We start from the raw sequence: 144,179 nt of genomic DNA on the forward strand, positions 1-144,179 counted from the left end.
AGAGAAAGAGTTTAATGTGGAATACTGTGTGCTTTTAGTTAGCTTTATATGCAGTGTAGTTGGTGACCACTGTCGTTCTTTGGAGTCTGGTGTCTACTTTTCCTGGCACTGTTTGTTGATGGCTTTAGGTAGAATAAACATTTTTTTAACATCTTTATTGGAGTATAATTGCTTTACAATGGTGTGTTAGTTTCTGCTTTATAACAAAGTGAATCAGTTATACATATACATATGTTCCCATATCTCTTCCCTCCTGCATCTCCCTCCCTCCCACCCTCCCTATCCCACCCCTCCAGGCGGTCACAAAGCACCAAGCTGATCTCCCTGTGCTATGCGGCTGCTTCCAATTAGCTATCTATTTTACGTTTGGTAGTGTATATATGACCAAGCCACTCTCTCACTTTGTCACAGCCTACCCTTCAACTCCCCATATCCTCAAGTCCATTCTCTAGTAGGTCTGTGCCTTTATTCCTGTCTTACCCCTAGGTTCTTCATGACATTTTTTTCTTAAATTCCATACATATGTGTCAGCATACGGTATTTGTCTTTCGCTTTCGGACTTACTTCACTCTGTATGACAGACTCTAGCTCCATCCACCTCCTTACAAATAGCTCAATTTCGTTTCTTTTGGAGGCTGAGCAATATTCCATTGTATATATATGCCACATCTTCTGTATCCATTCATCTGATGATGGACACGTAAGTTGTTTCCATCTCCTGGCTATTGTAAATCGAACTGCAATGAACATTTTGGTACATGACTCTTTTTGAATTATGGTTTTCTCAGGGTATATGCCCAGTAGTTGGATTGCTGGGTCATATGGTAGTTCTATTTGTAGTTTTTTGACGAACCTCCATACTGGTCTCCATAGTGGCTGTACCAATTCACATTCCCACCAGCAGTGCAAGAGTGTTCCCTTTTCTCCACATCCTCTCCAGCATTTATTGTTTTTAGATTTGTTGATGATGGCCATTCTGACTGGTGTGAGATGATATCTCATTGTAGTTTTGATTTGCATTTCTCTAATGATTAATGATGTTGAGCATTCTTTCATGTGTTTGTTGGCAGTCTGTATATCTTTGGAGAAATGTCTATTTAGGTCTTTTGCCCATTTTTGGATTGGGTTGTTTTTTTTTTTTGTTATTGAGCTGCATGAGCTGCTTGTAAATTTTGGAGACTAATCCTTTGTCAGTTGCTTCATTTGCAAATATTTTCTCCCATTCTGAGGGTTGTCTTTTCATCTTGTTTATGGTTTCCTTTGCTGTGCAAAAGCTTTGAGGTTTCATTAGGTCCCATTTGTTTGTTTTTGTTTTTATTTCCATTTCTCTAGGCGGTGGGTCAGAAAGGATCTTGATGTGATTTATGTCACAGAGTGTTCTGCCTATGTTTTTCCCCTAAGAGTTTGATAGTTTCTGGCCTTACATTTAGGTCTTTAGTCCATTTTGAGGTTATTTTTGTGTATGGTGTTAGGGAGTGATCTAATCTCCTACTTTTACATGTACCTGTACAGTTTTCCCAGCACCACTTATTGAAGAGGCTGTCCTTTCTCCACTGTACATTCCTGCCACTTTATCAAAGATAAGGTGACCATATGTGCGTGGGTTTGTTATTATAGGTCTTTTCCTTCTCTTGTGTTTCTTGCCTAGAGGAGATCCTTTAGCATTTGTTGTAAAGCTGGTTTGGTGGTGCTGAACTCTCTCAGCTTTTGCTTGTCTGTGAAGGTTTTAATTTCTCCATCCAATCTGAATGAGATCCTTGCTGGGTAGAGTAATCTTGGTTGTAGTTAGTTCTCCTTCATCACTTTAAATATGTCCTGCCAGTCCCTTCTGGCTTGCAGAGTTTCTGCTGAAAGATCAGCTGTTAACCTTATGGGGATTCCCTTGTGTGTTATGTGTTGTTTTTCCCTTGCTGCTTTTAATATGTTTTCTTTGCATTTAATTTTTGACAGTTTGATTAATATGTGTCTTGGCATGTTTCTCCTTGGATTTATCCTGTATGGTACTCTCTGTGCTTCCTGGACTTGATTAACTATTTCCTTTCCCATATTAGGGAAGTTTTCAACTATAATCTCTTCAAATATTTTCTCAGTCCCTTTCTTTTTCTCCTCGTCTTCTGGAACCCCTGTAATTCGAATGTTGGTGTGTTTAATGTTGTCCCAGAGGTCTCTGAGACTGTCCTCAGTTCTTATCATTCTTTTTTCTTTATTCTGCTCTGCAGTAGTTATTTCCACTATTTTATCTTCCAGGTCACTTATCCGTTCTTCTGCCTCAGTTATTCTGCTATTGATCCCTTCTAGAGTATTTTTAATTTCATTTATTGTGTTGTTCATCGTTGCTTGTTTCATCTTTAGTTCTTCTAGGTCCTTGTTAAATGTTTCTTGCATTTTCTCTATTCTATTTCCAAGATTTTGGATCATCTTTACTATCATTATTCGGAATTATTTTTCAGGGAGACTGCCTATTTCCTCTTCATTTGTTAGGTCTGGTGGGTTTTCATCTTGCTCCTTCATCTGCTGTCTGTTTTTCTGTCTTCTCATTTTGCTTCTCTTACTGTGTTTGGGGGTCTCCTTTTTGCAGGCTGCAGGTTCGTAGTTCCCGTCGTTTTTGGTGTCTGTCCCCATTGGCTAAAGTTGGTTCAGTGGGTTGTGTAGGCTTCCTGGTGGAGGGTGCCTGTGTTCTGGTGGATGAGGCTGGATCTTGTCTTTCTGGTGGGCAGGTCCACGTCTGGTGGTGTGTTTTGGGGTGTCTGTGGACTTATTATTTTAGGCAGCCTCTCTGCTAATGGGTGGGGTTGTGTTCCTGTCTTGCTAGTTGTTTGGCATAGGGAGTCCAGCACTGCAGCTTGCTGGTCATTGAGATAAGCTGGGTGTTGGTGTTGAGATGGAGATCACTGGGAGATTTTCGCCGTTTGATATTACGTGGAGCTCGGGGTTCTCTTTTGGACCAGTGTCCTGAAGTTGGCTCTCCCACCTCAGAGGCACAGCACTGACTCCTGGCTGCAGCACCAAGAGCCTTTCATCCACACGGCTCAGAATAAAAGGGAGAAAAAGTAGAAAGAAAGAAAGAGGATAAAAGAAAATAAAGTAAGGTCAAATAAAATAAAGTTATTAAAATGAAGAATTATTAAGAAAAAAAATTTTTAAGTAAAAAAAACAAAAACAAAACAAAACAAAAAAAAACGGACGGATAGAACCCTAGGACAAATGGTGAAAGCAAAGGTATACAGACAAAATCTCACACAGAAGCATAAACGTACACACTGACAAAAAGAGGAAAAGGGGAAAAAAATCATAAATCTTGCTCTCAAAGTCCACCTCCTCAATTTGGGATGATTCGTTGTCTATTCAGGTATTCCACAGATGCAGGGTACATCAAGTTGATTGCGGAGCTTTAATCCGCTGCTTCTGAGGCTGCTGGGAGAGATTCCCCTTTCTCTTCTCTGTTCGCACTGCTCCCGGGGCTCAGCTTTGGATTCGGCCCCGCCTCTGCGTGTAGGTCGCCGGAGGACGTCTGTTGTTCGCTCAGACAGGACGGGGTTAAAGGAGCCGCTGATTCGGGGGCTCTGGCTCCCTCAGGCCGCGGGGGAGGGAGGGGCACGGAGGCGGGGCGAGCGTGCGTCGGCGGAGGCCGGCGTGACGTTGCGTCAGCACGAGGCGCGCCCGTGCGTTCTCCCGGGGATGTGGTCTGTGGAGCCCGGGACCGTGGCAGTGGCGGGCAGCACAGGCTCCCGGGAGGGGAGGTGTGGAGAGTGACCTGCGCTCGCACACAGGCTTCTTGGTGGCGGCAGCAGCAGTCCCAGCGTCCCACGCCCGTCTCTGGGGTCCGCGCTTTCAGCCGCGCCTCGCGCCCATCTCTGGAGCTCCTTTAAGCAGCGCTTTGAATCCCCTCTCCTTCACGCACCAGAAAACAAAGAGGGAAGAAAGAGTCTCTTGCCTCTTCGGCAGCTCCAGACTTTCCCCCGGACTCCCTCCCGGCCAGCCGTGGCGCACTAACCCACTTCAGGCTGTGTTCACGCCGCCAGTGCTCTGACTGAAGCCCGAGCCTCAGCTCCCAGCCCCGCCCGCCCCGGCGGGTGAGGAGACAAGCCTCTCGGGCTGGTGAGTGGCGGTCGGCAGCGGTCCTCTGTGCGGGAATCTCTCTGCTTTGCCCTCCGTACCCCTGTGGCTGCGGTCTCCTCCGCGGCTCCGAAGCTTTCCCCCTCCGCCACCCGCAGTCTCCGCCCGCGAAGGGGCTCCTAGTGTGTAGAAACCGTTTCTTCTTCACGGCTCCCTCCCACTGGTGCAGGTCCCGGCCCTATCCTTTTGTCTCTGTTTATTCTGTTTTCTTTTGCCCTACCCAGGTACGTGGGGAGTTTCTTTTCTTTTCTTTTCTTTTTTTCGGTACACGGGCCTCTCACTGTTGTGGCCTCTCCCGTTGCGGAGCACAGGCTCCGGACGCGCAGGCTCAGCGGCCATGGCTCACGGGCCTAGCCGCTCCGCGGCATGTGGGATCTTCCCGGACCGGGGCACGAACCCGTGTCCCCTGCATCGGCAGGCGGACGCTCCACCACTGCGCCACCAGGGAAGCCCCGTGGGGAGTTTCTTGCCTTTTGGGAGGTCTGAGGTCTTCTGCCAGCGTTCAGTAGGTGTTCTGTAGGGGTGGTTCCCTGTGTAGCTGTATTTCGGATGTATCTGTGGAGAGGAAGGTGATCTGCGTGTCTTACTCTTCCGCCATCTTCCCCCTCTCCCAAACATTTTAATAATAGTAATTTTTCTGACGCATGAGCGCGGAATATTGTTTTCTATTGTGTCTTTGGTTTCTTTACCAGTGCTTTATAGTTTTCTGAGTATAGGTCTTTCGTGTCCTTGGTTAAATTTATTGCTAAATAGTTCGTTCTTTTTGATGGAATTGTAAATGGGATTGTTTTCTTAATGTCTTGCTGGTGGTTCATTATTAGTGTATAGAAACGAAACTGATTTGTGTATATTGATTGCATATTTTGCAACTTTACTGCATTTATTTTTTAACATATTTTTTGAAGTAATGTGAACAATTGCAATACTAAAATCTCACCGTTTCTACTGCCCCGCAGGTGATCCACAGGACCCACGACATGGTAGCTACTAATCTGCTCTTCCCACGGTGCCTCTTAATCCCATGCGGACTCCTACAAGGGAAATAAGTATCACAACTTTGGTTGAACGTGGTCTGGGTAAGTCTTGGCCTCTATAAGAAAAATTTGATGTCTGTCTTATCTGATTTTCTGGCATGATACTGACATGGTTGTCTAGAAAAGTAATTTACTTTCCAGTAATTTAAAATGTACAGAAAAGTTGCAGTAATGGCAAAAAGTACTCACATTTGCCACTTGACACAAAATGCTCAGTGTGTTTTGCCCAAGGCACCAGCACATAACCCCTAACTGAAGAAATCCTGATGTCCACATTATAATTTAATACTCAGCCCCACTTCAACCTTCACCTACTGTCCGAACGGTATGAAAATGTCTTTTTCCATCCTGATCCAGTTTTCTTTTTCTGGAACCATGACTGAGTTTCTCCCTCATTTGGACAAGCTTGATGGATTTGAAGCAGACAAGATGAGTATGGGATCTAGGGGGCCTGTTCTGTGTGGCTTTTTTCACTAAGAATGTTTTTAACGTTCATTTTTGTAACAAATATCAGCGCTACACTTTTTTTTTATTGTCATTAAAAATACAAAACACGCCTTTAGCATTTAATTCACTTTATGTATCCAGTTTTGTGGTATTAACTACCTTCATTTAGTTGCACTAACAAGTTAACTAACATGTGTACCTCCTGTGTGCATGGCAGACACCCAGGAAATTGAGTAACACCCTGAAACGGCCCAAGACATCACCTTAAATACCGTCTTCATCTAAAAGGGAAAAAAAGGAAGGCTATAGTTGTTTCTGTCTACATTCATTTGATCGTATATGGTTTCCAATTGATGTTGTATAACTAGTTGTGGAGAAGTCATGGGATAGGTGGCTTCATTTCAGTTTGAATTTCCAAATTTAGTGGATTCTGCAGGCTTGTTACAAGGTTTACAAACTTCATATGGGATCAGGACATCCCATGGTGTAACTGGTATTCATGGTTTGTTCAACAGTTAAAGTTCTGTGTGATATGAGTTCATCCTGGAGTAATCCACGTTAGTTTCTGTTATACATTTGTCCCAGGATGAAAGGACAAGAGAACTAAGACCTAATTTATAAACGTGCCTTCAAACTAATTGATACTGAAGTATAGTTAACCTACAATGTTGTGTTAATTTCTGCTGCACAGCAAAGTGATTCATATATACGTACATACATATATACATATTTTTCATATTCTTTTCCATTATGGTTCATTACGGGGTATTGAATACAGTTCCCTGTGCTGTACAGGAAGACCTTATGTATCCATCCTATATATATAATAATTTGCATCTACTAATACCAAACTCCCAATCCATCCCTCTCCCCTGTCTTCCCCTTGACAACCACAAGTCTGTTTTCTATATTTGTGAGTCTTTGTTCTGTAGATAGGTTCATTTGGGTCTCATTTTATAATCCACATATAAGTGATATCATATGGTATTTGTTGTTCTCTGTCTGACTGACTTCACTTTGTATGATAATCTCTAGGTCCATCCATGTAGCTGCAAATGGCATTATTTCATTCTGTTTTATGGCTGAGTAATATTCCGTTGTATATATGTACCACATCTTCTATATCCATTCATCTGCTGTGGGGCATTCAGGTTGCTTCCATGTCTTGGCTATTGTGAATAGTGCTGCTGTGAATGCTGGGGTGCATGTATCTTTTTGAATTATAGTTCTGTCTGGATATGTGCCCACGAGTGGGATTGCTGGGTCATATGGTAATTCTAGTTTTAGTTTTTGAGGAACCTCCATACTGTTTTCCATAGTGGCTGCATCAATTTACATTCCCACCAGTAGTGTAGTAGGGTTCCCTTTTCTCCACTCCCCTTCCAGCATTTCTTTCTAGACATTTTAATGATGGCCATTCTGACCACTATGAGGTGATGACTCACTGTAGTTTTGATTTGCGTTCTCTAATAATTAGCGATGTGGAGCATCTTTTCATGTGCCTATTGGCTATCTGTATGTCTTTGGAGAAATGTCTGTTTAGACCTTCTGCTTATTTTTTGATTTTTTTTTCTTTTTTGAGCTGTATGAGCCGTTTGTATATTTTAGAATTAAGACCTTGTTGGTCGCATCATTTGCAGGTATTTTCTCCCAGACAGTTAGCACAGGTAGTGGAACAACTGGATACCCACATGCAGAAGAGTAAAGTTGGAGCCTTACCTCCCCCAACCCCACATACAAAATCAACACAGAATGGACCAAAGGCCTAGGGGCAAGAGCCAAAATTATAAAACTCGTAGAAGAAAACATGAGAGTAAATCTTCATGACCTTGGATTTGGTCATGATATCTTAGGTCTACCAAAAGCACAAGCAGCAAAAGACAAAATAGATGAATTAGACTTCCTCAAAATGAAAAAGAGTTGTGTCTAAAAGGAGCAAGGAATAAGATAATCCACCATCCAAAATGGCACAGGATGTTTGCAAACCATGTATCTGATAAAGGACTGTATGTAGCCCACCGGCCAAGCCCCCGGTGGTCCAGTGGAGTGTCTGTGCGGCCCCTCCCGTCCTCGGTGATCAGGGAATTTCAGGCCCCACGGCGCCCGAGGGGTGGTCACTGGTCATCCTCGGCACCCTCAAGGAGTGAGTGAGTGCTGGATGGTTTTGAGCCCCGATGCACTCCCATTACTGCCCTCAAAGGCTGAAGCCTTCAGCATGCCTCCAGAAGGACACAGAGTATTTGCAAGTCTTTGAGAGCCAAGAGAACAGTCTTCACTTTTCTGAAAAGGGCATCTTACTATCTCACAGCATGACCATTTTCAATCTGGCTCTCGGGGTGCCCTCCCACCTTCTTTATTTCTCTGAGAGTGGCCATGGTGGTTTGGCTGTCCCCAGTCCCCACACCAGGTGACAAGGCCAGTGGGGCCAGATCCTGGTGGTCCTTAGCTTTGTTGGAGATTAACCCAGACTCTCGGCCTGCGATTGAACGGGGATGCCCCTGCTTCTCCCCATCACCGATTCTCATCTCCTCCTCTATCTCTTTTCCTCTTGCTTTTCAGTCTCAGATTTACCTGATGGTCACCACTCACAGCTCCCGCAGAGCCCAGAGATTTCTCCTTGAAGGAAAGGTTCTGGAAGATCAGAGGGATAAATAAAGGATGCAGCTGATTCCCGCCTTGTGCTGACGCCCAAGAGGGTGAGGAGAGTGAGTGTTTTCTCATTAGAATTTTAAATCCTGCAAGTAATAGATCATTGGGGGTGGGGGGCATCCAGTGTTTTCCTGCTCATTCTAATAATGTCATTCCTGAGTTTTTATGTGGTAAATAATTTATATTATTTATCAGTAATTTGATTATTGATATAATCAAATTATTATCAAATTATCCTGAGGGGGATATCCATTTAAAAAATGTTAGAGGTAACTCCAAGGGATTTACAACAAACAAGGACACAGAACCCGTTCTCCAGACACTGGCTGAGAGATTCCTACCCTGAGCCGCAGTCCCCTGGAGGGCGGAGTGGCCATGACTCTCCTCCCACAGGTGAGCCTACACAGGCACATCCCACGTGGGACCACTGCATCGCAGAATCTTAGAGTGGCCAATGGCAGGCAGCTGGCCAGAGATGCAGACAAGAGAAAACTGCCCAGCAGCCTGGGACAACCCCGGGGTGAGGCCTTAGGAAGGGCCAGTGTCAGAGCCTCAGAGATAACTTGAAGAGAGTTCAGGCTGTTAAGGACATCGTCAGAGATGCACTGAGGGACATATTCAGGGCCTTAGTTATGGACAGGATCAGGGCATTATTTAATGACAGCTTAGACTATAGGGGACAGCATCAGGGCCTAAGTTAGGGACAGTGTCAGTGCTTCAGTTAGAGAGAACGTGAGAGCCTTAGCTAGACACAGTTTGGGCTGTTACTTAGGGATCTCTTCAGGGCCTTAGAGCCAGCATCGTGGCCATAATCAGAACCAGTGTGAGGGCGTTAGGTAGGGCCAAAACTGTGGTGTTAGTTAGGGAAAGAGGTCATTAGTTACAGACAGGGTTTTAGGTGGGGACGGCGGCAAGTCCTTAGTTAAGAAGAGTGTCAGGGCCTCACTTAGGGGCAGCGTCAGGATGTTAGGGAGAGTCGGGACATGAGAATTTCAGATTCTGAGGTAGAGACAGCATCCGGGCCTTAGTTAGGAAGAGGGTCAGGGCCTTGGTGAGGGACAGGGTCAGGACAACGGTGAGGGACATCTAAGACTATTAGGGACATCGTCAAGGCCTTAGATTGGGCCGGCGTCAGGGCTGTGGTGTCGACCAGTGTCAGGGCATTAATGAGGGACAAAATGAGGGTGTTAGTTAGGAAAAGAGTCAGGTCATTAGTTACAGACAGTTTTAGGGCCTCAGGTAGAATGGGCATCAAGGCCTCAGTTAGGAAGAGCATCAGGGCCTCCGTTAGGTTCAGCATCAGGACGTTCGTTAGGGCCAGCAACGGGGCCTTAGTTAGGGACAGTGTTGTCAGGCCCTCAGAGATCACTTGAGGGCCTTCGTAAGAGACAGTTCAGGCCGTTAGTTAGGGACACTTCAGAGACTTTCTTGGGGATATATTCAGGGCCTTAGTAATAGAATCAGGGTGTTATTTTGTCAGCGCTTAGGCACTAAGGGACAGCATCAAAGCCTCAGGGAGGGTGTCAGCGTCCTGGGGATAGTGTTAGGGACTTTGTAAGTTATAGCTTAGGCCATTAGCTAGGGACAGTGTCAGGGGCTTATTAAGGGCAGTGTCAAGAGACTTCATGAGGGACATCTTCAGGGCCTTAGTTATGGACAGGATCAGGGTGATACGCAGGAACACCTAAGGGTATTAGGGACATGTTCAGGGCCTCAATTCGGGGCAGCATCAGGAAAAGAGTCAGGCCATGATTATAGATAGTGTCAGTGCCTTAGGTAGAGCATCAGGGCCTTAGTTAAGGACAGCGTCAGAGACATACTTAGGGACATATTCAGGGGCTTAGTTATGGACAGGATCAGGCCCATACTTGGGACCAGTGTCAGGCCGTTATTTAGGGGCAGTGTCAGGGCCTTCTGCAGAAACAGCATCATACAGGTATGAATGTCCATGTTGCCTTGCAAAGATGCTTTCTAGGAATTGAAAGCAATGAGGAATGAACAAGTAGCAACAAGGTGCAGGATTTTGCCAAAGAATCATTTTTTTCAACATCTTTATTGGAGTCTAATTGCTTTACAATGGTGTGTTAGTTTCTACTTTATAACAAAGTGAATCAGTTATACATATACATATGTCCCCATATCTCTTCCCTCTTGCGTCTCCCTCCCTCCCACCCTCCCTATCCCACCCCTCTAGGTGGTCACAAAGCACCGAGCTGATCTTCCTGTGCTACGCGGCTGCTTCCCACTAGCTATCTATTTTACGTTTGGTAGTGTATATATGTCCAAGCCACTCTCTCACTTTGTCACAGCTTACCCTTCCCCCTCCCCATATCCTCAAGTCCATTCTCTAGTAGGTCTGTGTCTTTATTCCTGTCTTAACCCTAGGTTCTTCATGACATTTTTTTTTCTTAAATTCCATATATATGTGTCAGCATATGGTATTTGTCTTTCTCTTTCGGACGTACTTCACTCTGTATGACAGACTCTAGCTCCATCCACCTCCTTACAAATAGCTCAATTTCGTTTCTTTTTGTGGCTGAGCGATATTCCATTGTATATATGTGCCACGTCTTCTTTATCCATTCATCCAATGATGGACACTTAGGTTGTTTCCATCTCCTGGCTATTGTAAATAGAGCTGCAATGAACATTTTGGTACATGACTCTTTTTGAATTATGATTTTCTCAGGGTATATGCCCAGTAGTTGGATTGCTGGGTCATATGGTAGTTTTATTTGTAGTTTTTTAGGGAACTTCCATACTGTTCTCCATAGTGGCTGTACCAATTCACATTCCCACCAGCAGTGCAAGAGTGTTCCCTTTTCTCCACATCCTCTGCAGCATTTACTTTTTCTAGATTTTTTGATGATGGCCATTCTGACTGGTGTCAGATGATATCTCATTGTAGTTTTGATTTGCATTTCTCTAAAGATTAATGATGTTGAGCATAGTTTCATGTGTTTGTTGGCAATCCATATATCTTCTTTGAAGAAATGTCTCTTTTGGTCTTTAACTAAGACCGTAATGCTCATTCTACAGAGGCCCTGATGCTGCTCCTAAGTCATGCCCTGACAGTGTCCCCAGCTAAGGGCCTGATGCTAGGCCTCACTCAGGCCCTGTCGCTCTCCCTACGTCAGGCTCTGACGCTGTCCCTACCTGAAGCCGTGACACTTGTTCTAAACAAGGTCCCGATACTCTCAGTAACTAAGATGTTGACACTATACCTGGGTCACTTCCTGACAGTACACCTAGGTCATAGCTTATCCCTGTCTTTAGCTAAAGTCGAGCCTCTTATGTCAACTAAAGCCCTGATGCTGTGCTTTACTCAGGCCCTGAATTTAGCCCCAAGGCCATGACACTGTCCCTAACTAAGGCCTAGATGGTGGTCCAACGTCAGGGCCTGATACTGTCCGTAACAAAGTCTCTAACACTATGCCTGACTCAGGCCCTGACAGTGTACCTAACAGAAGGCCCTGACGCCAGTCCTAGCCAAGACTCTGACACTGTCCATAACAAAGGCTCTGATGGTAGTCCTAACCAAGGCCCTGACACTGTCCCTAAGTAGGGCCTGAGACTACGGCTAACTCAGTCCGTGATACGATACCAAACCAAGGCTCTGATGCTCGTCCTCAGTAAGGCCCTGACACTGTCCTAACTTACGCCCTGACACTGCACCTAACACAGACACTGACACTGTTCCTAAGAGACGCACTGATTCCACTCCTAACTCAGGCCCTGACGGTGTCCCTCACTAAGGCCCTGACACGACTTCTACCTCAGCCCCTGACTTTATACCTAACGAAGGCTCTGAGGCTAACCCTAACTAAGGCCCTGACAGTGACCCTAATTAAGGCCTTGACGCTATACCTAAGGCCCTAGCTGTAGCCCTAGCCCTAGCCCAAGCCCTATCCGTAGCTCTAGCCCTATCCCTTGTGCCAGCCCCAGCATCTGATCCTACAGAGGCCCTCATGATCCTCCTAGGCCTTGCCCCGACACTGTCCTTAACTAACGCCTTGACACTACTACTAACTCAGGCAGTGATACTATCCCTAACTAAGGCCCTGACAGTGTCCCTAACTAAGGGCCTGACTCTCCTCCTACCACTGGCCCTGCCTTTATACATAACAAAGGCTCTGTCACTTGTCCTAACTCAGGCCCTGACACTGTTCCTCACTAAGGCTTGACACTACTTCTAACTCAGGCCCTGACATTATACCTAACGAAGGCTCTGATGCTAACCGTAACTAACGCACTGCCTGTGACCCTAACTAAGGCTTTGACACTATTCCTAACTAAGGCCCTAGCCCTAATCCTAGCTCTAGCCCTGCCCTGGCCCTGGCCCTGGCCGTGGCCCTGGACCCGGCCCCGGGCCCGGCCACTGCCCCTGCCGCTGATGCTGATCCTACAGAGGCCCTTATGCTCCTCCTTGGCCTTGCACTGTCACTGTCCTTAGCTAAGACCTTGACACTACTGGTAAGTCGGTCCGTGATACTGTCCCTAACTAAGGCCCTGACAGTGTCCCTAACTAATGGCGTTACTCTCCTCCTAACTCTGCGCAGCAATTATATATAACAAACTCTCTGACACTCGTCCTAACCAAGGCCCTGACAGTGTCCTAACTTATGCCCTGACACTACACCTAACACAGCCTCTGACACTGTTCCTAAGAGAGGCACTGATTCCACTCCTAACTCAGGCCCTGACACTGTCCGTAAATAAGGCCCTGACACTACTTCTAACTCAGGCCCTGACACAATACCGAACAAAGGCTCTGATGCTATTGTAAGTAAGGCCCTGACACTGTCCTTAACTAAGGCCTTGACACTACTACTAACTCAGGCCGTGATACTGTCCCTAACTAAGTCCCTGACAGTGTCCCTGACTAATTGCCTGACAGTCCACCTAACTCAGGCCCTGATCATGTCTTTAACTAAGACCGTAATGCTGATCCTACAGAGGCCCTGATGCTGCTCCTGAGTCATGCCCTGACAGTGTCCCCAGCTTAGGGCCTGATGCTAGGTCTCACTCGGGCCCTGTCGCTCTCCCTACGTCAGGCTGTGACGCTGTCCCTACCTGAAGCCCTGATACTGGTTCTAAACAAGGCCCCGATATTCTCAGTAACTAAGGTGTTGACACTATACCTGGGTCATGTCCTGACAGTATACCTAGATCATAACTTATCCCTGTCTTTAGCTAAAGTCGAGCCTCTTATGGCAACTAAAGCCCTAATGCTGTTCTTAACTCAGGCCCTGAATTTAGCCCCAAGGCCGGTACACCATCCCTAACTAAGGTCCTGCCAGTGTCCCTAACTAAGGGCCTGACTCTCCTCCTAACTCTGGCCCTGCCATTATGCATAATAAAGTCTATGACGCTTGTCCTAACCAAGGCCCTGACACTGTCCTAACTTATGCCCTGACACTACACCTAACAGAGACTCTGACAGTGTTCCTAAGAGAGGCACTGATTCCACTCCTAATCAGGGCCCTGACACTGTCCCTAACTAAGGCCCTGACAGTACTCCTAAATCAGGCCCTGACATGATACCGAAAAACGGCTCTGATACTAGTTGTAAGTAAGGCCCTGACACTGTCGTTAACTAGGGCCTTGACACTACTACTAACTCAGGCCGTGATACTGTCCCTAACTAAGGCACTGAGATTGTCCCTAAGTAAGAGCGGTGCTCAATTCCTAACTCTGGCCCAGCAATTATATATAACAAAGGCTGTGACGCTCATCCTAACCAAAGCCCTGACACTGTCCCTCACTAAGGCCCTGACACTACTTCTAACTCAGGCCCTGACATTATACCTAACGAAGGCTCTGATGTTAACCCTAACTAAGGCCCTGACAGTGACCCTAACTAAGGCCTTGACACTATTCCTAAGTAAGACCCTAGCCCTATCCCCAGCCCCAGCGCCAGCCCCAGTCCCAGTCCCAGCTCCTGCCCCAGCTCCTACACAGGCCTTTATGCTCCTGCTAGGCCTTGCCCTGACAGTGTGCTTAACTAAGGCCTTGTGAGTACTACTAACTCAGGCCGTGATACTGTCCCTAACTAAGGCCCTGACTGTGTCCCCAGCTAAGGACCTGATGCTTGGCCTCACTCGGGCCCTGTCGCTCTCCCTACGTCAGGCTCTGACGCTGTCCCTACCTGAAGCCCTGACACTGGTTCTAAACAAGGCCGCGATATTCTCAGTAACTAAGGTGTTGACACTATACCTGGGTCATTTCCTGACAGTATACCTAGATCATAACTTATCCCTGTCTTTAGCTAAAGTCGAGCCTCTTATGGCAACAAAAGCCCTGATGCTGTGCATAACTCAGGCCCACAATTTAGCCCCAAGGCCGAGACACTGTCCCTAAGTAAGGCCTAGATGCTGGTCCAACGTCAGGGCCTGATACTGTCCCTATCAAAGTCCCTAACACTATGTGTGTCTCAAGCCCTGACAGTGTACCTAACAGAAGGCTCTGACGCCAGTCCTAACCAAGACCCTGACACGAGCCCTAACAAAGGTTCTGATGGTAGTCCTAACCAAGGCCCTGAAACTGTCCCTAAGTAGGGCCTGAGACTACAGCTAACTCAGGCCGTGACGCGATATGTAACCAAGGCTCTGATGCTAGTCCTAACTAAGGCCCTGACACTGTCCTAACTTATGCCCTGACACTACAGGTAACACATGCCGTGACACTACACCTAACACAGACCCTGACACTGTTCCTAAGAGAGGCACTAATTCCACTCCTTGCTCAGGCCCTGACGCTGTCCCTAACTAAGGCCCTGACACTATACCTAATGAGGGCTCTGATGCCAGTCCTAACTAAGTCTCTGACACTAATCCTAGGAAAGGCCTTAACAGTACTCGTAACTAAGTCCCTGACACTGACCCTAACTAAGGCCTTGACACTACTCCTAAATCAGGCCCTGACACGATACTGAAGAAAGGCTGTGATGCTAGTTGTAAGTAAGGCCCTGATACTGTTCTTAACTAAGGCCTTGACACTACTACTAACTCAGGCTGTGATACTGTCCCTAACTAAGGCCCTGACAGTGTCCCTAACTAAGGGCCTGACTGTCGTCCTCACTCTGGGCCTGCCATTATACAGAGCAAAGGCTGTGACGCTCGTCCTAACCAAGGCACTGGCACTGTCCATCACTAAGGCTTGACACTACTTCTAATTCAAGCCCTGACATTATACCTAACGAAGGCTCTGATGCTAACCCTAACTAAGGCCCTGTCAGTGACCATAAGTAAGGCCTTGACTCTATTCCTAACTAAGGCCTTAGCCCTAGCCGTAGCCCTAGCCCTAGCCCTTGCCTCAGCCCCAGACCCTGATGCTGATCCTACAGAGGCCCTTATGCTCCTCCTAGGCCTTGTCCTGTCACTGTCCCTACCGAAGGCCGTGATACTGGTCCTAAAGAAGGCCCAGGTGCTCTTGATAACTAATGCCTTCAAAGTGTCCCTCCCTAAATTCCTGACTTTATCCCTAGTCCGTAGTTAATGTCCTGCCTCGTACCCTGCCTGAAGCCCTAATGCTGTCCCTAACTAAGGCCCTGACTAGTCATGACTAAGGCCCTGACACTCTTCGTAAGTAAGGCCCGGAAGCTGTCCCTACTGCAGGCCCTGCTGCCGGCAATAACTAAAGGCCTAACACTATCCTGAGCTAATATACTGACCCATCTTGAACCAAGGTCCTGACACTATCCCTAAGTCAACCCTGATGCTGGCCCTAAAGAAAGCCCTGAGGCTGTCCCTAACACAGGCCCTGAAGCTATCCCTAAGTGAGGCCTTGACACTCCACCTAACTCAGGCCCTGATCATGTCTTTAACTAAGACCGTAATGCTGATCCTACAGAGGCTCTGATGCTCCTCCTGAGTCATGCCCTGACAGTGTCCCCAGCTAAGGGCCTGATACTATGCGTCACTCGGGCCCTGTCGCTCTCCCTACGTCAGGCTGTGACGCTGTCCCTACCTGAAGCCCTGACACTGGTTCTAAACAAGGCCCCGATATTCTCAGTAACTAAGGTGTTGACACTATACCTGGGTCATGTCCTGGCAGTATACCTAGATCATAACTTATCCCTGTCTTTAGCTAAAGTCGAGCCTCTTATGGCAACTCAAGCCCTGATGTTATGTTTACCTCAGGCCCTGAATTTAGCCCCAAGGTCGAGACACTGTCCCTAAGTAAGGCCTAGATGCTTGTCCAACGTCAGGGCCTGATACTGTCCCTAGCAAAGTCCCTAACACTGTGCCTGCCGCAGGCCCTGACGCCAGTCCTAACCAAGACCCTGACAGTGTCCCTAACAAAGGCTCTGATGGTAGTCCTCACCAAGGCCCTGACACTGTCCCTAAGTAAGGCCTGAGACTACGGCTAACTCAGACTGTGACACGATACCTAACCATGGCTCTGATGCTCATCCTAACTAAGTCGCTGACACTGTCGTAACTTATGCCCTGACACTACACCTAACACAGACCCTGATACTGTTCCTAACTAAGGCCTTGACACTACTCCTAGCTCAGGCCCTGACACGATACCTAAAGCAGGCTCTGATGCTAATCCTAACTAAGTCTCTGACAGTAATCCTAAGTAAGGCCTTGACAGTACTCCTAACTAAGCCCTGACACTGACCCTAACTAAGGCCTTGACACTACTCCTAAATCAGGCCCTGACACGATACCAAACAAAGGCTCTGATGCTAGTTGTAAGTAAGGCCCTGACACTGTCCTTAACTAAGGCCTTGACACTACTACTAACTCACGCGGTGATACTGTCCCTAACTAAGGCCCTGAGAGTGGCCCTAACGAAGGGCCTGACTCTTCTTCTAACTCTGGCCCTGCCTTTATATAGAACAAAGGCCGTGTAGCTCGTCCTAACCAAGGCCCTGACACTGTCCCTCACTAAGGCCCTGACACTACTTATAACTCAGGCCCTGACATTATACCTAACGAAGGCTCTGATGCTTACCCTAATTAAGGCCCTGACAGAGACCCTAACTAAGGCCTTGACACTATTCCTAACTAATGTCCTAGCCCTATCCCTAGCCTTAGCCCTGGCCCCAGCCCCAACACCAGCCCCAGCCCCTGATCCTATAAAGGCCCTTATGCTCCTCGTAGGCCTTGCCCTGACACTGTCCTTAACTAAGGCCTTGACGCTACTACTAACGCAGGCCGTGATACTGTCCCCAAGTAAGGCCCTGACAGTGTCCCTAATTAACGGCCTGACTCTCCTCATAACTCTGGCCCTGCCGTTATACATAACAAAGGCTTTGACACTCTTTCTAACCAAGGCCCTGACAATGTCCCTCACTAAGGCCCTGACACTACTTCTAACTCAGGCCCTGACTTTATACTTAATGAAGGCTCTGATGGTAATCCCTAACTAAGGCCCTGACAGTGACCCTAACTAAGGCCTTGACACTATTCCTAACTAAGGCCCTAGCGAGCCCGAGCCCCAGCGCCAGCCCCAGCCCCTGATCCTATAGAGGCCCTTATGCTCCGCTTAGGCCTTGCCTTGACACTGTCCTTAACTAAGGCCTTGACACTAATACTAACTCAGGCCATGATAGTGTCCCTAACTAAGGCCCTGACAGTGTCCCTAACTAACGGACTGACTCTCCTAGTTACTCTGGCTCTGCCGTTATACAGAACAAAGGCTGTGACGCTCGTCCTAACCAAGGCCCTGGCACTGTCCCTCACTAAAACCCTGACAGGACTTCTACCTCAGGCCCGGACATTATACCTAACAAAGGCTCGGATGCTAACCCTAACTAAGGCCCTGACAGTGACCCTAAATAAGGCGTTGACACTATTCCTAACTAAGTCCCTAGCCCTAGCCCTTTCCCCAGCCCTAGCCCCAGCCCCAGCTGCAGCCCCAGCCTCTGATCCTACAGAGGCCCTTATGGTCCTCCTAGGCCTTGCCCTGACACTGTCCTTAACTAAGACCTTGACACTACTACTATCTCAGGCTGTGATACTGTTCATAACTAAGGCCCTGACAGTGTCCCTAACTAACGGCCTGACTCTCCTCTTAACTCTCACCCTACCATTATACATAACAAAGGCTCTGTCACTTTTCCTAACCAAGCCCTGACACTGTCCCTCACTAAGGCCCTGACACTTCTTCTAACTCATGCCCTGACATTATAGCTAATGAAGGCTCTGATGCTAACCCTAACTAAGGCCCTGACAGTGACCCTAAGGCCTTGACACTATTCCTAACAAATGCCCTAGCCCTAGCCCCAGTCCTAGCCCCAGCCCCAGCCCCTGATGCTGATCCTACAGAGGCCCTTATGCTCCTCCTAGGCCTTGCTCTGCCACTGTCCCTACCAATGGCCGTGATACTGGTCCTAAAGAAGGCCCAGGTACTCTCGATAACTAAGACCTTCAAAGTGTCCTTCGTTCCATTCCTTACTTTATCCCTAGTCCGTAGTTAATGTCCTGCCTATTACCGTACCTGAAGCCCTAATGCTGTCCCTAACTAAGGCCCTGACTAGTCATCACTAAGACCCTGACACTGTTTGTACTTAAGGCCCGGAAGCTCTCCCTAATGCAGACCCTGTTGCTGGCAATAACTAAAGGCCTGACACTCTCCTGAGCTAATACACTGACCCATCTCGAACTAAGTTCCTGACACTATCCCTAAGTCAGCTCTTATCCGGGCCCTAAATAATGCTCTGATGCTGTCCCTAACACAGGTCCTGAAGCTATCCCTAAGTGAGGCCTTGACCCTCCGCCTAACTCAGGCTCTGAGATGTCTTAAGTAAGACCGTAATGCTGATCCTACAGAGGCCCTGATGCTGCTCCTGATACATGCCGTGACAGTGTCCCCAGCTAAGGGCCTGATGCTAGGGCTCACTTGGGCCTTGTCGCCCTTCCTACGTCAGGCTGTGACGCTGTCCCTACCTGAAGCCCTGACACTGGTTCTAAACAAGGCCCCGATACTCTGAGTAACTAAGGTGTTGACACTATACCTGGGTCATTTCCTGACAGTATACCTAGATCATAATTTAACCCTGTCTTTAGGTAAAATCAGGCCTCTTATGGCAAGTAAAGCACTGATGCTGTGCCTAACTCAGGCCCTGAATTTAGCCCCAAGGCTGTGACACTGTCCCTAACTAAGGCCTTGATGCTCTAACTAAGTCAGCTCCTGATACTGTCCTTAACTAAGGCCCTAATACTGTTCCTAACTCAAGTCCTGACAGTTTACCTAACAGAAGCCTCTGACACTAGTCCTAACCAAGGTCCTGACAGTGTGCGCAACAAAGGCTCTGTTGCTCGTAACCAATGCCCGGACACTGTCCTTAAGTAGAGCCTGAGACTACGGCTATCTCAGGCTGTGACACGATACCGAACAGAGGTTCTGATGCTGGTCCTAACTCAGGCCCTCACACTATTCCTAAGAAAGGCTCTGGTGCTACTCCAACTAAGGCCCTGAGACTACTCGTAACTCACGCCCTGATACTCTCCCTAAATAACGCCCTGACATTACTCCTAGCTCTACCCGTGAATGTGTCCCCAACTAAGGCCCTTGTTGTACTCCTAATGTAGGCCCTGCCACGATACCTAACAAAGGCTCTGATGCTAGTCCTAACTAAGGCCCTGACACTGACCCTAGCTCAGTCCCTGACACTGTCCCTAACTCAGGCCCTGATAGTGTCCATTGCCAAGGCCCTGCTGCCATCAATATCTAAAGTTTTGACACTATCCTGAGCATATATCCTGTCACATCTCTTACTAAGGTCGTGAAACTGTCCCTACGTGAACCTTGACGCTGTCCCTAAGTGAGGCCCTGAGCTTGTCCCTAAGTGAGGCCCTGAGAATGTCTTTAACCAAGACCCTGATGCTGATCCTACAGAGGCCCTTATGCTCCTCCTAGGCCTTGACCTGGCACTGTCCCTACCGAAGGCCGTGACGCTGGTTGTAAAGAAGGCCCAGGTTCTCTCAGTAACTAAGGCCTTCAAACTGTCCCTTCGTCCTTTCCTGACCTTATCCCTAGCCCGTAACCTGACTCAGTCCATAGTTAATATCCTGCCTCTCATCCTATGTAAAGCCCTAATGCTGTCCCTAACTAAGGCCCTGAATAGTCCTGTTAAGGCCCTGACACTGTAAGTAAGGCTCGGAAGCTGTCCCTAATGTAGGCCCTGCTGACAGTAATAACTAAAGGCCTGACACTATACTGAGCTAATATACTGACCCATGTCTAACCAAGGTCCTGACACTATTCCTAAGTCAGCCCTGACGCTGTCCCCAAATAAAGCCGTGAGGTTGTCGCTAACATAGGCTGTGAAGCTATCCATAACTGAGGCCCTGACGCTCTCCCTAACTCAGGCTCTGATCATGTCTTAAGATCGTAATGCTGATTCTACAGAGGCCCTGATGCTGCTCCTGAGTCATGCCCTGACAGTGTCCCTAGCTAAGGGCCTGACGCTATGCCTCAGTCATGCTCTGACCATCTCTCTGTCAGGCTCTGACGCTGTCCCTACCTGAAGCCCTGACACTCGTTCTGAACAAGGCCCTGATACTCTCAGTAACTAAAGTTTGACACTATCCCTAGGTTATTTCCTGATACTATACCTAGACCTTAACCTAACCATTTCTTTAGCTAAAGTTGAGCTTCTTATGCCAACTAAAGCCCTGATGCTGTGCCTAACTGAGGCCCTGACTTTAGTCCTAAGGCCATGACACTGTCCCTAACTAAGGCCTAGATGCTCATCCTAAGTCAGGGCCTCATACTGTCCCTACCTAGGGCCCTGACACTATTCCTAACTGAGGCCCTGACACAATCCGTAACAAAGTCCTTGACACTACTGCTAACTCAGGCCCTGACAGTGTCCCTAAATAACGCCCTGATACTACTCCTAACTCAGGCCATGACATTGTTCCTAACTAAGGCTCTGATACTACTCTTAACTCAGGCCCTGACATGATACCTAACAAAGACTCTGATGATAGTCCTAACCAAGGCCCTGACACACACTGTCCCTATCTAAGGCCTTGACATTGCTCCTAACTCAGGCCCTCACACGATTACTAACAAAGGCTCTGATGCTAGTCCTAACTAAGGACCTGACACTGTCCCCAACTAAGGCCCTGACACTACTCCTAACTCAGGCCTTGACATGATACCTAACAAAGGCTGTGATGCTAGTCCGAACTAAGGCCCAACACTGTCCCTAACTAAAGCCTTGACACTACTCCTAAGTCAAGGGCTTTAGTTAGGTCCTGTTTCAGCGCCTTAGTTAGGAATAGCATCAGAACCTTTGTTAGGTATCGTGTCAGGGCCTACGTTAGGAGTACTGTCAGGGCCTTAGTTAGGTACAGTGTCAGGGGCTGAGTTAGGAGTACGGTGAAGGCCTTGGTGAGGACAGTGTCAGGGCCTTAGTTAGGACTATTCAGGTCCTTAGTGAGGGACAGAGTTAGGGCTTCAGGTAGGCTAATTATTACTTACTTAATAAGTAAGCCTTGTTAGGTATCGGGTCAGGGCCTAAGTTAGGAGTACTGTCAGGGTCTTAGTTAGGGACAGTGTGAGGGCCTTGGTTAGGACTAGCATCTGAGCCTTTGTTAGGGACAGTGTCAGGGTCTTAGTTAGGACTAACGTCAGGACCTTCTGTTAGGTACACTGTCAGGGCCTGAGTTAGGATTAGTGTTAGGGCCTTTGTTAGGGACAGTATCAGGCCCTGACGTTGGACCAGCATCTAGGCCTTAGTTAGGGACAGTGTCAAGGCCTTGGGACTAAGTCAGGGCCTGAGTTATGCACAGCATCAGGCCTTTAGTTGGCATAAGAGGCTCGACTTTAGCTAAAGACAGGGTTACGTTAAGGTATAGGTATAGTGTCAGGAAGTGACCTGGGGATAGTGTGAATACCACAGTTACTGAGAGTATCAGGTCCTTGTTTAGAACCAGTGTCAGGGGTTCAGGTAGGGATCGCCTGGGAGCCTGTCTTAGGGAGAGTGACAGGGCCTGAGTGAGGCCTAGCATCAGGCCCTTAGCTAGGGACACTCTCAGGGCATGACTTAGGAGCAGCACTGGGGCCTTTGTAGGATGAGCTGTTGGGTCTTAGTTAAAGACACGATCAGGGCCTGAGTTAGGAGTACGTTCAGGGCCTTAGGTAGGGAGAGTGTCAGGGCCTTAGTTAAGACTAGCATCAGAGCCTTTGTTAGGTATCGTCTCAGGACCTGAGTTATGAGTAGTGTCAGGGCCTTAGTTAGGGCCAGTGTCAGGACCTGAGATAGGAGTAGTGTGAAGGCTTTAGTTAGGGCCAGTGTCAGGACCTGATTTAGCAGGAGTCAGGGCCTTAGTTAGGGACAGCATTAGGACTTCAGGTAGGATAAGAGGCAGGACATTAGCTATGGACTGAGTCAGGTTACAGGCTAGGCATAACGTCAGGAAATGAGCGAGGGATAGTTTGAAGGCCTTAGTTATTCAGATCATCAGGACCTTATTTAGGACCTGCGTCAGGGCCTTATCTAGGGACAGTGTCCACGCAAGGCTTAGGAGTAGCACCAGTACTTCTGTAAGATCAGCATCAGGGTCTTTGTTAAAGACATTATCAGGACCTCTGTTAGGGACAGCCTCAGGGCCTCTCTTAGGGACAGCATCAAGGCCTCACTTAGGGACAGTTTCAGGAACTTAGTAAGAGATTGGTCAGGATATAAGCTTAGGATAGTGTCAGGACTTTCGATATTGACAGCAGCAGGGCCTTTATTAGGGACAGTGTCAGGGCCTGATTTAGGACTAGCATCAGTGCCTCTGTTAGGAACAGTGTCAGGGCCTGTTTTAGGTATAGTATCAGGGCCTTATTTAGGGACAGTGTCAGGGCCTGAGTTAAGTGTAGCATCAGGGCCTTAGTTAGGAATAGTGTCAAGGCCTTAGTTAGGGTTACCATCAGGGCCTTCGTTAGGTATCATGTCAGGGCCTGAGTTAGTAGTAGTGTCAGGGCCTCAGTTAGGGACAGTGTCAGGGCCTGAGTCATTAGTAGTGTCAAGGCCTTCGTTAAGGACAGTGTCAGGGCCTGAGTTAGGTGTAGCACCAGGGCCTTAGTTAGGAGTAGTGTCAAGGGCTTAGTTAGGGTCAGTGTCAGGGCCTTAGTTAGGATTAGCATCAGAGCCTTCGTTAGGTACCGTGTCAGGGCCTGAGTTAGGAGCAGTGTCAGCGCCTTTGTTTCGGACAGTGTCAGGGCCTTGGTTAGAACTAGCGTCAGAGCCTCTGTTAGTTATAATGTCAGGGCAGAGTTAGGAGTAGTGTCAGGGCCTTAGTTAGGGACACTGTCATGGCCTGAGGTAGGTGTAGTGTCAGGGCCTTAGGTAGAGACAGTATCAGGGCCTGAGTTAGTGGTAGTGTCCAGGCCTTAGTTAAGGACAGTGTCAGAGCCTTAGGTACGATTAGCATCAGAGCCTTTGTTAGGTATCGTGTTAGGGCCTGAATTAGGAGTCGCACAAGGCCCTTCATTGGGGACTGTGTTAGGGCCTGAGTTAGGAGTGGCATCAGTGCCTTTGTTAGGAACAGTGTCAGGACCTTAGTTAGGACTAGCATCAGAGCCTTTGTTAGGAATCGTTTGAGGGCCTGAGTTAGGAGTAGTGTCAGGGCCTTAGTTAAGGACAGTGTCAGTGCCTTAGTTAGGAACAGCATCAGAGCCTTTTTTAGGTATCGTGTCATGGCCTGAGTTATTAGTAATCTCAGGCCTTACTAAGGGACAGTGTCATTGCCTTGGTTAGGACTAGCATCAGAGCCTTTTTTAGGGACAGTGTCAGGGTCTTAGTTAGGACTGGGGTCAGGGCCTTCTGTTAGGTAGTGTCAGGGACTGAGTTAGCCATAGTGCTAGGTCCTTAGATAGGGACAGTATCAGGTCCTGACGTTGGACCAGCATCTAGGCCTTAGTTAGGGACAGTGTCATGGCCTTGGGGCTAAATTCAAGGCCTGATTTAGGCACAGCATCAGGGCTTTAGTTGGCATAAGAGGCTCGACTTTAGCTAAAGATAGAGTTAGGTTAATATCTAGGTATAGTGTCAGGAAATGACCTGGGGATAGTGTCAATACCATAGTTACTGAGAGTACCAGGGGCCTTGTTTAGAACCAGTGTCAGGGCTTCAGGTAGGGACAGCGTCAGAGCCTGATGTAAGGAGAGTGACGGCCTGAGTGAGGCCTAGCATCAGGCCCTTAGCTAGGGACATTCTCAGGGCATGACTTAGGAGCAGCATTAGGGCCTTTGTAGGATGAACATTAGGGTCTTTGTTAAAGACATGATCAGGGCCTGAGTTAGTAGTAGGTTCAGGGCCTTAGGTAGGGAGAGTGTCAGGGCCTTAGTTAAGACTAGCATGAGAGCCTTTGTTAGGCATCATGTCAGGGCCTGTGTTATGTGTACTGTCAGGGTCTTTGTTAGGGACAATGTCTGACCTGAGTTAGGAGTAGTTTGAAGGCTTTAGTTAGGGCCAGTGTCAGGGCCTGAGTTAGGAGTAGTCAGTGACTTAGTTAGGGACAGCATTAGGGCTTCAGTTAGGATAAGAGGCAGGACATTATCTACAGATCGAGTCAGGTTATGGGCTATGGAAAATGTTAGGAAATGAGCGAGGGATAGTTTGAAGGCCTTAGTTATTCAGAGCATCAGGGCCTTATTTAGGACCAGCGTCAGGGCCTTATCTAGGGAAAGTGTCAGGCCAGGCTTAGGAGCAGCACAATTGCCTCTGTAGGATGAGCATCAGGGTCTTTGTTAAAGACATTCTCAGGGCCTATGTTAGGGACAGCCTCAGGGCCTCACTTAGGGACAGCGTCAAGGCTTACATCAGGAGAGTTCTAGGACGTTATTAAGACATTTGTTAGAATATATTCTCAGGATAGTGTCAAGACTTTAGATATTGACGGCAGCAGGGCCTTAGGGTCAGTGTCAGGGCCTTAGGACTAGCATCTGAGCCTTCAAAGGAATTGTGTGAGGGCCTGTGTTAGGAGTAGTGTCAGTGCTTTAGTTAGGGCCAGTGTCAGGGCCTGAGTTAGGTGTAGTGTCAGGGCCTTAGTTAGGGACAGTGTCAGGGCCTTAGTGCGGACTAGTGTCAGAGTCTGAGTTAGGAGTAGTGTCAGGGCCTTAGGACTAGCGTCAGGGCCTTCTGTTACGTACAGTGTCAGAACCTGAGTTAGGAATAGTGTTAGGGCCTTAGTTAGGAACAGTATCAAGCCCTGACCTAGGAGAAGCATCTAGGCCTTAATTAAGGACAGTGTCACGGACTTGGGACTAAATTCAGGGCCTGAGTTAGGTGCAGCATCAGGGCTTTAGTTATCATCAGAGGGAGGACATTAGCTAGTGACAGGGTCAGGTTAACATCTAGGGATCGTGTCACGACGTTAGTTACTGAGAGTACCAGGGCCATTTTTAGAACCAATGTCAGGGCTTCAGGTAGGGATAGCATGAGAGCCTGACTTAGGGAGAGTGACAGGGCCTGAGCGAGGCCTAGCATCAGGCCCTTAGCTGGGGACACTGTCAGGTCATGACTTCGGAGCAGCATCAGGGCCTTTGTAGGATCAGTATTAGGGTCTTAGTTAAAGACATGTTCAGGTCCTGAGTTAGGAGTAGGTTCAGGGCCTTAGTTAGGAGCAGCATCAGAGCCTTTGTTAGGTATCGTGTCAGGGCCTGAGTTAGGACTAGTCAGGGCCTTAGTTAGGGACAGCATTAGGGCTTCAGGTAAGATCAGAGGCAGGACATTAGCTATGGATTGAGTCAGGTTAAGGGCTAGGGATAATGTCAGTAAATGAGCAAGGGATAGTTTGAGGGCTTTAGTTATTCAGAGCATCAGGGCCTCATTTAGAAGCAGCGTCAGGGCCTTATCTAGGGACAGTGTCCGGGAAAGGCTTAGTAGCACCACAAGTGCCTCTGTAGGATCAGCATCAGGGTGTTGGTTAAAGATATTATCGGGGTGTCTGTTATGGACAGCCTCGGGGCCTCACTTAGGGACAGCGTCAAGGTTCACTTAGGGAGAGTTTCAGGACTTCAGTAAGAGATGGGTCAGGATATAAGCTCAGGATTGTGTCAGGATATAGATATTGACAGCAGCAAGTCTTTATGCAGGGACAGTGTCAGGGCGTGAGATAGGAGTAGCATTGGTGCTTTTGTTAGGTTAGGGTTAGGGTTAGGGTTAGGGTTATGGATAGAGGTTTTGGGTTAGAGGTTTAGGGTTAGGTGTTAGGGTTAGGGTTAGCGTCAGTGTTAGTCATGGGTAGGGTTAGTTAGGGTTAGGGTTGGGGTAGGGTTAGGTTTAGGGTTAGGGATTAAGGTTTAGGGTTTAGGGTTTTAGGGTTTTAAGCTTTCAGGGTTAGGGTTTAGGGTTAAGGTCAGGGTCAGGGTCAAGACTAGGGTTTTGGGGTTCGGGTTTAAGGGCTATGGTGAGGCTTAGGGTAAGAGTTAGGGTAGGCTTAGGGTTAGCTTACGGGTTATGGTACAGGTTAGAGTATGGCTATGGCTTAGGCTTAGGGTATGTGTTAGGGTGCAGGTTAGGGTTAGGGTATGGATTAGGGTTAGGGTACGGGTTAGGTTTAGGTTACGGGTTAGGGTACAGGTTGGTACAGTTTAAGGTTAGGGCATGGGTTAGGGTTGGGGTATGGGTTAGGGTCAGGGTCAGGGTCGGGTTAGAGTTAGGGTTTAGGGTTAGGGTTTAGGGTTAGTGTTTAGGTTTTAGGGTTAGGGTTAGGCTTAGTGTACTGGTAATGTTTATGGTAAAGGTGAGGGTCAGTGTTAGGGTTAGGGTAGTGTTAAGGTTAGGTTTAGTGTTAGGGTAAGGTTTAGGGTTAGGGTTATGGGTTAGGTTTAAGGTTAGGGTTAGGGTTAGTGTTAGTGTTGGGGTAGGGTTAGGTTTAGGGTTAGCGGTTAGGGTCAGGGTCAGGTTTAAGGTTAGGGTTAGGTTAGGGTTAGGGTATGGGTTAGGTTATGGTTTAGTGTTAGTGTACGGGTTATGGTTAGGTTATGGGTTAGGGTAATGTATGCCTTAGTTTTAGGATTTGGGTATGGGTTAGGGTATGGCTATGGGTTAGTGTTAGGGTATGGGTTAGGGTACAGGTTAGGGCATGGGTTAGGGTACGGGCTAGGGCTAGGGTACAGTTTAGGGTTTGGAGCATGGGTGTCCTGAAGGGAGTGGCTTGGGGTCAGGAGGCGGTGGAGACTGTGTTTCGTGGGAGAGTCTTGCACACCTGTGACATTTCGTTCTCGGGGTCAGCACGGCAGCGCGGATCCACCATCTGCCCATTTGTCTGTTCTTTCATCGCTCACTCATTCCCTTGCTCATTCATTCATTCACCCTCTCGATCTGTGACTTGAGCAGTTACTAAGGGTGTACCGTCTACAGCAAAACACAGGATGCAGAGGACCCGAGAGATAAGAATAAGGCCTGCTCAGCGTGTCACTCACGGTGAGCCCGGGAGTGAACTGTGCACCAGGGCAGGGGCTCCAGGGGGACGAGAAGACCATGGAACTGGGGTGCCGCAGCTTCCCGCCTCGTCTCCCTCAGGCTCCCTGGCCTGCCCGCGTCCCTGTGGCACAGCTCTGTGTTTGGTCACCCTTTGTGTGGTAGAGGCCTGGAGGAGATGGTCAGTGCCCTCATGGGAGGATCCTGCTGCCCACAGAGCACCTGGGACTCTGAATCCAAGTTCAGCAAGGGGAATACTCTGCAACTTTCTGACCCTCCAGGCCCCCAAAGCCTAGGAGCTTGGCTGGGCTCCCGTACCAACTTCTTATGCAGTCTCCCTGGATCCCCCATCCCACCACAGTGAGGATCCAGAAGGTGCTATGTGAGGCCCTTTCCAATCTGGGCAGCACCAGGGCCCTGGGGCTCTTCCAGGCCCAGAGCATTTCTGAGTGTGTTCCAGTGTAGTGAAAAATTGACAGTTTTCACACAGTGTAGAACAAGCCTGGCTGTTATTTATGCTTCGTGTTGTGTGTGATTTTTCATGGTCTTGGAGAGTCCTATCATTTTTTTATGCATCAGCACATTTTCCCACAGCATGTGCTTGAGTCCACAGGCTCAGGGGGTATTCCTGGGTTCTCTGGTGAGGAAGGCCCAGTCAGACTGGAGGGGAGACTGACCACACCCAAGGCCTGGTCCTTGTCAGGCAGAGGGCAGGAGATAGTCCAGTTGAGGTAGGATTGAGGCTCATTCCAGGAGGGTCATCCTGACTGTGGTCTAAACAGATGCCGCTGCTTCTGGGAATATTTTTTTCTAGAGGAGCAAAACAGAGATGTTGTATAGAGCATGACTTGGACTAACAGGCAAAGGCAAGTCCGTGCAGGCCTGCGAGAGGGGGATCATGTCTCCCAGATCTTCATGGACTGTAGACCCAGCACATCTGCAATCAGCCCCAGGTGGAGCAGCATTAAGACATAGAAGAAGTGGACTTGGGTCAGACTGCAGCTTTGTGATTGTGCACAGAGACGGCTGACTGTTTCCCAACTCCAGGGTTCTAGAACTGGGGCCTCTGGAGGACATAGGCATTCAGGAATACGGTGAAGTGCTTATGGAAGAGTAGTTAGCAAAATGTAAGCCTCAGCCCACAGCAAGATACCATGCAAGATACCACAAGACCCCCAGTCCGGAAGTAGCACAGACATGACCTGCAAGTGACACTCAGACTTGCTTCTCCCACGAGCGGCTGGGGCAGCTGACGGCTCGGCTGAGGCAGCTGAGCAGGCTGGGTCTGTACCCCACGACTGGGCAGGGCAGAGCGTGCTTGAGCCTTCAGCGAGCCTCAGTGACAGGTGCAGGGCTGTGACCATCTTTAGGTCCCAGGGGCCATCTGCTGTCTCCTCGTTCTTGGGGAGGGTGAAACACAAACAAACTTTGTGAAATTTCCTGAGCTTGTGTGTGTATGTGTGTATTACGTGAGTGTGCGCAAGCATGTGCATGTGTGTGCTGACTGTGCACAGGTCTGTGTACATCCGAGTGCATGTGAGTGTGTTTATGTGCAGGCAGGCACATGTGTGTATGCACGTGTTTTTGCATGCGCAGCACGTGTGATTGTGTGCCTGTGTGTGACTGCAGTCCATCTTTTCATGTGTGTGTGTACATGTGTGTGAATGCCGGTATGCTTGGGCATGTTCGTGCACATATGTGTGTACACATGCGTGCTGTGGGGGGATGAGGAAGGCACGGAGTTGTAGCTTTCTGGTGCCGCCTTCCCCCACCCTCCCTTTTGCTGTGGCCTCAGCACTTTGTGGTGAAGTGTAGAGACTCAAAAGGAGGACCACTACCTGCTACCGTGAGTGATCTGCCTGCTCATCCTCACGGTCATCCATCTGTCCAGTAAACATCCCTGAGCCTGTGCCATGTGCTGGGGCCTGGGGTCCACAGTGAAGCAGGCGCATGCTCTCAGCTGTGCTCAGCCCAGCCGGGCGCGGGACACAGAAGCTGCAGGCCAGGTGTGTCTGCGGAGGGAGAGGTTACCTCTGGCTGGTGGGTCAGCGGAGGTGGCAGCTGAGCTGAACTGAAGGAGCGGGGTGGACGGAGCTCACTCTAGAGGAGGGTGGGGGCAGGGGAAGGGGCTGGGTGCCTGGCTCGCGGGGAGGACGCATCGCAGAGGGGGTGCAAGGGTGGCCAGACAGCTAGCTTTGACTTCGTTTTATAGACAGAACAGTTTTGGAACCAGAGTGACAGGATCAGGCCCACATTTTTCCTCTGGTGGCGGCTGAGGGGTTTGATGGTAGAAGAGAGAAGCTGGGCCGAGTAACAGGGGTGACGGTAGGGGCTGTGCCTCTGCCAGGCTTCCAGCCTGTTTGTGGTGGTCCCTTGGGTCCACAAGGTTAGCACACACCTTGTGTGAGGCCGGAATTGGGCTTCCTCTTCACTCCCTCTTTCCCAGAAGTAAACGCAACACAGTTTGGAGTTGGTGAGACTGAGGGGGCCATCTTGCAGGAAAGGCAAGCGTCAGCGTTGGCTGGGGTGCCTACCCGGGGTCAAGGGGGAACCCTTAGCCAGACCCGCAGACCCCAGGGAAGGACACGGTGTGCTCAGAGAGGCAGGGATAGTCAGGAGAGCCAGGTGTGCAGAGAAGGCTCGGCCAAGGGGGCCCTGGGGGCTCAGGCACTCAGGGAGTGAGGGGAGGGGTGGCCAGACAGCCGTGAATGAGGCCCAGGGGTCGACGGGGTCGTGCTGTGTACAGGCTGGACACACAGGGCCCGAGGCTGTTCTGTAGGGAACGTCTCCCGGCTGCAGTGGGCTCTGGAAATTGTCTGCAGGTTGCCATGCCTCCTGGGGCTCTCCGGCCCAGGCCCTAGCCGGGAGCTGCCTGTCCAGCCTACCCCGGCTCCACCTCCAGACTGCGCAAGGCTGGGCGGGCGGGATGGGCTCCTCGTGTCTCAGTTGCCATGACCTGTGACGTTTCCTTTCCAGTTGCCAGTTTCATTATAAGGATATATGTACAGTTTGTTGCGTTGTTTTGCGCCACCTGTTGGCTTAGGGAAGAACTGCCCTAGTAGGTTGGCCTGCAAGGTGTGCTACTTCAGAGCCTCCATCTGACATACTCTTCCCTGTCCGAAATGCAAACACAGCACACACTCCCTGCCTGGTTTGGGAATGATGACACCTCACCTCTCGCTCCTCCTACCCTGTCCTGCCCACACTCCAACCTCAAGGACACTTCGGTTCCCCATCTGACTCCCGACCCCTCCAGCTGGCTGGGGACAGGCAGCCTCATGAGACAGTGTGCACAAAGCTTTCTGGCCGGGCTGTGAGGATGGGGACCAGGTCCCACCTGTGCCAATGAAGTAGGCGTCTCACCTGGATTTGTCTCCGGGCTCTTGAAGGTGGACTGAAGGTCAGACAGTCCAGAGGCCAAGGGCCCCAGAGGAGGGGGGTGTGGGCGCAGGTAGACCAGGAGCAGCTGCCCCTCTGGTCAGGAGAGTCCAACAACCCAGGGCTTTCTGGTTCCTGGGGGGAGGAGAGGGCAGAGGCAGTGGGGGCCCAAAGACAGGTCCTGATTCACCTCTGGATGGAGCCACTCAGCTGAGCCCAGGTTTTGAGGAATTAGAGTTAAAGGATGCAGGCTAGAGGGTCAGGGTTAGAGGGTCAGGTTAGATGCTCTGAGTCAGGGTCAGGGGAAGGGTTAGGAGTTTACAGGTCAAGGTCGAGTATCTAGGGGCTAGGGGTTAGGAGCATTAGGGTTTAGGATTAGAGATGAGGAGGTTAGGGTTAGGGAGTGAACAGTAGAGATTTGGGCGTTAGGGTTAGTGGGTTAGTGCTAAACACAACTGGCCCACGGCCCCCCTAACCCCACACCTCTGAGTCCTGTAGGATGGACAGGACTTGCCCGGGGTCACTCACGAGTGGGGGTTCACCTGGGCCTCTGGTTATCTTCCCCCGTCCTGGAACCTGAGAGCAGAAGAACGAAACGTCTGCTCGGGTCACTGTTTCAAATCCAACTCAACCTCAGTCAATGGCTGTTAGGACCTCAGAAGCCCACAGGGTTTCCTCCTACCATCTGAACTGGAGAGAGTAGTGCTGGCCCCACTTGGCCTGGGCAGCCCGGGTCCAGCAGAGGCCTGACTGAGCTCACTCCATGGTCGTGTTATGAATTTATACAGAACTTGGTGCAGCGACCTACCAGCCCCCAGGTGCTGCCTCCTGAGGGCTGCTGGGGCCCTCCTAGGACTGCAGGCATCCTTTGTTCCATCTGAGTGGGCATCAATAGACATCAAGTCTCAGGACAGCCCTTGACCTCTGACCATCCAGGCAGTCATCTGTGGTCCTCCAGCTCAGGCCAGTCCAGTCCCTGTCAAGTCTCTGTGGCCAATTACTGAGCTGACCTTGCCGCTGGGCAATTGAACAGCTACCTGGGCAGCACAGACAGCCCTTTGGGATGTTTCAGTTACTAACATCCTTGTGGTTGAGAAAAGGGCCTCCCCCTCACAGGCTCATAGCCTGCCAAGCGAGGTAATAACTGTCTAAACATTTGAGTGTGTTCCTGACACAACAACCATACAGCAGACCATGGCCTTGCAATCCTTTGTGCTTCCAGCTGTAACAAACTTTTGATATTCATACTCATTAAGAGTCAAAGATACGGGAGCAACTGGGCCACCCAGTGGACAGTTTCACACTGAGGCTGCATGGTCTTGGAGAGCCACGTGCACCCATGTGGTCTCTGAAAGCTGCCAATGATGGATTCCATGATACGGCATAATCCTTGAGCCTCCCACTGCTTCATTGAGCAAGAATTTCCTAACCACTATAGCATTTAGTCTCTGCTCTTTGTAAAGGAGGGAGGAGACTGGATAAATGAGCAGTATTGTTCTTGGGGGATGGGTGAGTCATGTGGCCAGGGGACAGGTGTGACTCCTGGGCTCCCGCCACCAGAGACATCAAGGAGGGCTGTGCCTTTTGCAAGAGGAAGAGGTTCTTGCTGTTGTGGACGGACAGCAAGAGCACTGGATGGGTGGCTGCAGCCCCTGACCCTAACTCAGCCCCTTCCTTCCTTGGCCTTCAGATCCCACAGCTGTGCAGTGGGCCGTCAGTGGTGTGGAATCTGCCGCTTTCCCCAATCCAGCATCTGTTCTCATGCCAAAGTCCAGAACCTCAGCTTTCCTTTGGGAACTTCTTACCTGTTTCCAGTCCAAACAGTTCCAGAGGGCTGATGCTACGTTCCACCCACCTTGAAGATGGGCATATGATCCACATTTAGCCAATCCCATGTTCCATCCTATGGGTGCTCTGATGGGTTCAAGGACGATGCTATGATCCAAACCAGGCCAATGACGTTTATTTTATTTTATTTTTTGGCCATACTGTGCACGCGGGATTTTAGTTCCCTGACCAAGGATCGAACCTGTGCCCCTTACATTGGGAGCTCAGAATCTTAACCACTGGACCACCAGGGAAGTCCCATCCCCTCATTTTCAAAACTGCTATGGATTTAAAGCACACAAGATGGTTGTGATATGAGTGGCCTTTTCAGTATGACTTCTTTGACTTAGAATGTTTTCAATGTTTATCCATGTTGTAACATGTATTATCAGTGTTTCATTCATTTTTTTTATTGTGGTTAAAAATACATAACATGGGAATGGGGGGCAAGTGGAGGGAACGGCCCAGATGCACACCATTCACGGACCCTCTGGACTGGAAGGACTCGTGAGAGCCGGAGCCCAGAAATCCGGGGATGGATAAGACGCAACATCCCTTCCAATTCCCGTGAGCGCCCCTTGCTCCATCCTGCGCCCAAATACCTCAGCTAGGCCGTCTCCCCACTCTTGACACTCGAGACTCAGCCGGGACAGACCTCCGCAGCCGCCGCTCCCCACCCTGCAGGAGAAGCTCAGAGGTCCTGTCCCCCTTTCCTCTGAGGGACTCTTTTTGGTGACCACAAAAGGATTTGGTCGCTCAGGACAAAGCTGGTAGAGGACAGCGGGATGGCTGCGCCTGGCGCACCACGCTTCCTCCTGACCTTCGACTTGGACGAGACTATCGTGGACGAAAACGGCGACGACTCCGTCATGCGCGTGCCGCGGCGGGCCAGGGGCTGCCTGAGAGCCTGCGTGCCACCTAGCGCGAGGGCTTCTACAACGAGTACATGTAGCACGTCTTCCAGTACCTGGGCGAGCAGGGCGTGCGGCCGCGGGACTTGCGTGCCATCTACGAGGCCATCCCCCTGTCGCCCGGCACGGGCGAGCTGCTGCAGTTTGTGGCCAAGCAGGGCGCCTGCTTTGAGGTTATTCTCATCTCAGACGCCAACACCTTTGGCGTGGAGAGTGCGCTGCGTGCCGCCGGCCACCACAGCCTGTTCTGCCGCATCTTCAGCAACCCGTCGGGCCCCGACCCTTGGGGGCTCCTGGCGCTGCGGCCCTTCCACGCACACAGCTGCGTTCGCTGCCCCGCCAACATGTGCCAGCACAAGGTGCTCAGCGACTTCCCGCGCGAGCGGGCCCACGACGGCGTGCCCTTCGAGCGCCTTTTCTACGTGAGCGACGGCGCCAACGACTTCTGCCCCATGGGGCTGCTGGCAGGCGGCGACGTGGCCTTCCCGCGCCGCCACTACCCCATGCACCGCCACTACCCCATGCACCGCCTTATGCAGGAGGCGCAGAAGGCCGAGCCCAGCTCCTTCCGCGCCTGGGTGGTGCCCTGGGAAACCTCCACCGAAGTGCGCCTACACCTGCATCAGGTGCTGAGGACGTGGCCTTCAGGGGCCACCCGGGCGGGGAGGGGGTGGGGCGGTGGGGGTCGGGAAAGAGAAAGCTAGTTTTATTACTCCCTTTCCCTTTCGTTTTGGCATATCCCTCTGGGATTTCCCGGAATCCGAGGTTGGTCCATTTGGGGACTGGAGGAGGGAGTTGGGAGCTGTCCCCATCTGTGCAGTTAACCCAGCTCGGCTGCCTCCCCCAGTTCCACTGCAAGCGAATTCTGGAGTCTGGCCGCAGCAGCGTGGCACGCATATCTGAGCAGGCAGCAGTGTTTCCACAAACTTGTCCTCTCAGTTGGGAGGACGCGGTTCCCTGTCAGGGTAGAGAAGGAACATGTCCCGCCACGTTGTGGTTAACTGTTGCCTTGGGCTGCGTGGCCTCCCTCCTCCAGTCTTCTGTCCAGAGGACCCAGGCCCCGAAATGTACCCCCCCCCGACCTCCCCCACACCACACTCCCCACGGAGAGAGGTGGCGCTCCTTGCTGACGGTCCCAGGCCTAGATCTTGCTTTACCTACTGTGACTCTACACTACACTCCTTGCCCCCCGCCCCCCCCACCCTGTTAGCATCCTCACAGGATAAAAAGCTAGAGGGAATGGTCACCTCCTGTTGGTGGAAAGAGGTAGCACACTGTTCCGGGGCTCGGGTCTGGCCAGCCAGGAACCTCACAGAGCCCGAAGATGTCTCCTTGCACCACAGCCTCGTCTATGCAGCAAGAAAGCAGGGACTTAACCAAAGTCGCCCCACTGACTGGGCCCTTTTGAGCCCCCCTCCTCCCGTATGGAAGAGAAAGCCATGATGCTTTAAAGCAGAGCCAGTGGAAACCCAAGGCCCACCTCCCTCTTCTGGGGTTTCAGAGCTGTGAAGGAGGTGAAGGGGCAGAGGTGAGCGAGGTGTCTCACGCTGCCGTCTGGGGGATGAGGGCGAGGTGAGCTCTGCTCTCAGAGAGCCCCACCTAAGTGAGGGAGCTGGTCCCCACTCTTGGAGGAGTGCCCAGCCTGGGGAACCAAGACTGAATACATAACAAAGCAGGCAACAGGCAAAAGAGCAGGGTGCGGCCCACCTTCGCAGAGGGGCACAGGGGTCTAGTGTGGAGGGCTCAGTGAGCACCGAGGAGATGGGAGATACTGCTGCTTAGGGCAGGCAGAGGAAGCTCAATGAGCGGGAGCCTTACAGGTGGGTTGCCTTTCAGTCCCTCGGCCCGCTAGCCCTGCAGGGCAATCATCAGGAGGTCATCAGAATTTTATTCAAAGTTGGCACTTGCAGCTGGAGACCCTGTCTTGCATGGCGTAAGGGTCCCCTGTAGGTAAGGTCACCAAACTCCTTGGCTTCCAGTTCTTTCCTGTCTCCAGCAGGCCTCTGGGTACCTCCTCTGTCTTTACCAGGACGCCTTCCCACTGCAATGGGGGGAAGGAACAGACACAGCTCACAGCCCAGGAGGCGTGCCGGGCTGGTCCAGTCTTGACTGGAGCAGGCTTTGGTGTGGGACTCAAGAGGCTCACTCAAGGCGGTGCTTGGGTCAGCATCTCAGAGATCCCAGGCTGTCAGCAGCTGGGCTGCACATAGTTCCCGGGGAAGAATCCAGACCCCTCTGAGCCGATGCCCTCACAGCAGCCATCGGAGTAGTGGCGGGTGATGCAGATAATGGTGCCCTCAGAGAAGGAGAGTTCATTGTCCTTCTGGCGGGTGTATGGGTACAGTGTCATTACTGCAGGGCGGGAGGAGAGGGGTGCCATAAGACGTGCCTCCTGCCCCACCACAGGGATGCTTGTGCCCACATACTGGACTCTAGGGGGCAATGTGGGGAGTGGGGCAGGAGATGCCTTTTTCAAAGCCCCAGGACTCCTCCCCAGCTGAGCTAATACTCAGTATCAGGCCAGCTGCTTCTCTCCTCTGTGGGGGTGCGGTGGGGTGGAATAAAAGGCTCCACAAGTGTGACACAGGCCATCCCCTCCACTCCAAGAAACTTCAGTGTTTGTGAGCAGGGCCCCAGGATCTACCCATGTTTTGTAATCTGCTTTCAGCCCCCGTTCATCCTGGTCTTCCCACAATGTCTCTGGCAGGTGCTGGAGGTATTGCTCAGTAGGTGCTCTAGTAGGTGCTCAGTAAATACAGCAACATTGAACAGTGTAGACTTGGCCGAGTGAGCCTTGGGCAAGTCACTTAGTTTAACCTCTCAGGCTCAGCTTCGTCTGTTAAATGGCAGTGTGAAGATCCTAGGAGGTTAAGTAAAAGTGAGAAAATGGATGAGAAGCTTCGACTCTGGGGTCTGGTATAAAGCAGGGGCTAAATTATGTTAAAACCCCCCACATAACATAACATTTACTATTTTATTTATTTATTTATTTAATTTTTAATAGAATTTATACCTCTTTTTTTTTTAAGAAGATGTTGGGGGTAGGAGTTTATTCATTAGTTTATTTATTTTTGCTGTGTTGGGTCTCCGTTTCTGTGCGAGGGCTTTCTCTAGTTGGGGCAAGCGGGGGCCACTCTTCATCGCGGTGCTCGGGCCTCTCACTATCGCGGCCTCTCCTATTGCGGAGCACAGGCTCCAGACGCGCAGGCTCAGTAGTTGTGGCTCACGGGCCTAGTCGCTCCGCGGCATTTGGGATCCTCCCAGAGCAGGGCTCGAACCTGTGTCCCCTGCATTAGCAGGCAGACTCTGAACCACTGCACCACCAGGGAAGCCCAACATTTACTATTTAAATCATTTTGAGCATACAGTTCTATGGCATAACTACATTCATGTTGTTGTACAAATATTCTCAGCATCCAACTCCGGAACTTACTCATTTTCCCTATGGGAAATTTTGTATCAGTTTCTCTAAATTTTTGCCAACATTTGTTATTTTTAGCTTTCTTGATTGTAGGCCTTCTAGTGTGTGGAGGGGTCGGCGTTGTGGTGTTAACTTGCATTTCATCACGACTAATGACGATTAACATCTCTTCATGTGCTTGCTGACCATTTGTATGTCTTATCTGGAGAAAGGTCTTTTGAAGTCCTTTTTCCATTTAAAACATTGGGTTGTTTGCCGAGTCCCGCCAAGTGCTCCTCCTGGCGACGTTGGTGGTGTCGGTGAGACCAGCCTGGAGCGGTCTCCGCGCCCCGGGGCATCGCTAGCTGCCTCTCGGGAGAGGAGAAACCCGCCCCCTGGCGCCCGTGCCTGGAGCGCCAAGATCGTGCTGCACCTAACGCGGCGGGTCTTGCTCGGCATTGCCTGCGGGTCACCTGAGCGCGGCGGCGTTCTGCGCGCTTCTCCCGGAGGAGCGTGTCCCGGAAGTGGGCGTTCCGGCGCCGCCGGGGCGGGTCTTGCTCGGCATTGGCTGCGGCTCACCTGAGCGCGGCGGCGGTCTGCGCGCCTCTCTCGGAAGAGAGTGTCCCAGAAGTGGGCGTCCCGGCCAGAGCGCACCCGGCGCGGGGCGTCCTTGGGGCTCCTCGCCGTCGGCGCCACGCCAGCGGGCGGGGGTCTAGAGAACCAGCGCCCGCCGGTTGGGAATGACCCGTCCTGTGGGTCCCAGGCACCCCAGCGGCATCCGAGCGCGGAGCGGAGGGAGTCTAGGGAGCCAGCGCCCGGCGGCTGGGAACGACCCGTCCCGTGGGTCCCTGGCACCCCAGCGGCATCCGAGCGCGGAGCGGAGGGCTGCGGACCGCAGGTAAGGGGACAGGGGTTGGTGGGGGTGGGTGGAGGAAGGAACGAGGAATTACACCAGAGCTGTTTGGTACAGGGGCAGAAACAGAAAACTCAGACGTACCACTGCAGAGGCCATGGGAGTTAAGTTGTAAATGCTGCTGGCTTTCAGTAGTCGGCAGCCGTTCTCTTCCTGTAGCTGATGGGATACAAAGCTCTACTGGGTTGTTCTTTGCACGGGATAGCCTTGTTTTGCAGAAATTCAGCTCATAGCCATCCTTGTTGATGTGTAAGTGTAAGGTCGGATCTTAACAAACGGCATCGCGGAACAGAGGAAAGCTTCAAGTGAGCTTTATTAGGGGGCGCTCCCGGGCGAGGTTCACTGGTCCGAGAGAAAGGGGCCAGAGAAGTCGCCCCCGGGCGAGGGCTGGGCAAGATTTTGTAGGGGAAGAAGGGAAAGGGGTGTGGTGAATCTGGGAGGGCGCAGGGAATTCCTTATCTGGTGGTCTCTTCGGGTGTCGTGGCACTATCTGGTGCCGGTTACATCAGTCTTGGGACCGCTAGTCCCGTCCCTCGAAAGGCGGGAAGGCTGGGCCGGGTGGAAAGCCCCCAGGTCAGTTCCTGGAACTGGGTGGTCCGGAATGTCTCCAGGTCAGTTTCTGGAACTGGGTGGTCCGGAGAGTTTCGGTCTGATGCAACCTGTGAATCTGATTGCGTTCCCCTGCCTCGGGCCAGTTGGCCTTACATCCCGACATCTTTGGTGTAATGGGGCGGCGTTCCGATCTCTGGCTACTTCATGCTGAATGGGGGCGTCGAAAGGGGAGTCGGGCGACCAGAGGTCCGAGGCTTAGGGGAGACCAGTGGGGGGTTCTGTAGGAAGCAAGGTGTAAGGACCGAGGAACATTTGGTTTGTGGCCACCCGAGAGACTTCCTCCATGCGCCGGCGAAGGAACCTAAGAAAACGGGGCAGACATGAGCAAGATACAGATGAGAATTAAGGGGCCTCAGATTGGTGTTAGCCAGGTATAGAGGGTGGATCGCCACCAATCGGGAGTTGGGGAGGCGGGCTGTTGGTGTTTGCGTTGGAGTTCTTCTCTTAAGCGATGGAGGGCGTTTACAGCAGCATTCCTCCTGTAGGAAGAGGCAGGTACCTCCTTTGTCGGCCGCCAGGAGATCCAGGGCTCGTCGATTCTGGAGAGCGACTCGGGCTATGGAGGTGATTTGGCACTGGAGAGAGGAGATGGAGGTGGCGGAGCCTTCAATGGCTAGCTGGAGTTTATGTTCTAAGTCGCGGGATGTTGAAACACTATGTGTTAGAGCTCCCCCCCGCCCCCCGAGGCCTGCAGCGACCAGGCAGGAGGCGAGAGAGATGCCTGCGACCAGAGGAAGAAAGATAGCTCTTTTCCGTCGGGTAAAGGGCGGCGTGATTAGCGAGGAAAATTCGTCTTGGCTATACAGTGTGAGTTGTGGGACGAGAGTAACGGGGATACATGGGAAGGGGGAGGAAGAATTGATCTCTTTTGTGAGGGAACCATTGCACCACAAAAATATGCCTGGTGGTGCTTCAATTGATGTGTTTACCATGAGGGATGTGTTGCAAAGAAACCCAGTATCAGCTAGATTTGGGCGGCTGCCGTAACAGATGGTCAGATTTTTTTGAATCAAGGAATATGGGGACTTTTAACGGGGAAAAAGGTGGGTTTTGGGATGTGTAGGCAGTAGAATTGAAGGGCTGGTCGAGTGGGACAGCAGCCAAGGGTGGCCGGCCAAGCGAGGCACATAGAAAGCAGTCGGAGATGTTACCTATTCCTGTGTGGTTGAGTATCTGTAGTGTTTGTTTGGTCAGTTCGGCTGCTGCTGCTAGGGCCCGAAGGCATGGTTGCCATCCCCGAATGGTTGGGTGTAGCTGTTTGGATAGGTAAGCCACGGGGCGGTAGGAAGGCCCTACAGGCTGGGCAAGGAGTCCAGTGGCTATTCCGGCCCGTTCATCCACAGAAAGGTGAAAAGGTCGGTTTGGGTTGGGCAGAGAAAGGGGAGGAGAAGATATCAGAGCGCTACGGAGGGTGAGAAAGGCCTGTTGAACGGCGGAAGGAGAGGTGAGGGGTCCTTGAAGGGTTTCCTTAGCGGCTAGATATAAGGGTTTAGCGAGGAGAGCAAAGTTAGGGATCCAGTGTCGGAAAAATCCTATAAGGCCCAAAAAGGAGAGAATTTGTTCCGCTGTTTCCGGAGGCTGGAGTTCACGGATAATCCGGGTGCGATCGGCTGTTAGATCTTTTGTGGTAGGGGTAAGATGGAGCCCCAGGTAGGTTACAGAAGATACAGATAACTGAGCCTTGGCTGGGGAGACCCGATAACCGCGAGAGCCAAGGTAATTGAGGAGATCTGCAGTATGTTGTCTTGAGAGGCTGAGAGATGGGCTACAAAGGAGGAGGTCATGTACATACTGAAGGAGATTGCTGGGGGTACCGGAGCAGGAAGTGAGATCCTGTGCCAGCGCCTGACCGAAGAGGTGAGGACTCTCGCGGAAGCCCTGGGGAAGAACTGTCCAGGTGAGCTGACTGGAAGTATAAGTATCCGGATCCGTCCAGGTAAAGGTGAAGAGGAAATAGGAGTCGGGATGTAGGGGGATAGTGAAAAAGGCATCTTTGAGATCCAGAACCGTAAAGTGGGTTGTGGATGGGGGGATATGGGAGAGCAAGGTGTATGGGTTTGGTACTACTGGGTGGAGAGGGATTATGGCTTCATTGATTAGTAGGAGGTCCTGGACTAGGCGATAATCCCCAGAGGCCTTGCGGACAGGCAGGATGGGGGTGTTTCAGGGAGAGTCAGTGGGGATAAGGAGTCCCTGGTTTAGGAGTCTGGTGATAATAGGTCGTAGGCCCCTAAGGTGAGTCTCAGAGATGGGAAATTGGGGCCTTGATGGAAATTTGGAGGGGTCCTTTAGGCGGATGAGGACGGGGGAATGGTGTGTTGCTATTATGGGCTTAGAAGCATCCCAGACATGGGGATTGATTGGGTTCCGTGTGATTGGAAGAGGGGGATAGGAGGGGGAGGGTTCTAGAGACAGGCCGAGAAGAGGAAGCAGGAGTTGGGAGGAGGGGACCTTAGGGTCAAGTCTATCCAGCTGGAGGGAGGCCCCTAAGTGGAAAAGGACATCTTGGCCTAGCAAGGGAACTGGGCAGGATGGTATGACTAAGAAGGAATGAGTAAAAGGGAGTCCTTCGATATGACATGGGAGTGGACCGGTCTGGAGTGGGAAGGATGGTTTGCCATTAGTACCCATGACCGAGATCTGGGAAGGAGTAACAGGCCCAGAATAAGTAGGCAGGACCGTATAGGTAGCCCCCGTGTCCACCAGAAATGAAATGGACTTATCCGCTACCTGTAGCGTTACCCTGGGCTCGGTGAGGGTGATGGGGGTCTTCGAGTCCGGGTGCCGTCAGTCGTCAGCCAATCCCAGCAGTTCGAGTGGTAATGCCATTGGGTCGGCCTGCCCCCCACGTGGAGACGCTGAGGGAGGGCCAGTCGTAGGGCAGTCACTCTTCCAGTGGCCTGTTAGCCCGCAGCTGGGACAGGGCTTAGAAGGAGGTCGGGGATTGGGACATTGGTGAGCCCAGTGGCCTTCTTTTCTGCATTTGAAGCAGGCCCCCGGCGGGGTTGCCTTTTGCGGACCCCATGAATGCTGTGATACATGGGAGATGGCCGGCCTTAGGGCGGCGACAAGAGGTTGGGTTTGGAGGGCCACCTTCTGGTGCATCCGAGCCTGTCAGCTGGATCCTGCCAAATCCTCACGGCCATTGTAGACTTTAAGGCCATCTTTACCAGATCTCGAATAGGGGTTTGAGGGCCATCTTCTGCCCGTTTTAATTTCTTTCGGATGTCCGGGACTGATTGGGTGATAAAATGGGTGGCTAGGACCGCTGCCCCTGCCGGGGTGTTGGGATCCAGCTGGGTGTAGAAAGTTAAGGCCGCTGTAAGGCGATTGAGAAAGATAGCTGGATTTTCGTTAGGTTCTTGGATTATCTCTTTAGTTTTTCAAAATTGACTACCTTATGAGCAGCAGCCTGCATGCCAGCCAGGAGGCACTGGATCATGAGGTCGTGTTTATGACGGCCATCTTGGCCATCCTGGTAAGTCCAGCCTGGATTGGTACCAGGTACAGCAGTCACTCCGACAGGCATGGAGTTGTCGGTAAGGTGAACCTGATCTGCATGGTTTCGGGCAGCAGTTTGAATTCTCTTTCCCTCTCATCAGGGGTCAGAGTAGAAGATAGGATCACAGAGATATCATACCAGGTTAGATCGTAAGCTTGAGAGAGGTAGCGAAATTATTTGATGTAGCGGGAAGAGTCGGCCGAAAAGGAGCCTAATCGCGTTTCTATTTGAGAGAGAACTTGGAGGGAAAAGGGAACATGAACTCTAACTAATCCTTCCGCTCCTTCTACCTCCCTCAGAGGGCAGAGGAGATTTGGATCTTGGGAGTCGTGAGAGCGTGTATGTGCACTAATTGGCAAAGCAAGGGGCGAGGGAGGAGAAACCGTTGAGGGAGGCGGGGGAGCTGTTGGATGGGCCGGAGCGGCTGCGGAATGAGGAGGGACCGCTTCAGGGTTGGGTGGAGGCTGGAGAGGAGCTCTGGAGGGGGGAGAGGCGAGAGATTCGGGTGGGTCGCCTAGTGGAGAGGAGTCACATCAAAGGAAATTAGGGGCTTGGATGTAGGAGATGTCTGTCTGGCAAGAAGGATCTGGGAAGTGGAACAATCGACGTAGAGGGAGGGGCGGGAGCGTAAATACCAGAAGGCCTGAACATAGGGGACCTCGGATCATTTGCCCATCCTGCGGCAGTAATTATCTAGATCACGGAGGATGTTAAAATTGAAAGTCCCTTCAGGAGGCCATTTGTATTGATTGTCTAGAGGATATTGTGGCCTGGCCACAGTGGAATAGAAAATAAGCCGTCGGCAACGGAGAACTTGGGAGAAACCGAGGGCTGTAAAATTGGCTAGGAGACACCCCAGGGGTGTCTTAGAATCTGGTTTCGATTCTGAGGTTCCCATGGCCCCCAGTCTGTCCCTGAGTGAATGGAGAAGGAGAGAGGCGTGCCTGGTCTCAGTCTCCAATTCACGGCAGGTCGGAGGGCAGTCAGGTGATTGGGACGTCTCCACAGTTCCATAGACCTCACTTGCTATATGGTCGGTCTTTTGATATATGTATTTAATAGGTATTTGTACACGTATGGTAACCCTAATCTTAATTTTTCCATTCACCCCACCTATCTTTTTAGATAAGCATACTTCTAAGTCTGTGAGTGTCTTTCTCTGTGGAAATATGTTCATTTGTGTTAGTTATTAGTTAACACCTATAAGTGATACCATAGGATATAGGTTTTTGCTTTCTGACTTGCCTCATGTTCTGTGATTATCTCCAAGCTCATCTATGGTGCCTCAAATAGCAGTGTTTCATTGTTTTCCATGGCTAATATTCTGTTGTATAAATAGACCACTTCTTCTTTATCTGTTCATCTGTTGATGGACATTTTGATTGCTTCACTGTCTTGGCTATTGTGAATAGCTATTGTGAATAAGGCTGCAGTGCAGATTTTGCAGCCCGGGTCTTCTCGATTCAGGTCTCAGGTGAGAGGCCCAGTGGTGTGACTGCTGGATTGAATGGTACCTCAATTTTTAATTGCAGCTCCCTTCTGTTCTCATTATTGGCTGTTACCACTTTACATCTCACCAGAAGCTAGAGGGTACAGTGTTGTCTAAAACCCCTTCAATATTTATTGTTTGTAGTCTTTTTGCTGATGGCCAGTTGACTAATGTGAGTTGAAACCTTTTTGTAGATTAGATTTGCATGAGTCTAATAATTACTGAGGTTGAGCTTTTATCCATTTTCCTTTTTTTAAAAGAGAGTGAGCCAAATTAACCTCTTCATATTATTTTCTTGAAAAATTTGCAGTTTTGAATTTTTTTGGCCATTCCCTACCTCCGCACAGTTGTTTAGGGCAGGTGTCCTTTACAGCCCTGAGTTCTTGGGAATGTTAAGTGACCATTAGCGGTGGGTTTAAAGCCGCTCTTGTGGGAAACAGCCACAAGGCGACAGCATTTCTACATTTCCAACTCTGGGTTTTTGGGCAACAGAGCTTTCCTGGAAATCGAGTTAGTAAGCTGCAAATTAGAGTGGAATGTGCCAGTGAAAAGCCCCAAGAGTTTATATCTCGTAAATTGTTGTTTGCTTTTTAAATTTATTAATTATCAGAGCAAATTTGATAAAAATGTAGATTCTCCTAGGTGTACAGTCTCTGGTTCATCCTATCAATGTATCTGTCTATTCCTCTTTGGATCCTTTCCCGTGTATGTTATTATAGAGTGTTGAGTAGACCTCTCTTCGTATTCCATAGGTATTGTGTGATTATATATTTCATGTGTATTAGTACATGTCTGTTAACCTCCATATCCTAATTCATACATTCCTTACACCTTTCCATTTGGTTAAACATAATTTGGTTTTCTGAATCTATGTGTGTCCTTCTCTTGGAAATTATTTCATGGGTATCAATTTTTAGGTAACACCTATAAGTGATGTCATAGGATGTCTGTCTTTCGGTTTCTTTCTTACTTCATGTTGGGTGATTATCTGTAGATCCTTCTATGGTGGTGCCAACGGCACTGTTCCATGCTTTTTCATGGCTAATATTCCATTGTGTACATGGACGACTTCTTCTTGGTGCATTTTTCTGTTGATGGACATTTTGGTTTCTTCCAGGTCTTGGGATGGTACATGTTGCTGCAGTGCAGGATTGCCAGCCTGTGTCTTTTTGATTCTGGTCTAATCAGGTGATAACCCCATGAGTGGGCCTACAAGATCACATGGTAGCTCCATTTTTACCCCTAAACGCACCTCCAATCTGGTCTCACAACTGGCTGTTACCAGGTTTCATCCCACCAGCAGCTAAAGGGTACACAGTTCTCTAAAACTCCTTCAGCATTTATTCTTTTAGACTTTTTTGGCTGATAATCATTCTGACGGCTGTGAGGTGAATGTTTTCGTACACTGGACTTGCATGGCTTTATTAATTCCTGATGTTCAGCCTTTTTCCGTTCCCGTTTTTTTAACAAAAAAAGAAAGGAAAAGAAACAGAAGCCAAATGTGCATAAATTATGCCTCTTGAAATTGTCGGTTTGAAATATGGACGTCCACTGTGTACATGGACCACTACTTCATTATCCATTCACCTGTTGATGGACATTTTGGTTGCTTCACCATCTTGGCTATTGTGAATAAGGCTGCAGTGCAGCTGTTGCAGCCTCTGTCTTCCCAATTCGGCACTTCTCAGGTGAGAGGCCTGCTTGTGGGTCTGCTGCATAGAATGGTAGTTCAATTTTTGTTTTTCTAACGCAGCTCCTTTCTGTTCTCATGATTCACTCTTACCACTTTACATCTCACCAGCAGCTAGAGGGTACACAGTCCTCTAAATATCCTTCAGTATTTATTGTTTGTAGAATTTTTGCTGATCGTCAGTTGACAGGTGTGAGTTGTAAACTTTCTGTAAATTAGAGTTGCATGAATCTAATAATTCCTAAGGTTAAGTTTTTATTCATTTTCCATTTTTTTAAAGAGAGTGAGTCAAACGTACCTCTTCATACTCTCTTCTTGAAACATTTGCCTGTTCTGAAATTTTTTGTCCATTCCCTTCCGCAGCACAGTTTTTTTAGGGCAGGTGTCCTTTACAGCGCTGAGTCCTTGTGAATGTTAAGTGACCACTAGCTGTGGGCTTAAAGCTGCACTTGTGGGAAACGTCCACAAGCCGGCAGCATTTGTACATTTCCCACTCCATTTTTGGGCAGTACAGCCTTCCAGGAAATCGTGTTAGTAGGCTGCAAATTAGAGTAGAATGTGCCAGGGAAAACCCCCAAGAGCTTATATCTTCTTTCTTCTTGATTGTTTTTAAATTTAGTTTTTATTAATTATCAGAGCAAATTCAATAAAAAAAATATTTTGTTTCTCCTAGGTTTACAGAATCTAGTTCATTATATCAATGTATCTGTCTACTCATCTTTGGAGCCCTTCCCGTGTAGGTTATTAGAGTGTCGAGTAGACCTTTCTTGGTATTCCATAGGTATTTTGTGATTAAATATTTCATATGTATTAGTACATGTCTCTTAACCCCCATATCCTAATTCATCCATCCCTTACAACTTTCCATCAGGTTAAACGTACTTTTATTTTCTTAATCCATGCTTTTCCTTCTCTTGGAAATAAGTTCGTGGGTATCAATTTTTAGCTAACACCTATAAGTGATGTCATAGGATGTCTGTCTTTCAATTTTTTTCATACTTCAAGTTGGGTGATGATCTTTAGGTCCTTCTATGGTGGTGCAAACGGCACACTTTTATTCTATTCCATGGCTAATATTCCATTGTGTACATGGACCACTTCTTCCTTGTACATTTTTCTGTTGATGGACCTTTTGGGTTCTTCCAAGTCTTGGCGATGGTAAACATTCCTGCAGTGCAGGATTGCCAGCCGGTATCATTTTCATTCTGGTCTGCTCAGGTGGTAGGCGCATGAAAGGACCTACCAGATCACAAGGCAGCTCAATTTTTACCTTTAAACGCACCGCCACTCTCTTCTCCCTACTGTCTCTTACCAGTTTATCTACCCGCAGCGGCTAGAGGGTACATAGTACTCTAAAACCTTTTCAGCATTTAAACCTTTGTACACTATTCTCCTGGTGATCATTCTGATGGCTGTGTGGTAAAGGTTTCTGTAGATTGGATTTGCAATCTTTATTAATTGCTGACGTTGAGCATTCCCATTCCCTTTTTCTTAAAGAAAAAAAAAGCAAGAAAAGACAAAATGTGCGTAAAATATGCCTCTTGACTGTGTTTTTGAAACGTTGACGTCTTTTGAATTTTCTGATTGATTTACGACCCCAGGATTTTTTTCTTTGATGGTAGGTGTCTATTACAGGCCTGCAATTATTTTGAATATTAAATGACCACTAGCGCTGGGTTCAAAGCTGCTGTTGTGTGAAACGGCCAGAAGACAGAAGCATTTCTCCTTTACCAAATCTGGTTACTAGGGCAAGACAGCCAAAATGGAAGTTGTGCTGTAGGTTGTAAATTGGAACGGAAAGTGCCAGGAAAATCCCCTTAAGATTATGTCTCATTCTGTCCTGTTCGTTTTTTAATTTAATTACTATTTTTGATCACAGCCAATTTGATTACAATGTTTTCTTTGTTCTAGGTGTGCAAGATGGGGATGTTTTACACATATACGTATATCTAGTCTTCTTCAGATCCTTTCCCATGTAGGTTATGACACAATGTTGAGTAGTCTTCTCTTGGTATGCCGTAGGTCTTTGGTGATTATATATTTCACATGCGTTTGTATATCTCTGTAAACCCCAATAATGTAATGTATCCAATCATCACACCTTTCCTTATGGTGGACCCTACGTTGGTTTAATGAATCTGTAATTGCCTTTCTCTGTGGAAATATCTTCATTGGTATCAACTTTTAGCTCACACCTATAAGTGATAGGATATGTGTCTTTCACTTTCTCACTTACAACAACTCGGGTGATTACTTCTAGACTCATCGATGGTGCTGCAAATGGCATTGTTTCATTTTTTCCCCAGCTAATATTCCATCTCTACGTGTAGCAGTTCTTCTTTGTCCACCCATCTGTTGCCGGACTTTTTGGTTACTTCCATATCTTGGCTATTGTAATATGTGCAGTGCACATTTGCCTTCCTGTGCCTTTCCAATTCTGTCTTCTTTGGTTATAGGTCCAGGAATGGGCCTGCTGGTTTATATTGTAGCTCAATGTTTACCTTTTAAAGGCACCTCCATTCTGTTCTCATTAGTGGCTCTTTCCAGCGTACATCCCACTGAAAGTTGAGGGTATGCATTTCTCCACAACACCTTCAGCATTTATTTATTTGTTTATTTATTTATTTTTGTTTGTTTGTTTTGCGGTACGCGGGCCTCTCACTGTTGTGGCCTCTCCCGTTGCGGAGCACAGACACCCGCGGCATGTGGGATCTTGCCAAAACGGAGTACGAACCCGCGTCCCCTGCATCGCAGGTGGACTCTCAACCACTGCGCCACCAGGGAAGCCCCAGCATTTATTGATTATGGGTTTCGTGCTGAAGGTTATTCTGAGGGGTGTGAACTGATACCTCTTTGTGGTTGAATTTCCGTGTGTCTCATAATCCCTTGACATTAAGCTTTAAGGCATGTCCTTCTTATTTTTCAAACTGTGATTACAGCTTAGCGCTTCAAAGTGTTTTCTCAAAGTATGAGTCACATTTTGAAATTTTTTGGCCATTACCTCCCTCAAGACATTTTGAGGGCAGGTTTCATTTACAGCCCTACAGTACTTGTTCACATGAAGTGACCATTACCACAGGCTTTAAAGCTGCTTTTGCAGGTAACGGCCAAAGGGTGGCAGCCTTTCTACGTTCCCCACGCTGGTACTAGGGAAACAGACCTTCCTGCCACTGGTGTTCCTCGGTTATAAATTAGAGAGGAATGTGCCCGGATAAACCCCCAAATGCTTACGTCTCCTTACTTATGTTTGTTTTTAAATTTAATTTATACTTTTTATTGGAGTAATATTCCATTGTGTACATGGACCACTGCTTCTTGGTGCACTCCTCTGTTGATGGACATTTTCGTTGCTTCCAAGTGTTGGCTATGGTAAGTATTGCTGGAGTGCTGTGAGGTTTTGATTCTCATTTTCTCAGGTGACAGGTCCAGCAGTGGGTATGACTGATTGCCTCATAGCGCAATGTTTCCCTTTTCAAAGCACCTCCATTGTGTTTTCATTAGTGGCTCTTACCACGTCCCCCTTAGAACGGAGGGTACGCACTTCTCCACAATCGCTTCAGCATTTATTGCTTGCAGCATTTTTGCTAATGGCCATTCTGACTGCTGTGAGCTGATAGGTTTTTGTAATTTGGGTTTGCGTGTCTTTACAAATACCTAAAATTCATCATTTTTCCAAGCCGTTTTTGTTTCTGTTTAAAAAAAGGAGAACAAAGTGTGCATACAATATACCTCTTGAAATTGTCTTCTTGGAAGGTTGCCCTCTTTTGAATTTCTTATTCGGTTTTCGACCCCAGGAATTTTTTGGTGGACAGGTGCCATTACAGAACTGCACGATTGGTGAATAGTTAGTGACCATTAGCAGTGGGTTTAAAGCTGCTGTTGTGTGAAACGGTCACAAGGAGGCAGCATTTCTCCATTCCCCAATCTGGGTAGTAGGGCAGGAGAGCCTTTCTGGAAGTCGTGTTCCTAAGTTGTAAATTAGAATGGAATGTGCCAGGAGAAACCCCCATACGTTTATGTCTCATTACTTCTTGTTGGTTGCCTTAATTTTTGTAATCGGGGTAATGATTAGAATATTGTTTGTCCTAGCTGTACACAATCTGGCTCATTTGTACATTATATATGTCTATTCATATACAGATCCTCTTCCCATGCAAAGTATTACACAGTGTTCCGTAGACCTCCCTTGCTATATGGTCGGTCTTTTTGACACATGTATATAATATGTATTGGTATATGTAACACTGATCTTAATTTATCCATTCCTACCACCTTTCCTTTTAGATAAGTATAGCTTTTTCCGACATCTGTGAGTGTCCTTCTCTGTGGAAATATTTTCCTGTGGGTCAGTTATTAGATAACGCCAATAAGTAATATCATAGGATATAGGTCTTTTGATTTCCAACTTACCTCATGTTCCAAGATTATCTCTAGGCTCATCTGTGGTGCCTCAAAGAGCAGTAATTCATTGTTCTCCATGGTGAATATTCCATTGTGTACATGGACCTCTTCTTCTTTATCCATTCACCTGTTGATGGACATGTTGGTTGCTTCACCATCTTGGCTATTGTGAATAAGGCCGCAGTGCAACTGACACAGCCTGTGTCTTCCCGATTCTGGACTTCTCAGGTGAGAGGCCTAGCGGTGGGCCTGCTGCGTCGAATGGAAAACGTAGGGAGTAACCAGGCAAAGTCAGTTACCATGGCAGCTCTGGGAAAAACATTACCCTGCGACACTAACATTCCCAGGAGCCTACATTTGTTTCCACAATAGGTAAACCTTTCTCATTTCAAAGTACTATAATGTGAAATATGCATCTCAGTCAAAACTAGAGGTTACTCAATGTCTGCTGTGATCGGAGGAAAAGAGAAGGGCCTTACGCAGTATCTAAAGCAATGACACGAAGAAACTAGGGGCCACGGGCAGAGACACACAGGCTCAGACAGGCTCCTATCCCTATGACATTCTGAGGAGATCACGTTGTAAGGGCTCGAGCACGAGAAAGCAGCCACTAACCAGCTACCCTGTCTCAAATATTTGGAGAAAGTCAATGCAAATACATACCTATGTATTATTCTTTTCTGATCATTCTTTCAGTGTAGCCCTTCTGGCTTTGTGCAGAGCGATTCTTTGTTTTGTACCTGAAAAATGAGTGGCACATGTAAATGGATGAAACACGTCAGAGCAGATATCCAACGGGCACTTCAGCTAACGAACAAGGAGCTCCGAGTTCTGGGAAAGAATCATAAAAGTAGTGTAGAATCACAGTATCTTAGAGCATCCTTTATATCAACTCCCCTCTATCATATCACCAATCAGTGGTCATCAGCCTATACATGAACTTTGCAGTGACAGAAAACCCAGCACTCTCTAGACAGGTCTAGGCACTTCTAGTTGCTACAGCAGTCTATATCAAATTCAGAATCTGATTCCCTGTCATGCATCAGTCCCAGTCTGCCTTCTGCAATGGTACACCCCATGGCACACCTCATCTCTTTTCCATCTGGCACATTTCCCAAACACATGAGGACAATTTTGTTCTTCCTAAAGCTCTCTTCTCCCACATCACCCTCCTAAATCACTCCTTCCTGTGTTTATGACTTTGAGGAGCCCCCAAGGTTTTCTCATCCCAAGGCCATGACAAGCAATGGCATCAGTGTGCCTGCTACAGATTCTGGGAAAGGGGCAGGGCCACACAAGGGTCTGGCAAATGTGACTGACTACCTGAGGTGAGAGTACATGTGCCAACCTCAGCCTCTCTTCAGTCCTCAGCCTCTATCCAAGGTTTCTCCATAGCACACTATTGACATTTTGGGCCAGATAATTCTTTTGGGGTGGTGGGGAGGGCTGTCCTATGCCTTGTACGATATGTAGTAGCATCCTGACCTCTACCCACTAGATGCCTGCAGCACCCCCACCCCCACACCCTGGATGTGACAAAGAAAATTGTCTCCAGCCATTGTCAGACGTCCTGGAGGAAGGGTGAGGACCAAATCACCCTCACTCAAGAGCCACTGCTCTATCCAATGACTCTGTTCACCCATGAGTACTCAAAACTCTCTCCTCCGCTGGCTTAACAGGTAACTCTCCAGAAAGTTTATCGGGTATCAAAATGCTATTTGAAATTTAATAGTATTTATCTCTATAACGGTATCTGATGAAAGTAAAACTCTTTCGCCAGATGTTAAGAACCTCCCAGGTGGTTAATCCACGTTTACCTTATCTCCTACCCCAGGCCCTGGAAATTACAGAAATGATCGGACACCCATTTTCGGGTTCCGTTCAATAAGTACCAGTAGCGTAAGGCTTTCTGGCAACCTGAACACTGAATTCAAGTAAACTATTCTGCCTGACCGTGGCTTTGTGGGACAGGCCACAAACCTGTAGCAGGACCCTCCTCGCTGCTATTTACGGAATTGAGGTATCTGACTGGAAAGCCGGTGGAGATGAACTACCCAAGAAAGCAGTGGGTTCAGGATTAGAAGATGTAAAGGGTGACAAGGGAGGGGAGAATGAACCTCAGCTGAAAAGAAAGGGGAAAAGTACCAAGAGATGAGTTCTCTTGACTTTAGAGAAGATACGCTGAAAGCCATCAGCTTGCCCTCGGGGCCCTCAGCTCTCTGGGGAGCTCTAAGGGAAGGGTGAGCCTGGACCTACGACTCCGGACTCCTGGTCTCGGCCCCCAGGCCTGACCGTTCACTCAGACTCTCAATAAATACTTGTATTCAAAGACCTTACACGGGGACCACATCTGGGAAAACATCGCCGCACCCTCATCGTAAGTCACAGGGGGAGACCCGAACTGGCCAAGCCATGACAGGAGCTGTGAGGGCGACAAAAGAGCACGGCAGGGATCGGACATCGGATCGCCAGAAGCCCTCCGCCCTCCTGGTTCGTAATGCCAGGGCCCCATCGCCGCGTATCGCCGGACCCCGGTCCTGCCTCCGTCGCGCACCCTTCCCCAAGGTTGGCGGGGGTCTGGAGTCACCATCCCCGGTTCGGACCTACAGAGCTCGCCGCTGCTGAGCTCTACAGATCCCGCTCCTTCCACACAGTTCGCCGATTCCACGGGCCTTACTGAGCCGCGCCGGCCACCGTCCGCGAGGCCTTGGCGCGCCTGTGACGTCACTGTCGTGCGCCTCTCCCGCAGCAAGCGGAGTATGGCTCTGGCAAGGCGGCTGCGGCTGTTGTCGCTCGCGGCTCGGTTGCTTCTGGCGCCTTCCTGGGACCTGACGGTCCGCGGTCCCAACGAGCCGCTGCCCGTGGTGCGCAGCCCGCGGGCTCTACAGTGGCAGCAGGAAGAGCGGCATAGCGGCCAGCGTAGCCCCCCCCGCGGCCGATGCTGGCGCGTCCTGGGCTGCCGCTGATGTCAGCGTGGCGACCCGAGTTGAACCAGCCGGCTCACCTCACGCTGGGCTCTTGGAACCCGCGCCACTCTCTTCGTTCGGCTGGAGGAATCGGTGCACCCACGCGGACCATTTCTCCATCGAGTGCGCGCAACATGAGGCTCCAGCGCTGCGGAACCTTTCGCCCAAGGGCAGCTGCACTGAAGTGTGTCTGGAGCTCCCCGTTCTGAGCGCACTACAAGAGGCTGCTCCCGAAGTTGTTCGGCCCACAAACGTGCAGTCGAGTACCATTCCCCCACTTCTTCGCGGCCGCCACATTCTCTGCGCCGCAGAAACCGGCAGTGGCAAAACTCTCAAGCTACATGCTACCTCTCCTTCAACGGCTGTTGGGCCAGCCAAGCCTGGACCCCTGTCGTATCCCTGCTCCTCGAGGCCTCGTTCTTGTGCCTTCTCGAGAATTAGCCGAACTGGTGCGTGCCGTGGCCCAGGCCTTGGGCAGCTCCTTGGACCTCCAGGTGCGGGAGTTAGGGGGAGGCCATGGCATGAGGAGAATCAGGCTGCAACTGTCCAAACAACCTCCAGCAGATATTCTGGTGGCCACTCCGGGGGCTCAGTGGAAGGCCCTGAAAACTCAACTGATCAGCCTGGAGCAGCTCTCCTTCTTGGTGTTGGATGATGCAGACACGCTGTTGGATGAAATCTTCCTGGAACTGGTGGATTACATCTTGGAGGGGAGCCATATAGCAGAAGGCCCAGCTGACTTAAAAGACCCCTTCAATCCCAAAGCTCAGTTAGTGCTGGTGGGTGCCACATTTCCCGAAGATGTAGGCCAGCTGCTGAGTAAAGTTGCCAGCTTAGACTCTCTAACCCCTGTTACCAGTGACAAGCTCCACTGCATCATGCCTCATGTCAGACAGACATTCATGAGGCTGAAGGGAACAGAGAAGGTGACTGGGTTGGTACAGATCCTTAGGCAGCATGACAGAGCATATAGGACTGGCGCCGCAGGAACTGTTCTGGTGTTCTGTAATTGCTACAGCACTGTGAACTGGCTGGGGTATATATTCTGGATGACCACAAAATCCAACACTTAAGACTGCAGGGACAAATGCCAGCCTCAATGAGGGCAGGCATCTTCCAGTCCTTCCAGAAGGGCTCCCGAGACATTCTTCTCTGCACAGACATCGCCTCTCAGGGCCTGGACAGCACCCAGGTGGAGCTAGTCATCAATTATGATTTCCCTCTCACCCTGCAAGACTACATCCACAGAGCAGGGAGGGTGGGCCGGGTGGGGATCGAGGTGCCAGTCACTGTCATCAGCTTTGTGACCCATCCCTGGGACGTGAGCCTGGCTCAGAAGATTGAACTGGCAGCTCGCCAGAGGAGAAGCCTTCCAGGACTGGGGTCCTCAGTGAGAGAGCCTTTGCACCAGCAAACCTTATTGCAGCAGGCTTATATATGATGCCATAACAGGGACCTTTCCCTCTGTGCTGGATGGGTGAGCACACTTGTCAGTAGGGTGCTCTGGGCTGCCTAGTCACCTGAAGACCCGGGCTGCTGTCTGGCTTCAAAAGGTAAGTTGCTGGCCAACACTTGAGGGTGAACTACTGAGCTTGGCTCTCTGTAGTCTTTCACGTGAAGAATAATGTCGATCTTGGCTCTGTATTATGTCATGGTTTCTAACAATAAGCGATGTTTCTATGGGTGCCCCTTAATAACAGTTTCCACTGGGGCAGAATTCAGTAGACCCTGAGAAGATTCACACTCCAAACTACCACACTTAGGACGAAGGCTCTTTCAATTGATGTTTTAGTTTAAATTTTGTTTCCTGCCCCCAAACATCCATTAAGCCTCCAGGAGAAGGAAAAGGGGATGTGACTAGCAATAAAGAGAAATTTTCTTCACAACACTGGCCAAGGCAAGCTTAGGCACTTCTGGTGAAATCTCTCTGGGAAGTACTGGCAGAGGAATAAAAGGCAAACTGACACAGAAATATTGCTTGGCGTGCATTTCCAGGCTCTGCCTTCTTTCTCATCTCTTGGTGGCAGGTGGAGGAAGAGAAGAAAAGGTTAAACTTTTTTATAAACCAGCAGAATAAGCTTATAACATCCTCTCACTATCTCTGCATAGGTTCTAGTCTCTGCAGCATTATATAAGCTTTGCCCAAAGTAATGAACTGTTGAAAGTCAAATGTAATACTTCACCAAACAACTTAAAAATGCTTGCGCACTGGAAAGGGTTAAGTTGCAGAGAACACAAATGGACCCAGAGCAACCTTTGCCGAAAGAGAATATTGTGCTAAATGTACAGTCATAGCTCTTTTCCATATGAAGAAACAGTCAGAAGGATAAAAGAACTTGGTCAAAATCACACAAGTCATTAGGAAAGAATCTGGTTTGTCTGTCCTCAGGGTTGTGTTCTTTAACCACCAGGCTAGCTTTTCTCAAATCTGATTCATGCATAGAATAACTATACACCTCTGCTTGCCTTGAATATTCCCTGTTTATACATATGCCTGCTGCAGTTTTTAATATTGCCCACTTTGACTCCCAAAAGCAACCGAGAATACACAATAATTTGGTCTCTCTATCCATGGACCACTGTGGTGGGACTGCCCAGGAAGCTTATTAAAAGTGCAGCTTCCTGAGCCCTACTCCAAATCTAGATAAGTTTTCTGAGGGTTGGCTCAAGAATCGAGGTACAAGGCCTTTTAGGTGGTTTGGTGGAACCCCCCAGGTGATTCTCTCGCTCTCTTAAGTTAATAAACCGTTTATTCAGCCTCCCCCAGATGCCCAGCCAGGTCCTGTTAAGGTAGGAGTCCCCACACCACATCAGAGGGATGCTCCCAGCCAAGTAATCTCTGGAGCCTTGGAGATTCTGAATGGTCTCATGCTGGCCCACCTGCCGTGACAAACCTCCGCCAGAGCAAGCATTCCCCTTCACATTTTACCTTCTACCACTCCAAAAGGCAGTCTGCTCCAATGAGGCCTGACTTCGTCTGTCCTAACGGGCACCCACTGATTCAAGCAGTTTAGGGATAGAAGGTGCTGTGGTTCTCAACCAGGGTGGCCCAACCTCTAAAAGGGTAGTCCAAGCAGTCTCTACCTCCTGGGCACATCCCCTCTGCAACAGCCCCAGTAAACGAAGGCCCCATCTTTGCTTTTTCAAGGTCGGCAACAGGGAGTCCCCTCCTAAAGAAGGTTCTCTCTCATTGCCACACTATCAAAAGCTGCCCCAAATGTGGTTCCTTCCTGTGGGCCTGATCAGGCTAAGGGCAGAGTTGTCTCTTTCCTTCTCTGAGTCGGACCAAGTTGTCTTACTAACCCCTCTTCAGTGTTGACCATGATTTTCACGGGGGCTGCTGCTGAGCCTTTATCTTATCCTTTCATGGTGGAGAGAAAGAGGATTATAATGATTTTTACTTCTAGGGGAGAGGGGAGTGTAATGATTATGTTGTCATTTTGTATTATGTCCTTTTGTCATGAATTTGTTTTGAATTTCATATTAAAATGGGCCCACCATTCCCACTTTGTGAGGTCATTCAGCACCCTCATTTTGCACCTTTAACATCTCTCTCAGTATCACTTGGAAATGTTTGAAACGGCATGAGCTTGTCCTCACATTCCTATCAGCTGTAAATCCGGAGCCCCGACATGAACGTAACCATTGAGCAGAACCCCTCTCCACTAGCTGTGTAACACTGGGTAGGCTCCTTAACATCTTGGTTTTTCTAAGCCCTCAGGTGTAAAAATGTGAGGGTTCTATGAATTTATATTTGGGGCAGGACAAGGTCGAGAAGAGTGTGTCTTTGCTTGTATTCTTCCAAACTGGAATGTCTTCCCTCTCTTCCCCATGGGTCCAAATCTCACTTGTCCTTCAGGCCCACTGCCAAGGAGCCTTCCCTGATTCCCCAGTCCACACAATTCTCTGCCTCTTAGGGTCAGTGCCATACAACCTAGCTGTCTCTTAACGTTAATCTTGCCTCTCAAGCCAATTTCAGAATGTGGGTCTCTCTTGCCCTCCTGGGGCCCCTGGGGCTGTACCAGCCCACCTGCACGCCCCACGTGGGGTGTCTACTAGACTAGGGCATGGGCGGGGAGGCCCAGGTGTGAGGGGCCAGGCAGAGTACCTCTGCCTCCACCCTGCTCTCCTCCACAAAACTGCCCCTCCTCCTGAAGCCTGACCCGCAAGTCACAGGTTCCTTCTTATGACCTCACTGGGTAGTGATGACCTCACAGGCCTTCTCACAGTTTCCATGGCAGCGTAACTATGGAAATGTGCTGCCCTCAGAGAAACTTCCCTACCAGTTCTCCACCAGATACCAATCTCTTTGGTTGTCTGAGAGAGAGTGTCTGACCGGATCGTCTATATTTACTCAAACCTGTGCTCTGTTCCCTGGCTGGGCAGTGCAGCAGGTACACCGAGACCGGGCATCTGTAGAAGAGGCATGGTGTACACACAACCTCACCTGGCTGCCACATGTTCCTGTGGGGTTTGCCCACTACGTAAACCTCAGCACTTTCCCAGCTGTAAGTAATACCAGTGACCTGGGACACCTTCAGGGTCCCACAGTGCTCACTGCTGAGGACAAGTGAAAGGTTATCCCTGAACTAGTGTTCAGGAAGCTTCTGATCTTTATAAATGTTGCCTTCCGCTTTGGGCTACAGGATGCTTCCATTCAGACCCTTTCCTGATTGGCCTCTTAGCAAAAGGCAAGTGCGTTTTTGTTGGCAGATGGTAAACGGAGCAGTTTGAGGAAGAGGGCCACTCTTGAACCGCACCTTCAAACCCAGGCGCCTCTGTGTTGTCATGTACACATCTATATCGGTCCCCTCAGACACATCCCATACTGAGCTGCTGAGTACTAGGGGAGAGGGTGGTGCCCTATTCATGGGAAGACCGGAAGGACCAAGGGGGGTGATGAAGCGCTAGTGAGACGGGAGGGCTGAGCAGATGGTGTCCCAGGAGGCTGGGTGGATGTGAGCCTACACTTGGTACCCAGACCCCGGTTCTGAGTCTCCTGATCACTGTGCCTCAGTATTTGGCCTTGATCTAATCTAGATAAAAGTATCAGAGAGCTAGAGTTCAGTGTGGTTGTAACAGGCAGTATAAGTGGGGCCCAAGAGGGGTTGCCAAGGTGGGAGGGGCCCTTAACCAATTTATATTAGATTATCTTTTTCCAAAACTTGAAAGACGTTTCCATTAAAGCCTCAGAAGTGACACACTGCAAGAAATGTTTTCTCTGTTTTGGAAAAGAGAGATGGAGAGGATCATGATTGCAATTTCTTTCGGGTTCTACTGTTTTCCCTGGCAATGGTGAAGAGACTACCTCACCTGATGCAGCTGTAGGCTCTAGGAATTGCTTTTGCAGCCAGTGTCCCTTCTCTAGGGACTCATAGAGGTGATGGGCCAAGTCTGTGTTTTGGATATCAAGTAGATTAAAGGTCTTCAGCCAGAAACTGGGAGAGACATGAGAGAGGGAAATTCTGGCAGGAGACTGTGTACAGCAGAAGTGACTGATCAGTTCTGATTTTCTTTGCAGCAGCTGTGGCTCCCATTTCTCCTCCTAAACCTGGTCACTACCATGTCCTCAACCGAGGGTGTGGAGAAACGCAGTTGGGCCGGCATGGGGAGACATACTGCCTGGTTGGTGGCTACCGGGCCTACGGGGATGCTCCTTTGGCCATGCCAGCAAAGGCGGAAGCCGAGAAGCCAGTCCCCAGATGTGCTCCCGAGAGAAAGCACGCTCCGGAAGAGTCGGACGAAGATCTCGGTTGCTCCAGACCCAAAATCCGGCGATTGTAGCATGGTGCCAGGAGGCGGACTCCACAGAATCTTGCTGGCTGAACCATTCTGAAGACAGGGCAATGGTTTAACTGCCTAAGACAGCGAATGCCTCTTCCTGCAGTGACCCCTCCCCCCCCCACTGCCCACTACCACAGATTAGAACCTGCGTCGTTCTGTCTGAGCCTTCCTCAGCCAGGAGCCTCCCTGCACACTAAATGGCCATAAGCCAGGAGCCTCAGAAAGTGGGGTTTGAAATGAGAGTCTGCCCTGAACATCCCAGGGCGGAAGCTGGCCTGGAAGAAAACCTGGCATTCCTCTGCTCAATCCTCACGGGCCCCTTTGTGAGCTGGAGAAAGTGAAGTATGCACTCTGCGAGCCGAGGAGGATGCAGGAGTAGATACAGGGTGCAGAGAAGCCTTAGCAGTCTACCACATGGGCTCCTGCCCTGAGCCATCGTCAGCGGCCACCACCACAAACCAGTGGGGAGCTGGGCTTTTTGAAACTGAAAGCAGCAATCTGTGGCTTCCCAAAGAGCCTCCTGCCTGGGGTCTCAGGAGGCAGGATAGAGAGGCCCAGGAAGCCCTGCTCCCTGAAGCAAGAACAGGATGGAGAGTCAGGCAGCACGCACCCTGTCCCGAGGTTCACATGCTCCTTTATTGCCAGGCCTTTCCGTCCCCAGTGGCGTCCCTTACTGCTCAATAAGATGCTTTTCTGTAACAGATTTCTAGGGTTGCCAGTGCTCAGATTTAGGTCACTACCCCTGTGCTAGGCACTCCTGCCACCTGGGAAAGATTCCAAAGGTGGAACAGCTCCAGGGGGTGCCAGGGATCAGAGCAAAAACTTGAGAGGCTGGGGATGCAGGAGTTTGGGCACAGTCCCTAAATCATCTCAGTGGTTGAGCTGCTGTGAGAAGGCACATCCCCAGTGTGCCTGTGTGTGTGTGTGTGTGTGTGTGTTGGGGGGAGGGGGTCCCTAGAGGAGGCAGCTAGCGGGAGGGCCTGAGGCTGGAAATGGGGAATGGCGTGCGGTCTCTGAGCAAGCACAGGCACTTAGCCCTTGAAGTTTCTGGGAAAGCTAGAGCCACAAGGGCCACGAGATAAGGCAAGTGTAGCAGCAGAGCCCAGGTGCCAGGTCTTTCTTCAGAACCTACACTTCTCCACGAGGCCGGGCCTTCCACGCTGAGGTAGGAGGGATCCTGGCCAGAAGGTCAGCCAGCAGCTCTGGGACGAAGGTTGCTGCGGCGGGGGCTCTTCTGCCATGGAAGCGACTTCATTTCCTTCCACACAAATAGCCTACTGACTGAGTTCCTGCTCTGTTGAGTAAAAGGGTCGTTGACTCTCCCCAGAAGGTTGTTCACTTCACATCCCAAAAGTCCCTCTATTCAGGCCCTGGGGAGGTGTAGCAGCTCCTGAGGGCGCTCTCCTGAGGCTGGCTGACAGAAGTGGGGGAGGTTCCTGATAGTTCCCAGGTGCTGGTTCAAGTCCCCAGAGAATGGTCATGCAGGTTGAGGAGTCAAGTAGGAGGAGAGAGAAGGTTGGGGGCAGAGGGCCCCTTCCTGAATCCAGAGCTCACATGGTTACCCACCCCCCATTTCCAGAAACTATCTCTTCCCCCACACCAGCCCCCATGGCCCAGTACCGGGAAGCCGGGAGCCCAGAGCACTTGTGGCCACAGAGACCCTCGCACGCAGCCCTCGGGGTGGGCGGGGCCGGCTGCAGGCAGATGGGGACGAGGTGTGCTCCCGGGAGGCCACGGGCTGCAGGTGGCCCTCTGAGAGAAGCACCCCAGCTTGGACAGGAAGGTTAGAGGCGGGGGAGAGCAACCTAGGGCGCCCCCTCGGAGCAGTGGGTGTGGGAAGAGGGGCGGGGGCGGAGGGAACCCGCGATGGGAGGCGAGTGGGCTCTCAGCAGAGTCCAGCTTAGCCCACGGGAGCTGCCTCTGAGCAGGGGGCGGGAGGGCAGTGCCGTCCTGTGGCTGCCGGGCTTCCCGGATCGCGGCTCTCCGCACACGGGTCGCAGGGTCCTGTGACTCTGTATCCCCTCCCTCACCCCGCCCCCCTCGCGAGGCCGCACCGCTGGGTGGCCTGTGTCGACGGGCAGAACCCCATCGCCCGCCCCTCTCAGACCCGCCTCTGCCCGCCTGCCTTGCCCTGCGCAGCTTGCGGCCCGGGGGCCTCAAAGGTCCCCGTGCACGCAGCCAGCGGCCTCTGCTGTGCCTGCTGCTCCTGCTGGGTCTGCTGCTGTGATCGGTAACCCTCGTGCAGACCACGCTGGGCACCTCCAGCACCCCAAGTCCGCGGGAGCGCACGCGGGCCCTGATGCGGGACTTCCCGCTTGTGGAAGGGTGGCTGCAGTGTGTGCGGGCTGCTGGGGGCCGGTGGGGGCCTAGCCTGGCCCTGGGCAGGGCAGGAGGTCCGGAGCATGTAGCGCTAGTGGGGAGGCTCCCTCACACCACCCCTGGATGTCCTCTCCATCATCTATGGATGCCCTTCCCCTTCTCTGTCATCCCCTCCCTGGTGGGAAACCCTCAGCCCAGGCCTCAGCTGCTCCTAGTATAGTCTGTGTGACAGTGTGAGGTGGGGGACCTCCAGGCTGGCCCAGGCCAGGCAATGTGTCCTGCCCGATCCCAAGACCTAAGGAGCCCACCCATTTGCCTTGACCTCCCTCCAGCCACAACAACATGCCCCTGGTCCTGAGGCAGTTTTACCACAATGGGCTATAGCATGTTAATCTGCGCAATTTCAGCCATGGCTAGACCAGCTTGGACAGGCTGAAAGATGGTCTCGTGGGTGGCCAGGTACCAAAGGGACACACAAGGTGCCACCATGGCTGCTGGGGAATGTGGGGCAGTTTGGGGGCCACAGAGACCACAGGTTAGTCACACTGGAACGAAGTTACCACAGTGACCTAGAATGTGCCATGCCATGGATGCTGGGGGCTACAGGGGTCACAGTGAGCCCACCTGACGGGCTTCCAAGTACCACAGAAAAAGCAACGCATTACATGTGACTTCTGGGCACAGTAAGTGCTGTGCCAGCTGAGGAGGCTATGAGAAGCCCAAGGAGTTCTAAAGCCCAAACTAAGCCCTGGCCTTCCCTCAGTTCTGGTCAGCCTACGTCCCATGCCAGACCCACGAACGGGATGCTGTGCGCCTCACCCTGGAACAAATTGACCTCATCCGCCTCATGTGTGCCTCCTATTCTGAGCTGGAGCTTGTGACCTCAGTTAAAGGTAGACGGGGGACTTCCCTGGTAGTCTAGAGGTTAAGACTCCACGCTTCCACTGCAGGGGGGTCGGGTTTGATCCCCGGTGGGGGAACTAAGAGCCCTCATGCTGCGTGGCACGGCCAAAAAAGAAGGTAAACAGACTGGTGGTAGTGGGTGTTAGGAACTTCAGTAAGCTACCCCTGCCTCTGAAAATGATCATCTGACCTACGTGCCCCCAGCTCTCAACAATACCCGGAAGTTGGCTTGCCTTACTGGTGTGGAGGGCGGCCACTCACTGGACAGTAGCCTCTCCATCTTGTGTACCTTCTATGCGCTGGGTGTGCGCTATGTGACACTCACCCACACCTGCTACATGCCCTGGTGAGCACCTGAATATATTCAGGAAAAAACGCATTCGCCCTTTTTGGCCAACCAAACAAGCGGGCAATGCAAATCAACACTGCAAAGAAGTCTCACTAGGCACTGGTCAAAAGGGCCATGCTGAAAAAGTGTAAAAACCAGAAATGCAGGGCAAGTCAAGGAGAAAAGGGAGCTTTTTTACGCTGATGGGCGTGATATAAATTGCCAACGGCCACTCTTGAAAATTGTATGGTGTTCCTAAAACATCTAAAAAACAGAGCTACAGAGCACAGGGCACTTCCACTCATGGGCTTATATCTTGAGAAAACCAAAAATCGACAGGACACAGGCACCCCAAATTTTAGGGCTGCTGTGTTCACAAAATCCTCGACTCGGGTACACCTTAAGTATCTCATGAAAGAGAAAAATGGATAAACAAGTTGTAGTACTTATGTACAATGGAATATCACTCAGCCATGAAATCATAATGAGTGGATTTAGGTACGATGATTCTAAGAGAAATACGTCACACAGATAAAGAAACTTATCATAGATATCAGTTATAGACGGAATGTAAAAATTGCTACATGAACTATATTACAAAACAGAACAGAGACACATTTAGAAAACACACTTATGGCTGCTTAAGGGGAAAGGTGAGGTGGGGTGATGCATAAAACAATAGTTTGAAATTAGCACAGATACCGTTCCATCAACCAAATATGTAATAGAGAAGACCTACTCATTGCTCAGTAAACTGGACTCAACACACCTTATTCACCACAGAAGAATATATCCGTATAGTAAGAATCTTAAAAAGTATTTATTGATATTTCTCGGTAAGTGAATATAGTGGGTGTAAAGGGGCACAAACACAGCACTGAAAATCAGCTAAATCCCATTATAAATACAAATTACAAAAAAAAAGCAAAGATAGTGAAAGAGAAATTCTTACAAAATTCGTTCAGTGGCTGTGATGCAACCTGGATTGACCACATCTAGACCCACAGCTGGAAGAGACATAAGGCTGGACACTCTTGGGGGCGACCGGATTGGTGAGGTTGTGTGAGCAAATGCAGACCCTTTAAAGTAATACTGCGTGCTACCCATTCCATGGGTCAGAAATCTCCAGGTTCAAGGGAATCTTCCTACAGCTAAAACATGCATGGGAAACCCAGAGGATGGTACACCATATGATCAGGAAACGTTTCTAAAACGCACCTCATTTTTCATCTCGTGGTGCTCGGGTTCGCCATTCCAGCTGCTTTACCAACAATCTCCCCACTTGGAGAATCAGCACCTTTAACCTCCAGTTTTGTACAGTTTGCAATTTGTCCAGAGGTTGAACGGGTAGAGGGGGAACCAATGAGAGATCAGCTCTAGGTGTTTGGACAGACACATGTCACTCTAATTTCCAATCAGGAAGAAGAATTAACCAAAGGCTCTGCCTGCCCCCCGGAACCAGAATAGGGCCTGAAGCAATCCTGCGGTTTGGAGGCCAGCTCCCAAAAAGGCGAGTTGAAAAATGGATCTCAGAGGCACTAAAATTCACAAACCTGCAGGATAATAAATGATAACTTTCGTACCTTATTGAGGTAAGGCAACGAAGAGGATTTGAAAACAAGGCAGAATTGCAGGAAACCGTTTTCAAGAGGTAGATCGGAGTCGCCTTTAAAGCACATGAAAAGCGGCAGAACTTCGACAATGATGCAGTTGGCCAAAAAGGGCGTACGTTTTTTTTTCCTGAATATATTCAGGAAAAAACGCGTAGGCCCTTTTTGGCCAACCAAGCAAGTGGGCAATGCAAATCAGCACTACAAAGAAGTCTCACTTCGCATCGTTCAAAAGGGGTTTTACCATGTTTGAAATTCCAATATTTTAGCCTGACACGTTTTTGGATTTTAGAAAAAAAAAATTTTTTTAAATGAGACAAAAAATCTTTTTTATGACCCAAAAAGACAGCAATAGTTTTATATTTTTATCTATTTCACTTGCACACAAAAGTCTCATGGGGTTATGTAAAGCAGTCCTGTTGGATGCTGTGCATGGTGCAAATATGGATTAAAGCTTTGGAATCTTAAGCTTCACTCACCTGAAACTTTTAAATTAGGATGCAAGCAATCCTTTCCAACATTTCAACAGAGAAAGACACTGTCTTTATTTTATTTGTCAGGTAATTAATCTGTCTTTTGCCCCAAGGAGAGAAACACCTGGCACTTCTATCAATGTGTTGTACAAAAATCTTTGAACACAGAGTGCAAGCAGAGGCTGATACAAGATGTGAAAGAAAAAAAAAAGAGAGAGACCCCTGTGGCATTTTCTCCTAACTTATTGCAATCTCTCATTTAAAATGTGGGAATAATCAACCTTCTGAGGAAAAAGGCCCAAGGAAGCTTTTTGCTTTTGTGGAATAATGCAATGCCTAAAGATTTCATGAGGCAAGAAGAATTAATGAGAATGACCATGAGAAATCAAGAAAAGTCAGATCCATGGATGAAGTGATGTTTACCTCTGTGAATCAATGAGAAGTAGGAGCAAATGAAAAGAAAGCTGAATACAACATTTTCTGAATAAATGTAACCTTTCAGCTGTCATAGACAAATTAATGCTCACTATGATACAACATATTTAGTTCAGAAAGTTAACTTAAATTTAAAGCTTAACAATTAGATTTATTGAAGAAACGAAAACATATTTGTGGTTTAGAATATATAATGTGTTCTGCAACAGATAAGAAGATTACATAAATAAATAGAAATAAGACTAAATAGAGGAAAATAACAAATTAGATGTTATTAACATTAAAAACTGACACTCATCTAAAGAAACAGGAGAGACAGAAAGAGAGAAGAACTTATATCAAGTATATATTTAAAACTCCTAAATAAGAAGTCTTCAGATGTTAAAAAAAAAAAAAAGTCTTCAATAAGAAGATAATGTAATAGCAAAGATGGGAAAAATATACCAAAAGGTATTTCAAGAAAGAGAGTACAGAACATTAAGTAAACATATCAAAAGATGCTTGGCTTCTTAGTAGTCAATTAAATGCAAAAAAGTCATACCTGGAATTATCACTCACCAACCAGAAAGTTCAAATGAAAATGACAGGTATTATCAAGTTTGACAAGAATGTGTGTAATCCTTGAATCTCATTCACTGCTGCTGAGGATGAAAAATCATACAAATGTTTTGAAAATATTTAGAAATATCTAAAAAGATAAACAGATGAAAGCTATGAGTCAAAATTTTTACTACTACATGTATATTGAACAATAATTTATACACATACCACCAAAGCTCAAGTTCTAGTATGTATATACCAGTGCAATTCTCAATAGACCCAAACTGAAAATCACTCATATTGTAATACATTTTGGAAAAAATTAATTAATAGTTAAATATTTACACTATGGAATCCTATGCAACAGTGTCAGTGCATGACAACAACAACAGGCAACCATATAGGCGTATTCATAAACAACATAAAATAAAAAAGCCCAATCCAAAAGTGATCTTACTGTGCCATTACATTTATATAAAATACAAAATACAGGTAAAGTGATCTTTTTGATAGATACCAGAACAATATTAAACCTTAAGGGGAGTCACTAGAATTGGACAAGGGGGGCTCTGAGTATCTGGCAATTTTCTGTGTCTGTATCTAGAAGCTATGTATAGAGTGTATGCAGATTCTGAATTTTCTGAAATTTGTCATTTTCTTACAAACCATGCATATTTTTAGTTGTTTTTTATACATAACAAAAAGTAAAAATGATAGACTAGGGAAGGTAATTATATGAGCATTTTAATATCCATGCTTTTCAAGGTGGAAGTGAAAGGTATTAAATACTTGACATTGTGATTACTTCTTAAAAGTAAGGTGAAAATTTCAGATTAATAAATAAGACATACTTCTTCATATATCATCCTCAAAGAGGAGGGGTAGAAAGGAGTATTATTTTTTTTTATTTAATATAGAACAGTTAAGATAGAAAATAATGAAAACAGACTAGGTTTAAAAAAAAGCACACTGGACTTCCCTGGTAGCTTAGTGGGTAAGAATTTGCATGCCAATGCAGGGGACAGGGGTTCAATCCCTGGTCTGGGAAGATCCCACAGGCTGTAGAGCAACTAAGCCCGTGTGCCACGACTACTTGGCCTGCGTTCTAGAGCCTGCAAGCAACAACTACTGAGCCTGCATGACACAACTACTGAAGTCCATGCACCTAGAGCCCATACTCCACAAGAAGAGAAACCACAGCAAGGAGAAACCCATGCACCACAATGATGAGTAGCCCCTGCTCGACACAACTAGAGAAACCCTGTGCAGCATCGAAGACCCAACCCAACCATAAATAAATAAAATTAAGTATTGTGACTTGTGAGATGACTCACTCATGTGGCTGTAAGTAAGAGGCCTCAGCTCCTTGCCACATGAATCTCTCCTTAGGGCTGCTTGAGTGTCCTCATGACATGGCAGCTGGCTTACCCCAGGATGAGTGATCCAGCAGAAACCAAAGCAGAAGCTCCAATATCTTTTATACCTTTGGAAGCTGCACTTTGTCATTTCTGCAATGTCTTATTAGTTAAAACATCAGCCCTTTTCAACTGTGAGGAGGCACACAGGTGCATGATGACTGGGAGATAATTAGGGTATGATTAGGGCCTTCTTGGAGGCTGGCTACCAAGGTGGCTGACTCACCGAACACTGAATTTTGTTTGCTTCACTGATGGAGAGAAAATGGTGAGTGAATCTCATTGGTGTTCTTTGAAATGTACCAAAGCTAGCTCTTGCTCTCACCCCCAGCTGTGTGGCTGAGAGGGTCTTGGTGCTCCAGCCGGGTGTCAGGCCTGTGCCTCTGAGTTCGGAGAGCAGAGTTCAGAATATTGGTCTACCAGAGACCTTGGGCACCTTGTAATATCAAAACGGCGAAAGCCTCCCAGAGATATCCGTCTCAATGCTAAGACCCAGCTCCACTCGAAGACCAGTAAGATCCCGTGGTGGACATCCAATGCCAAACAACTAGCAAGACAGGAATGCAGGCCCACCAATTATCAGAGAGGCTGCCTAACATCATAATAGGTCACAGACACCCCAAAACACAACACCAGATGCGGACCTGCCCAACAGAAAGACAAGATCCAGACAAACCCACCAGAACACAGGCACCAGTCCTCTCCACCAGAAAGCATACACAACCCACTGAACCAACCTTAGCCACTGGGGGCAGACACCAAAAACAACGAGAACTACGAATCTTCAGCCTGCGTAAAGGAGACCCCAAACACCGTCCACAAAGCCAAATGAGAAGACAGAGAAACACAGAGCAGATGAAGGAACAAGGTAAAACCCACCAGACCAAACCAATGTAGAGGAAATAGGCAGTCTACCTGAAAAAGAATTCAGAGTAATGATACTAAATATGATCCCAAATCTTGGAACTGGAATGGAGAATATACAAGACATGTTTAACAAGGACCTAGAAGAACTAAAGAGCAAACAAACAATGATGAACAACACAGTAAATGGAATTAAAAATTTTCTAGAAGGAAACAATAGCAGAATAACTGAGGCAGAAGAATGGATAAAGGACCTGGAAGATAAAATAGTGGAAATAACTACCACAGAGCAGAATAAAGAAAAAAGAATGAAAAGAATTGAAGACAATCTGAGACACTTCTGGGACAATGTTAAACACACCAACATTCGAATATAGGGGTCACAGAAGTAGAAGAGAAAAAGAAAGAGACAGAGAAAATATTTGAAGAGATTATAGTTGAAAACTTCGCTAATATGTGAAAGGAAATCGTTAATCAAGACCAGGAAGTGCAGAGAGTCCCATACAAGATACACCCAAGGAGAAACATGCCAAAACATATATTAATCAAACTATCAAAAATTAAATGCAAAGAAATAATATTAAAAGCAGCAAGGGAAAAACAACAAATAACATACAAGGGAATCCCCATAAGGTTAACAGCTGATCTTTCAGCAGAAACTTTGCAAGCCAGAAGGGACAGGCAGGACATATTTAAAGTGAAGAAAGGGGAGAAGCTACAACCAAGATTACTCTACCCAGCAAGGATCTCATTCAGATTCGACAGAGAAATTAAAACCTTTACAGACAAGCAAAATCTAAGAGAATGCAGCACCACCAAACCAGCTTTACAACAAATGCTAAAGGAACTTCTCTAGGCAGGAAACACAAGAGAAGGAAAAGACGTACAATAACAAACCCAAAACAATTAAGAAAATGGTAATAAGAACATACATATCAATAATTACCTTAAATGTAAATGGATTAAATGCTCCAACCAAAAGACATAGACTGGCTGAATGGATCTGAAAACAGGACCGGTATATATGCAGTCTACAAGAGACCCACTTCAGACCTAGGGACACATACAGACTGAAAGTGAGGGGATGGAATAAAATATTCCATGCAAATGGAAATCAGAAGAAAGCTAGAGTAGCAATTTTCATATCAGAAAAAAGAGACTTTAAAATAAAGACTATTACAGGAGACAAAGAAGGACACTACATAATCATCAATGGATCAACCTAAGAAGAAGACATAACAATTGTACATATTTATGCACCCAATATAGGAGCACCTCCATACATAAGGAAAAGGCTAACAGCCATAAAAGGGGAAATCGAAGGTAACACAATCGTAGTAGGGGACTTTAACTCCCCTCTTTCACCAATGAACAGATCATCCAAAATGAAAATAAATAAGGAAACACAAGCTTTAAATGATACATTAAACAAGATGGACTTAATTGATATTTATAGGACATTCCATCCAAACACAACAGAATACACTCTTTCTCAAGTGTTTGAGGAACATTCTTCAGGATAGATCATATCTTGGGTCACAAATCAAGCATTGGTAAATTTAAGAAAATTGAAATTGTATCATGTATCTTTTCCAACAACGCTATCAGAATAGATATCAATTACAGGAAAAAATCTGTAAAAGAATACAACCACAAGGATGCTAAACAATACACTACTTTATAACCAAGAGATCACTGAAGAAATCAAAGAGGAAATTTAAAAATACCTAGAAACAAATGGCAATGAAAACATGATGACCCCAAACCTATGGGATGCAGCAAAAGCAGTTCTAAGAGGGAAGTTTATAGCAATACAATCCTGCCTCAAGAAACAAGAAACATCTCAAATAAACAAGCTAAACTTACACCTAAAGCAATTAGAGAAAGAAAGAAAAAAAAAAACCCAAAGTCAGCAGAGGAAAGAAATCATAACGGTCAGATCAGAAATAAATGAAAAAGAAATGAAGGAACCAACAGCAAAGATTAAAAAAACTAAAAGCTGATTCTTTGAGAAGATAAACAAAAGTGATAAAACCATTAGCCAGAGTCATCAAGAAAAAAAGGGAGAAGACTCAAATCAATAAAATTACAAGTGAAAAAGGAGAAGTAAAAACTGACACTGCAGAAATACAAAGGACTATGAGAGGTTACTGCAAGCAACTATATGCCAGTAAAATGGACAACCTGGAAGAAATGGACAAATTCTTTGAAAAGCACAAACTTCCAAGACTGAACCAGGAAGAAATAGAAACTATAAACAAACCAATCCGAAGCACTGAAATTGAGACTGTCATTAAAATCTTCCAACAAACAAAAGCCCAGGACCAGATGGCTTCAAAGGCAAATTCTATCAAATATTTAGAGAAGAGTTAACACCTAACCTTCTCAAACTCTTCCAAAATATAGCAGAGGGAGGAACACTCCCAAACTTATTCTATGAGACCACCATCTCTCTGATACCAAAACCAGACAAAGATGTCACAAATAATGAAAACTACAGGCCAATATTACTGATGAACATACATGCAAAAATTCTCAGCAAAATACTAGCAAAAAGAATCCAACAGCACATTAAAAGGATCATACACCATAATCAAGCTGGGTTTATCCCAGTGATGCAAGGATTCTTCAATACATGGAAATCAACGTGATACACCATATTAAAAAACCTGAAGGATAAAAACCATACGATCATCTCAATACATGCAGAAAATGCTTTCGACAATATTAAACAGCCATTTATGATAAACCTCTAGAAAGTAGGCATAGAGGGAACTTTCCTCAACATAGTAAAGGCCATATATGACAAACCCACAGTCATCATTGTTCTCAATGGTGAAAAAGTGAAACCATTTCCACTAAGATCAGGAACAAGACAACGTTGCCCACTCTCACCACTATTATTCAACACACTTTTGGAATTTTTACCTACAACAATCAGATAAGAAAAAGAAATAAAAGGAATCCAACTCGGAAAAGAAGAAGTTAAGCTGTCACTGTTTGCCACTAGAATACATGATACTATATATAGAGAATCCTAAAGGTGCTACCAGAAACCTACTAGAGTTAATCAATGAAGTTTGTAAGGCTGCAGGATACAAAATTAATGTACAGATATCCCTTTCATTCCCATACACTAAAGATGAAAAGTCTGAAAGAGAAATTAAGGAAACACTCCCATTTACCCATGCAACAAAAGGAATAAAATACCTAGGAATAAACCTACCTAAGGAGACAAAAGACTTTTACTCAGAAAACTATAAGACACTGATGAAATAAATCAAAGATGACACAAACAGGTGGAGAGATATACCATGTTCTTGGATTGGAAGAATCAACACTGTGAAATGACTATACTACACAAAGCAATCTACAGATTCAATGCAATCCCTATCAAAATACCAATGGCATTTTTCAGAAAACTACAACAAAATATTTCCCAATTTCTATGGAAACACAAAAGACCCCGAACAGCCAAAGCAATCTTGAGAAGAAAAACAGAGCTGGAGTAATCAGAATCCCTGACTTCAGACTATACTACAAAGCTACAGTAATCAACACAGTATACTACTGGCACAAAAACAGAAATATATATCAATGGAACAGGAGAGAAAGCCCAGAGATAAACCCACATATGCTCACCTTATTTTTGATAAAGGAGGCAAGAATATAGAATGGAGAAATCACGGCCTCTTCAATAAGTGGTGCTGGGAAAACTGGACAGCTACAGGTAAAAGAATTAAATTAAAAGACTCCCTAACACCATACACAAAAATAAACTCAAAATGGATAAAAGACTTAATGTAAAGCCAGACACTATAAAATTCTTAGAGGAAAACATAGGCAGAACACTCTATGACATCAATCACAGCAAGATCCTTTTTGACCCACCTCCTAGAGAAATGGAAATAAAAATAAAAATAAAAACATGGGACCTAATGAGACTTAAAAGCTTTTGCACAGCAAAGGAAAACGTAAACAAGATGAAAAGACAACCCCCAGGATGGGAGAAAATCTTTGCCAATGAAGCAACTGACAAAGGATTAATCTCCAAACTTTACAAGCACCCCCTGCAGCTCAATATCAAAGAAACAAACAAGCCAATCCATAAATGGGCAGAAGACCTATTAGACATTTCTCCAAAGAAGATATACAGATTGCCAGGAAACACATGAAAGAATGCTCAACATCACTGATCATTAGAGAATTGCAAATCAAAATTACAATGAGGTATCATCCCACACAGGTAAGAATGGCCATCATTCAAAAAATCTACAAACAATAAATGCTGCAGAGGTGTGGAGAAAAGGGAACCCTCTTGCACCGTTGGTGGGAATGTAAATTGATACACAGACACTATGGAGAACAGTGTGGAGGTTCCTTAAAAAACTAAAAATAGAGCTACCATATGACACAGCAATCCCACTACTGGGCATATACCTGGAGAAAACCATAATTCAAAAAGAATCATGTTCCACAATATTCATTGCAACTCTATTTGCAATAGCCAAGACATGGAAGCAACCTAAGTGTCCATCAACTGATGAATGGAAAAAATAGATTTTGCACATCTTCAATATAAAATGGAATATTATCAGCCATAAAAATAAATGAAATTGAGTTATTTATAGTGAGGCGGATGGACCTAGAGTCTGTCATACAGAGTGAAGTCAGAAAGACAAAAACAAATACTGTATGCTAACACATATATATGGAATCTAAAAAAAGAAAAAAAATGGTTGGGAAGAAACTACGGGCAGGACAGGAATGCAGACGTAGAGAATGGACTTGAGGACATGGGGAGGGGGAAGGGTAAGCCGGGACGAAGTGAGAGAGTGGCATTAACATATATACTACCAAATGTAAAATAGATAGCTAGTAGGAAACAGCGGCATAGCATGGGGAGATCAGCTCAGTGCTTTGTGACCACTTAGAGGGGTGGGAAACGGAGGGTGGGAGGGAGATGCAAGAGGGAGGAGAAATCGGGATATATTTATATGTATAGCTGATTCACTTTGTTATACAGCAGAAACTAACACACCATTGTAAAGCAATTATAGTCCAATAAAGATGCTAAAAATAAATAAATAAATAATTTATACCTCCCTCAAATTAAGTCTTTTTAAAAATAAATAAATAGGGCTTCCCTGGTGGCGCAGTGGTTGAGAGCCCACCTGCCGATGCAGGGGACGCGGGTTTGTGCCCCGGCCTGGGAAGATCCCACATGCCGCGGAGCAGCTAGGCCCGTGAGCCATGGCTGCTGAGCCTGCACGTCTGGAGCCTGTGCTCCGCAACGGGAGAGGCCACAACAGTGAGAAGCCCGCGTACCGCAAAAAATAAATAAATAAATAAATAAATAAATAAATAAATAAAAAGGGTACTCAATAACATGGTAACTCTAAACCTAAGTATTTTCAATACTACAGCAAAGGTAAATGGATTAATGTCTCCTATTAAAGTGTAATTTTTTATATTATGTGCAACTAAAATTTTTTCCCAATATACAGGTAAAATAAAATAATTACTTTAGAAAGGTGAAAACATTCCATGTATTTAAAAACAGTAAAACGATAAGCATATGATATGCATCTTAGATAAAGTAGTGTTTAATTTCAGAACAATTTGTCATTATTGTAACTAGTACTATTATCCCAATTTCTTAAAAATATTTCAATACTTTTTCTATTTGAAATAATACTTTAATATTTTTTTTTGCTCTTTTGTGGTCTAATACATGGTAAGTATTTAGCTGCTAACATAACTTAAAAATATATGTTGTTTTTTACAGCCAAACAAAACTGAATCAAGAAGAAATAGATAACTTGAACAGATTGATCACTACAAGCAAAATAGAAACTGTAATTTACAAAAACTCCCTACCAACAAAAATCCAGGATCAGATGGTTTCACAGGCAAATTCTACCAAATATACAAAGCAAAACTTACACTGATTCGTCTCAAACTCTTCGAAAAGATTGAAGATTAAGGAATACATCCAATGACATTCTATGAAGCCACCATCACCCTGATATCAAAACCAGATGGGGGGGGGGTTCCCTGGTGGCACAGTGGTTAAGAATCCATCTGCCAATGCAGGGGACATAGTTTCCAGCCCTGGTCCGGGAAGATCTCACATGCCGTGGAGCAACTAAGCCTGTGTGCCACAACTACTGAGCCTGTGCTCTACAGCCCACGAGCCACAACTACTGAGCCTGATAGCCACAACTACTGAAGCCCACGCACCTAGAGCCCATGCTCTGCAAAAAAGAAGCCAGTGCAGTGAACAGCCCGCACACCACAACGAAGAGTAACCCATACTCGCCACAACTAGAGAGAGCCCGTTCACAGCAACAAACACCCAATGCATCCAAAAATAAATAAAGAAAGAAATTTACTGAAAAATAAAAAAACACAGATGGGGACTTTTCTGGTGGTCCTGCAGTTAAGATTTTGCCTTCCAGTGCAGGGGGTGTGGGTTCAATGCCTAGTGGTGGAGCTAAGATCCCACATGCCTCACAAATAAGAAACCAAAACATAAAACAGAAGCAATACTGTAACAAATTCAATAAAGACTTTAAAAAAAACAACACAGAGAAAGACACTAGCAAAAAAGAAAATTGCAGGCCAATATCTCTGATAAATATGGATGCAAAAATTCTCAACTGAATATTAGAAAACCGAATCTGACAGCACATAAGGATCATACACCATGATCGAATTTGATTCACCCCCGTGTCACAAAGTTGTTTCAACATATGCCAATCAATCAACACGATACACTCCATCAACAAAGGAAAAACACAAAACAAATGATCATCTCAATAGATGCCAAAAAAGCATTTGAGAAACTTCAACATCCATTCATGATAAAAACGCTTACCAAAATGGGTATAAAGGAAACATATCTCAACATAATAAAAGCTATTTATGACAAACCCACAGCCAATATAATATTCAATGCTCATGACAAAATATCAAAGAAGCACGGAAAAGTGATGGAGGAGATGGAGAAACTTCTCAGTGTGCAGGTGCAGGATCAACATCAGTGCTAAATCCTGCTCAGCTTATGGTGATTCAAGAGAACGCTAAAAGCCTTTATGAAGACTTGAAGAAGAAACACGGGAAAGAATCAGAGGGCATATTTTTTAATGCCAGCCATGGCTGTTTTCATCGGTTCAAGAGTAGAGCCAACCTCAACAAGGTAAAAGTAAGTGGAGAGGCAGCAGGTGCAGATAGGGTAGCTGTCCAGGAACTTCCTGAAACACTTTGAGAAATTATTGATAATGGTGTGCATTTACCCAACCAGGTGTTTAATGTGGATGAGACACAACTGTACTGGAAGAGGATGCCAGACCGAAGTTACATCAGTAAGAAGGAAAAGGTGATGCCGGGCTGTAAAGCAGCAACAGATAGGCTAACTGTTGTTTGGTGGCAATTCTTCCAGTGATATGAAGCTGAAGCCTCTCTTAGTTCATCATTCAGAGAACCCAAGAACCCTTAAAAACATAGCCAATGACTCTCTTCCTATTGTGTGGAAGTGTAACCCCAAATCCTGGATTACACAGGCCACGTTCCAGGACTGGTTTTGCCAACACTTTATCCCAGATGTAGAGAAATATTGCTCGGAGAAGGACGTCCCAGAAAAACATTCTTTTGCTGCTTGACAATGCTCTGGGCCACGCCCCTTTCATGGATGACTTTTCACAACGTCAAAGTAGTGCATCTGTCACCGAATACTGCATTGCTCATCCATCCTATGGACCAGGAAGTTATAGCGACTTTCAAGAAATATTATTTATGTCACACTTTTTGTCAGGCAGTAAAGGTAAGTGAGAAATCAGGAAGAACCTAGGGACAATTTTGGAAGGACTATAACATCTACAAGGCCATAAAAAACATTGACTTTGCATGGTGTGAGCGTATGTTGGTCACCATGAATGGGGATTGGAAGAACCTTTGCCCACAGTTTGTTCATGATGTTTGTGGATTTGAGAAGGCAGATCAGAAGTCTGAAGAGGTCTTCAGCAACGTAGTGACCCTCAGCGAGAAGCTGGAGCTAGATCTGCAAGAGGACGATTTCATTGAACTCCTTGCTGTGCAACATGAGGAGCTTACTGATGGAATTGGAGGCGCAGAGAAAGGATGAAGAGGGACAGGAGGAAGAAGAAGTAACTGAAGAACTGAAGAGATTCACGACACAGAAAATGCCAAGGGCATCTTCTAAATTTGAGGAGGCACTGTTAGTTTCTGAGGCACAGGGCTCGAACCTACAATGGTACCCAAAGGTGGCAGCAGCCATTCAGAAGGCAAACCAGTGCTACCGTGTCATCATCTATGATGAGAAGAAACGAGCTACAACCCAGACATCAATGGATCAGTTTTTCAAGAGGGTAGATAGAATTAAATCCAGCAAGGAACCAGAACCTGTGTCATCAATGTCAGGTATGAGTGAAATTGGAGCTTGCCCCCTGTCTCCCACTGCTGATAATCCTTCACCTCTACCATCTCCCACCTCCTCTCCCTCCTCCAATCAGTAACTCTTCTCGCCTGTTCCCTCGATGCCAGCCCCAGTATCCCAGCTGTTGTACTGTATTACTGTACTTTTCAAGTTACTGTACTGTAAGACTAAAAATGTCTTCTTTGTTTTTGTGTTTGTTTCTTATACACTGTTTGTGTGAAAAGTATTATAAACCTATTATGGTACAATACCATATAGCCGACTGTGTAACCTGGGTACCTCGGCTAACTTTGTTGGACTTACAAACAAATTGGACTTACAAACGCACTCCTGGAACAGAACTTGTTCATACGTAGCGGACTTACAGTAAAAGCAAAAAAGAAACAGGAACTAATCAAACTTATAAGCTTTTGCACAGCAAAGGAAACCATAATCAAAATGAAAATACAACCTATGGGCTGGGAGAAAATATTAGCAAATGATGAGACTGACAACGGCTTAATTTACAAACTATACAAACAGCTCCTACAACTCAATAACAATATAACAAATAACTCAATGGAAAAATGGGTAGAAGACCTAAATAAACATTTCTCTAAAGAAGACATACAGATAGCCAATAGGCACATGAAAAGATGCTAATCATCACTAATTATTAGATAAATGCAAATCCAAATTACAATGAGGTATCACTTCACACTGATCAGAATGGCCAACATTAAAAAAAATCTACAATTAACAAATGCTGGATGGGGTATGGAGAAAAGGGAACCCTTCAGCACTGTTGGTGGCCATGTAAGTTGGTGCAGCCACTATGGAAAACAGTATGGAGGTTCTGCAAAAAAACTATAAAGAGAGTTGCCATATGATCTAGCAATCCCACTTCTGGACATATATCTAGACAAAATTATAATTCAAAAAAATATATAAAACCCTATGTTCATAGAAGCACTATTTATAATAGCCAAGACATGGAAACAACTTAAATGTTCATTAAAAAATGAATGTATAAAGAAAGTGTGGTATACGTATACAATAGATATTACTCAGACATAAAAAAGAATGAAATAATGCCATTTGCAGCAACATGGATGGACATAGAGATAATGATACTAACTGAGGTAAGTCATAAAGAGAAAGACAAATACCATATAATATCACTTACATGTGGAATCGAAAACAGGACACAAATGAACATGTCAGCAAGACAGAAACAAACACACAGATATAGAAAACAGAGTTGTGGTTGCCAAGGAGAGAGTGATGGAAAGATTGGGAATTTTGGAATAGCAGAAGCAAACTATTCTACATAGGATGGACAAGCCACAAAGACCTACTGTACAGCAGAGGAAACTATATTTAGTATCCTGTGATAAACCATAATGGAAAAGAATATATATATATATATATATATATATATATATGACTGAATCACTTTGCTGCACAGCAGAAATTAATACAATAATGTATAAAGGCTGCAGAGGGTGTGGAGAAAAGGGAACCCTCCTGCACTGTTGGTGGGAATGCAAACTGATACAGCCACTATGGAGAACAATATGGAGGTTCCTTAAAAGCTAAAAATAGAACTACCATATGACCCAGCAATCCCACTACTGAGCATATACCCGGAGAAAACCATAATTCAAAAAGATACATGTATCACAATATTCACTGTAGCACTATTTACAATAGCCAGGACATAGAACCAACCTAAATGTCCATCGACAGATAAATATAGAAAGAAGATATGGCCTATATATATAATGGAGTATTACTCAGCCATAAAAAGGAATAAAATTGAGTTATTTGTAGTGAGGTGGTTGGACCTAGAGTCTGTCATACAGAGTGAAGTATGTCAGAAAGAGAAAAACAAATACTGTATGTGAACACATATATATGGAATTCAGAAAAATGGTACTGACGAACCTAGTGACAGGGCAGGAATAAAGACACAGATGTAGAGAACGGACTTCAGGACACAGGGCTGAAGGGGAGACAGGGACGTAGTGAGAGAGTAGCACTGACATATATACACTACCGAATGTAAAAGAGCTAGTGGTAAGCTGCCGCATAGCACAGGGAGATCAGCTCGGTGCTTTATGTCCCCCACAGGGGTGGGATAGGGAGTCTGGGAGGGAGCCTCAAGACGGGGGGATATGGGGATATATGTATACATATAGGTGATTCACTTTGTTGTAAAGCAGAAACTAATACAGTGTTATAAAGCAATTATACTCTAATAAACATGTATTTTAAAATACCACAACGTTGTAAATCAACTACACTAGAAAATATTTCTTAAGTGAAAAAGATTTTTTGAATGTATGTTTTATTGTGTGTGTGTATCACAGGTTCAATATATATGAATTATGTCAAATTGATTACATTGTTTTTCAAAATAAAGAATTTTTGATATTCTACATCAGCTGCATAATATAAATGCAGAAAAACTATATTATTTTTTTCTAAAGTTCAGAAATACCCATTTTGCTCATTCGGTATACTATAAACCACTAACTGTTAAAAAGGGATTCATGACCTCTTTCTTCCAAAGAAATATTTCTGCACTCACACAAGTTTAGTAGAATGTTCCACCATGAACTGGCTTCCCACCTTAGAGACACGAGATTTTCATCCTGAAATCTCTTTCTTGCAAAAATGTCCAATTAGCATCCTAGCATTACAGAAAAGAAATGCTTTTTGCCAGATCTCAAATTACATACAACTTTATCACGACATCATGTATGCTTTTCTTCCACACAAACAGACTGCATTTTATTTTTACAAGAGAAAAATCAACTGACACCAAACATTGTAAATGGATGACCACAGCAAAAGCAACAATGATTGTAATTACCAAACATGAAACACACTCATACTATTGTCATAATATTGACATTCATTCCAGGAATCCTCCACAGCTCCTTTATTTTGCAGTGAAAGACACCATGTTTTTTTTTTTTTTTTTTGCAGTACGCGGGCCTATCAGTGTTGTGGGCTCTCCCATTGTGGAGCATAGGCTCCGGACGTGCAGGCTCAGCGGCCATGGCTCACGGGCCTAGCCGCTTCGTGGCATGTGGGATCTTCCCGGACCGGGGCACGAACCCGTGTCCCCTGCATCGGCAGGCGGACTCTCAACCACTGCACCACCAGGGAAGCCTGACATCATATATATTTAAATTATCAGCACTCACCTGAGATCTTCGAAAATCAACAAAAACATAATTTTGTGCTCTCTTTCATTTATTCTGGTTCTAAGTGGTCATTTCTAAACGAAAGTATTTAAGTATGTTAACGTCATCTTATAACATCATATTTCAAATGACTACCGTCTCTCCAAAGATGCAATATGAGGAACTCATAATTAGGCTCTCCAAAGTTTTACTCTGTATTACACTTCTGTATTACACTTCTGCTGAACTTCACACAGTTCATTAACTTCACACTGTTCATTATTTTCTGAGAATATTCTTTTTCTTGTATGCCCATCTCACATGCTCTTTCATTTCATGAAGTTTTTTCCTACAAGTTTATGCCTAGTTTATTTCTGAGAAAATGCATTATTCCAGATTGATAATTATAGACACAAAAACTTCTATATAATTCCCTGAGAGTTTCAAAAACTCCTTCTTCTTTTTTTTTTAAATACCTAGATTCTGAAGCTCTCCACAAAGCATTACTAAAATTGCATTTACATAGTATCTACATATTAATCACACATTAATGCATTTACAATTGTATTATGCTTTATTGCTAATTTTGGAGCATAAACGTAGCTGTCTTATTTACCACCCTCTTGGAAATCACTTTAATATTTGCACTTAGGACTTGAAAGAGAATGGATAAATAAAAACCTGAAGAATATGCAAATATAATTTATATATTTCTCATAAAATTAGGTGATTATCTAACCTTTATCCAGAAAAAAGAAGAGCCCACATACTCTGCAGTCATGATACTCGAGAATGTGTGGTCTTCCAGCAGGAAAACATGCAGTAGTCCACGTGGCAGAGTTTACCTGTGACCAGCTGGGGTTAGTGTCCTATGCATTCCTTACATGCAACATATCAGGAGTGGCCAAACTGAATTTGTCAGTTGTGGCAATAAGTATAATGAAGATTTGTAGCAGGTCATGCTCATATATGCAGCACAGGTACAATCAACATTTTGCTCAATTCTGGTAGATCTAAATCTGTTATCTGTTACCTTGTCTTTAACGAGGAAATGTCAGAACTGACTTACCAAAAAAAAGTGTTTTGTTTGTTTGTTTCTTTTAATTACAGTCATGGTGAGTAAGACATAGCTCAGAACAACTAATGTGACTTAGTGATTCTCTCATCAGGAAATGCAGTTTCTACTTCCCTGTTTATTCTCCACATCTTGTAGTAAATTAAGTTTCAGTGAAAGATAAATCTACAGGGTGAAAAGAAAAGAAAACTTACATGTGTTGATAAGATCATTCTGACAGGTTTTACCACGTATGTCAGTGTTTCTGGTGATGGACACAAGCTAGAGCTCCCTACTCTGACATTTTCACTGATGTCATTCCCCTTGACCCTCAATTTGAAAGTGGATAAAAATGTTTTCTATGTTTTCTTCTTTAAGAAATTAAATAAAGAATGCTGTCTAGACATGATCCTCTAATGACTTTCAGTCAGTGGTCATCAAGAGAAGAAAAGCACAGAATCTCATCCCCACAGAAGGGTGACATTCGGTCAGGTAAGAAAATTCTCCCCCAAATCAGAGCTTCATCTTTAACATTCAATCAAAGGCTTTCACAGGTTCTTCATACTCTGCACTCAGCCTTACCATATGGGATTGGCTCTGAGAATCTCACACCAGATGACTGACAAACATGTCATAGTACAGTGATCTGGGACCAGATCCTGCCTCTCTTAATAATCTCCGGCAGGGACACTGCAATATTCTAGGATATTTCCTGGAGCCCTCTACTCTATATAGGTACACTTCCAAGTAGAAACAGAAACTTTGATTCTCACTGGGACCCCTGCTCTGTCCCACCAACCTCTCTAGAAATATGATGTTCTAATCTCTCCTGATTAGAACATTGCACGGTCTCTCACTGTGCTAATTTAGTAAAGGTAAAAGAGAAACAAGAAAGAGCAAACTATGCAAGGAGCAATATATAAGATTCCTTTACTTAATGTATTTATCTGATATACACAAATATTGAGAAATATAGATTCATTTCATAATGGTCAAGAAAAGAGGAGGAGGAACCTCCATGCCAACAGTATATATAAATTGGAATCAATCCTGCATAAGCTCCAGCTAAAGCTTAGCTACGAGGTACTAACTCTTCTCATAAAGAAGCAATAGTTCTCCATCATTTGAAGCACACTGAGGACTCAGACAGCTGGACGCTGAGGGTGTAGTCTCCTCACTCGAATTCTGTACCTGCATCACAGAGCAATGAAATATTCCCAAAGAATTATTAAGGATGAGGTGGGGAGCCGAAATAAAAAAGATGAATCCACAGTCTGCCCTACCATCCGTTCTGCTGGATATTACCACCATCTTGACCCAGTATGACCTTCCCACTTTTCTCTGGGCCTCCCTACTTCCCACCTCCATCCTCTCATTATATCTTACCTACACTTGGAAACGACTCTAGTTTTTCCACTGATCTTCATCAACAAGCAATCCAAATAGCAACTGTGTATATAACTCCTTAGAAACCTCAGGTATGACTCAGTAATACATGACCTTTGAAGTCAAAAGTTTTCCTAATTCCCTTTATTATTATTTTTTCCAATTTCCATGTACTTACACTCTCAGGACCTCCACTGTTCTCAGGTTCGTCTTCCCTGCAAAATCTGTCAACTTAGACATAGACTTAAGTACCACCCTCTAATTATCTCCTAGGGAATCCAGTTTTTAAAAAAGCCTCAGCAAGCCTTATGGACTTTATTAAAGACTCTTAAAGATAACCCATGGGAGATAGCAGTACACCCACAGATATCTATTTAATACACCCTCAGAGTAATTTTTTTTCTTTTTTATAAAGTCTCTTCTGTCCAATGAAGACTCTCAGCTCTTCTTCTTCAACATATGCAGTGTCTCACCCTTCTGATTACTCTCTGCTGTATCCCAGGGCCACTCCCTTTCCTGATATTACATTCTTTCCCAATTTTGTATGTTAGTAACATCAAATAACATAAAGTATAACATGTTAATTATTATAAAGTGCACCATTCAGTGATATTAAATACATTCATATTATTGGGCGATCAACATCGCCATTTATCTTTCTAATTCTTTTCTACGTTTTAAAACTGTAACTCTATATCCTTTAAACATAACTTTCCTTTTTGTTCCATAACCACCTGAAAAGCATCACTACCCTCCCAATTTCTATGGTTTTCACTACACTAAGTACCCCATATAATTGAAATAAGTAGTTGCATTGTTATGACTCACTAAAAGTCACAAAAATGGCATATTTGGTAGCTAAATTTCCTCAGGATTCATCCATGTTGCAGCATATTCCTAGATCTTTTTCTTCTTAACACTGAATAACATTGTATTATATGGGTATACCACACTTTGCTTATCCAGGAACTAGTGGATGAACATTTAGGTTGCTTTCATATTTTAGCTACTGTGATTATTACTGCTGTATACACTGGAGTACAAATATTACTTTAAGACCCTGATTTCAATTCCTTTGGGTATACCTCATAGTAAAAATTTCCTGGATCATGTAGTAATTCTATTTTTCAATATCTGAAAAATTGCCATACTCTTTTACAAAGCAGCTGTATCATTCTACATTCCCACTGACAGAGCACAATGCTTCCAACTCCCTCACATCCTCACCAATACTTGTTTTCTGCTTGTGTATGTGTGTGTGTGCTTGTGTGTGTATGCATGCACACAAATATATAAACATGCATTTAATGATATGGAGCATCTATTCAAGTGCTTAGTCATTTGAACATCTGTTTGAAGAACCATCTCTTCAAGTCTTTTATCCATTTTTGAATCAGGGTGTTTGCTTCTTGTTGAGTTGTAGGAGTTCTCTGTATATTCTGAATAGAAATCTCTTGTCAGATAGATGGCTTTCAAATATTTTCTCCCATCTTGTGGGTTGCCATTTTATTCTGTTTACATTCCTTTGATACACATTTTTTTAAATATGTACTGCAAATTGTTTATTTTTTTGTTAGCTGTACCTTTGTTGTTCCTTCGTTTCATATTGAGGAAATCACTGCCAAATACAATGTCATGAAGCTCTTCTCCTGTGTCTTCTTCTAAGACTTTTTATTTTATTAGGTCTTATATTTAGCTTTTTGATATGTTTTCATTAATTTTTGCATATGATGTTAGGTAAGGGTCCATCTTCCTTCTTTTGCATGTTGACAACAAGACTTCTCAGCATCATTTGTTGAAAATACTATCTTTCTACTTTGAAAAGACTTGGCAACTTGTCAAAACCCATTTAGCCATATATCAGGGTTTATTTCTGGGTGTTCTATTCTATTCTATTTGTCTTGAATAAGGGAAAAAAAATAGTATAACCTATCCAGGTTGATGAAGAACATAAAGAAAGACCAGGACTGAGAATTAGGAGGGCAATATAAAAAAGCAGGGAGTAAAAGACAGTGTGAGAGAAGATCTTGTACTTTCAAGTTCATGGAAATATGATCACGTTAAATCACTAAACACCTGACTTTGAACAATACCGTAAATGTGCTAGCAAGAAACGTAATACTTACCCATCTCTGGGAAATACAGTATGGGCAAAAAGATAAACTACACACAAATATATTAAAAAGGGAAGGGTTTTCATGGTGTGAGAATATTGTGGGATTTGAAATACAATTTACTTCTGTTCTACCATTGTCTCTAAAATTTATCAAAGTGTATATACAAGCAATTCCAATTCTGGTAATGTGCTTGACAGGTTTAATATGAACTTCAGCAGACCAGTAAATGTACATTCATAGTAGGACTGTTCCCTAATCCAAAAAACAAAACACAAAAACTGGAAAGACTAGAGTTCACTTTGTCAACACACATACAGATGCAGTGATGGTTAACGGTCCAAAAAAAGAAGATGAGCATGGGTGCAAGAGGTTAATCCCCAGTCTGGTGTGGGGTGCAGAGTTTGAGGGTAAAACCGGTAGAAAATGCTTTTGTTCTATCCTTGATTTTTGAGGTATGGAAATTCACAGGTCACTACCTTCATTTCAAAATGAATGAATGCACTATTCAATTTTTTTTAAAACAGGAGAAGTAAACATGAGTGATAATAAATTTTAAACTGTCGCTAGTCAAATAAGATACTAAGAAAAATTAAATCATATGATTTAAGAATGAAGTGGAGAGATTGTCTAAGATGGTAGCATTCAAAGACCCAGAGCTTGATGCCTCTCATGGGCACACCAAAGCCACAACTGTTTACAGAACAGCAATTGATGAAAAAGGCCGGGACCTACCATAAAAGATGTTTTAGAGCTAAAGATATAAGGAAGGCACCTCGGCAAGACAGGAAGGAAGGGCAAAATCTCAACAGAGTCAAGACCCATCCCCCCAGGTGGGTGGCCCACAGATGGGAGAATAATTACAATTTCTGAGGTGCACCCAGGTGGCAAGGGGTATGAACCCAACATCAGGCTCCCAAGCCCAGGGACCCTGTGCTGGAAAGAAGGGTTCCTAGAAAGTTGGGCTTTGAAGATCAGTGGTGCTTGTTTTCCAGAGAGCCAGAGGGTTGTGGGAAATAGAGATTCCACACTTAAAAGATGCTCACAGGGCTTCCCTGGTGGTTCAGTGGTTGAGAGTCCACCTGCTGATGCAGGGGACACGGGTTCGTGCCCCGTTCCGGGAGGATCCCACATGCCGCGGGGCGGCTGGGCCTGTGAGCCATGGCCGCTGAGCCTGCACGACCGGAGCCTGTGCTCCGCAACGGGAGAGGCCACAGCAGTGAGAGGCCCGCGTACTGCAAAAAAAAAAAAAAAAAAAAAAAAAAAAAATGCTCACAAAATCCCACATGACCCGAGAATCAGAACGGAAGCAGTCATTTGAACGGATCCTGGGTCACACCTACCTCCTGATCTTGGAGAGTCTCCCAGAGAGTCCAGAGGCAACTACAGCACAGCTTCAGGGACACAGACACTGGCAGCAGCCACTTGGGGGAGCTCCTTCTACCTCGTGGCCACTGGTACCAGCAAGCATAATTTCAGAGTCCTCCCTCTATCTTTTTAGCCTCAGGGTCTAGCCCTACCCATTTCCACCAGACTATAGACACAAGTACTAGGATGCTGCAGGCCAAGCAACTAACTGAGCAGGGGCATAGCCCCATCCACCAGCAAACAGGCTGCTTTCAGACACTCTCAATGCACAGCTGCCGCTGGACATGGGCCCAGCAACCAAAAGCCCCAGGACCAGCCTCCACACCTAAGTGGAGAGGCACCAGCCCCAGAGTCCTTGGCCCCTCTGACAAGTGAGCCTGCTCTGGCCTTGGAATCAGTCTCACCGTCGGCAGGTGATTACTGCACAGGGACTGGATGGAGCTTGGACCTACCCAACAGCAAATCTGCTCTAGCAGTGGGATCAGCCTCATACACCAACAGGCACACACCAGCTCCAGGAATACCACAGCCCAGCAGCCTGCGTGACCAGAACACTCACTTGCAGGCCACAAGCAGCCATGCACTCACTTGGGTCTTGACCCTGCCCATCAGAATGACAGCACAAGATTAGGGATACACCAGACCCTGCAGATAGCTGTGTCAGGAACAGTGATCCAACACCAACTCTGAGACTCCTGGGCCCTGCAGCCAGAACTCAGGACCTGTGTCTTCCTCCCAGTAGCCAGCATCACCCCAGTGACTGGGCACTAGCCCTGATATCACCTGGACTGCAATTCTACCCATAAGTGAACCAGCACTAGATTTGGCGTCCCACAGAGTCGTGCAGCCAACTGCCTTATGATTTAGCCTCACCAAGCAGCACAGACAGCCTCCATAGAAGGCAGAGTCTGTCAAACAAGCAGTCTGGGGGCAGCCAAGCCTACCAGACCACCCACAGTAGTCAGCCCACCACAATAGAAGAGCCCAAGTAGCCAACATAGGGGGTACACCTAGAACATATAGTTCTAGTGACCAGGGGACAGTGGGCTTCTGGGACACATAGGACCTCTCCTATAAAAGGCCACTACTAGAAGGTCAGGAAATGTAACGAACCTACTACATACATAGCAATAAAAACAGCAAGTTAAGAAAAATGAGGTGACACTGAAACACGATCCAAATGAAGGAACAAGATAAGAACTCAGAAGAAGATCTAAGTGAAGTGGAGGTAGCCAATCTCCTCAAAAAATACTTCAAGGTAATGACTATAAAGATGATCAAAGAACTCAGGAGAAGAATGGACGACCAGAGCAAGAAGGTAGAATTTTTTTAAAAAGAGTTAGAGCACTAAAGAACAACAAAACAGAGATGAGGAATACAATAACTGAAATGAAAAATACACTAAAAGGAAACTACTGTAGACTAAATGACACAGAGGAATGAATCAGAAAACTGAAGGACAGAGTACTGGCAATCACTGAAGATGAACTGTAAAACAATAGATTAAAATGAAATGAAGAAAGTTGAACAAACATGTGAAACATTAAGTGTACTAATATTTGCATTATACTGGTCCCAGAAGCAAAAAGGAAAGAGAAAGCAGTGTAGAGCATACCTGAAGACATAAGAGCTGAAAACTTCCATAACCTGGGAAAGAAAACAGACATCCAAGTCCAGTAAACACAGTAAGGCCAAAACAGGATCAACCCAAAGAGGACCACACCAAGACTCACTGTAATTAAAATGGCAAAAAAATAAAGATAAAAAGACATTATTAAAAGGAGCAAAGGAAAAGCAACAAGTTACAAACATGCGAACTTGCATTAAGTTATCAGCTGACTTTTCAGGATAACCTCTGCATGCCAGAAGGGAGTGGCATGGTATATTTAAAGTCATGAAAGGGAAAAGCCTATAACCAAAAATACTCTACTCAGCAAGGCTCTCCTTCAGATTTGATGGTGAGATCTAAAGTTTTACAGAGAAGCAAAACTAAAAGAGCACAGCATCGCCAAACCAGCTTTATGAGAAATCTTAAAGGGGCTTTTCTCAGTGAAAAAGAAAAGGCCATGACTGAAACATAAAAATTAGAAAAGGAAACTTACTAATGGAAAAACCTCATTGGATAAGGCAAATATTCAACAAAGGCAGTAAATCAACCACGTACACAGCTAATAGGAAGGATGAAAGAAAACAGTAATAAAATCATCTGTATTCACAATAAGAAGTTAAGGGACACACAGAACAAGCAGATGTAAAATATAAGGTCAAATTCAGTAACTGTGGGGGAGCAGAGTAACAATGCAGGGTTGTTAGTGTCCATGTGAAACTAAGAGCTCAGCAACTGAAATAATCACACACACACACACACACAACTGAAAGAAATCCAAACATCATATTAAAGATAGTCCTCACATCACAGATGAATAAAAGGGGAAGAAAGGAACAGTGAAGAAATTAAAGAGGGATTCTAAAAATACCCAAGAGAAATGAAAATGAACACACAGTGATCCAAAATCTATGGGACACAGCCAACGCAGTTCACAGGGGGAAGTTATAGTGATACAAGCTTATTCTTAGGAAACAAGAAAAATATCAAATAAACAACCTAACATTACACCTGAAGGAATTAGAAAAAGAAGAAAAAAACAAAACTCAAAGCTGTCAGAAAGAAAAAAATTAAGAAAACAATACCATAGGCAATCACACTAAAAATAATAAGATACCTAAGAACAAACACACTTAAGCAGGTAAAAGACATGTACTCAGAAATGTATCAGCCATTGGTGAAAGAAGTTGAAGGCAACAGAAAAAGATGAGAAAATATAGCAGATGCATGGACTGGAAGAATTAATACTGTTAAAATAACCATACTGCCAAAGACAATCTACAGATTTAATGCAATCCCTATCAGAATACCAAAGCATTTTCATAGAACTTGAAAAAGTAATTTTAAAATTTGTATAGAAACACAAAGACCCCAAATAGCCAAACAATCTTGAGAAAGAACAGAGCTGGAGGCATCAGGCACCTTTACTTCAGATTATACTGCAAAGCGACAGTAATCAAAGAGCATCGGACTGGAGCAAAAACAGACACAAAGATCACTGGAATAGAATAGAGATCCCAGAAATAAGCCCACACACGTATATTTAATTGATTTGTGACAAAGCAGGCAATATGGAGAAAGAACTGTCTCTTCAATAAGTGGTACTAGGAAAACTGGTCAGCTACATGGAAAAGAATAAAATTAGAGTATTTTAGCACACCGTATATAAAATTAATGCAAAACTGAATAAAGACCTAAATGTAGGACCATAAAACCCCGAGAGGAAAATACAGAACATTCTTCAACATAAATGATAGCAACAGTTTTGCGTTCAGTCTACTAAGGCAAATGAAACAAAAGCAAAAATAAACAAATGGGACTTCACTAAACTTAAAAGATTTTGCACAGCAAAGGAAACCAAAGACAAAATGAAAAGACAACCTGCTGAAGGAGAGACAATATTTGCACATGATAAGAGGTTAACACCAAAAAGATGACCAAGCAAGGGTTCATATCTAAACTACAGAAACAGCACATACAACTCAATATCAGAACTGCACCCAAAATATTTTTTTTAAAAATGAGAAGACCTAAATAGACATTTTTCCAAGGAAAACATACAGATAGACAGCCAGAATGCACAAAGATGCTAAACATAGCTAATCAGCAATAAAATGCAAATCAAAACTATGAGATATATCACCTCAGTCTTGTCAGAATGGCTGTCATCAAAAAGGTCACAAATAACAAACGTTAGTGAGGATGTGGAGAAAGGGAAACTCTTGTAAACTCTTGATGTGAATGTGAAGTAGTGCAGCTACTGTGGAAAGAAGAATGGAGGTTCCACAAAAAACTAAAAATAGAACTACCATAATATCCAGCAATTTCCCTCTTGGGTATATCAGAAGAAAACAAAAACACTATTTAAAAAAAAATAACTGCACACCAATGTTCATAACAGTGTTATTTGCCATAGCCAAGATATAGAGTCAAACTAAGTGTTCATCAATAGGTTAGGGGATAAAAAATGATATTTATGATGACTTCAGCAAAAAATGAAATGTTGCTATTTGCAAGAACATGGATGGACTTGGAGGGTATTATGCTTAGTAAAATAAGCCGCAGAGAAAACAAGCCTGGTAGGTTATCACTTACACGTGGCATCTAAAACATTGAATACAACAACAACAACAATGAAACAGACTCACAGATTAAAGAACAGACTAGTAGTTACCAGCAGGGAGAGACAGGGTGGAGGAGCAAAATAGTGGTAGGAGATTCTGAGAAAGAATCCACTATGTATAAAATCAATAATCTACAGTGACGTTCTGTATAGCATGGGGAATAGAGCCACTCTTTTATAATAAGTATAAATGGAGAAGAACCTAAACATTTATGAATCACTATGTTGTACCTCTGAAACTAATATAATAATGTAAATTAACTATAGAGCAATAAAATATAAAGTAAGAAATAAAGGAGAGACAGATTATTAGATAGAAATCAATTAAATAAACACAAGTTTTAGAAATCAAGGAATTAAAAAACAACATGTAAGACAACATTGGCCTTTAAAGTGTACGATCTATTCATTTAAAAGAAATCATTTAAGTGGCGAAAAATGGTACCATTCTCACAATTTTGTATATCTAGGATCAATTATTATTATTATTTTTTTTTCTTTTTGCGGTACGCGGGCCTCTCACTGTTGTGGCCTCTCCCGTTGCGGAGCACAGGCTCCGGATGCGCAGGCCCAGCGGCCATGGCTCACGGGCCCAGCCGCTCCGCGGCATATGGGATCCTCCCAGACCAGGGCACGAACCCGTGTCCCCTGCATCGGCAGGAGGACTCTCAACCACTGCGCCACCAGGGAGGCCCTAGGATCAATTATTATCTACAAAAATATGTTACAAATATTCACTCAAAAAGAAAGAGAGGGCTTCCCTGGTGGCGCAGTGGTTGAGAGTCCGCCTGCCGATGCAGGGGACACAGGTTCGTGCCCCGGTCTGGGAAGATCCCACATACCGCGGAGCGGTTGGGCCCGTGAGCCATGGCTGTCGAGCCTGTGCGTCCGGAGCCTGTGCTCCGCAACGGGAGAGGCCACAACAGTGAGAGGCCCACATACCGCAAAAAAAAAAAAAAAAAAAAAAAAAAAAAAGAAAGAGAAAATTTGGATTAACCCATTTTAGTATACAAATTTAATATCAAAGTCTCTATGTAACATTGATGTGAATAAGTTCTGTTAGCCACTTCTAGTTTCTTTGTGATGTAAAATCTTTTAAAGCATAAAAATCAGCCTTTCTACATCATTCCATTAGACATACATAGAAGTTAAAAGAAATGAGAAGACAGAAAAATCAACCAGGAAGGTGAATTTACTGAGAAACAGCCATTCGTTCTCCCTCCTCCTTTGCTTTTCCTCCTTTTCCAGGTCTCTTTCGGTTCCAATCAAGAGAAGTCTTGAGAATTCTGAGGATATTTCTTTGAGGGCTTCAAACCACCATACCTACGTCCTCTGCCACAACTACACACACGGGAACAAAAATAAACCTCTGCTATCTACTCGTGTAGGAGAGATTCATGCAAAGTAAACTCCTACATGGAGACCAACAGGTGGGTTTTCTACCTGTTCTTTATAATGTCCTTCCATTATAGTAAATCCCACACATTATGAGGCAGAAGGGGTTATGTGAGCTCTTCCTTGAAGTCAAAAACCTTGCATTCATCTCAAGTACCTGGTGATCATAGGGTACAGCCAGGGAAGGTGCCATCACCCTCGGGAGGGGGGGCAGTGAATGGGCTTCTGCAACCATGCACCTCCTGATGAACAGATTCTGAAGAAACAAAGGGCGGTCACACCGCAGCCAGCCTGTCAGACTGTCGGGCCACTGGGCAACCCCACCAGTCTGGAAGTGCCCCATAAGTTGCTCAAAGCAAAACTCTGACCCCCCGTGAAGCCAGGCAATTTGGGCCAGAGAGTCAGAGGAGACCGGTAATCAACTCCTCCGCTCTGCTCAACTCCTTGGGGTTACAGCAACCCCATCTCCAAACCCAACTCTGATCCTGGAGTGCCAAGGTGGGAGCGCAGGTGGGTTCTGCCGGTGCTTCAGCACCTTCTGGGAAGCCCCCTAGTTTGAATATGATTTGAGTTTGATCCTGAGAAACCATCAGAACTTCCCACCAGAGATAAATGAGGAGATTCTGGCCTTTAATAATGCGCACGGTGAACCCGGTCGTCCTGGCTGTACTTGCCAACCCTCCTATTTTACGCACCTATGTTTATCCACCTTCCTCCCTGTGAGTACCTTTGACTAACCCTGAGCTCAGACTCCTGACCTATTACAGTGACTTTTTCAGTCTTTCTTTAAAAATGGACAGGTAGGGTTTCTCTGGTGGCGCAGTGGTTGAGAGTCCGCCTGCAATGCGGGGGACACAGGTTCATGCCCCAGTACGGGAGGATCCCACATGCCGCGGAGCGGCTAGGCCCATGAGCCATGGCCGCTGAGCCTGTGCGTCCAGAGCCTGTGCTCCACGACGGGAGAAATCACAACAGTGAGCGGCCCAGGTACCGCAAAAAAAAAAAAAAAAAAAAAAAGGACAGGTAATAAAATGAATTTAACCTAGAAGCAGCAGCTCAGTAAGGGAAATAAAATCATCAGAAGTTATCTAATCACAGCCACAGCCATCCAGGGCCCTGTCTTATCTGCTGGGGCATAAGAATGGGACCTTCCTAAACTTGAAGGGCATCCAATCAGATAAGTTGATTACGCTCACCTCTGGCTCTTGGAGGGACTGCTAGGAAGTCTACCCAGTGTACACTGACTGCAAAACACAGTCATGGTTTTGAAACACCTATGCTCCAGGAAAGATTTTTGCGGTGCATGGGGAAGGTTTCTTTTTGACATCAAGCAAAAAATAAGTCACCAAGCCCTTTGAGCACAGGGATTCTTAAGAGGGAAGTAGAAGGAAGGAATGGGCAGAAAACATGATCTCCTCGGAAGTGCAGGGCGTTTTTCCAAAAGAGTAGGATTTAGTCTCAGTTTAAGGAGAACACCTTTAAATAGCTGGGACAGCTCCAAACTGCAGTTTAGGGAACGAGTGCTCCAAAAGAACAGTGCTTTACAAGTCCTGGCCAGGCAGCAGGAGGATGAAGAGTTGGTTTTGCATAGTTTTGAACGCAGGAGTAAAGAAACCGAGGCATCTCTGACTAAAAGGGCCTGAGATCCTGTGGCATCAGTGGGTCAGTCAGTTGCAGGGTACAGGGGGTGTGGGGGGCGATATTTCTCTCTCAACGTCTCCCAGGGCAGCCACCCCTCCCAACCCCACCCCCCTACTCCCTTCACCCTTCCTCCCTCCACTGTTGGGTCCCCAGGGACAGCACTTCTTAAGCTGGAGCTCTCAAGCACCATCTCTTCAGTCTGGATTCTTCCTGGAGCCTGGCAAGTTCTGGGACAGGAAGCCAGGTCTGCAAGACCGCTGGGGTGCAGTCAGCCCTGGAGGTCTGGAGGGGAAATGGAGCCCTGAAGCCCACCCACGTCCTTGAAGCCGAGGGAGGAACACATCCTTCTAACAGTACTTCTCAGGGGTCAGCATGCTCCCCACCCGACGGTGATCCATACTCACTTGAGGCAACAAGGACTGCCTCTAACTGGCCCCCTCGATTGCGCCTTAAGGGTCCTCGCACATGTGTGAGAGCGCAGGCCCTGGATCTCTTTAGTCAGCCTAGGCCAGTGCTGCCGGGGTCCCTCCAGTCCCATCCCCCAGCCCCTCCCTCTGGGACTGTATCTAATAGAAGAAAGAGCACAGAGGAATTGGCTAAATCAAGGGACCTGGGAGCCTGGGTATGAGTTTGAGGACCGAGAACCTAAGGCACAGTTACATATCATTGGAGACTCTTATGGGGTGTGTGGGGTGAGGTTAGGAGGCTGAGAGGCTGAGTCGACCTGGTGAGTCCAGCCCCAGGACACCACACAGCCCCGTCCCCCCTTCCCTGCCATCAGACAAGGGGTGCCGCAACTCCAGCCGGGACTCTGCACTTCCCCCTCCCTGATTCTCCTCCAGAAGAGCAGGTGGTCCCGCTCTGAGGGCAGCGGCAAGACAACGGACCAAGTCCCCCCGCACTAAGGCACTACTGGAAGCTCTTCCTGCACAGCAGTGCTGGCTTGGAGCAAACCCGAGCAGCGCCAAAGTTGGTCTCGTCCTGCAGCGGAGGGATGCAGGGTTTAAGCCAGCTGCCCTGGCTTTAAAGCAATCAGCCCCCCCTTTAAGTCAGGTGACCCGACTTTAAATCACTGTGTGCCCCTCAAGCCTGCAACTTCAAAAGTTGGGAACTTCACTTTGATCCCAGCACCTCACATAGCTGAATGCACACTAGTCACCCCCAAGCCTGGCTTAGAGGCAGGATATAAGGTAAGGGGATGGGCGTGCACTCATGGTGATGAGGGTGTACTTCATGTACCAGAAAGGTCTAGGCACCCTGGGGTACAGCTAGCAGTGCACGATACAGCAGCTCCCTGGCAAAGCTGGTGAGGCCCAGGGAGAGCAGACACACCCATGCGTGCAGAGGTTCCAGGACGGGAGCTGGGGCACAGCCAGCCAGGAGGGTGTGAAAGTGGAGGATCTGAGCCTTTTGTGAAAGGCAGACACAGAGGATGGATGAGAAACAAAGACCAGATGAAATATGGATTTGAAAAACACACCCTGCTCTTGAAATTGGGGTGGGGGGCACCCCAGACTTGAGACTTCTTGCTCCCCAGTACCTAGTGCTTTGGCCTTTGCCCAATTACTTATAAAATTTACTGATAATATCTAACCCATAGAATACTGCATTTGTAGTGGTGTTGCATGTTAATGTTTCTGTAGTGGAAAAATCTTTTCTACAAGAAACATGTACACTATCTGAAATCAATTAAAACCCCTCTTTATAAAATATTATATTGGACTTCCCTGGTGGCGCAGTGGTTAAGAATATGCCTGCCAACGCAGGGGACGTGGGTTCGAGCCCTGGTCAGGGAAGATCTCACATGCTGCGGAGCAGCTATGCCCATGCGCCACAACTAGTGAACCTGCAGGCCACAACTACTGAAGCCCGTGTGCCTAGAGCCGGTGTTCCACAACAAGTGCAGCAAGAGAAGCCACTGCAATGAGAAGCCCGCACACCACAACAAAGAGTAGCCCCCGCTCGCCGCAACTGGAGAAAGCCCGTGCACAGCAACGAAGACCCAACACAGCCAAAAATTAATTAATTAATTGATTAATTTTAAAAAGTACTATATCCTTCTATACAACTTCTCTGGGAAGAACAGAGATGGCGTGGGAGAGTGAGAAAGACCAATATTTAGTGCACATCTCTCATGCAGGTGCTCTGCTGGCTCAGATACATTTATCCCCACTTTACAAAGGAGGAAATAAGCTCAGAGAGGTTTAGTAATGTTCCCAAAGCCAAACAGCTATTGAGTGGCAGAACCAAGATCTGAACCAAGTCTGTTACCTCCAAAGCCTAAGTCCTCATCACAACAAAACTCAATTAATATTTACATTTATCGAATTACATTGCAGCCTGGGGAGTTCTTGGCACAATCCTGAATAAGAGTGAGAAAGAAAGAAATAGCATTGTTCCTACAGTCAACCAAAATTTTTGGAGCAGCGGCTAGATGCTTGGTCCTTTTTGGGGTTCAGCAGTGATCACGACAGGAAAAGTCGTGCTTTCATGAACCATGTAGTGGGGAGGAGAGACGGGTGCAACTTGGGTGAGGGATTTCACCTTGCTGGGCCTCTGTTTTCTCATCTGGAAAATGGGATGGGTGTTCCTCATTTCTGGGATTGTCCGGCTGGACATTCTCTGATTCCATAAGAAGCATTTGTTTTCCTGTTTCTTTAAAATTCATTCAAGCCATGAGCCGTGATGCATGTTGTTAGCTGCTCCCCAAATCACTCTTCCCCACCCTTTTCCTGTGATCAGGTCTTTCCCGAAACATGACTCACAATCAGTCAAGTCACAGAACCTAAGGGGCACCCAGCAGAAAAATTCCAACCCTTGCTTCTCAGGAGCTCTGTGGTCTACCTGCCAGGTAAACTTAACTCACCTGGGACAAGGTGGCCATCCCTGGTTTCACATCAACATGATCTCAGGCACAAACCTCCTTTTTTTCCATTTGGTCTTTAAGTTAATTGTTGAAACAACTGTACAAATATGACAAAGGTATAAAATCAGGCATCTTCTGCCCCCAGCGCCTACTAATACATGATGTTCTGCCACTTTAATGATAAAGATAGAACATTTCAACATTCTGCTGCCCTCATTATTTGTCATTTTTGTTGATATTTCTATTGAATACATCTTTCAATATTTTAACAATGGAACATTTATTTAGGTTGCTCCAGACCCAGCCTTTAGTGGTAAGGGGTTTGTTGTTATATTTCTATTATGTTTCCTTTAAAAACCATTATCCTATTTAAATGGATTAAGTCAATTCTATAGGCATGTATCTTATGATATTCATGAAGTTAATACATAGAGGGCAGTGGTACAAGTTGATCGCACTTGAGAACCTCTAGTAGCACAGTTAAGTGTAAATAATATCTACATGTAAACCAAAGTACATGCCGAGTGAGATTCTCCTACCCTCTTCACTCTGTGCCCCTCAAGCCTGTGAGAAATGGAATATTTCTTGCCATCTCAGTAAACAAAGGATATCACAGTCATCAGCCTTTGCAGCCCTCCAGTGTGAGCCGCGAGCCCTGAGGATCTCAGGATATGCAAATACAGAATGCAGGCCCCAGAGCGCTGAGGTGCATATGAAAGGAAGGAATTCAGGGAGCCCAGACTCTGGCACCTTCGCATAGAAAGAAAAGCGCTGCATTCCTCACGTGGGGAGAGCCGGTTTTCCTTAGTTAACAATCACCTGCTGATGGTCCCCATTACCTGCGCCAGTGCCCTGCCCTATCCCCTCCCCCGGTACTTTAGCTCAGGGAGGAAGGAGGGCAGAGGGACTCCGCTGAATAAGGGGCCTGCGAGCCTCGGGAGGAGTTTTTAGCCGCTTTCCCCGCAGTCGGGGGGAGGCGCGCTGACGCTGCAGCCGGGCCCTGCGCCTCCCTTGCCCCGTTTCCCCTCAGGACACTCAGGCCGACCCCCTCCCCACGCCCCGCAGGCCCCGCGAGCCAGGCCGAGGGCAGGGGCGAGAGGAGGGACCGAAGTTCCCGGGACCAGACGCTGGGGGCCGCCCTTTCTGCACAGCAGCGGCGGGTGGCAGCGAACCCCTGCCCCTCAGAAGCTGGTCTTGCCCTGCCGCCAGGGCACCGTACCAGGCGGAGGGTCGGCGCCCACTTACCCGGCCCGCCGTCCGCACGACTGTCGCGGCTTCGGCCGCCGGGGCCCCTCCAGAGCCGGCAGCGTCAGTGAGGCCGCCCTCGCCGCGGGCTCCGGGGCAGTTCCGTGAAGGCGGAGGGAAGAGACCCCGAGCCGGGAGCTCCAGCTCTGCGGAAACGCGGGCTCCGTTCTGGGCGCAGCGGGTGGGACCGCTCTGCCCCGAGGCCTTCTGGGAGGGACGGAGTCGCCGGGGGAGGGAGCCGCCAGAAGCGCAGGGCCCCGTCGGGGGTCCTGGAGGGGCGGCCCGGCCTGAGGGCCCCGCCCACTGTGACCGCAGCCCAGGCATTTTTCCTGGAGTCCTACACTACAAAGTTAGAAAGATACACCGTCTATAGTAAATATTCACAAATGATTGTTGCTGCTGTGCTTACTATCCTATTAAAGGTGTAAAATCCATAAAACACTTTAAGTTCAAAATTAAATATGAATTTTTACCTTTCTAATTATGTCTCTGCTATTCACAATTGTCGTTAATGAATCAGAGACTGTGGCATCACTAGTTAAAAGTGAGCTTGTTAAAAAAATAGAACTCAGGCCCACCGGACCTACTGAATCACAATCTGAACTTTTACAATCTCCCCAGTGTACTTGTGTACCCATGAATAATTGAAAGGTACATTTCTACCTCGACACGTCTTTTCTGTCTGAGAAATACACACATTTTATCCAATTTGATATAAATAAAACACTCAAAAATGCATATGCCTGTGTTGAAACCATCATTTTATCATTTCTTTTCCAGATAAGTATAGTCTCTATACTGGTTTTGTGGATCACATGCCACACTCTTTTCTTGTAGTTAGAAATAAGATAGAGAAACTTACTTTGTAAAAAAAAAATATGTATATATATATATATATATATATATATATATATATAGTGGGTAATTGAAGACACTCTTCTAAATTAAAACCAGTTCTCTTAACTTGCTCTTTTCTTCTTGGCTCACATTATGAACTCTTCCCGTGGCCACACGGTATGTGTACTTTTAATTTCAGGGACTGCTGACATTCCAGGATATGGCCATAGTTTTCTCTCAAGAGGACAGGCAATGCCTGGACCAAGATCAGTGGCAACTGTCCAGGTATGTGATGTTAGACAAGTATAGGAACCTGCTCTCCTCGGGTGAGGATACCTTCCTTCCAGAATTCCTTATCCAACCACCGGGTTTAGAGTCCTTCATTTGTAGAATGTCTCCTGGAATCTTCTGCTTCCTACAGTAGGGTTCCAGATTGCAACGTTTCAGGAAAGATTGGGAGTTTGTGGGTATAATTTATCTTATTCTTTTAACATTGCAGCCTCCCTCAGCCGCATAGCACAGGGAGACCAGCTCGGTGCTTTGTGACCACCTAGAGGGGTGGGATAGGGAGGGTGGGAGGCAGGGAGATGCAAGAGGGAAGAAATATGGGAACATATGCTTATGTATAACTTATGTATAACTTTGTTATAAAGCAGAAAATAACACATCATTGTAAAGGAATTATACTCCAATAAAGATGTTAAAAAATAATAAAAATAATAAAATAAAATTGCAGCCTCCCTTTTAATATACTTTGTAACTGCTTGAGCTGTGTCTATATGAACTGTGTACTATATGCTTCTGTTACAGTCCTTACAATATTTTATTGTCTTATTTTCTGTAACAATTCTCCATGGATTCTTTGGGCTTAAGGTATACTAAAAGGGAGACTGCGATTCTGGGACTTCCCTGGTGATGAAGTGGTTAAGAATTCGCCTGCCAATGCAGGGGACACGGGTTCGATCCCTGGTCTGGGAAGATCCCACTTGCCACAGAGCAACTAAGCCAGTGGGCTACAACTACTGAGCCTGTGTGCCACAACTACTGAAGCTGGTGCGCCTTGGGCCCGTGTGCCATTTATTTTTTGGAGAAGCAACCACCTCTGAGTGATCAAAATTTAGACCAACTAGTCAAAATGCTTTATCACCTGTTCTAAAACACTGATCAACAGAACAAGTTTTACTAGGGATAACAGTGTAATTGTATTCTGGAGTTCATAGCGGCAATATGGTTTATGACCTTGATGCTGGATCACGACATTTCAATGGTATAACTGCTTTTAATTGTTCAACGATTAAAGTCTCACGTGATCTGAGTTCAGACTGGAGTCATCCTGGTTGCTTTCTGTCTATTGCAGATTTCTGCCAGTAGGAAAGGACAAGGGCATTACGGCTTACTTTACAAAATGTCTGGAAACTAAATGATGATATAATCTACATTCAATTAATTTATACATACCCTACTGTAGAACCATGTTTGTTAAGGTGGCAGAGCCCGGTAATTATGTAAAACTGAAACCTTTATCTGCACTGGTTCAAGTCCTCTTCCTAAGAATATGTTTATAATCAACATTCTTTCACAAATGACCCAATTTAATTCACCATAGCATTCCTCATATTAATTAAATGGAAAATCCTAGGCTATATAAAAATCCAGAAAGGGCCAACAATCCTCAGCCCCCATGGATGATTACAAACCATTGCTGAGGCATACAAATTACTTATTAAAGAACCACTATGTCCATCAACATCATCAATTTATATATTATTGCCCCAATGCTAACCTTAACCCTGGCTCTCAAAACATGAATTCCTCTTCCCATATCTTACCCACTAATTAATATAAATGTTGGCATATTATTTATATTAGCCATATAACACCTAGCCATTTATTCCATTCTCAGATCTGGATGAGCTTCACATTCAAAATACTCACTCACTGGAGCCCTAGGGACAGTAGCACACACAATCTCATATGAAGTAATGTAGCAGTTATTCTATTCTCAGTCTTACTGATAAATGGATCATTTACACTTTCAACAGTAATTATTACACGAGAACGCCTATGACTAGTTTTCTCCTGACCCCTACCCAGAATTTGATTATCTCCGCGGTAGCAGAAATCCAATGAAGCCCCACTTGAGTTAACAGAAGTAGAATCAAAACCTGTATATGTCTTCAATGTAGAAAATGTAGCAGGCCCATTCACCCCGTCCTTCCTAGAGAATATGTTAATTTCCTTATAATAAACGTTTCCACAACAATCTATTTTTAGGAGCATTCGACAATCCTTAGGTGCCAGAATTATAGATTCTTTCATCTTGTGAATATAGTTTTTTTAAAAAAATAATTTTTTATAGTTTTACTGCCTTTAAACAAAATGTACTCCATTGCTGTGGAATATTCCTTCATAGGAGCGTGCATGGTTCATTTCTGCATCTGCTTGTGATGGTCTTCAGGTTCTTTCAGGTTTGGCTCCTGTGGCTGCAGAGTCCATGTCCGTTTGTCCTGGTGCAGGGCTGGGGGGGTTGTGTTCAGCTGGGAGGAACACTGTGGGTCTGTGTGCACGGACTTCGCTCTCTGAGGCCCGATTGTTTCAGAAGTGGTTGCACCCCCCGCTGCGCACCAGGCTTTCCATTGCTCCACATCCTGCTGATATTTGATACTGTGTCTTCATGTCTGCCATTCTGGTAGGTGTGTGCACAGTAGTTTTCTTACGGTTTTAATCCCTCGGTTGTTAGTGAAGTTGTGCATCTTGTGTTATTCACGGACTACTTCCTGTTGTTTTTTTTTCAAAGTTTTAAAAATTGTGGTCCAATACACAAAACATAAACTTTACTATCTTAACCGTTTTTAAGTGCACATTTCAGGGTCCAGAAGTAATTCGCACTGTTGTGCAAACCTGACCGCCATCGTCCTCCAGAATTTTTTCATCCTGCAAAATTGAAACAGTCCCCATTAAACACTCAGTCGCCATTGTCCCTCCCTCAGCCCCTGGCACTCACCATCCTACTTTCTGTCTCTATGTTTCCGACTGCTCTAGGGGCCTTGTATGAATGGATCAAGCACTGTTTGTTTGTTTGTGTCTAGCTTACATCACTGAGCATTAATGCCCTCAAGGTTCATCCCTGCTGCAGCCTGTGTCAGAATTGCCTTCCCTTTTAGGCTGAATAACATTCTCTTGTATTGATGGACCATGTTTTTCTTCTCCATTCATCCATTAGTGGACACATGTACTATCTACATTCATTTCTCCTGTCATAATATTTGTGGAATAACGTCAGAAAGTCCTATGAATCAAAAGTCATTTGCCATTAACTTTTTCCTTAAACTTTTTATTGTGAAAAACATCAAAGATAAGAAAAGGGAAAAATACATGTCAGCTTCACTTGTGTTCAGGACTTAATGCTTTACGGACTCACTTTATGGATTCACTTTATTCCCTGTGTGTGTGCTATGTACATGTGTGTGCATGTGCCTGTTTGCATACCTATGCTGTGCATGTGCATAGGTATGTGCACTTGCACAGGTTACTTAGTGTGCACTTGCTCACGTTAGTGTGTGCATGGGCATATGCGTGCATGTATGTTCATATGCTAATGTGTGAATATATTTGTGCTGTGCACGTGCATATGTTTGTGTGTGTGCTGTGCCCGCCTGTGTGCACAACTGTGTGTTTGCTGGAACCACTTGCAGATATATCCACACGCAGCTGCTCTAACAGTCCTGCGTAGCCACGTAAAGGTCACAGATCTCAGGGATTTAAATGGATGGAGCAGGATGTCCTGACACAGAGCCTGTCTTCCAATGACTGTCACAGTCTCAGTAACATCCTTCACACCTTCTTTAAGCCCCATTCAGGGTCCAGTTTAGACCCCCATTACATTCAGTCACCTGCCCCAGGTCCCCTAAAGCTACAATGTCACAGTTGGAGAGCCCGGCCAAGGCTGGGGATGCCCCTCCTGTTGGCCTGGCCTCCAGGCCCTGCACTTGGCTCCTGTGTTCCCATCTCTCAGCCAGGCCCCGACTTGGATGGGGCCGCCACCTCTTTCCTCACAGTGTCCCATCGCCCAGTCAAGGGGGTTCATTCTCCCAAAGTCAGCATCAGGAGTGGGGGCGTGACAGTCCCCACTGGGTCTCCTTCATGTGAGACCTTGTCCTTTTGAAAGAGCAGGCGCCCTGCCCTTGGGGGTGGGGGCTGGGGGGTGACATGCGGCCCACGATGGGCAGGCGGGTCACCAGGTGGGGCGAGCCAGTGTGCAAGGAGCTCCGCGGTGGGTTCTCCTCTCCAACAGCTTCTGTGCCCCTACCTCTCCCCGTGACTCCCCTCGAAGACAGCGCGGTGCCCGGGACGGGAGCCATGGGAGCCGTCAGCCACCGTCCCCTCTACACACACCCACACGCACACGCACACACACACGCACATGCACATGCACACGCTGCAGGGAAGCAGGACCTGAGTGCAGGGCTCTCAGCAGCCCTGAGCGCCCCTCCCGGAATCGGCCAGTGGAATGGACAGACCGGATCTCCCGGCCCGGACCATGCAGGACTGTCCTGCCTGGGCTTCCAGTGAGGCCGCCTCCTTCTGGAAGCCTGGGAGGCTGGAATCAGGCCACTTCTTGTCTGTCCTGGCAGCAGACGGGGCTGCACTCTCAGAAGTTCGTGGCTCACCCATGGATCCTGACCATCAGGTGGCCAGAGATATTGGTAACATTTTGGTTTTGCCTGTTGAAATGTTTAATGACAAAGATTTTGTTCAGTTTCCTGATGTGGGTGTCCAAAGATGAGAGACCCATGTGTGTGATCTGTACCTACTATGAGATCAGCCCTAAGCTAGTTTAAACATGGTCAAGTTCTGTCTACACGGTAGATTTAGGCCTCTGCATGTCCTTTCTACTGATTATGTTCAGAGCTGACCATGTGTTGTCTATAAGAAGAAGATTTAGGCCTGACCATGTTCTGTGTACGCTAGGACTATGGGAACCTGGGTAGAAACCCGGCCTGGCCTCAGGACTGGGAAGCTCCGTGCCTGCATCTGAAGGTGAGTGCTTAAATGTCTGGGGTCTGGAACTGAGGTGGGCTTCTCTAAGTAACAGCCTCTCTTCTGAGTGTGGTTACTTGGTCCTCCCAAGGGTCAGTGCTGTGGTCGGGGCCTTAGTCTTAATCCCTGTAAGGTTCACCTTCCCTGGGGCTCATGGAGAATCCACAGGAGGGCTACCTGGCAATAATTCCAATTCACCAGCACGTGCATGGTGCGTAGGGAGGCAGGTTTAGCTGGTGAATTGATTGCAGGGCACGCAGATCGGGCAAAAGCCCGATGGGTAACAGCTGAGGCTGCTGCTGAGCTCTCCTTCCAGTCTACCGTCCCTACTCAGAAGCGTCCAGAGCTGCCCCCCTGCTTTCAGCCCTGCTGTCCTGTGAGTTATCTCAACAAGCATGTGAGACAAGAAAGGACTGAGCCTGCCAGAACCAAGAAGTGTGTTCAACTTCAGCATGAAAGCTTTAAAAACAAGTAAAATCAACAGAATCAAACTGAAAAGAGGAGGACTTCTCTGGTACAAGTGTGGGGAGAGGAGACCCACCTGCCACATTTTCCCATCCCAGGAGGCCCCAGGAACACAGCTTGTTTCCACATGAGGGGATCCACCAGCAGAGCCATGGTGTCCTGACCAAGGGGACATGTCACCCCAGGTGCAGGGTCTGGGGAGGTGAGGTCACCCTGGAGACTGTGCACGTATGACCCCAGTTGGGGGAGTCTGGGGAGGGCGGTTCACCCTGGGACTGTGGACATGTGACTCAGGTGGAGAGGTCTGGGTAGGAGGGGTCACCTGTTGAGAGAGCACGTGTGACTTTAGGTGCAGGGTCTAGGGAGGTGGGGTCACCGTGGTGAGTGTGGACGTGCGACCCCAGGTAAAGGGTGTGGGGACTGTGTGGCTCTCACCACATCTGCATGGGTCAGGATCACTAGTACGGGGAGAGCCCATATGTGCTCTTTGCCTGCAGTGTGTCTTTTCCCCTTTGAGATATCCAACCTCTGCATTAAGGGTGTTGACCTGATTAACCTGTGGTACCTTTTCTTCTCTTAGTCTTCTCACATTCATGTGAGGCCAGGCATGTTTGAGTGGGTTGCTGCTCTGTGTTCTGGTGAGTGACAATGCTTGGTGGTATCATATTAATAACATATCATATCATATGTCTAATCTATGGGGGTCACCACTGCCTGGGTCCCCCTGGACAGAGGTCAGGTGAGCACAGACTAGCCCCCCCTAAGAATGGTCTCCCATGTGCCATGTGAGGGTACCGTGATGGCCCCTAAGGTAGGGGACTGTGTCTGGGCCTCCGACATCTGTGATGAAGGGGAGTCGAAATGGAATCACAGTGAACAAGACATTATTTTAAGAATTTATTTTAAGTGAAATAAAACACACGTCACATACCCTTTACCATCTTCACCATTTTAAGTGCACGTTTCTGAGGCATCAGATCTATTCACTTTCTCGTGGAGCCATCACCACCATTCCTAGAACTTTTCATCTTGCAAAACCAAAATTCCACAACCACGAACGTCTCACTCCCCATTCTCTCCCACTGCCCCTGGCACCGATATCCACTTCAGTCCCTGAGTTGTGGACTCCAGGGCACCCACTGGAGTGGAATCCTGCAGTGTTTGCTGAGGGGTCACTTTGGAAGAGCTGACTTTCAGTCTGAAGCTCTGCCTGTTTGCATCTGAAGAATCTGCATTTAAGGAGAGGGTGTATGAGGAAGGGGCTGTATGAGGGACAAAGGTGTCTGGGGTACAGATGAGCCAGGACCTGACCAGCTGCCTTTTGGGTCCTCTGGATCCATCTCTTGGTCTGTGCCTCATCTGCATCATCACTGTTCCCGCTGGCACCCCTGGGGTGTTGTCTGAGTGAGATTCCCCTGGTGCCCCTGCTCTCCTCCCCTCCTCCTGCTGGTTGGGGAGGAAACTGCTTGCTGTGGGGTCTTTACTCCTGAGGCAGGAAGGACCCTGCAGCGTGGACCTGCAGAGTGTGGGTGTGGTCCCAAGAGCATGGGACCCACATAGGACACAGCATTGGGGCATGACAAGTGCTAGGGCTCCCTCATCACTGACAGGGAATGTTGCCAAGATCCTGCTCGGGAGGGCGTGGTGGGTGGCCTGGGACCCCAGAGGCCCCATTCCTATCCTGGAGCTTGGAGGGTGAATCCCCATGGGCTCCAGATTCACCCCATATCTCAGCCATATCCCTCTGTCCTGTCTTTGACCTCAGGAAAACGACCTCTACTGATCATTGTCCACAACATAGGCCTGGTCCTGTCGGTATTAGGATTCTTTAATTTAGGCGTCCTGGGATAGCAGCTCTTTTTTAGGCCTGAGAAGGAACAGCTCAGGAGTGTACAACAATTTCAGATGAAACTAATCTTCAATGACTGTCTCTATAGTGCTAGGTTGTTGACTTCTATTAATCACTATTCTCCTGGTTTTAGCTCTGATGTGGGGATTACAGAGCAGTCAACATTTAAATCTTCATAATCTGTGTATTTGTAGCATCAGTATCATTACTGACCCATAGTTTTTATGCTTTGGGAAGAGTAATTGATTTCATGTATCATGTAAAGGATTCACAATGATGATAGAGCAGCTAAGATTACAATAATGGCTGGTAAAATGTTCAAATTTTCTCTACCTGTGCATCTATTGTACATATATGAGTTAGTTTAATTGTCAATATTAGTGAAATACCATAGAGGACTAGAGAACTTCTTTTAAAAATCACTATTAATGTGTGTGATGAAAATGTAAAAGTTCTTCCATAATCGGTGATGTTGTATCTTGAGAGCCTAGATGAAATTGATATGCCTTCGTGATATACACTATTTTAGCCTATGATTTAACTTTGAAAATTTTACATCACTTTTTACTTTTATCTCATTTATTGAGAAAGGCATAATTGTTATGCTGTTGGCTTCAAACTGCTTGAAAAGGACTTGAGTCCTACCTTATTTTACATTTACATAGGTAGGACTTCAAATATAGGATATGGTGGAGGGCATCCGTGCAACCATTCTAGGTTAGGAGCAGCAGTTTCCACTGCTGAGACTTCTCGTTTGGACACAAATGTTTTTCACAGTATTGAGATTATTAGCATTACTGCTGCTACTGAGATGAATGAGCCTAAAGACAAAATATTTCATGTTGTGTGTGCCTCAGGGCAATGTATTAACCTCCCTGAGAGGCCAAGAAAGTGCTTCAGGAAGTCATATTTACTACTACAAATATACCTGTGAAGTGAGTTTTGCTACTGCTGAGTTAACTGTGTAACCTGAGAATAGTGGGAATCAGTGTAGGAAGCCTCCTATAATAGTGAAGACTGCTCCCATGGACACTACGTCATGGAAGTGTGCTACTACATAGTATGTATCCTGGAGGACAATGTCTGGGGATGAGTTGGCTAAGATGATTCCTGTCAAACCACCTACTGTAAAAAGGAAAATAAAGCCTAAAACTCATAATAGAGTGGGATCTCATATAATATTACCTCCGTGAAGAGTTGCTAATCAGGGACTTCCCTGGTGATGCAGTGGTAAAGAATTGGCCTGCCAATATAGGTGAAACGGGTTTGATCCCCGGTCCAGGAAGATTCCACATGCCGCAGAGCAAAAAGCCCGTGCGCCACAACTACTGAGCCTGACCTCTAGAGCCCGTGAGCCACAACTACTGAAGGCCACATGCCTAGAGCCTGTGCTCTGCAACAAGAGAAGCCACCGCCATGAGAAGCCTGCGCATGGCGACGAAGAGTAGCTCCCGCTCACCGCAACGAGAGAAAGCCGGTGTGCAGCAACGAAGACCCAACGCAGCCAAAAATAAAAAAATTAAAAAATTAAATAAAGAGTTTCTAGTCGGCTAGATACTTTTACTCCTGTAGGGATAGAAGTAATTATGGTAGCTGATGCAAAGTGTGCTCCTGAGTCGACAGCTACCCTTATGGTAAATATGAGATGGGCCCACGAGAGAAATCCTGAAAGGCCAGTGGACATGACTCATAATATCCCAAATAGCTGAAAGGCAGTTTTTGTCCTAAATCATACGTAATGATATGTGAAATTATAACAAACCCTGGTAGGCCATGAATACACACTTCAGGGTGACCAAAGAATCAAACTAGGTGTTGCTATAGGATTCGATTTCCTCCTGCAGGGTCAAAGAATGTAGTGTTGAGATTTCTATCTCTTAACAGTGTGGCAATTCTGGTTGCTTGGACTGAGAGTGGCAATTATAGTAATATGGCTATAGTTAGGGAAGACTAAACAAATAATGGTGTTTGGTATTGGGATTTGACCACTGGTTTTGGATTAAAGACTATAGTAATACAAGAAATAGCATGAAGAATTGAAGAGACACCTGCTAAAGGTAAGGAGGAAATGGTTAGGTCGACAGAGGCTCCTGCGTGGGCCAGATTGCAGGCTAGAGCTGAATATACAGTTCCACTTGTACCAGAACCAGCTTCTACTATTGGTAATATGAGTAGGAGTAAGAATGATGGGGGAAGTAGTCAAAAGTTTACATGATTTATTTGGGGAAATGCTACCTCAGGTGTCCCAGTTATTAGTGGCCCAAGTCAGTTTCTGAACCCTGCAGTATAATGGGTACAACTATAAAGAAAATTATTATAAGTGCAGGGACTGTTATGACTACGTTAAAGATTTGGGCATCTCCAAGTAGCGCTCCAGGTTAGCATAGCTCAGCCAGGATTAATATACTCAAGGCGCTGCCTGCTACTCCAGCTCAAGCACCAAACAGTAAATATAAAACACCGATATCTTTGTGATTTGTTGAAAATAATCAGCAGTGTATGAACAGAGGTAAAATGACTTGAGCTCGCATTAGACTGTAAACGTAAAGACAGAGATGGAGACCTCTGCTCTTGTCCCGTTTAGCTGTGGATCTAGATGGGGTCAATGCAGGTTTCATCTCAGCCCCTGAACGAATTTTGTAACAGTTTCTCCTTGGTTTTTTTTTTTTGTAATTTATTTTTATAATGGGGTATAGCTGATTTTCAATGCTGTCTTTCTTGCTGCTGCACATCCACTTGATTCACTTACAGAGAGACATCCATAAATTCTTTTTCAGATTCTTACCAGTCATATATATTCTTTTATTTATTTATTTATTTATTTTTTTTTGCGGTACGCGGGCCTCTCACTGCTGTGGCCTCTCCCGTTGTGGAGCACAGGCTCCGGACGCGCAGGCTCAGCGGCCATGGCTCACGGGCCCAGCCGCTCCGCGGCATGTGGGATCCTCCCAGACAGAGGCACGAACCTGTGTCCCCTGCATCGGCAGGCGGACTCTCAACCACTGCGCCACCAGGGAAGCCCCATATATATTCTTTTATGGTGACTAGAGTGTGCCCAGTCTATTTTATTGAGCTATAGAGTAGGTCTTGTCAATTACCTATTTGGTCTTTGGAACCCTATCTGTGCTAATTTCAACCCTCTGCTTTATGCCTCACCCCACCCCACCTTTCCCCTTTAGCAGCCTTAAGTTTGTTTTCTAAATGTGTGACTGTCTTTTGTAATTTAGTTCATGTGTAGCCATTTTTAGATTCCACCTATAAGTGATATCTTATGCTAAGTGTCTTTTTGTGTCTGACTGATGTCACTTAGAATGATTGTACCTAAGTTCACCTGAGTTGCTGCAACTGGCCTTATTTCATTGATCTCATGACTGAGTAATATTCCATTGTACATAAGTACTATATCTTCTTTATCCATTTTTTCCTTCCAAGGACATTTATATTGTTTCTAAGTCGAGGCTCCTGCAAAAGGGCTGCACTAATAGTTGAAGTGCCTGTGTCTTATGGATTTATGGTTATCCCGAGATATATACCCAGGAGTGGAAATGCTGTATGCTCTGTAGCTCTATTTTTTTAATTAATTAATTTTTTTGGCCTGTGTTGGGTCTTTGTTATAGCACGTGGGCTTTCTGTAGTTGCAGCAAGTTGGGGCTACTCTTCATTGAAGTGCGTGGGCTTCTCATTTCAGTGGCTTCTCTTCTTGCAGAGCATGGGCTCTAGGCTTCGGGCTTCAGTAGTTGTGGCTCACGGGCTCTAGAGCACAGGCTCAGTAGTTGTGGTGCACGGGCTTAGTTGCTCCGCAGCATGTGTTATCTTTCTGGACCAGGGCTCGAACCCGTGTCCTCTGCATTGGCAGTTGGATTCTTAACCACCGCGCCACCAGGCAAGTCACTATAGCTCTGTCTGTATTTCTGGCATGGTATGACATGGCTGTTTTGATAAGTACTTTATTTTCTAGTAAATTTCAAGTGTATAAAAAACTTTAAATAGCAGTATAAAGTTTTCCACATTCACAAAATACTCCAGTTTGTTTTACCCTGTGAGAGTAGGAGGGCCACTCTCCCAGGGAACGAGCACATAACCCCAAAATGAGGAATAATTATGGTTTCCACATTATAATCCTATCTACAGACCTGCTTCAACTTTCACCAGCTGCCCCAGCTTTGTGGAAATGTATTTTTCCATTCAAATCCAGTTTTCTTTTCTTGGAACCATCACTGGGGCTTTTCCTCACTTAAAAAACCTTGCTGGGTTTAAAGTGTACAAGATGAGCATGATCTGGGTGGTTTTTCTGTATGGCTTCTTTCACTTAGGATGTTTTCAGTGTTTATCCACATTGTAACATTGATCATTATTTCATTCATTTTTTCCATTGTGATTAAAAACACATAACATTTACCATTTAAATCATTTTTTAAAAGCTTTTAAAAAATTATTTTATTTTATTTTCTATTTTTTGGCTGTGTCGGGTCTTTGTTGTTGCACGCAGGCTTTCTCTAGTTGCGGCGAGCGGGGCTACTCTTCGTTGCTGTGTGCAGGCTTCTCATTGCGGTGGCTTCCTTTGTTACGGAGCACGGGCTCTAGGCGCACAGGTTTCAGTAGTTGTGGCATGAGGGCTCAGTAACTGTGGCTCACGGGCTTAGTTGCTCTGCAGCATGTGGGATCTTCCGGGACCAGCGCTTGAACTCGTGTCCCCTGCATTGGCAGGCAGATTCTTTACCACTGTGCCATGGGGAAAGCCCCATTTAAACCATTTGTAAGTACACAATTCTGTGGCATTAACTACATTCACATTGTTGTAAAAATATCCTCACCATCCATCTCCAGAGCTTTATTTTCCCCATGTGAAACCGTAACCATTAAACACGAACTCATCTCAACCCCTGGCAACCTTATTCTACTTTGTCTTTGAGTTTGACTTATCTGGATACCTCATACTAGTGGAATCATACAACGTTTGTCCTTTTTGTGTCTGGCTGGTTTCACTTAGCATAATGACTTCAAGGTTCATCCACGTTGTAGCATGTGTGAGAATTACCTTAGTTTTAAGGGTTGAATCATATTCCATTGTGTATATACTACACTGTACTTATCCATTCATCTGTTGAAGGATGTGTTGTGTTGCTTCCACCTTTTGGCTATTGTGAATAATGTTGCTATGAATATGGGGTACAAATGTCTGTTCCAGCCCTTGCTTTCTAATATTCTGGGTGTACACCCTGGAGTGGAATCAAGGGATCACATCCATGTTTTTTAGGAGCCACCATACAGTTTTCCACAGCGGCTGTATAATTTTACTTTATTCCTTTATATGACAGAATAATGTAGCTTATGAATCTACCTTATTTTGCTTATCCGTTTACCTGCTGATGGACATTTAAATCTTTTCTACCCTGGGCTATTGTGAACAGTGCTGCTATGAATAATTGGTGTACAAGTTTTTGTTTGAATGCCTGTTTTCCATTTTTTTGGTATATATCTAGGAGTGGAGTTGTTGAACCACATGGTAATTATATTTTATATTTTTAAGTAAATGGTAAAGGTTTGTATGCATAGACTGCACCATTGTGCATCTCCACAAGTAACTTTTAAGGGTTCCAATTTCTCTGCATTGCTGCCAACATTTGTTATTTTTATTTATATATTTTAAAATTGATTTTAAAGTTTATTTTTATTCTAGTGTGTGTGAAGGGGCATCACACTGTGGCTTTCATTTGCATTTTCATCATGACTACTGACGTTTGACATCTTACCATGTCCTTGTTGACCATTTGTATGTCTTGCCTGGAGAGCAGTCCATGCAGCCATTTGTGTGTTTCAAAAATGTTATTGTCTTTTTGTTGATGAGTTGTAAAAGTCCTGGGTATATTCTAGGTAAAGAGTCTTATCAGATATAGAATGTGCCAATATTGTCTTCCATTCTGTGGGCTGTCTTCTTCCTTTCTGGATAGCCTCTTTTGATGCACAAAGGTTTGTAATTTTGAAGAAATCCAATTTATCTATTTTTTTTTCTTTCATTTCTTATGCTTTACTGTCAAATCTAAGAAACCATTGCTAAATTCATGGTCAGGAAGATTTAATTCCTTGGTTTATTTGAGAATTCATACAGTCATCCCTCGGTACCCACTAGGCCAGGCTTTAGGCCTAGGTTTGAGTCAGTGTGAGGGTTCAGGGGTCACGGTTTAGGTTTAGGGGTCATTGTTGGAGCGTCCTGGTAGAGGGCTGTGGCTAAAGGGTCAGGGGTTCGAGTTTAGGGGTCAGGGGCAAGGGTCTAGGGCTCTGGGGCTAGGGTTGTTAGGGGGTTATGGTTAGAGGTTAGGGTTCTTAGGGTGAAGGCTAGAGTTAGGTTTAAGCACAATTGGCCCTCATTGCCCTCCCCTCTCTGTCTCTCTGAAGCCTCCAGAATGGATAGGACTTGCCCAGGGTCAAACAGGAGTCAGGGAGCTGAGGTCAATAACTGTTTTTCTGGCCTCCCTTCCCCCAGTCCTGGGCTCTGAGAGAAGAATGAAATGTCTGTTCTTGTCTCAGACTGTTTCTTATCCAACTCAACCTCTGTCAAGGATTGGGGAGGGTGTCAGAAGTCATGCATGGTTTCCTTCTGCCCTCCTACCTGGGAAGGCTGATGCTGGCCCTACTCTGTCTGGGCAGCCCCAGGTTCCAGCACAGCCAAGACAGGAGGGCACTCAGTGGACACGTGTGGATTTATACAGGACTGGGTGCAGTGACCTGCCAGCCCCCAGATGCTGCCTTCTTAAGGGCTGGTGGGGACCTCCTAGCCCTGGAGGCATCCTTTGTTCCATCTGAGTGGGCATGAATAGATGATCAAGTCTCAGGCAGGACAGCCTTTGACCTCGGACTATCCAGGCAGGCATCTGTGGTCCTCTAGCTCAGTCCAGCCTGGGCATTGTCAGGCCCTCATGTACAGTTACGGAGCTGACCATGATGCCGGGCAATTCAAGAGCTACCTGGGCAGTGTAGACATTCCTTTGAGAAGTTTCAACTACCAACATGCATGTGGCTGAGAAAAAGGCCTCCCGCTCACAGCCTCATAGGCTGCCAAGAGAAGCAATAATCCTCTAAACATTGGAGTGTGTCCCTGACACAACACCCATACAGCAGACCATGGCCCTGCAATCCTTTGTCCTTTCAGTCGTTAGAAACTTTTGACATGCATATTCATTAAGAATCAAAGATATGGGAGCACCTGGACCTCCCAGTGGGAGGTTTACACTGACACTGCCATTGTCTTGGAGAGCCATATGCATCCATGTGGCCTCTGGAAGCCTGCCAATTATGGGTTCCATGGCATGGAATAATTCTTGAGCCTCCCATTACTTCACTGCACAAGAGTTTCCTTACCACCCTAGCATTTGGTTTCTTCCCTTAGAAAAGGAGAGAGAAGAAACTGGAAAAGGAGCAGTATTGTTTTTCAGGGATGGGTAGTTAATATGGCCAGGGAGGTGGCATAACTCAAGGGCTCCCACCTCTCAGGGGCAGGAATGAGGTCTGTGGGTCTTCTGAGGGCACATGGGCTGTTCTGGGCCAGCCTCTGAGATGTGAGGGCCTGATGCCCAAGGAGAGAGACTTGAGTTTACCACCACCAATGATCCTGACTTTTCAGCAAGTGAAAGAACTTCTTGCAGTCTTGGGAGGGACAGTAAGAGCACTGGATGAGTAGCTGCAGCCCCTGACCCTAAGTGAACCCCTTTCTTCCTTTTGTGTCAGATTCTGTGCTGTGCAGTGAGCTGTCATTGACTTAGAATCTGTTGCTTTCTCCCAGCGAACATCTGTTCTCAGGCCCGAGTGCCTCAGTTTTACTTTGGGAATTACATCTCACCTGCTTCCAATCCAAACAGTTGCAGAAGGGTGACCCCATGTTCCATCCAGCTCGAAGAAGGGTTTACAACCCACATCTAGCCAGTCCCATTTTCCATCTTCTGGTGTTGGGTCAAGGATGAGAATGCAACCCAAGCCAGATCAAACGCATTTAAAACCATGACTTTTTGGAATCCAAGAAAAGGAGAAACTCTTTCTCAGAAAATGGATGGTGAGTTGTTGTCAGCCTAGAACTGCTGTTGGCCCAAGGGCAGTGAGAGAGACTGTGCCTGTGAATGGGGTCCCCCAAAGGCACTGAGCGGGACAAAGATTTGGAGAGAAGCAAGATCACACTGAGACAGTGTGAGCCGCTGGACCTGCCAGGTCCAAACCCATTCTTCAACTTGTCACTTGCAAGTGTTAATGTATTTCTACCCTTACAATAAATACTAATTTATTTTACTTCCGTAAGTGTGTCCAGTCGCTGGGAAAAGAAAAAGTCCTGGTTGATACATCTGAGTCAATAATCCCTGATCCTTCCTCAGGTGTCCTCACTGGGTAGGCGTGGCTGGGGGAGGTGAAGACACTGGGTGGGGTCATATACTAAGGGAGCTGCCAGACATCTCTGTCCCTGCTCCTTCCCTGTCCCAGGAGAGGGAAACCCTGGAAGAGTGATAGGATAACCAGTAGAGGAAGAGGTTCCTCAGTGGTTAATTGGCCTTTTTGTGTTTTCCTTAATTTAGGGACCATTTTGGTAATGTGTTTTTACAAAGAAATCCCCCTTTTACTCTAGGTTTCCAGTTTGTTACAGTAGGTTTCTCTTATTTGATGTTTACTTTTTCCTGTCTAATTTTCTACAGAATCATGACAAATAATGAACAAATACTGATACTTTACTATTAACTGAAGTCCTTATTCACGTTCCTTTGTTATACCTTTCCTTGTTCCAGGGTCTCAAAGGACATGCGGTCATCATGTCTGTTTAGTCTCTTCTGGGCCCTGACAGTTGCTCAGACTCTCCTTGTTTCCATGACCTTGACAGTGTGGAGGAGGACTGGTCAGGTATTTTATAGACTGCCGGGCACTGGGATTTGCTTGGTGTTTTTGTCATGGTTAGACTTGGCTTTGAAAAAGCAGATCACAGAGGTGAAGTGCTTCCTCTTCACTATATATCAAGAGGACAGGCTCTTAAGGAAACTTCTCACTTATATTCTTAACTTTGGTCACCTAGCTGAAGTAGTGTTTGTCAAGTTTTCCCACAGGTTAATTTTTTTCCCATGTCCATCCTGTGTGTCTTATTTAGGAGGAAGTCATAATGCAGAAGCCACACTTGAGGAGAGAGGGGTTGGCTTCACATCCTTGATGGACAGCTGAGTGTCTATATGAATTGTTTAGAAGCTTTGTGCATAGGAGATTTCTATTTAACACCATTCATCGAAAACTATGTAATTTATTTTTACCAGTTTGGACACGTGAATGATTATTGTAAACTTTTGGTTATAATCCAGCACTAAATTATTAGACTGCTTAGTTCATTCTTGCTTTGGCTGTTGAGAGCTTTTTCCATTTGCTCCTGTTTTCATTTTACATAATTTTTCTTTTGTGGGTTTTTAAAATTTTGGGTACTTCTTTACTTTCTGATATTTTAAGATTACGCTGCTTCATATATTTACTGTCTCAGTCCTAGCATCAGCCCTTTCTTCAAAGAGCCCTTGTTCCTTTTATTAAAGAATGGTATTAAAAACTTACATGTGGGAGCTAAATATGCTCAGCTGACAGTACATAGAAATACATGCATGTATCCCAGCCTATGCATATACACATAATTATAAAGATATCCATATGGAACTATGTGTAGGCTAAAGATAGTTTATACCGATGTCTCCAACCGGATCTGTTATGACATGGATATCGTAACCTTTTCCCTTTGTTTGACTGTAACATCCCACTCCAGTGGTAAGAAACCTGGCTTACACTATTTGTCATTTATTAAATTCAGTGCTTGTTCCATTCGATTACTGATATAGTAGTTTCAGTACTGTTAGCTACTACCCTTCATGGGAAAGAACTTAGAGTCCACTGTGTATGTATGGCACATTTTGTCTTTGGCCTACAGATTCTGTACATTTCCAAAGTTAACTTAGGTCAGCCCATTTGTCCCACTACCAACAGTCAGCTTTTCCATACATTTCTGAAACAGTTAGATTCTTTGTTACATTCTGTTTTCCAGTCTTTGACACTCCCATATCCTAAGTAGCTAAGTTTGAATAGATTGTAAATTACTTGTTGTGTTGTAAAAATCTGTGGGTGTAGACAAATGCATAGTGACAGGTATTCACCACTACAGTATAATATGGACTATTTCAACCACATATTCCTTAAACTGTTTACCAGTGTCCGTTTTACCTTTTCTAGAATGTCATATAAATGAGGTCATACAGTGTGTAGCACTTCAGACTGGATTCTTTCACTTAGCAATGTGTTAGTTGCATCTATATCTATCTATATATATTTGCATGGGTTGATGATCCATTCCTTTATATCTCTGAATACTATTGCACTGCATGTATATGAGAGGAAAAATATTTTTCCCTCTACACTTCTATGTTCTTTATTGAGATCTCCCTTGTAATGAAAAAGAGACGAACTGGAGAAAACAATCAGAAGTTTAATATATACCATGCATACCTCCTGTATACTTGAAAGATACCCAGGAAAACTGAGTCACTCCCTGAAATGGCCCAAGCCATTACCTTAAATGCTATCTTCTGCTGAGAACAAAAGAAAGATGTTAGGGAATGGAGGAAGCCATTTAAGGGATGTTATTAGTCAAAGCCCAGTAAACAAGGGTATGGTTGTTACACAGATTTACCTGCAGGCCTATTTCATTGACAAGCTTTTTGTTTTTTTTTTAAACATTTATTTATTTGGCTGCACCGGGTCTTAGTTGTGGCCTGTGTAATCTTTAGTGGCGGCATGCGGGCCCTTAATTGCAGCATGTGGGATCTAATTCCCGGACCAGGTATTGAACCCTGGTCCCCTGCATTGGGAGTGTGGAGTCTTAACCACTGGACCAGCAGGGAAGTCCCAACAAAGTTTTCTTGACATTTAGTCATCATTCAATTCCTGGTCCAAAGAGGGACATACCCTTACAAATGGAGATATCCTTAATAAATGGAAATTTACCTCCTAAAAGGGCATTTTCTACTTTATTTGTTTATTTATTTTTTTGCGGTACGCGGGCCTCTCACTGTTGTGGCCTCTCCCGTTGCGGAGCACAGGCTCCGGACGTGCAGGCTCAGCGGCCATGGCTCATGGGCCCAGCTGCTCCGCGGCATGTGGGATCTTTCCGTACTAGGGCACGAACCTGTGTCCCCTGCATTGGCAGGCAGACACTCAACCACTGTGCCACCAGGGAAGCCCTCTACCTGGTTTTGAAAGATTCTCCTGGGTCTGCTGTTTCTTAAATTAATCAGTCCAAAATAATCTTTTTGTCAAATGGGCATATTTTGGGGTGGTGTATTCTGCTCCCCTTGACATGTATGTGCCCTAATTTGCTTATGAATTCATCTACAGAAGGACATCCTGATATCTTAAGTTTTTAGCCATTATGAATAGAGCTGCTGTGCATTACTTGATGCTAGTTTTGGTTTGAACACAGTTTTTCAAAGCAGTTGTCTAAATACAAGAGATACAGTTCTTGGATCCTAAGGAGAGACTTTTTAGATTTGGAAAAAACTGCCAAACTGTCTTCCAAAGTTGGTTGTACATGTATTCCACCAGCATCTTCAGTATATTCTTGTATGCTTATTTACTGTCTGTTTATCTTCTTGGGGCAGGTGTGTGTTTCAATCTTTACCAAATTTTAATGGCGTTGTTGGCATAATTTGAGTACAAATCCTTTATCAGATATGTGTTTTGGAAATAGTTTCTTGCAGTTTGTGGTTTGTCTTCCTGTTTTCCGAATAAGGTCACCAGACCCAAAGTCATGTAGATTATCTTTTTTTTGTCTAGGATTTTTATAGTTTGGTAATTTAAATTTGTCTATGGGCAATTTTGAGAGAATTTTGGTTTAAGTTGTAAGGTTTGTGTCTACATTCATTTCATTACATATGGTTTGTAATTAATAGCTCCTTAACCAATTTTGGAGAAGATACAGTGAGACACTTGGCTCCATTTCAGTTTGGATTTCCAAACTTAGTATATATAGCAGAACTGCCTTCCGGATGAGGCCTCTGGGTTTGTGAGTGCGGCACTCCCGGCACTTTTCTCACGTCCCACAGGGGGCGCCAAACCCACCTGTCTGACCCTGGGGGCACAGGTGCACCCTGCCCACAGACTTTGCTCTGTGACAAGCAGACGGGAGCTTTGTCTCCTGTCAGGGCTTAGGTTTCTGGAACATGAGGCATTGTCCACACTGACAGGAGCTGGGTTTTCTCAGGAGCCACTGATGAGGAGACTCCGCAAGAGGAAAAAATGAGCAAGTGTGGAGAATCTTCCTGTGCAACTGACTGCTGGCTGGGTGGGTGCATCTTCAGGGGACTCAGGAGAGAAAGAGTTTAATGTGGAATACTGTGTGCTTTTAGTTAGCTTTATATGCAGTGTAGATGGTGGCCACTGTCATTCTTTGGAGTCCGGTGTCTAGTTTTCCTGGCACGGTTTGTTGATGGCTTTAGGTAGAATAAACATTTTTTTTACAACTTTATTGGAGGCTAATTGCTTTACAATGGTGTGTTAGTTTCTGCTTTATAACAAAGTGAATCGGTAAAACATATACATATGTTCCCATATCTCTTCCCTCTTGCGTCTCCCTCCCTCCCACCCTCCCTATCCCACCCCTCTAGGTGGTCACAAAGCAGCAAGCTGATCTCCCTGTGCTACGCGGCTGCTTCCCACTAGCTATCTATTTTACGTATGGTAGTGTATATATGTCCAAGCCACTCTCTCACTTTGTCACAGCTTACCCTTCCCCATCCCCATATCCTCAAGTCCATTCTCTAGTAGGTCTGTGTCTTTATTCCTGTCTTAACCCTAGGTTCTTCATGACATTTTTTTCCCTTAAATTCCATTTATATGTGTCAGCATACGGTATTTGTCTTTCTCTTTCTGACTTACTTCACTCTGTATGACAGACTCTAGCTCCATCCACCTCCTTACAAATAGCTCAATTTCGTTTCTTTTTGTGGCTGAGTAATATTCCATTGTATATATGTGCCACGTCTTCTTTATCCATTCATCTGATGATGGACACTTAGGTTGTTTCCATCTCCGGGCTATTGTAAATAGAGCTGCAGTGAACATTTTGGTACATGACTCTTTTTGAATTATGGTTTTCTCAGGGTATATGCCCAGTAGTTGGACTGCTGGGTCATATGGTAGTTCTATCTGTAGTTTTTTAAGGAACCTCCATACTGTTCGCCATAGTGGCTGTGCCAATTCACATTCCCACCAGCAGTGCAAGAGTGTTCCCTTTTCTCCACATCCTCTGCGGCATTCACTGTTTCTAGATTGTTTAATGATGGCCATTCTGACTGGTGTGAGGTGATATCTCATTGTAGTTTTGATTTGCATTTCTCTAATCATTAATGATGTTGAGCATTGTTTCATGTGTTTGTTGGCAATCTGTATATCTTCTTTGGAGAAATGTCTATTTAGGTCTTCTGCCCATTTTTGGATTGGGTTTTTTTTTTGTTTTTTTGTTATTGAGCTGCATGAGCTGCTTGTAAATTTTGGAGATTAATCCTTTGTCAGTTGCTTCATTTGCAAATATTTTCTCCCATTCTGAGGGTTGTCTTTTCATCTTGTTCATGGTTTCCTTTGCTGTGCAAAAGCTTTGAGGTTTCATTAGGTCCCATTTGTTTGTTTTTGTTTTTATTTCCATTCCTCTAGGCGGTGGGTCAGAAAGGATCTTGATGTGATTTATGTCATAGAGTGTTCTGCCTATGTTTTTCCCCTAAGAGTTTGATAGTTTCTGGCCTTACATTTAGGTCTTTAGTCCATTTTGAGGTTATTTTTGTGTATGGTGTTAGGGAGTGATCTAATCTCCTACTTTTACATGTACCTGCACCACTTATTGAAGAGGCTGTCCTTTCTCCACTGTACATTCCTGCCACTTTATCAAAGATGAGGTGACCATATGTGCGTGGGTTGGTTATTATAGGTCTTTTCCTTCTCTTGTGTTTCTTGCCTAGAGAAGATCCTTTAGCATTTGTTGTAAAGCTGGTTTGGTGGTGCTGAACTCTCTCAGCTTTTGCTTGTCTGTGAAGGTTTTAATTTCTCCATCCAATCTGAATGAGATCCTTGCTGGGTAGAGTAATCTTGGTTGTAGGTTGTTCTCCTTCATCACTTTAAGTATGTCCTGCCAGTCCCTTCTGGCTTGCAGAGTTTCTGCTGAAAGATCAGCTGTTAACCTTATGGGGATTCCCTTGTGTGTTATGTGTTGTTTTTCCCTTGCTGCTTTTAATATGTTTTCTTTGCATTTAATTTTTGACAGTTTGATTAATATGTGTCTTGGCATGTTTCTCCTTGGATTTATCCTGTATGGTACTCTCTGTGCTTCCTGGACTTGATTAACTATTTCCTTTCCCATATTAGGGAAGTTTTCAACTATAATCTCTTCAAATATTTTCTCAGTCCCTTTCTTTTTCTCTTCTTCTTCTGGAACCCCTGTAATTCGAATGTTGGTGCGTTTAATGTTGTCCCAGAGGTCTCTGAGACTGCCCTCAGTTCTTTTCATTCTTTTTTCTCTATTCTGCTCTGAAGTAGTTATTTCCACTATTTTATCTTCCAGGTCACTTACCCGTTCTTCTGCCTCAGTTATTCTGCTATTGATCCCTTCTAGAGTATTTTTAATTTCATTTATTGTGTTGTTCATCGTTGCTTGTTTCATCTTTAGTTCTTCTAGGTCCTTGTTAAATGTTTCTTGCATTTTCTCTATTCTATTTCCAAGATTTTGGATCATCTTTACTATCATTATTCGGAATTCTTTTTCAGAGAGACTGCCTATTTCCTCTTCATTTGTTAGGTCTGGTGGGTTTTCATCTTGCTCCTTCATCTGCTGTGTGTTTTTCTGTCTTCTCATTTTGCTTCTCTTACTGTGTTTGGGGGTCTCCTTTTTGCAGGCTGCAGGTTCGTAGTTCCCGTCGTTTTTGGTGTCTGTCCCCAGTGGCTATAAAGTTGGTTCAGTGGGTTGTGTAGGCTTCCTGGTGGAGGGTGCCTGTGTTCCGGTGGATGAGGCTGGATCTTGTCTTTCTGGTGGGCAGGTCCACGTCTGGTGGTGTGTTTTGGGGTGTCTGTGGACTTATTATGATTTTAGGCAGCCTCTCTGCTCATGGGTGGGGTTGTGTTCCTGTCTTGCTAGTTGTTTGGCATAGGGAGTCCAGCACTGTAGCTTGCTGGTCATTGAGAGAAGCTGGGTGTTGGTGTTGAGATGGAGATCTCTGGGAGATTTTCGCCGTTGGATATTACGTGGAGCTCGGAGGTCTCTTTTGGACCAGTGTCCTGAAGTTGGCTCTCCCACCTCAGAGGCACAGCACTGACTCCTGGCTGCAGCACCAAGAGCCTTTCATCCACACGGCTCAGAATAAAAGGGAGAAAAAGGAGAAAGAAAGGAAGAAAGAAATAAAGAGGATAAAAGAAAATAAAGCAAGGTCAAATAAAATAAAGTTATTAAAATAAAGAATTATTAAGAAAAAAATTTTTTAAGTAAAAAAAACAAAAACAAACAAAAAAAACGGACGGATAGAACCCTAGGACAAATGGTGAAAGCAAAGGTATACAGACAAAATCTCACACAGAAGCATACACGCACACACTCACAAAAAGAGGAAAAGGGGAAAAAACTCATAAATCTTGCTCTCAAAGTCCACCTCCTCAATTTGGGATGGTTCGTTGTCTATTCAGGTATTCCACAGATGCAGGGTACATCAAGTTGATTGCGGAGCTTTAATCCGCTGCTTCTGAGGCTGCTGGGAGAGATTCCCCTTTGTCTTCTTTGTTCGCACAGCTCCCGGGGCTCAGCTTTGGATTCGGCCCCGCCTCTGCGTGTAGGTCGCCGGAGGACGTCTGTTGTTCGCTCAGACAGGACGGGGTTAAAGGAGCCGCTGATTCGGGGGCTCTGGCTCCCTCAGGCCGCGGGGGAGGGAGGGGCACGGAGGCGGGGCGAGCGTGCGTCGGCGGAGGCCGGCGTGACGTTGCGTCAGCACGAGGCGCGCCCGTGCGTTCTCCCGGGGATGTGGTCTGTGGAGCCCGGGACCGTGGCAGTGGCGGGCAGCACAGGCTCCCGGGAGGGGAGGTGTGGAGAGTGACCGGCGCTCGCACACGGGCTTCTTGGTGGCGGCAGCAGCAGCCCCAGCGTCCCACGCCCGTCTCTGGGGTCCGCGCTTTCAGGCGCGCCTCGCGCCCGTCTCTGGAGCTCCTTTCAGCGGCGCTCTGAATCCCCTCTCCTCACGCACCAGGAAACAAAGAGGGAAGGAAAAGTCTCTTGCCTCTTCGGCAGCTCCAGACTTTTCCCCGGACTCCCTCCCGGCCGGCCGTGGCGCACTAACCCCCTTCAGGCTGTGTTCACGCCGCCAGCGCGCTCTGACTGAAGCCCGAGCCTCAGCTCCCAGCCCCGCCCGCCCCGGCGGGTGAGGAGACAAGCCTCTCGGGCTGGTGAGTGGCGGTCGGCAGCGGTCCTCTGTGCGGGAATCTCTCTGCTTTGCCCTCCGTACCCCTGTGGCTGCGGTCTCCTCCGCGGCTCCGAAGCTTTCCCCCTCCGCCACCCGCAGTCTCCGCCCGCGAAGGGGCTCCTAGTGTGTGGAAACCGTTTCTCCTTCACGGCTCCCTCCCACTGGTGCAGGTCCCGGCCCTATCCTTTTGTCTCTGTTTATTCTGTTTTCTCTTGCCCTACCCAGGTACGTGGGGAGTTTCTTTCTTTCTTTTCTTTTTTTTTTTCGGTACACGGGCCTCTCACTGTTGTGGCCTCTCCCGTTGCGGAGCACAGGCTCCGGACGCGCAGGCTCAGCGGCCATGGCTCACGGGCCTAGCCGCTCCGCGGCATGTGGGATCTTCCCGGACCGGGGCACGAACCCGTGTCCCCTGCATCGGCAGGCGGACTCTCAACCACTGCGCCACCGGGGAAGCCCCGTGGGGAGTTTCTTGCCCTTTGGGAGGTCTGAGGTCTTCTGCCAGCGTTCAGTAGGTGTTCTGCAGGGGTGGTTCCCCGTGTAGCTGTATTTCTGATGTACCTGTGGAGAGGAAGGTGATCTGCGTGTCTTACTCTTCCGCCATCTTCCCCCTCTCCCAAACATTTTAATAATAGTAATTTTTCTGACGCATGAGCATGGAATATTGTTTTCTATTGTGTCTTCAGTTTCTTTACCAGTGCTTTATAGTTTTCTGAGTATAGGTCTTTCGTGTCCTTGGTTAAATTTATTGCTAAATAGTTCGTTCTTTTTGATGGAATTGTAAATGGAATTGTTAATGTTTCTTGCTGGTGGTTCATTATTAGTGTATAGAAACGCAAGTGATTTGTGTATATTGATTGCATATTTTGCAACTTTACTGAATTTATTTTTTAACATATTTTTTGAAGTAATGTGAACAATTGCAATACTAAAATCTCACCGTTTCTACTGCCCCGCAGGTGATCCACAGGACCCACGACATGGTAGCTACTAATCTGCTCTTCCCACGGTGCCTCTTAATCCCATGCGGACTCCTACAAGGGAAATAAGTATCACAACTTTGGTTGAACGTGGTCTGGGTAAGTTTTGGCCTCTGTAAGAAAAATTTGATGTCTGTCTTATCTGATTTTCTGGCATGATACTGACATGGTTGTCTAGAAAAGTAATTTACTTTCCAGTAATTTAAAATGTACAGAAAAGTTGCAATAATGGCAAAAAGTACTCACGTTTGCCACTTGACACAAAATGCTCAGTGTGTTTTGCCCAAGGCACCAGCACATAACCCCTAACTGAAGAAATCCTGATGTCCACATTATAATTTAATACTCAGCCCCACTTCAACCTTCACCTACTGTCCGAACGGTATGAAAATGTCTTTTTCCATCCGGATCCAGTTTTCTTTTTCTGGAACCATGACTGAGTTTCTCCCTCATTTGGACAACCTTGATGGATTTGAAGCAGACAAGATGAGTATGGGTTCTAGGGGGCCTTTTCTGTATGGCTTTTTTCACTAAGAATGTTTTTAAGGTTCATTTTTGTAACAAATATCAGCGCTACACTTTTTTTTCATTGTCATCAAAAATACAAAACACGACTTTAGCATTTAATTCACTTTACGTATACAGTTTTGTGGTATTAACTACCTTCATTTAGTTGCACAAACAAGTTAACTAACATGTGTACCTCCTGTGTGCATGGCAGATACCCAGGAAATGGAGTAACACCCTGAAACGGCCCAAGACATCACCTTAAATACCCTCTTCATGTAAAAGGGAAAAAAAGGAAGGCTATAGTTGTTTCTGTCTACATTCCTTTGATCGTATATGGTTTCCAATGGATGTTGTATAACTAGTTGTGGAGAAGTCATGGGATAGGTGGCTTCATTTCAGTTTGAATTTCCAAATTTAGTGGATTCTGCAGGCTTGTTACAAGGTTTACAAACTTCATATTGGATCAGGACATCCCATGGTGTAACTGGTATTCACGGTTTGTTCAACAATCAAAGTTCTGTGTGATATGAGTTCATCCCGGAGTAATCCAGGTTAGTTTCTGTTATACATTTGTCCCAGGATGAAAGGACAAGAGAACTAAGACCTAATTTATAAAAGTGCCTTCAAACTAATTGATACTGAAGTTTAGTTAACCTACAATGTTGTGTTAATTTCTGCTGCACAGCAAAGTGATTCATATATATGTACATACATATATACATATTTTTCATATTCTTTTCCATTATGGTTCATTTCAGGGTATTGAATACAGTTCCCTGTGCTGTACAGGAAGACCTTATGTATCCATCCTATATCTAATAATTTGCATCTACTAATACCAAACTCCCAATCCATCCCTCTCCCCTGTCTTCCCCTTGACAACCACAAGTCTGTTTTCTATATTTGTGAGTCTGTTTTTGTTCTGTAGATAGGTTCATCTGGGTCTCATTTTATAATCCACATATAAGTGATATCATATGGTATTTGTTGTTCTCTGTCTGACTGACTTCACTTTGTATGATAATCTCTAGGTCCATCCATGTAGCTGCAAATGGCATTATTTCATTCTGTTTTATGGCTGAGTAATATTCCGTTGTATATAGGTACCACATCTTCTATATCCATTCATCTGCTGAGGGACATTCAGGTTGCTTCCATGTCTTGGCTATTGTGAATAGTGCTGCTGTGAATGCTGGGGTGCATGTATCTTTTCGAATTATAGTTTTGTCTGGATATGTGCCCAGGAGTGGGATTGCTGGGTCATATGGTAATTCTAGTTTTAGTTTTTGAGGAACCTCCATACTGTTTTCCCTAGTGGCTGCATCAATTTACATTCCCACCAGTAGTGTATGTAGTAGGGTTCCCTTTTCTCCACACCCCTTCCAGCATTTCTTTCTAGACATTTTAATGATGGCCATTCTGACCGCTATGAGGTGATGACTCACTGTAGTTTTGATTTGCGTTCTCTAATAATTAGCGATGTGGAGCATCTTTTCATGTGCCTATTGGCTATCTGTATGTCTTTGGAGAAATGTCTGTTTAGACCTTCTGCTTATTTTTTGACCTTTTTTTTTCTTTTTTGAGCTGTATGAGCCGTTTGTATATTTTAGAATTAAGACCTTGTTGGTCGCATCATTTGCAGGTATTTTCTCCCAAACAGTTAGCACAGGTAGTGGAACAACTGGATACCCACAGGCAGAAGAGTAAAGTTGGACCCTTACCTCCCCCCACCCCACATACAAAATCAACACAAAATGGACCAAAGGCCTAGGTGCAAGAGCCAAAATTATAAAACTCGTAGAAGAAAACATGAGAGTAAATCTTCACGACCTTGGATTTGGTCATGATATCTTAGATCTACCGAGAGCACAAGCAACAAAAGACAAAATAGATGAATTAGACTTCCTCAAAATGAAAAGGAGTTGTGTGTAGAAGGAGCAAGGAATAAGATAATCTACCATCCAAAAGGGCACAGGGCGTTTGCAAACCGTGTATCTGATAAAGGACTGTATGTAGCCCACCGGCCAAGCCCCCGGTGGTCCAGTGGAGTGTCTGTGCGGCCCCTCCCGTCCTCGGTGATCAGGGAATTTCAGGCGCCACGGCACCCGAGGGGTGGTCACTGGTCATCCTCGGCACCCTCAAGGAGTGAGTGAGTGCTGGATGGTTTTGAGCCCAGATGCGCTCCCATTACTGCCCTCAAAGGCTGAAGCCTTCAGCATGCCTCCAGAAGGACACAGAGTATTTGCAAGTCTTTGAGAACCAAGAGAACAGTCTTCACTTTTCTGAAAAGGGCATCTTACTATCTCACAGCATGACCATTTTCAATCTGGCTCTCGGGGTGCCCTCCCACCTTCTTTATTTCTCTGAGAGTGGCCATGGTGGTTTGGCTGTCCCCAGTCCCCACACCAGGTGACAAGGCCAGTGGGGCCAGATCCTGGTGGTCCTTAGCTTCGTTGGAGATTAGCCCAGACTCTCGGCCTGCGATTGAACGGGGATGCCCCTGCTTCTCCCCATCACCGATTCTCATCTCCTCCTCTATCTCTTTTCCTCTTGCTTTTCAGTCTCAGATTTACCTGATGGTCACCACGCACAGCTCCCGCAGAGCCCAGAGATTTCTCCTTGAAGGAAAGGTTCTGGAAAATCAGAGGGATAAATGAAGGATGTAGCTGATTCCCGCCTTGTGCTGACGCCCAAGAGGGTGAGGAGAGTGAGTGTTTTCTCGTTAGAATTTTAAATCCTGCAAGTGATAGATCATTGGGGGTGGGGGGCATCCAGTGTTTTCCTGCTCATTCTAATAATGTCATTCCTGAATTTTTATGTGGTAAATAATTTATATTATTTATCAGTAATTTGATTATTGATATGATCAAATTATTATCAAATTATCCTGAGGGGGAGATCCATTTAAAAAATGTTAGAGGTAACTCCAAGGGATTTACAGCAAACAAGGACACAGAACCCGTTCTCCAGACACTGGCTGAGAGATGCCTACTCTGAGCCGCAGTCCCCTGGAGGGCGGAGTGGCCATGACTCTCCTCCCACAGGTGAGTCTACACAGGCACATCCCACGTGGGACCACTGCATCGCAGAATCTTAAGAGTGGCCAGTGGCAGGCAGCTGGCCAGAGATGCGGACAAGAGGAAACTGCCCAGCAGCCTGGGACAACCCCGGGGTGAGGCCTTAGGAAGGACCAGTGTCAGAGCCTCAGAGATAACTTGAAGAGAGTTCAGGCTGTTAAGGACATCGTCAGAGATGCACGTAGGGGCATATTCAGGGCCTTAGTTATGGACAGGAATCAGGGCATTATTTAGTGACAGCTTAGACTATAGGGGACAGCATCAGGGCCTAAGTTAGGGACAGTGTCAGTGCTTCAGTTAGAGATAACGTGAGAGCCTTAGCTAGACACAGTTCGGGCTGTTACTTAGGGGTATCTTCAGGGCCTTAGAGCCAGCATCATGGCCATAATTAGAACCAGTGTGAGGGCGTTAGGTAGGGCCCAAAAACTGCGGTGTTAGTTAGGGAAAGAGGTCATTAGTTACAGACAGTGTCAGGGTTTTAGGTGGGGATGGCAGCAAGTCCTTAGTTAAGAAGAGTGTCAGGGCCTCACTTAGGGGCAGCGTCAGGATGTTAGGGAGAGTCGGGACATTAGAATTTCAGATTCTGAGGTAGAGACAGCATCCGGGCCTTAGTTAGGAAGAGGCTCAGGGCCTTGGTGAGGGACCGGGTCAGGACAACGTTGAGGGACATCTAAGACTATTAGGGACATCGTCAAGGCCTTAGATTGGGCCAGCGTCAGGGCTGTGGTGTCGACCAGTGTCAGGGCATTAATGAGGGACAAAATGAGGGTGTTAGTTAGGAAAAGAGTCAGGTCATTAGTTACAGACAGTTGTAGGGCCTCAGGTAGAATGGGCATCAAGGCCTCAGTTAGGAAGAGCATCAGGGCCTCAGTTAGGTTCAGCATCAGGACGTTCGTTAGGGCCAGCAACGGGGCCTTAGTTAGGGACAGTGTTGTCAGGCCCTCAGAGATCACTTGAGGGCCTTCGTAAGAGACAGTTCAGGCCGTTAGTTAGGGACACTTCAGAGACTTTCTTGGGGATATATTCAGGGCCTTAGTAATAGAATCAGGGTGTTATTTTGTCAGCGCTTAGGCACTAAGGGACAGCATCAAAGCCTCAGGGAGGGTGTCAGCGTCCTGGGGATAGTGTTAGGGACTTTGTAAGTTACAGCTTAGGCCATTAGCTAGGGACAGTGTCAGGGGCTTATTAAGGGCAGTGTCAGAGACTTCATGAGGGACATCTTCAGGGCCTTAGTTATGGACAGGATCAGGTCCATACTTGGGACCAGTGTCAGGCCGTTATTTAGGGGCAGTGTCAGGGCCTTCTGTAGAAACAGCGTCATCCAGGTGTGAATGTCCATGTTGCCTTGCAAAGATGCTTTCTAGGAATTGAAAGCAATGAGGAATGAACAAGTAGCAACAAGGTGCAGGATTTTGCCAAAGAATCATTTTTTTAACATCTTTATTGGAGTCTAATTGCTTTACAATGGTGTGTTAGTTTCTGCTTTATAACAAAGTGAATCAGTTATACATATGTCCCCATATCTCTTCCCTCTTGCGTCTCCCTCCCTCCCACCCTCCCTATCCCACCCCTCTAGGTGGTCACAAAGCAGCAAGCTGATCTCCCTGTGCTACGCGGCTGCTTCCCACTAGCTATCTATTTTACGTTTGGTAGTGTATATATGTCCAAGCCACTCTCTCACTTTGTCACAGCTTACCCTTCCCCCTCCCCATATCCTCAAGTCCATTCTCTAGTAGGTCTGTGTCTTTATTCCTGTCTTAACCCTAGGTTCTTCATGACATTTTTTTCCCTTAAATTCCATTTATATGTGTCAGCATACGGTATTTGTCTTTCTCTTTCTGACTGACTTCACTCTGTATGACAGACTCTAGCTCCATCCACCTCCTTACAAATAGCTCAATTTCGTTTCTTTTTGTGGCTGAGTAATATTCCATTGTATATATGTGCCACGTCTTCTTTATCCATTCATCTGATGATGGACACTTAGGTTGTTTCCATCTCCGGGCTATTGTAAATAGAGCTGCAGTGAACATTTTGGTACATGACTCTTTTTGAATTATGGTTTTCTCAGGGTATATGCCCAGTAGTTGGACTGCTGGGTCATATGGTAGTTCTATCTGTAGTTTTTTAAGGAACCTCCATACTGTTCGCCATAGTGGCTGTGCCAATTCACATTCCCACCAGCAGTGCAAGAGTGTTCCCTTTTCTCCACATCCTCTGCGGCATTCACTGTTTCTAGATTGTTTGATGATGGCCATTCTGACTGGTGTGAGGTGATATCTCATTGTAGTTTTGATTTGCATTTCTCTAATCATTAATGATGTTGAGCATTGTTTCATGTGTTTGTTGGCAATCTGTATATCTTCTTTGGAGAAATGTCTATTTAGGTCTTCTGCCCATTTTTGGATTGGGTTTTTTTTTTGTTTTTTTGTTATTGAGCTGCATGAGCTGCTTGTAAATTTTGGAGATTAATCCTTTGTCAGTTGCTTCATTTGCAAATATTTTCTCCCATTCTGAGGGTTGTCTTTTCATCTTGTTCATGGTTTCCTTTGCTGTGCAAAAGCTTTGAGGTTTCATTAGGTCCCATTTGTTTGTTTTTGTTTTTATTTCCATTCCTCTAGGCGGTGGGTCAGAAAGGATCTTGATGTGATTTATGTCATAGAGTGTTCTGCCTATGTTTTTCCCCTAAGAGTTTGATAGTTTCTGGCCTTACATTTAGGTCTTTAGTCCATTTTGAGGTTATTTTTGTGTATGGTGTTAGGGAGTGATCTAATCTCCTACTTTTACATGTACCTGTCCAGTTTTCCCAGCACCACTTATTGAAGAGGCTGTCCTTTCTCCACTGTACATTCCTGCCACTTTATCAAAGATGAGGTGACCATATGTGCGTGGGTTGGTTATTATAGGTCTTTTCCTTCTCTTGTGTTTCTTGCCTAGAGAAGATCCTTTAGCATTTGTTGTAAAGCTGGTTTGGTGGTGCTGAACTCTCTCAGCTTTTGCTTGTCTGTGAAGGTTTTAATTTCTCCATCCAATCTGAATGAGATCCTTGCTGGGTAGAGTAATCTTGGTTGTAGGTTGTTCTCCTTCATCACTTTAAGTATGTCCTGCCAGTCCCTTCTGGCTTGCAGAGTTTCTGCTGAAAGATCAGCTGTTAACCTTATGGGGATTCCCTTGTGTGTTATGTGTTGTTTTTCCCTTGCTGCTTTTAATATGTTTTCTTTGCATTTAATTTTTGACAGTTTGATTAATATGTGTCTTGGCATGTTTCTCCTTGGATTTATCCTGTATGGTACTCTCTGTGCTTCCTGGACTTGATTAACTATTTCCTTTCCCATATTAGGGAAGTTTTCAACTATAATCTCTTCAAATATTTCCTCAGTCCCTTTCTTTTTCTCCTCGTCTTCTGGAACCCCTGTAATTCGAATGTTGGTGCGTTTAATGTTGTCCCAGAGGTCTCTGAGACTGCCCTCAGTTCTTTTCATTCTTTTTTCTCTATTCTGCTCTGAAGTAGTTATTTCCACTATTTTATCTTCCAGGTCACTTACCCGTTCTTCTGCCTCAGTTATTCTGCTATTGATCCCTTCTAGAGTATTTTTAATTTCATTTATTGTGTTGTTCATCGTTTCTTGTTTCATCTTTAGTTCTTCTAGATCCTTGTGAAATGTTTCTTGCATTTTCTCTATTCTATTTCCAAGATTTTGGATCATCTTTACTATCATTATTCGGAATTCTTTTTCAGGGAGACTGCCTATTTCCTCTTCATTTGTTAGGTCTGGTGGGTTTTCATCTTGCTCCTTCATCTGCTGTGTGTTTTTCTGTCTTCTCATTTTGCTTCTCTTACTGTGTTTGGGGGTCTCCTTTTTGCAGGCTGCAGGTTCGTAGTTCCCGTCGTTTTTGGTGTCTGTCCCCAGTGGCTATAAAGTTGGTTCAGTGGGTTGTGTAGGCTTCCTGGTGGAGGGTGCCTGTGTTCTGGTGGATGAGGCTGGATCTTGTCTTTCTGGTGGGCAGGTCCACGTCTGGTGGTGTGTTTTGGGGTGTCTGTGGACTTATTATGATTTTAGGCAGCCTCTCTGCTCATGGGTGGGGTTGTGTTCCTGTCTTGCTAGTTGTTTGGCATAGGGAGTCCAGCACTGTAGCTTGCTGGTCATTGAGAGAAGCTGGGTGTTGGTGTTGAGATGGAGATCTCTGGGAGATTTTCGCCGTTGGATATTACGTGGAGCTCGGAGGTCTCTTTTGGACCAGTGTCCTGAAGTTGGCTCTCCCACCTCAGAGGCACAGCACTGACTCCTGGCTGCAGCACCAAGAGCCTTTCATCCACACGGCTCAGAATAAAAGGGAGAAAAAGGAGAAAGAAAGAAAGAAAGAGGATAAAAGAAAATAAAGTAAGGTCAAATAAAATAAAGTTATTAAAATAAAGAATTATTAAGAAAAAAAATTTTTAAGTAAAAAAAACAAAAACAACAAAAAAAAAACGGACGGATAGAACCCTAGGACAAATGGTGAAAGCAAAGGTATACAGACAAAATCTCACACAGAAGCATACACGCACACACTCACAAAAAGAGGAAAAGGGGAAAAAACTCATAAATCTTGCTCTCAAAGTCCACCTCCTCAATTTGGGATGGTTCGTTGTCTATTCAGGTATTCCACAGATGCAGGGTACATCAAGTTGATTGCGGAGCTTTAATCCGCTGCTTCTGAGGCTGCTGGGAGAGATTCCCCTTTGTCTTCTTTGTTCGCACAGCTCCCGGGGCTCAGCTTTGGATTCGGCCCCGCCTCTGCGTGTAGGTCGCCGGAGGACGTCTGTTGTTCGCTCAGACAGGACGGGGTTAAAGGAGCCGCTGATTCGGGGGCTCTGGCTCCCTCAGGCCGCGGGGGAGGGAGGGGCACGGAGGCGGGGCGAGCGTGCGTCGGCGGAGGCCGGCGTGACGTTGCGTCAGCACGAGGCGCGCCCGTGCGTTCTCCCGGGGATGTGGTCTGTGGAGCCCGGGACCGTGGCAGTGGCGGGCAGCACAGGCTCCCGGGAGGGGAGGTGTGGAGAGTGACCGGCGCTCGCACACGGGCTTCTTGGTGGCGGCAGCAGCAGCCCCAGCGTCCCACGCCCGTCTCTGGGGTCCGCGCTTTCAGGCGCGCCTCGCGCCCGTCTCTGGAGCTCCTTTCAGCGGCGCTCTGAATCCCCTCTCCTCACGCACCAGGAAACAAAGAGGGAAGGAAAAGTCTCTTGCCTCTTCGGCAGCTCCAGACTTTTCCCCGGACTCCCTCCCGGCCGGCCGTGGCGCACTAACCCCCTTCAGGCTGTGTTCACGCCGCCAGCGCGCTCTGACTGAAGCCCGAGCCTCAGCTCCCAGCCCCGCCCGCCCCGGCGGGTGAGGAGACAAGCCTCTCGGGCTGGTGAGTGGCGGTCGGCAGCGGTCCTCTGTGCGGGAATCTCTCTGCTTTGCCCTCCGTACCCCTGTGGCTGCGGTCTCCTCCGCGGCTCCGAAGCTTTCCCCCTCCGCCACCCGCAGTCTCCGCCCGCGAAGGGGCTCCTAGTGTGTGGAAACCGTTTCTCCTTCACGGCTCCCTCCCACTGGTGCAGGTCCCGGCCCTATCCTTTTGTCTCTGTTTATTCTGTTTTCTCTTGCCCTACCCAGGTACGTGGGGAGTTTCTTTCTTTCTTTTCTTTTTTTTTTTTCGGTACACGGGCCTCTCACTGTTGTGGCCTCTCCCGTTGCGGAGCACAGGCTCCGGACGCGCAGGCTCAGCGGCCATGGCTCACGGGCCTAGCCGCTCCGCGGCATGTGGGATCTTCCCGGACCGGGGCACGAACCCGTGTCCCCTGCATCGGCAGGCGGACTCTCAACCACTGCGCCACCGGGGAAGCCCCGTGGGGAGTTTCTTGCCCTTTGGGAGGTCTGAGGTCTTCTGCCAGCGTTCAGTAGGTGTTCTGCAGGGGTGGTTCCCCGTGTAGCTGTATTTCTGATGTACCTGTGGAGAGAAAGGTGATCTGCGTGTCTTACTCTTCCGCCATCTTCCCCCTCTCCCAAACATTTTAATAATAGTAATTTTTCTGACGCATGAGCGTGGAATATTGTTTCCTATTGTGTCTTCAGTTTCTTTACCAGTGCTTTATAGTTTTCTGAGTATAGGTCTTTCGTGTCCTTGGTTAAATTCATTGCTAAATAGTTCGTTCTTTTGGATGGAATTGTAAATGGGATTGTTTTCTTAATGTTTCTTGCTGGTGGTTCATTATTAGTGTATAGAAACGAAACTGATTTGTGTATATTGAGTGCGTATTTTGCAACTTTACTGAATTTATTTTTTAACATATTTTTTGAAGTAATGTGAGAAATTGCAATACTAAAATCTCACCGTTTCTACTGCCCCCCAGGTGATCCACAGGACCCACGACCTGGTAGCTACTAATATACTCTTCCCACGGTGCCTCTTAATCCCGTGCGGACTCCTACAAGGGAAATAAGTATCACAACTTTGGTTGAACGTGGTCTGGGTAAGTTTTGGCCTGTATAAGAAAAATTTGATGTCTGTCTTATCTGATTTTCTGGCATGATACTGACATGGTTGTCTAGAAAAGTAATTTACTTTCCAGTAATTTAAAATGTACAGAAAAGTTGCAATAATGTCAAAAAGTACTCACATTTGCCACTTGACACAAAATGCTCAGTGTGTTTTGCCCAAGGCACCAGCACATAACCCCTAACTGAAGAAATCCTGATGTCCACATTATAATTTAATACTCAGCCCCACTTCAACCTTCACCTACTGTCCGAACGGTATGAAAATGTCTTTTTCCATCCGGATCCAGTTTTCTTTTTCTGGAACCATGACTGAGTTTCTCCCTCATTTGGACAACCTTGATGGATTTGAAGCAGACAAGATGAGTATGGGATCTAGGGGGCCTTTTCTGTATGGCTTTTTTCACTAAGAATATCCTTAACGTTCATTTTTGTAACGAATATCAGCGCTACACTTTTTTTTTCATTGTCATCAAAAATACAAAACACGACTTTAGCATTTAATTCACTTTATGTATACAGTTTTGTGGTATTAACTACCTTCATTTAGTTGCACAAACAAGTTAACTCACATGTGTACCCCCTGTGTGCATGGCAGATACCCAGGAAATTGAGTAACACCCTGAAATGGCCCAAGACATCACCTTAAATACCGTCTTCATCTGAAAGGGAAAAAAAGGAAGGCTATAGTTGTTTCTGTCTACATTCATTTGATTGTATATGGTTTCCAATTGATGTTGTATAACTAGTTGTGGAGAAGTCATGGGATAGGTGGCTTCATTTCAGTTTGAATTTCCAAATTTAGTGGATTCTGCAGGCTTGTTACAAGGTTTACAAGCTTCCTATTGGATCAGGACATCCCCTGGTGTAACTGGTATTCACGGTTTGTTCAACAGTTAAAGTTCTGTGTGATATGAGTTCATCCGGGTGTAATCCAGGTTAGTTTCTGTTACACATTTGTCCCAGGATGAAAGGACAAGAGAACTAAGACCTAATTTATAAAAGTGCCTTCAAACTAATTGATACTGAAGTTTAGTTAACCTACAATGTTGTGTTAATTTCTGCTGCACAGCAAAGTGATTCATATATACGTACATACATATATACATATTTTTCATATTCTTTTCCATTATGGTTCATTACAGGGTATTGAATACAGTTCCCTGTGCTGTACAGGAAGACCTTATGTATCCATCCTATATCTAATAATTTGCATCTACTAATACCAAACTCCCAATCCATCCCTCTCCCCTGTCTTCCCCTTAACAACCACAAGTCTGTTTTCTATATTTGTGAGTCTGTTTTTGTTCTGTAGATAGGTTCATCTGGGTCTCATTTTATAATCCACATATAAGTGATATCATATGGTATTTGTTGTTCTCTGTCTGACTTACTTCACTTTGTATGATAATCTCTAGGTCTATCCATGTAGCTGCAAATGGCATTATTTCATTCTGTTTTATGGCTGAGTAATATTCCGTTGTATATAGGTACCACATCTTCTATATCCATTCATCTGCTGAGGGACATTCAGGTTGCTTCCATGTCTTGGCTATTGTGAATAGTGCTGCTGTGAATGCTGGGGTGCATGTATCTTTTCGAATTATAGTTTTGTCTGGATATGTGCCCAGGAGTGGGATTGCTGGGTCATATGGTAATTCTAGTTTTAGTTTTTGAGGAACCTCCATACTGTTTTCCCTAGTGGCTGCATCAATTTACATTCCCACCAGTAGTGTATGTAGTAGGGTTCCCTTTTCTCCACACCCCTTCCAGCATTTCTTTCTAGACATTTTAATGATGGCCATTCTGACCACTATGAGGTGATGACTCACTGTAGTTTTGATTTGCGTTCTCTAATAATTAGCGATGTGGAGCATCTTTTCATGTGCCTATTGGCTATCTGTATGTCTTTGGAGAAATGTCTGTTTAGACCTTCTGCTTATTTTTTGACCTTTTTTTTTCTTTTTTGAGCTGTATGAGCCGTTTGTATATTTTAGAATTAAGACCTTGTTGGTCGCATCATTTGCAGGTATTTTCTCCCAAACAGTTAGCACAGGTAGTGGAACATCTGGATACCCACAGGCAGAAGAGTAAAGTTGGACCCTTACCTCCCCCCACCCCATATACAAAATCAACACAAAATGGACCAAAGGCCTAGGTGCAAGAGCCAAAATTATAAAACTCGTAGAAGAAAACATGAGAGTAAATCTTCACGACCTTGGATTTGGTCATGATATCTTAGATCTACCGAGAGCACAAGCAACAAAAGACAAAATAGATGAATTAGACTTCCTCAAAATGAAAAGGAGTTGTGTGTAAAAGGAGCAAGGAATAAGATAATCCACCATCCAAAATGGCACAGGGCGTTTGCAAACCGTGTATCTGATAAAGGACTGTATGTAGCCCACCGGCCAAGCCCCCGGTGGTCCAGTGGAGTGTCTGTGCGGCCCCTCCCGTCCTCGGTGATCAGGGAATTTCAGGCCCCACGGCACCCGAGGGGTGGTCACTGGTCATCCTCGGCACCCTCAAGGAGTGAATGAGTGCTGGATGGTTTTGAGCCCAGATGCACTCCCATTACTGCCCTCAAAGGCTGAAGCCTTCAGCATGCCTCCAGAAGGACACAGAGTATTTGCAAGTCTTTGAGAGCCAAGAGAACAGTCTTCACTTTTCTGAAAAGGGCATCTTACTATCTCACAGCATGACCATTTTCAATCTGGCTCTCGGGGTGCCCTCCCACCTTCTTTATTTCTCTGAGAGTGGCCATGGTGGTTTGGCTGTCCCCAGTCCCCACACCAGGTGACAAGGCCAGTGGGGCCAGATCCTGGTGGTCCTTAGCTTCGTTGGAGATTAACCCAGACCCTCGGCCTGCGATTGAACGGGGATGCCCCTGCTTCTCCCCATCACCAATTCTCATCTCCTCCTCTATCTCTTTTCCTCTTGCTTTTCAGTCTCAGATTTACCTGATGGTCACCACTCACAGCTCCCGCAGAGCCCAGAGATTTCTCCTTGAGGGAAAGGTTCTGGAAAATCAGAGGGATAAATAAAGGATGCAGCTGATTCCCGCCTTGTGCTGACGCCCAAGAGGGTGAGGAGAGTGAGTGGTTTCTCATTAGAATTTTAAATCCTTCAAGTAATAGATCATTGAGGGAGGCATCATGGGGGGGGGCAATCACCCCATGAGGTTGAGGAGCATGAGTGTTTTCTCATTAGAATTTTAAATCCTCTAAGTAATATATCAGTGTGGGTTTGGGGGCATCCAGTGTTTTCTTGCTCATTCTAATAATGTCATTCCTGAATTTTTATGTGGTAAATAATTTAAATTATAAATGTGCTGAGGGTGATATCCATTTAAAAAATGTTAGAGGTAACTCCAAGGAATTTACAACAAACAAGGACACAGAACCCTTTCTCCAGACACTGGCTGAGAGATTCCTACCCTGAGCCGCAGTCCCTTGGAGGGCGGAGTGGCCATGACTCTCCTCTCACAGGTGAGTCTACACAGGCACATCCCACGTGGTACCACTGCATCGCAGAATCTTAGAGTGACCAATGGCAGGCAGCTGGCTAGAGATGCGGAAAAGAGAAAACTGCCCAGCAGCCTGGGACAACCCCGGGGTGAGGCCTTAGGAAGGGCCAGTGTCAGAGCCTCATAGATAACTTGAAGAGAGTTCAGGCTGTTAAGGACATCGTCAGAGATGCACTTAGGGACATATTCAGGGCCTTAGTTATGGACAGGATCAGGGCATTATTTAGTGACAGCTTAGAGTATAAGGGACGGCATCAGGGCCTGATACTGTCTGTAACAAAGTCCCTAACACTATTCCTGACTCAGGCCCTGAAAGTGTACCTAACAGAAGGCACTGACGCCGTTCTTAACCAAGACCCTGACACTGTGCCTAGCAAAGGCTCTGATGGTAGTCCTAACCAAGGCCCTGACACTGTCCCTAAGTAGGGCCAGAGGCTAGGGCTAACTCAGGCCGTGAAACGATACCTAACCAAGGCTCTGATGCTAATCCTAACTAAGTCTCTGACACTAATCCTAAGTAAGGCCTTGACATTACTCCTAATTAAGCCCCTGAAACTGACAGTAACTAAGGCCTTGTCACTACTCCTAAATCAGGCCGTGACACGATAACGAAGAAAGGCTCTGATGCTCGTTGAAAGTAAGGCCCTGACACTGTACGTAACTAAGGCCTTGACACTACTACTAACTCAGGGTGTGATACTGTCCCTAACTAAGGCTCTGACAGTGTCCCGAACTAAGGGCCTGACTCTCGTCCCAACTCTGGCCGTGCAATTATACATAAGAAAGGCTCTGACTCTCTTACTAACTGAGTCCTTGACACTGTCCCTCACTAAGGCGCTGACACTACTTCTAACTCAGGCGGTGAAATTAATCCTAATAAAGTCTCTGATGCTAACCCTAACTAAGGCCCTGACAGTGACACTAACTAAGGCGTTGACACTATTCCAAACTAAGGGCCTAGCCCTAGCCCTAGCCCTAGCCTCAGCCGCAGCCCCAGCCCCTGATGCTGATCCTATAGAGACCTTTATGATCCTCCAAGGCCTTCCCCTGACAATGTGGTAACTAACGCCTTGACACTATTTCTAACTAAGGCCCCTGGTCCAGCCCCAGCCGCAGCCCCAGCCCCTGATGCTGATCCTATACAGGCCTTTATGCTCCACCTAGGCCTTGCCCTGACACAGTCCTTAAGTAAGGCCTTGACCCTATTCCTAACTAAGGGACTAGCCCTAAACCTAGCCCCAGCCCCAGCCCCAGCCCCAGCCCCAGCCCCAGCCCCAGGCCCAGCCCTAGCCCCAGCCCCAGCCCTAGCCCCAGACCCACACCAAGCCCTAGCCTTACCCTCAGCCCTAGCTCCAGCCCCAGCCCCAGCCCTATCCCCAGCCCCAGCCACAGCCCTAGCCCTAGCCCCAGCCAGAGCCCCAGCCCTGCCCCCAGCCACAACCCAACCCCAGCCACTGATGCTGATCCTGCAGAGGCCCTTATGCTCCTCCTAGGCCTTGCCCTGACACTGTCCTTAACTCAGGCCTTGACACTACTAGTAACTCAGGCCGTGATACTGTCCCTAACTAAGGCCCTGACAGTGTGCCTGTCTAAGGGACTGAATGTCGTACTAACTCTGGCCCTGCCATTATATATAAAAAAACCTCTGACGCTCATCCTAACCGAGGCCCCGCAACTGTCCCTCACTAAGGCCCTGACACTACTTCTAACTCAGGCCCTGTCATTATACCTAACGAAAGCTCTGATGCTAACCCTAACTAAGGCCCTGAAAGTGACACTAACTAAGGCCTTGACACTATTCCTAACTAAGGGCCTAGCCCTAGCCCCAGCCACAACCCCAGCCCGAGCCCCAGCCTCTGATGCTTATCCTACAAAGGCCCTTATGCTACTCCAAGGCTTTGCCCTGACACTGTCCTTAAGTAAGGCCTTGACAATACTACTAACTCAGGCCGTATTACTGTCCCTAACTAAAGCCCTGACAGTGTCCCTAACTAAGGGTCTGACTCTCCTCCTAACTCTGGCCCTGCCATTATACATAAAGAAGACTCTGATGCTCGTCCTAATCGAGGGCCTGACACTGTCCCTCACTACGGCCCTGACACTACTTCTAACTCAGGGCCACATGATACCTAACGAAGGCTCTGATGCAAACACTAACAATGGCCCTGACAGTGACCTTAACTAAGGCCTTGACACTATTCCAACTAAGGGCCGAGCCCTAAACCTAGCCCCAGCCCCAGCCCCAGCCCTAGCCCCAGCCCTAGCCCCAGGCCTAGTCGCAGTCGCAGTCCCAGTCCCAGCCCCAGCCCCAGCCCTAGCCTTAGCCTCAGTCCCAGCTCCAGCCCCAGCCCCAGCCCCAGCCCCAGCCCCAGCCCCAGCCCTAGCCCCAGCCCCAGGCCGAACCCCAGCCTCTGATGCTGATCCTACAGAGGCCCTTATGCTCCTCCTAGGCCTTGCCCTGACACTGTCCTTAACTCAGGCCTTGACACTACTACAAACTCAGGCCGTGATACTGTCCCTAACTAAGGCCCTGACAGTGTCCCTGTCTAAGGGACTGAATGTCCTCCTAACTCTGGCCCTGCCATTATACATAAAAAAAGCTCATACGCTCGTCCTAACCGAGGCCCTGAGACTGTCCCTCACTAAGGCCCTGACACTACTTCTACCTCAGGCCCTGTCATTATATTTAACGCAAGCTCGGAGGCTAACCCTAAGTAAGGCCCTGACAGTGACACTAAATAAGGCCTTGACACTATTCGTAACTAAGGGCCTAGCCCTAGCCCTAGCCCTAGGCCCAGCCCTAGCCCCAGCCCCAGCCCCAGTCCCAGACCCAACCCCAGACTGAGCCCCAGCCTCTGATGCTTATCCTACAAAGGCCCTTATGCTACTCCTAGGCCTTGCCCTGACACTGTCCTTAACTCAGGCCTTGACACTACTACTATCTCAGGCCGTGATACTGTCCCTAACTAAGGCCCTGACAGTGTCACTGTCTAAGGGCCTGAATCTCCTCCTAACTCTGGCCCTGCCATTATACATAAAACAAGCTCTGACGCTCGTCCTAACCGAGGCCCCGACACTGTCCCTCACTAAGGCCCTGACAGTACTTGTAACTCATGCCCTGACATTATACCTAATGTAGGCTCTGATGCTAACCCTAACTAAGGCCCTGACAGTGACCCTAACTAAGGCCTTCACACTATTCCTAACTAAGGGCGTAGCCCTAACCGCAGCCGCAGGCCCAGCCCCAGGCCCAGCCACCACCCCTGATCCTACAGAGGCCCTTATGCTCCTCCTAGGCTTTTCCCTGACAGTGTCCTTAAGTAAGGCCTTGACACTATTTCTAACTAAGGCCCCAGCCCCATCGCCAGCCCCAGCACAGCCCCAGTCCCAGGCGCTGCCCCAGCCATAGCCCCAGGCCGACCTCCAGTCCCAGCCCCAGCCCCAGCCCCAGCCCCAGCCCCAGCCCCAACCCCAACCCCAACCCCAACCCCAACCCCAACCCCCGCCGTAGCCCCAGCCTCTGATGCTTATCCTCCAAAGACCCTTATGCTACTCCTAGGCCTTGCCCTGACACTGTCCTTTAACTCAGGCCTTGACACTACTCCGAGCTCAGGCCGTGATACTGTCCCTAACTACGGCTCGGACAGTGTCCCTAACTAAGGGCCTGACTCTCCTCCTAACTGGCCCTGCCATTATACATAAAAAAGGCTCTGACGCTCGTCCTAATCGAGGGATGGACACTGTCCCTCACTAAGGCCCTGACACTAATTCTAACTCAGGGCCACATTATGCCTAACGAAGGCTCTGATGCTAACCCTAACTATGGCCTTGACAGTGACCCTAACTAAGGCCTTGACACTATTCCTAACTAAGGGCCTAGCCCTAGCCCCAGCCCCAGCCCTAGCCCCAGCCCCAGCCCTAGTCCCAGCCCCAGCCGCTGCCCTAGCCCAACCCCATCCCCAGCCGCAGCCCCAACCCCAGCCCGAGCCCCAGTCCCTGATGCTGATCCTACAGAGGACCTCATGCTCCTCCTAGGCCTTGCCCTGACCCTGTCCTTAACTCAGGCCTTGACACTACTGCTAACTCAGGCCGTGATACTGTCCCTCACTAAGGCACTGACAGTGTCCCTGTCTAAGGGACTGAATGTCCTCCTAACTCTGGCCCTGCCATTATACATAAAAAAAGCTCATACGCTCGTCCTAACCGAGGCCCTGAGACTGTCCCTCACTAAGGCCCTGACACTACTTCTACCTCAGGCCCTGTCATTATACCTAACGAAAGCTCTGATGCTAACCCTAACTAAGGCCCTGAAAGTGACACTAACTAAGGCCTTGACACTATTCCTAACTAAGGGCCTAGCCCTAGCCCCAGCCACAACCCCAGCCCGAGCCCCAGCCTCTGATGCTTATCCTACAAAGGCCCTTATGCTACTCCAAGGCTTTGCCCTGACACTGTCCTTAAGTAAGGCCTTGACAATACTACTAACTCAGGCCGTATTACTGTCCCTAACTAAAGCCCTGACAGTGTCCCTAACTAAGGGTCTGACTCTCCTCCTAACTCTGGCCCTGCCATTATACATAAAGAAGACTCTGATGCTCGTCCTAATCGAGGGCCTGACACTGTCCCTCACTACGGCCCTGACACTACTTCTAACTCAGGGCCACATGATACCTAACGAAGGCTCTGATGCAAACACTAACAATGGCCCTGACAGTGACCTTAACTAAGGCCTTGACACTATTCCAACTAAGGGCCGAGCCCTAAACCTAGCCCCAGCCCCAGCCCCAGCCCTAGCCCCAGCCCTAGCCCCAGGCCTAGTCGCAGTCGCAGTCCCAGTCCCAGCCCCAGCCCCAGCCCTAGCCTTAGCCTCAGTCCCAGCTCCAGCCCCAGCCCCAGCCCCAGCCCCAGCCCCAGCCCCAGCCCTAGCCCCAGCCCCAGGCCGAACCCCAGCCTCTGATGCTGATCCTACAGAGGCCCTTATGCTCCTCCTAGGCCTTGCCCTGACACTGTCCTTAACTCAGGCCTTGACACTACTACAAACTCAGGCCGTGATACTGTCCCTAACTAAGGCCCTGACAGTGTCCCTGTCTAAGGGACTGAATGTCCTCCTAACTCTGGCCCTGCCATTATACATAAAAAAAGCTCATACGCTCGTCCTAACCGAGGCCCTGAGACTGTCCCTCACTAAGGCCCTGACACTACTTCTACCTCAGGCCCTGTCATTATATTTAACGCAAGCTCGGAGGCTAACCCTAAGTAAGGCCCTGACAGTGACACTAAATAAGGCCTTGACACTATTCGTAACTAAGGGCCTAGCCCTAGCCCTAGCCCTAGGCCCAGCCCTAGCCCCAGCCCCAGCCCCAGTCCCAGACCCAACCCCAGACTGAGCCCCAGCCTCTGATGCTTATCCTACAAAGGCCCTTATGCTACTCCTAGGCCTTGCCCTGACACTATCCTTAACTCAGGCCTTGACACTACTACTATCTCAGGCCGTGATACTGTCCCTAACTAAGGCCCTGACAGTGTCACTGTCTAAGGGCCTGAATCTCCTCCTAACTCTGGCCCTGCCATTATACATAAAACAAGCTCTGACGCTCGTCCTAACCGAAGCCCCGACACTGTCCCTCACTAAGGCCCTGACAGTACTTGTAACTCATGCCCTGACATTATACCTAATGTAGGCTCTGATGCTAACCCTAACTAAGGCCCTGACAGTGACCCTAACTAAGGCCTTCACACTATTCCTAACTAAGGGCGTAGCCCTAACCGCAGCCGCAGGCCCAGCCCCAGGCCCAGCCACCACCCCTGATCCTACAGAGGCCCTTATGCTCCTCCTAGGCTTTTCCCTGACAGTGTCCTTAAGTAAGGCCTTGACACTATTTCTAACTAAGGCCCCAGCCCCATCGCCAGCCCCAGCACAGCCCCAGTCCCAGGCGCTGCCCCAGCCATAGCCCCAGGCCGACCTCCAGTCCCAGCCCCAGCCCCAGCCCCAGCCCCAGCCCCAGCCCCAGCCCCAACCCCAACCCCAACCCCAACCCCAACCCCAACCCCCGCCGTAGCCCCAGCCTCTGATGCTTATCCTCCAAAGACCCTTATGCTACTCCTAGGCCTTGCCCTGACACTGTCCTTTAACTCAGGCCTTGACACTACTCCGAGCTCAGGCCGTGATACTGTCCCTAACTACGGCTCTGACAGTGTCCCTAACTAAGGGCCTGACTGTCCTACTAACTGTGGCCCTGCCCTTATACATAAAAAAGGCTCTGACGCTCGTCCTAATCGAGGGATGGACACTGTCCCTCACTAAGGCCCTGACACTAATTCTAACTCAGGGCCACATTATGCCTAACGAAGGCTCTGATGCTAACCCTAACTATGGCCTTGACAGTGACCCTAACTAAGGCCTTGACACTATTCCTAACTAAGGGCCTAGCCCTAGCCCCAGCCCCAGCCCTAGCCCCAGCCCCAGCCCTAGTCCCAGCCCCAGCCGCTGCCCTAGCCCAACCCCATCCCCAGCCGCAGCCCCAACCCCAGCCCGAGCCCCAGTCCCTGATGCTGATCCTACAGAGGACCTCATGCTCCTCCTAGGCCTTGCCCTGACCCTGTCCTTAACTCAGGCCTTGACACTACTGCTAACTCAGGCCGTGATACTGTCCCTCACTAAGGCACTGACAGTGTCCCTGTCTAAGGGACTGAATGTCCTCCTAACTCTGGCCCTGCCATTATATATAAAAAAACCTCTGACGCTCATCCTAACCGAGGCCCCGCAACTGTCCCTCACTAAGGCCCTGACACTACTTCTAACTCAGGCCCTGTCATTATACCTAACGAAAGCTCTGATGCTAACCCTAACTAAGGCCCTGAAAGTGACACTAACTAAGGCCTTGACACTATTCCTAACTAAGGGCCTAGCCCTAGCCCCAGCCACAACCCCAGCCCGAGCCCCAGCCTCTGATGCTTATCCTACAAAGGCCCTTATGCTACTCCAAGGCTTTGCCCTGACACTGTCCTTAAGTAAGGCCTTGACAATACTACTAACTCAGGCCGTATTACTGTCCCTAACTAAAGCCCTGACAGTGTCCCTAACTAAGGGTCTGACTCTCCTCCTAACTCTGGCCCTGCCATTATACATAAAGAAGACTCTGATGCTCGTCCTAATCGAGGGCCTGACACTGTCCCTCACTACGGCCCTGACACTACTTCTAACTCAGGGCCACATGATACCTAACGAAGGCTCTGATGCAAACACTAACAATGGCCCTGACAGTGACCTTAACTAAGGCCTTGACACTATTCCAACTAAGGGCCGAGCCCTAAACCTAGCCCCAGCCCCAGCCCCAGCCCTAGCCCCAGCCCTAGCCCCAGGCCTAGTCGCAGTCGCAGTCCCAGTCCCAGCCCCAGCCCCAGCCCTAGCCTTAGCCTCAGTCCCAGCTCCAGCCCCAGCCCCAGCCCCAGCCCCAGCCCCAGCCCCAGCCCTAGCCCCAGCCCCAGGCCGAACCCCAGCCTCTGATGCTGATCCTACAGAGGCCCTTATGCTCCTCCTAGGCCTTGCCCTGACACTGTCCTTAACTCAGGCCTTGACACTACTACAAACTCAGGCCGTGATACTGTCCCTAACTAAGGCCCTGACAGTGTCCCTGTCTAAGGGACTGAATGTCCTCCTAACTCTGGCCCTGCCATTATACATAAAAAAAGCTCATACGCTCGTCCTAACCGAGGCCCTGAGACTGTCCCTCACTAAGGCCCTGACACTACTTCTACCTCAGGCCCTGTCATTATATTTAACGCAAGCTCGGAGGCTAACCCTAAGTAAGGCCCTGACAGTGACACTAAATAAGGCCTTGACACTATTCGTAACTAAGGGCCTAGCCCTAGCCCTAGCCCTAGGCCCAGCCCTAGCCCCAGCCCCAGCCCCAGTCCCAGACCCAACCCCAGACTGAGCCCCAGCCTCTGATGCTTATCCTACAAAGGCCCTTATGCTACTCCTAGGCCTTGCCCTGACACTGTCCTTAACTCAGGCCTTGACACTACTACTATCTCAGGCCGTGATACTGTCCCTAACTAAGGCCCTGACAGTGTCACTGTCTAAGGGCCTGAATCTCCTCCTAACTCTGGCCCTGCCATTATACATAAAACAAGCTCTGACGCTCGTCCTAACCGAGGCCCCGACACTGTCCCTCACTAAGGCCCTGACAGTACTTGTAACTCATGCCCTGACATTATACCTAATGTAGGCTCTGATGCTAACCCTAACTAAGGCCCTGACAGTGACCCTAACTAAGGCCTTCACACTATTCCTAACTAAGGGCGTAGCCCTAACCGCAGCCCCAGCCCCAGCCCCAGGCCCAGCCCCCACCCCTGATCCTACAGAGGCCCTTATGCTCCTCCTAGGCTTTTCCCTGACAGTGTCCTTAAGTAAGGCCTTGACACTATTTCTAACTAAGGCCCCAGCCCCAGGCCCAGCCCCAGCACAGCCCCAGCCCCAGGCCCAGCCCCAGCCCTAGCCGCAGGCCGACCTCCAGTCCCAGCCCCAGCCCCAGCCCCAGCCCGAACCCCCGCCGCAGCCCCAGCCTCTGATGCTTATCC

The 144,179-nt window shown here is 46.7% G+C and overlaps 1 long non-coding RNA gene and 2 pseudogenes across 7 annotated transcripts; 2 read left to right on the plus strand and 1 right to left on the minus strand.

Moving 5' to 3' along the window:
• The first annotated feature begins 33,617 nt into the window (after nt 1-33,617).
• On the plus strand, nt 33,618-35,595 carry LOC308622343 (phosphoethanolamine/phosphocholine phosphatase-like; annotated as a pseudogene). Its single transcript has 3 exons — nt 33,618-34,369; nt 35,245-35,315; nt 35,580-35,595. The product of its transcript is annotated as a phosphoethanolamine/phosphocholine phosphatase-like (transcript).
• Nucleotides 35,596-38,351: 2,756 nt separating this feature from the next.
• LOC308622989 lies at nt 38,352-96,521 on the minus strand. Of its 5 annotated transcripts, none has more exons than XR_014016717.1 (4): nt 95,072-95,153; nt 50,414-50,490; nt 49,760-50,002; nt 38,352-38,969 (listed from the first exon to the last, which is right to left on the minus strand). It is a non-coding gene; the product is annotated as an uncharacterized lncRNA (long non-coding RNA). The 5 variants fall into 5 exon arrangements; XR_014016718.1 differs by lacking the exon at nt 38,352-38,969 and adding an exon at nt 41,350-41,526; XR_014016719.1 differs by lacking the exons at nt 38,352-38,969; nt 95,072-95,153 and adding exons at nt 46,115-49,038; nt 96,317-96,521.
• On the plus strand, nt 49,902-59,116 carry LOC308622988 (putative ATP-dependent RNA helicase DDX28; annotated as a pseudogene). The gene is made up of 3 exons (XR_014017900.1): nt 49,902-49,978; nt 51,585-54,269; nt 58,238-59,116. The product of XR_014017900.1 is annotated as a putative ATP-dependent RNA helicase DDX28 (transcript).
• Nucleotides 96,522-144,179: the final 47,658 nt, after the last annotated feature.

Source organism: Mesoplodon bidens (assembly GCF_964165515.1).
Source record: "Mesoplodon bidens genome assembly, chromosome: 9".
In the NCBI taxonomy this organism is placed as follows: Eukaryota; Metazoa; Chordata; class Mammalia; order Artiodactyla; family Ziphiidae; genus Mesoplodon; species Mesoplodon bidens.